Genomic DNA, 144,179 nt, shown 5'->3' with positions numbered 1-144,179 from the left:
ATGTTATGGGAATCATGTATAGGCCTCCAAATAGTCGCCAAGATGTGGGGTTGAGGTTGCAAAGGGAGCTGAGAAACGCATGTAATAAGGGTAATGACACAATTGTAAAGGGCAACTTCAATAAGCAAGAGGATTGGGAAAATCAGGTTTGTGTCGGATCACAAGGCAGGAAAATTTGTTGAATGCCTACGAGATGGCTTTTTAAAGCAGCTTGTGCTTGAACTTACTCGTGAAAAGGCTATCTTAGATTGAGTGTTGTGTAATAACCCAGATCTTATTAGGAAGCTTATTGTAAAGGAATAATTAGGAGGCAGTGATCATAATATGATACTGCAATTTGAGGGAGAAGCACAAGTCAGAAGTAACTGCATCGCAATGGAATAAAGGGAATTACAGAGACATGAGAGAGGAGCTTGCCCAGGTGGATTGGAGGAGGATACTGTTGGGGATGATGGCATGGCTGAAGTTTCTGTGAATAGTTCACAAGGTGGAGGATAGATATGTCCCACTTAAGAAGTTCTCAAGTAGCAGGCCTAGGCAATCATGGCTGACAAGGGAAGTTAAGGACCACATAAAAGCCAAGGGAAGGGCATATAATGTAGCAAAAGTGAGTGGGAAGTTGGATGATTGGGAAGCTTTTAAAATCCAACAAAAGGCAACTAAAAAAAGCTATAAGAAGACAAAAGCTGAAATATGAGGGCAAACTATCCAATAATATAAAGCAATATTCTAAAAGTTTTTTGGTTATATAAAGAATAAAAGGGAGGTGAGAGCAGTCAGTATTGGGACCACTAATTTTCACATTGTTTGTCAATGATTTAGATAATGGAATTGATGGCTTTGTGGCAAAGTTTGAGGATGATACAAATATACATGGAGGGGTTGGTGGTGCTGAGGAAGCAATGTGACTACGGCAGGACTTAGACAAATTGGAAGAATGGGCAAAAAAGTGGCAGATGGAATGTAGTATTAGGTAATGTGTGATAATGCATTTTGGTAAAAGGAGCAATAGTGTGGACTATTATCAAAATGGAGAGAAAATTCAAAAACATCAGAGATGCAAAGGGACTTAGGAGTCCTCGTGCAATGCTCCTTAAAGGTTAACTTACAGTTTGAGTCTGTCGTAAAGAAGACAAATGCAATGCTGGCATTTATTTCATGGGGAATAAAATATAAAAACAAGGAGATAATGCTGAAGCTTTATAAGAGAGTAGTCAGGTCACGCTTGGAATATTGTCAACAGTTTTGAGAACCATATCTCAGAAAGGATGTATTGTCTTTGGAGAGAGTCCAGAGGAGGTTTACGAGGATGATTCTGGGAAAGAATGGGTTAACATTTGAGGAGCGTTTGGCAGCTTTGGACCTGAAATCACTGGAATTTAGAAGAAAGTGTGGGGGAATCTCATTGAAAATATTGAAAAGACTAGATAGGGTGGACGTGGAGAGGATGTTTCCTATGGTGGGGGGGTATCCAGAACTAGTGGGTGCAGCCTCAAAATTGAGGAGCAACCTTTTTGGAATAGAGGTAAGGAGGAATATTTTTTAGCCAGAGAGTAGCTAATCTGTGGAATGCTCTGCCGCAGGCTGTGGTGGCGGTGAAGTCGTTGGGTACATCTAAAACAGAAGTTGTCTGTTTCCTGATTGGTCAGGGCATCAAGGGATATGGTGAGAGAGCAGATATATGGGGCTAAATGGGATCCAAGATCTGCTATAACGAAATGGTGGACCAGTCTCGATGGGCTGAATAGACTAATTCTGTTCCTGGGTCTTATGGTGTGTGCATGTCTATCACTGGCTGTGTTTGTGTATGTGTGTGTGTCTGTGTATGAGTGTTTGTCTGAGAGTGTGTGTGTGTGTATCTGTCTGTCACTCTGTGTGTGCATGTCTGTCACTGTGTGTCTATGTGTATATTTAACCAACTGACCATTGAATATAATTTTTTATTGACAAAATGCACTTATGTAGTCACCCTGGTAATGCTAAATAGCTGCCTGTGCCTTAAGAGAAACGGTGATGTCTCTATGCATGTGTGGAGTAGAAAGAAGAATACAAAGTTCTGGAACTACATCGAGTGCCAGTCATATGATTTTCATGAGTAAGGTATCGGCACCAGATAGCATGGTTGTGCAAAGTTCCTTATCGGCCTAGTAGGTTAGTCTTTCCAGTAATTTAAACTGTAAGCAATATATTGTAAAAGTTCTCGTAAAAGTTTATTTTTGTCTTACTTCATTGTTTCATGACCGAATGTGAATGTAACTGAGTAATGTGAATGTGGTCATCTCTGTTTACGTAGTGTGAGTGAGAACTCATTTCAGGATCTAGCCTATACGTGTTTGGAAGGTAAGCACTTGTTTGCCAAAGTGAGTACATCTCTTAGTTAAGATGAGATATGTTTATTCATATTTTTTATGTTGTGTATAACATGCAGGATTCTAATATTATTTGTATTGTTTTTAGAATTGCCACTACCATATTGGTTTTGTATACAGGCAGTCCCTAGGTTATGAACGAGTTCCGTTCCTGAGCCTGTCTTTAAGTCGGATTTGTACTTAAGTCGGAACAGGTACATCCGGTATTATTTAGAGTCAGTCAGTCAAACGTTTGTCTTAGCATATAGTATATATTTTACCTTTCTATGCATATAAAACACTTAAGAAATGTATGTATTTCAATAATTAAACCACTGCATTGTTTAGTAATAATTGTAGCTTTCATCGGGGCAGGGCCTTTCACATGCTCCATTATTCTCACTTTATCCTTTAAAATTGTTCCAATCGTTGACTGACTGTCGCCTAAAGCTTTTCCAATGACCGATGACGATCACTTTATTATCTCCACCTTATTTTCAACTGTAATTGTTTTCCTTTTCTTTGATGCATCACCTGCACTTGCATCAGCTTTATGCTTTGGAAACATGATTACAAGGGTAAATAAGAGAAAAATTTAAGCTAAATACAAAGTTACACACTCACCACAGTGTTAACGGCAACATGATCCAACTTAAAATGGCGGGACGGCCTTCTCCTTCCTCGAGCCGACGAACTGCTGAAGTCGCGCAATGTTTTCATGAGCATCACAACATTGTGTGTGCATTCGTTACTACAAACCACTGTATTTAACTCAGATTTTCAATGTAATAGGCTTTGTGGCAGGCCGTTTGTAAGTACTAGCTGTTCGTAAGTCGGACATTCGTAACTCGGGGACGTATTTTGTTTTATTTATTTTCAACTGCATATGTAACAAGGGTATGGAGCAAAATTAATCTGAGATTTTAACAGCAGAAACTTTTTTTTAGTTCTTTTTGTTATTTTTATTTTGATACTCTCTTTCTGCATTACAGCGTCTAAAACAGATAAAGGAATTAAAGACCTGAAAAAGTATTTGTTGTCCTGTGTGTGTATTTTTCCCCAAGCTATAGATATATATTGTGTGTGTGTTTGTTTGTGTGTGCGTTGTGTGTTTTATTGATTTATTAAAAATAAGCTGTGCAAAAAGAGAGAAAAACAGTGAGGTGGTGTTCACAGGTTCATTGTCTGTTCAGAAATCTGATGGTAGAGGAGAAGAAGCTGTCCAGAAAAATTGAGTTTGTGTCTTCATGCTTCTGCGCCGCCTCCTCAATGGTAGCAAAGAGAAGAGGGCACATCTTGAGTGGCAGGCATCCTTAATGATGGGGGCCACTTTCTTGAGGCATCTGCCTTTGAAGATGCCCCAGTTTTGGGGAGATTAGTACCCACAAAAGGCTGTCATTACTGACAGGCGGAAACAAAGCCATAGGCTCGCAGAAGTGTGGGGAAAGTGGGTTCTTTCAAATCCCTCAGTCTCAGATAAACTGTGAAGTGCCTCGATGCCCCTTACTCTGTCTGGGCCAGACACCATTCAACTCAACATTTATCAAATGAGATCCGGGAAGTAGCGGCAGGCCAAGTGTTATGTCTACAACTTTACTACCAGAATTCAATCAGTTCTCAATGCCTTTTTGTCATGAATTAAACTAAATTCTAGTCTGGTGAGCATTCTCTTCAATTGCCATTTGCCAAGCAACTCTTAAATCTACACCAGCCAATTAACTAATGGCAGTTGTCTTTGGGTTTATTAAAAAAGTTTAATATGATCCAGATTGCCGGCTGTTTTGTTTTTGCTTAATTTAATTTATTTTATCTTTTCATCAAGGTCCAGTTTGCAGCAAGAACCTGCTTAAAAATGAAATACGATGTTTCTCTGGTTAGTGATCTTTCAGTCTGAACCTCTGACTAGCTGTGTGCCTTTGAAAGAAGACAAGTAGTGATTTGTCTTGTCTGGGAAGAAGAAGCCAGCAGCGTGCAGCGGTGTGACTGCTGCAGAGGTTGCTGCTGGGGTTTAAACAGCCAGCTTCATGGTGACACTGTCACTGAGCGAGGGGAGCCAGAGTCAGCAGAGCGCTGAATCAGACTGTGACCAAACCAACAACAGTTATGTCTGTAATCCAATACAAGTGGCAGGGACCTCGAACTGAGGCTCTCACTCACAAAATCAGAATCAGAATTGTTATCACTGACATAGATCAAGAAATTTGTTGTTTTGTGGTAGGAGAACGGTGCAATACATATAAAATACTATAAATTACAATATGAATATATGTAAAAAATAAATAGTGCAAAAAGAGAGAAAAATAGTGAGGTAGTTTCTATGGGCTCATTGTCCATTCAGAAATCTGATGGCAGAAGGGAAGAAGTTGTTCCTAAAATGTTGAGTGTTTCGCTTCAGGCTCATTGGTGGTAGTGATGAGAAGAGGGCATGTCCTGGATGGTGAGGGTCTTTAATGATCGCTGCTGCCTTCCTGAGACAGTACACGTTGATGCTGGGAAGGTTAGTACTCACGAAGGAGCTGGCTGAGTTTGCAACCCTCTGCAGCTTTCTCCATTCCTGTGCAGTGACCCCTCCATACCGGACAGTGATGCAACCAACGAAGTTTTTTTTAGTGACATACTAAATTTCCTCAAACTCCAAATGAAATATAGCCTCTGGTGTGCCCTCTTCATGATTATGTCAATGTGTTGGACACGGGATAGATCCTCTGAGATGTTGACTCCCAGAAACTTGAAACTGATCACTCTTTCCACCTCTAACCCCTTGATTACGACTGGTGTGTGTTCCCTTGACTTCCTCTTCCTGAAGTCCACTATCAATTCCTGTTCTCACTGACACTGAGTGAAAGGTTTTGCAACTCCACTCTGGAGTCCAGATTACTACTACCCTCACTACAGTCTCAAAGAAGAATGCATTAACAAATTATTTCCAAATAGACGTAACCAAAAATAATCATGTAGTGTATATATTCTATTTTTCACAGCTAATTACAGCATTTGAACTCACAACAAACATCCTGTGCCTATTCATCCTCAAGTTCAAAGCCCTACCAACTTACATCTTGGATAAATTCATCCACAACTCTCTGTGGTAGAGAGTTCCACAAACAAGCAGCTCCCCAAGTCAGGAAATACACACAAAATGCCGATGGAGCACAGCAGGCCAGGCAGCATCTATAGGAAGAAGCACAGTCGACATTTTGGGCTGAGACCCTTTGTCAGGACTAACCGAAAGGAAAAATAGTAAGAGATTTGAAAGTAGGAGGGTGTGGTGAACTACATATACCTGTCTGGACACGCCCCCTGCTGACCTCTCCTGTGGCTCCTCCCACAGACCCCTGTATAAAGGTGATCAAGGCCTGAGCCCGGCCTCTCAGTCTCCAGGATGTAGTATGGTGGTCACTCACTGCTTGTTCCTTCTTCCAGTCAATAAAAGCCGATATCTCGCCTTACGTCTCAGAGTGAGTTATTGATGGTGCATCAGAGGGGGAGGGGGAAATGCGAAATGATAGGAGAAGACCAGAGGGGGAGGAGTGAAGCTAAGAGCTGGAAAGGTGATTGGCAAAAGGGATACAGAGCTGGAGAAGGGAAAGGATCATGCGACGGGAGGCCTAGGGAGAAAGAAAGGGGGAGGGGAGCACCCAGAGGGAGATGGAGAACAGGCAGAGTGATTGGCAGGGAGAGAAAAATGTCAGGAAATTTTTTTTTCATGTTATCACTGAATGGCTGACCCTTACCAAAGACTCCATTAGATAGACAAGATGCTGCAGACGCTGGAGTCTGAAGATGCCCTCAAGATTCTGAAGGCACTCAATGGGTCAGACAGTATCCATGGGGAGAAAAGGACAGTCAACATTTTATATTGAGACCCTTAATTCAATATCTTTGTCACTCAATGGAGAAATCCACCATCCTAGGAAGTTCGAAGGTCTCATGAACCAATAACGTTCTGTTTAAAACCTGTCCTGATGATGGGTCTTCTCCTGAAACATCGACACTTCATTTCTCTTTATGACGCTACCTTACCTGCTGCATTTCTCCTGCATTTTGTGTGCGTTATCTGTCTGTCTATCTCTCTCAACAAGCCTACGCCCAGCACAGTCATTGCTACGTTCCATTGTATGTTGCAGTGTATATGTGACAAATAAAGTTAATCTTTCCCCTCACACTTGCATTCATATAACCATATAACCATATAACAATCACAGCACGGAAACAGGCCATCTCGGCCCTCCTAGTCCATGCCGAACTCTTAATCTCACCTAGTCCCACCTACCCGCACGCAGCCCATAACCCTCCACTCCTTTCCTGTCCATATACCTATCCAATTTTACCTTAAATGACACAACTGAACTGGCCTCTACTACTTCTACAGGAAGCTCATTCCATACAGCTATCACTCTCTGAGTAAAGAAATACCCCCTCGTGTTTCCCTTAAACTTCTACCCCCTAACTCTCAAATCATGTCCTCTCATTTGAATCTCCCCTATTCTCAATGGAAACAGCCTATTCACCTCAACTCTGTCTATCCCTCTCAAAATTTTAAATACCTCGATCAAATCCCCCCTCAACCTTCTATGCTCCAATGAATAGAGACCTAACTTGTTCAACCTTTCTCTGTAACTTAAGTGCTGAAACCCAGGTAACATCCTAGTAAATCGTCTCTGCACTCTCTCTAATTTATTGATATCTTTCCTATAATTCGGTGACCAGAACTGTACACAATATTCCAAATTTGACCTTACCAATGCCTTGTACAATTTTAACATTACATCCCAACTTCTGTACTCAATGCTTTGATTTATAAAGGCCAGCGTTCCAAAAGCCTTCTTCATCACCCTATCTACATGAGACTCCACCTTCAGGGAACTATGCACTGTTATTCCTCGATCTCTCTGTCCCTCTGCATTCCTCAATGCCCTACCATTTACCCTGTATGTTCTATTTGGATTATTCCTTCCAAAATGTAGAACCTCACACTTCTCAGCATTAAACTCCATTTGAACTTTCTTGTCCATTCTTGTGACTGTCCTGTCAACCTTTGCAGACTCTGCCTCTTCCTTACAACTTACTTTCCAACCTACCTCACACAAACTTCACACCCCCAGCACCTCCTCTTCTGTAATAATTTTCCTTCCCAGAATCCCCAGCTTCCAGAACCTACTCAGTGGGATGCCAAGTCAGCGTAGCAGTCAGTGTGACGTGATTACAGTCAGAATTCAAAGTTCAATTCTGGCATCCTCTGTAAGAAAGTTTGTATGTTCTTCCTGCAGCCTTGTGGGTTTCATATGGGTGCTCTGGTTTCCTCCCACAGTCCAAAGAATTGGTTAATTGGCCATGATAAATTGCCCTGTGACTAGGCTAGAGTGAAATAGGTGGGGTAGCTGGGTGATGTGGCTCATTGGGATAGAAGGGCCTGCTCTGTCTTAAATAAAATAAAATATTTACTTAACACTTTGCCCCTCTCCTGTGCTTCCACCCATTCTGTAAATGACCAGGTTGATTATACTCTCTAGATACTCTTTCGCTTTCCCTTTCCCCCACATAGAAACATAGAAAACCTACAGCACAATACAGGCCCTTTGGCCCACAATGCTGTGCCAAATATGTACTTACCCATAGGCTTCTATTTTTCTGAGCTCCATGTACCTATCCAGGAGTCTCTTAAAAGACCCTATCGTATCCACCTCCACCACCGTTGCCGGCAGCCCATTCCACACACTCACCACTCTCTGTATAAAAAACTTACCCCTGACATCCCCTCTGAACCTGCTTCCAAGCACCTTAAAACTGTGCCCTCTGGTGTTAGTCATTTCAGCCCTGGGAAAAGCCTCTGACTAACTATCCCCACAATTCCACAGTTGCTGCCTGAGCCACTGGGCTACTCCAGTGGCTTGTTTTTCACTCCAGATTCCAGAGTCTGCAGTCGCTTGGCATGCACGAAAAGTATGTTTTGAGTGAAGAGTACAAGTCACTAACTGCAGACTTATAGAGTCATAGAAAATTACAGTACAGAAAAGGCCCTTCGGTTCACTAAGTTCTGCACTAAACCAACTAAATTAGTAATCAAATGGCCACCTAAACTCTACCCCTCTGCCTACATAATGTCCATACCGTTCTATTTTTCTCATATCTGTGTGCCAATCTAAACTTTTCTTAAAAATTCCTAACGTATCTGCCTCTGCCACCATCCCAGGCACCCACCACTCTCAGTGTGAAAACCGTGCCCCTCCCATCTCCTTTAAAAATGCCACCTCTCACCTTCAATGCATGCTCTCTGCTATTAGACATTTCAACCCTGGGAAAAAGGTACTCCCTCTCTACTCTACCTATACTTCTCATTATCTCATAAACCTCTATCAGATCTCCCCTCAGCCTCCGTCACTGCAGAGAAAACAACGCAAGTTTGTCCAGCCTCTCATGATAGCGCGTGCCCTCTAAACCAGGCAGCATCCTGGTGAGCCTCTTCTGCATCCTCTCCAAAGTATCTGTCCTTTGGTGACCAGAACTGTATGCAACTGTCCACACACAGCCTACTTAGAGTGTTTTGAAGCTGCAAGATAACTTTCTGAACTTTTGAACTCAATGCTTTGACTAATGAAGGCAAGCATGCCTTTTGCCTTCTTAACCATGCCCCCCCCCCCCATCCTGTGTAGCCACTTTCAAGGAGCTATCAAGTTGGACCCCAAGATCCTTCTGCTCATCAACACTGTTAAGGGTCTTGTCCTTAACAGTGTACTTACTGGTGCTTTACATTTGACCTATTAAGGTGCAAATCTTCACATTTGGCCAGGTTAAACTCCATCTGCCATTTCTCTGCCCATATCTGCAACTGATCTATATCCCACTGTATTCTCTACCAGTCATCTACACTATCCACAACACCACCAATCTTTGTGTCATCTGCAGACTTACTAACCCACCTTCTACTTCTTCATCCAGGTCATTCACGAACAGCAGAGGTCCCGATACAGATCCCTGCGGAACACAGAATTCCAGTTAGAGTATGTCCCTTTGACCTTGACCCTCTGCCTTCTATGGACAAGCCAGTTCTGAATCCAAATGGCCAATTCACCATGGATCCCATGCTTCTTCTGGAAGAGCCTCCCATGAGGGACCTTGTCAAAGACCTTACTGAAATCCATGTAGACAACATCTACAGCTCTACCTTCATCGATCACCCTTGTAACCTCATCAAGAAACTCCGTTACATTAGGAAGACATGATTTGCCCCACACAAAGTCATGCTAACTCTCCCTAACTAGGCCATGGGTTTCCAAACATATATATAATTGCAATTTATAGATTTTATGTATTGCACTGTATGCTGCTGCAAAACATCACATTTCATGGCATATGTCAATGATATTAAATCTGATTCTGATTGTTAGTAATTCCAGACCGATCTAAGGTGAATCATTATCCAGATAAGCCAGTCTGTAAGAAGTGCTCTCCAAGGCATGGCTAATGACACAGTGGGTCTGCTAATGTCACTAGCATTCCTCTGTTGGTCTGCAAAACCTGAAATGGATTGGTGTGGATTCCAAATCAACAGGAAAAAATCAGGGGAAGTGAGGACCAAGATGAAGACATTAAACATGAGTGATATTTTCAAAGTTCCCAGATCAAATGGGTTACAGTTCGATATGCTTACAACAGAAACAAGCAGTCCGCAACAATCATTCAGAACACAAGCAACATAGGAGTTGTTAGAATAATTTAATTACTGACAAAAAATCAAATTATGGAGGTATAATTACACCGCACAAATGTTATAAAATGCCATTAACGTAAGAGTTAAAATTATCTCTGAGCCCAATGATAAAATCAAACTTGCATCTTCTAGCACAGAATGAGGGAAAGTTTTGAAAGGGAGAAAATTGGCAATTAAATAAATATTGGATTTCTTTTCTTTTGCTTTCAAAGGAACAGACTCAAAGTAAGGCTGCACTGCCAAGAAAGTTGTTTTGAACCTATGCATTTCTCTTCAGGGCTGTTTGTACAGACTGTGCCAAAAGTGACATGACTTTCTTCTATGAAGTGTTGTTTGTAAGTCCTCTATTAAATACTAGCATCCACTTGGTGCCCAAGTTGTTCACTTAAAGGTTTGATCTGGATTCTCTTACACAAGTTGTTTTACTCTGAAGATTGTAGGTGGTAGTGGCTGGAAGGAGATGGAATCAGATTCAGAATCAGGTTTATTTTATATTACATTAAATTTGCTGTTTTAAGATCATAAGACCATAAGATATAGGAGAAGAATTAGGCCATTTGGCCCATCAAGTCTGCTCCACCATTTCGTCATGGATGATGCATTTTCCTCTCAGCCCCAGTCTCCTGCTTTCTCTCCATATCCCTTCATGCCCTGACTAATGCCTTGAATATATCCAATGACCTGGTCTCGACAGATTCACCACTCTCTGGCTAAAGAGATTCCTCCGCATCTCTGTTCTAAAAGGACACCCCTTTATTCTGAGGCTGTGCTGTCTGGTTTTAGACACTCCCACTATAGAAAACATCCTCTCCACATCCACTCTATCGAGGCCTTTCAACATTTAATAGGTTTTAATGAGGTCGCTCTCATTCTTCTAAATTCCAGTCAGTAGAGGCCTAAGGCCATTAAAGGCTCCTCAGGCCAAGCCTTGCAACCCTAGAATCATTTTCATGAACTTCCATTGAACCATCTCCAATATCAGCACATACTTTCTTAGATAAGGGGCCCAAACTACTCACAATGCTCCATGAGAGGCTTCAGCAGTGCTTTACAAAGCCTCAGCATTACATCCCAGCTTTTATCAAGTCCAGTCGCTTTTTATTGTCATTTTGACCATAAACTGCTGGTACAGTACACATTAAGAATGAAACAACATTCCTCCAGGACCATGGTGCTACATGAAACAACACAAAACTACACTAGACTATGTGAGACACTAGACTACGTAAAACAACACAAAAACTACACCAGATCTACACAGGACTACATAAATTGCACGAAATAGTGCAGGGCAGTACAATAATTAATAAACAAGACAATAGGCACAGCAGAGAATGAATTTCAATATAATAATAAATGATGTCAGTTTAGACTCTGGGAATTGATGAGTCTGATAGCTTGGGGGAAGAAACTGTACATTCTGGTCGTGAGAGTCTGAATGCTTTGGTACCTTTTGCCAGATGGCAGGAGGGAGAAGAGTTTGTATGAGGGGTGCGTGGGGTCCTTCACAATGCTGTTAGCTTTGCGGGTGCAGCGTGTGGTGTAAATGTCTGTAATGGCGGGAAGAGAGACCCACCATTATAGAAGCGTTATTCTAGTTATCTTGAAATGAATGCTAACATTACATCTGCCTTCCTCACCACCAACTCAATCTGTAAACTAACCTTCAGGAAATCCTGCATAAAGACTTTGCACCTCAGTTTTTTGTGGCAGCAGTACATTGAAAAGACATAAAATTACAATAAATAAAAATATAAATAAATTGAGCAAAAATAAAGAATGAGTTAATGTTAATGAGTTCATTGTCCATTCAAAATTCTGATGGCCAAGGGGAAGAAGCTGCCCCTGAATCATTGAGTGTGAGTCCTCAGGCTCCTGTAGCTCCTCCCTGATGGTAGTGATGAGAAGAGGGTACGTCCTGGATGGTGAGGGTTCTTAAAGATAGATGTTCCCTTCTTGAGGCACTGCTCTTTGAAGATGTCCTCAGTGGTGTGGAGGATTGTGCTTGTGATGGAGATGGCTGAGTCTACAACCCTCCACAGTCTCCTGCCATCCTGTGCATCGGAGCCTCCTCACCAGATGGTGATGCAACCATTCAGAACGATCTCCACACGACATTTGTAGAAATTTGCAAAAGTTGTGGTGATCGACAAAATATTGTTCAAATCTCTGCCTTGGGGCAATGGACTGTATGTCTACATTGGAATGTCTTCCATGGCTACATTGAAGCAGGTCTCCCCAGATTAGTACCAGCTGTGACACCCAAGTTCTTCATTTAGCTCTGAGTTTGAACCTGGGGGTACAGAGACACAGTGTGCGTCCCACACACTGCCCACCACTTCACCTCCCCCCTCGTGCACCAGCCACATGGCTGAGTCCTGCGGGGTCGCTGGATATGAGAAGCCTGAAATGCTGGTCACATTGTCTCACAGCCCAGGGCCAAGTTTAACAAAAAGAAATAAGTTAAAGGCACGAGATTCTGCAGAGGCTGGAAATCTGGAACACAAACAAGATGCTGGAGGAGCTCAGCGGTTGGGGGTGGGGTGTAATTCAAGTTAAAGTGTTTTTGTCAAGGTTATTGCAGAGCAAGAGGGAGATGAAAGGAAGCTGAGACCTTTGCCATCTTGGTACACTATTAAATTTTTACAGCCATCAATCCCTATTACAACTATTGGGCTCCTGAACTCACCTCAACACTGTGCTGATTTAACAACCTACAGGCTCACTTTCAAGGGCCCTAAAACTCCTGCTTTCAGTCCTGATAAAGGGTCTCAGCCCGAAACATCAACTGTTTATTCTTTTCCATAGCTGCTGCTGACCTGCTGAGTTCCTCCTGCAGTCTGTGTGTGTTACTTGCAGTATTCATGTCTTTTTTATATTTTCATAATTTGTCTTCTTTTGCATGTTGGTTGTTTAGTTTTTAATAATTCTATTGTCTTCTTTATTTTCCTGTAAGTGCCCACAGAAGATGTATCTCAGGGTAGTATATGGTGACATATCTACTTTGACTTTGACTACTACTGGATGTAGATACTCAGGATAAATCCCAGGATAACACACAAAAAAAAAACACAGTTCTGGAAGCTTTTGCAAATCAAAGGACAAAATTCAATGTTATATTACAGGTGTGTCCGGACTCCCACTTTTCTTACACAAGACCCTGGAATGCCTAATTCTGTAGATTGACATAATTTGTATTTGAATGAATCGCCCAGGGAAGCAATTCCAATGACTGACTGCTCCAGAGTCTGCCAACTTGGTTCACATCAAAATCCACCGAAGTAACTGGTTAAGTAGTTCATCGTCATCACATGGACAGAGATCATTTGTTTTGCAAGTCATCTGTACAGATTAACTCATCAGGAGAAATCACGGAACACTACAAAAGTGAAACAGGCCCTTTGGCCCATCTAGTCCGTGCCAAACTATTACAGTACATCGAGGTAGTACAAGGGAAAACCAATAACAGAATGCAGAATAAAGTATTACAGTTACAGAGAGAGTGCAGTGCAGGCAGACAGTAGGTGCAAGAACCACAACAAGGTAAATTGTGAGGTGAAATGTCCATCTAATTACACAAAGGAACTGTTCAATAGTCTTGCAATAGCAGAGTAGAAGCTATCCTTGATCGAATGGAACGTGTTTGCACATTTCCACCAGGAGAAGCCGTCCTTGATCGGATGGTATGTGTTTGTACATTACCACCAGGAGAAGCCGTCCTTGATCGGATGATATGTGTTTGTACATTACCACCAGGAGAAGCCGTCCTTGATCGGATGGAATGTGTTTGTACATTACCACCAGGAGAAGCCGTCCTTGATCGGATGGAACGTGTTTGTACATTACCACCAGGAGAAACTGTCCTTGATCAGATGGTATGTGTTTGTACATTACCACCAGGAGAAACTGTCCTTGATCGGATGGAATGTGTTTGTACATTACCACCGGGAGAAGCCGTCCTTGATCGGATGATATGTGTTTGTACATTACCACCAGGAGAAGCCGTCCTTGATCGGATGGAACGTGTTTGTACATTACCACCAGGAGAAACTGTCCTTGATCAGATGGTATGTGTTTGTACATTACCACCAGGAGAAACTGTCCTTGATCGGATGGAATGTGTTTGTACATTACCACCAGGAGAAACTGTCCTTGATCGGATGGTATGTGTTTGTTCATTACCACCAGGAGAAGCTGTCCTTGATTGGATGGTATGTGTTTGTACATTACCACCAGGAGAAGCCGCCCTGAGCTTGGAAAACTTACTTTGTTACACATCTGTGTAAATGTTTAATGCTGCACCAACTGTTTGGGTCCTCCAGGAGGACCACTACATTGTCACAGAGTTTGGACACTTGTACCTCAATGACCTGGAGAGCTATGCTGGCAGGAGTCAGGGCCTTGTGCTTTGAGTCTTGGTAGGCCAACCATACCAACCAGGCCAAAGGATAGAAGCCAGACTAAGAGAGGTCTATTGGTTCTCCAGATTGAGGGGTTCAGCTCAGGGCTAACAACCCTGACTGATCAAAAAGAAATTGCTATGGAAACAACAATGAAGAATCATATATCTGTATGTGATGGTATTCCTGATTCTTCAACCGGGATTTACATAACTGACAGAAAACCAATAGGAAGCTCCTGGCATGATGACCTGAACACTGCCGAGACCAAGACCTAAATTGTTTTTTGGAATGTATGAACCATAAGCAGCACTGGCATGTTAACACAAATAACTGCAGAAATATGTCATTGCATCCTACATGTGCAGGGCAGCAGTGAAAGGAGATAGGCAGGGTCTGGCAGACCAAAGGCACTAACTGGTGAAACAGTTCTACACTCAGGAACAGAAGATGGTCAGCATCACGATGGTATAGCAGTCACTTTGAAGAAAGGCGTTGAGACATGCTTGCTGCAGTGGAAACCAATCAACCGAGGGCTGATGAGAGTCAGACCATGACTGTGTTATGCTCTAAGTAACAATAGCACCATTGAAGGAAGGGACATTTTCTGTGAACGGCTGCATTCAAAGGTACAATTAACACCATTCCATGACATAACCATCACCATGAGTGATCCAAACAGCAAAGTGGGAAATAACAGTCAACACTTCACTAGGGTCATGAATGTGGCAGAGTCAGATAGAATAAGTCTGAGACCTCAATGTCAAAACTCCTCCTCCTGTCAATGCAGATAACATCGATTTACCCAGCACCGGCATATTCACACACCTGGGCAGCATCGTGGTGGGCTGAATGGTCTAAAACTGCTTCTGTATCTGATGGTTTAATAATCCCGTGCTCCCAGTGCGGCCTCCTCTACATCGGCAAGACCCGACGCAGATTGGGGGACCGCTTCGTCGAGCACCTCCACTCCGTCTGCCACAACAGACGGGATCTCCCGGTTGCCACTCACTTAAAGTCTGCTTCACATTCCCATTTGGAAATGTCCATACATGGCCTCCTCTACTGCCATGATGAGGCCAAACTCAGGTTGGAGGAGCAACATTTTATATACCGTCTGGGTAGTCTCCAGCCCCTTGGCGTGATCACTGAATTCTCCAACTTCTGGTAATTCCCTCCCTCTCCCTTCCCCCATCCCAGTTTCACTCTGCCTCCTCCTCCAGCTGCCTATTACCTCTCTCATGATTCTGCCTCCTTCTACTACCCATAGTGCTTTCCCTTTACATCCCTTCTTCACCTTTCCTACCTATTCCCTCCCTGATTCCCCTCCCCCACCCCTTGATCTTTCCTCTGATTGGTTTTTCACCTGGCACATTCTTTATAGGGCCCCTGCCCCCTCCTTCTTCAGTCCTGATGAAGGGTCTCAGCCTGAAACATTGACTGCTCGTTTCCATGGATGCTGCCCAACCTGCTGAGTTCTTCCAGCTTGTTTTACATTTTATCTTGACATAGGTGTTTGTGTTATCCAGCTGGTCAAAGCCGTGTGAAGAGCCATTGAGTTTGTCAATGATCTATTGTGGTGATTGGCTCAATATTGTCTGCTCCCATCCCTCTCCAGTGCTGTGGTGCTATCCAGTGCAATGAGAACTGCTCAGGCCTGTATATCACCAAGACAAAACAACTGCTTCACAAACAGTGGCCCAACATAGGAGGGCTAACACCTCAGGTCAAAATTCGGCTGTATATCTAAACCTAAAGGACAAGGGACACTCCTTTAATGATAAGAATGTGCACATTTTGGACAGGGAGGACAGGTGGTTTGAAAGAGGAGTTAATGTGGTGAACTACATATACCTGTCTGGACACGCCCCCTGCTGACTGCTCCCGTGGCTCCTCCCACAGACCCCTGTATAAAGGCGATCGAGGCCTGAGCCCGGCCTCTCAGTCTACAGGATGTAATATGGTGGTCACTCACTGCTTGTTCCTTCTTCCGGTCAATAAAAGCCGATATCTCGCCTTTACGTCTCAGAGTGAGTTATTGATGGTGCATCAGTTAACGAAGCCATCTTTGTCAAACTGGAAAACCCATCACTGAACAGAGAGGGTAGGGTACGACACCACCTATCAGCTACTTACAATGCAGTCCTAACATCTCTACCCCAACATCTCCACAACAGCACATACCTCCATTCGTGGAAAGACTAACGACCCTTTCATTACCTTTACGACTCTTAACAACCCTCATGTGATTGCTATACCCTTAAACAACTCACAAAGTTTATAAGCTGGAAAACTACCCACCATGGATCAGAACTGAAGCCTTTCAGAGAAGTGGTGAATTGTCTTCTGACAACATAGTAAGTCCAGTTGCCTTGATTTACAATGATCTGGATGACGGAGAACCTTCATAGACATACTGTAGGTTTTATTAAACATAAAATGCCTCACTTTGTTTTGTTTGTGAAAACCTACATGCTGAAATATGTAGTGTCACAACCACAGACTCTGCTGCAGGGTCTATGTACCTGTGCAGGCCAGCTGTGTAACAGGTTCGACAACAGTGCTCATGAGTATGCACATTTCAGCCAGTTCATTGTCCATTATGGTGGCAACACTCTCAAAATGCAGGAGGAACTCATCAACCAGGCTCATTTATGGAAAAAAATGCAGCTGACGTTTTGGATGGAATCTTTGCAATAATTTCCTTTTTCTATTCTAGTCTTGTCAAAACTTGACAAAAAGTACAGCAGCGTTTATGTTCTCTGATTACCCTCATCCTTGTCCAGGAAAGAAGACTTCCATTTCAACAGACACTGTCAAGGGGTGGAATTCATTTAATATTTAATTATTGTTTCCAGCAGCAGTGTTGGTGTTACTTTCAGTTAGAGTAAACGGCTCTGCTGACCTAATATTTATTGTTTTTCTTTTACTTTAAATTCTGCAACGGTTCTCATTAAAGTTAGTGAACTGTTGATCTGCTACAGTCTCTCTTTCTCTCTGTCTCCACATTTGGGCCGTATCTGAATGTTTTGACATGTTGTGTGAGGTTAAAACCCCAGACTGGTGCAAGATGGGAACCTTAATCACACTATCAAGAAATCTCACCTCAACGTTTATTCCACCTACCTAAATCACTTTAGTTAATAAGGTTTTGTCAGCAGGAACCTGATGATTGGCAATGTGACTAACTAGACAATTTGTCTAGTCTGTAACTTGCCGTATAGAACAAGAAGACCCAATTGATTTTTTTAGCAAAAAACCTGTTTCCTGAAAACAGCAAATGCCTTTTTTTTTTGCTGCAACTTGGAGCATTTGGCAAGATCCATTACACATGTGTAATATCATTACAAGCTGTTTTTGATCCTTAAATAGATACCATTCAGCATTTCAACCCAACAGCAATATGAGATCATTAAAACCAAATGTCACAAGGTTTCAAAGCCTGAATTGATGTCTTTCACGATGTATTGCTTGGAAGACGCATGCTTTCTGAAGCACCAATTATGTTCAATTTCTTCTACAAATAGAAACAATAACAGGAAATGCAAGGAATACACAACAGATCAGGCAGCATCTGTGAAGTAAGTTTATCATTGCAGCTTGAAATGTACAAGTTATTTTTATCTATAAACAGTGCTTGCAAAAGTCTTAGGCTTTTCGTTATCAAGACTTTTGCACAGTAATTTAGGAATTTCATGTATTGCATAGTACTGCTGCCACAAAGGACCTGTTCAGAATCAAATGACCTTGTCTGGTGTCTCAGGGCACCTATGCCACACCCCTCCCCTGGCACTCCTTCTCTGCCATCGATCCACACCCCTCCCACAGTGCCCCACCCTTGCCATTCCCAGCATCATTTTCTCCAGCCACATTTACAAATTTACTCTCTGCTCCTCATTGACAAATACGATACTGTGTAAAAGTCTTAGCTACTTGAGCTATATATCTGTACCTAAGACTTCTGCATAGTACAGGAAATTTGCAATGTTATGACTCTTCCTAAAACATCTCTATGCCCACTGGTTTATAATCACCAAATGTAGAGTGAAAATCGTTGTTTTACATGCCATCCATACCGATCATTTCATAATCAATGTAGCAATAACAGAAAGCAGAATAACATTTTAGTTACTGAGAAAGAGCAGTGTAGGCAGACAATAAAGAGCAAGAACATGATGAAGCCTTCAGATTCAGGCTTATTTATCCACATTCATGGTAAAATACACTGAAATGTGTGTTTGTGTTGATACCAACACACCTGTGGATGTGCTGGGGCAGCCTACAACTGTTGCCACGCATTCTGCTGCCAACATTGCATGTCCACAATGCTCAGCAGAAAAGCACATCTACAGCAACGTCAGCAAAACAAGTCCCTTTCCATTCTTCCACCCCTCACACACACAACAGACTTCCAATCCCAGAACTCAGTTCATATGCTAACTCAGTAAACTCTCTGTGTGCAAGCAGTGTGAACCCAACTGATTCAACATGTGGTCTAAACCATGAGCATTAATGGTACAGCACTGTGTGGATGTTCGGACTGTTTCAACAATGTTAGAGATAACAGGACAGAATGTAGCTGGGGACATGGAAACAACCTAAGAACGTTTACTTTAATTTTTAAGATCTATAAGAAATTGGATTATAACAAAAACTGCAGACAGGATCTATGCACTGCAGAACATTCAAGGTCAATTCATGATTAATTGGTTGGTTAATCTGGTTGTCTATCATATCTGATAATGGCAGTTAGATTTGTACAGTTCTTAGATGAAGTGAACTGCACGAAGAAACCTGAGCAGGAGAGTTTTTAAAGTGGAAAGGCCATTGCTGTAGGACAGTTCCTCTCTTTCTCGACCTCGGAAGTCCAGGTCCAGTGGTACGAACAAGAGTCACAAACTGGGGTCTTCCTTGGTTGGAGTGGACGACTGTGACATGCCCGTCACTCTCCACAGGGTGTTGCAGAACCATTTTCCTGGCTGTTGCATCTCACTGTTGCTCTCATCCAGCCAGTCTGCTGGAGTTGACTTCACATGCTAGGACAGACATGTCCTTATCTCAGCGGGCATGAGGCCCACCTGCTATCATCACCTCATTTAGCCCACCTGTCAGAGTGGTGTATCAGGGTTTGGCTGCTGTCACATGTAATACTTGGAGCCACAGGTAAGAGCTGAGTGTCCAATGGGGACCAAAGCTGAATGAGCTGCCTCAGAATAGACACAAAAATCCAATGGAATTGACTTTATTTCTTACATTCTTCACATACACGAGGAGTAAAAATCTTTACGTTACATCTCCATTTAAATGTGCAATGTGCAATCATAGTAATTTATAATAAATAGAACAGTCAATGTAATATAGCTCAAATCAATGTGAGTTCATCAGTCTGATGGCCTAGTGGAAGAAGCTGTCCTGGAGCCCGTTGGTCCTGGCTTTTATGCTGCAGTACCGTTTCCCAGATGGTAGCAGCAGGAATAGATTGTGGTTGGGGTGATGGGTCCCCAATGATCCTACAGGCCCTTTTTACACACTTGTCCTTGTAAATGTCCTGAATCATGGGAAGTTCATAACTATAGATGTGCTGGGCTGTCCACACCACTCTCTGCAGAGTCCCGCGATTGATGGAAGTACAGTTCCCATACCAGGCAGTGATGCAGCCAGTTGGGTTGCTCTCAATTGTGCCCCTGTAGAAAGTTCTTGGGATTTGGGGGCCATATCAAACTTCCTCAACCATCTAAGGTGTAAGAGGCACTGTTGTGCCTTTTTCACCACACAACTGTTGTACAGATCATGTGAGGTCCTCGGTGATGTTTATGCTGATGAACCTAAAGCTGTTCACCCTCTCAACCCCAGATCCATTGATGTCAATAGGGGTTAGCCTGTCTCCATTCCTCCTGTAATCCACAACCAGCTCCTTTGTTTCTACGACATTGAGGGAGAGATTGCTTTCTTGACACCACTGTAGGACACCTCGTTATTGTTTGAGATAAGGCTAATGTAGTGTCATCAGCAAATTGAATTAGCAGATTGGAGCAGTGGGTGGCGATATACGGTCATGGGTAAACAGGGAGCAAAGGAGGGGACTCAGTACGCAGCACTGAGGGGCTCCTGTATTGAGAGTCAGAGGGTTGGAGGTGAGGGAACCCACTCTTACCACTTGCCAGCAATCTGACAGGAAGTCCAGGATCCATCTAAGCAAAGCAGGGTCAAAGCCGAGGTCTCTGAGCTGCTTGTTGAGCCTGGATGGAACTGCAGTGTTGAATGCAGAACTGTAGTCCAAGAACAGCATTCTCACATATCATCCTTCTCAAGATGTGTAAGGACGGTGTGTAGAGCTGTGGCTATTGCATCACCTGTCGATCGGTTGTGTTGGTAGACAAATTGTAGTGTGGGTGGCAGCAAGCTGCAGATGTGATCCTTGGCCAGCCTCTCAAAGCATTTGCTTATTGTTGAGGTGAGTGTGATAGGACGCCAGTCGTCCAAGTGTGTTACCTTGGTCTTTTTTGGTACAGTGCAATGGTGGATAATTTGAAGCAGGAGGGCATTCTACACTGGGAGAGGGAGAGATTAAAAATGTCAGTAAACACACCTGCCAGTTGTGCTGTGCACACCCTGAGTACTTGCCCTGCGATGCCGTCCAGTCCCACAACCTTGCAACAGTCCACTCGTTGGAAACATCTGCATACCTCAGCCTCAGATGACCAGGTTGCAGGTTTGGTGGAGGACAAGCTCCTCCAGCAGAGGTGCTACCCTTCCCTGGACACCCCTTATTTCCCAAAGCGCACTTCGTACAGCGACATCAAACCAGATGAAGAAACTCTGTCTAAAATGAAGTTTCTGCAGCATTTAAAGGCATTCGGCCATCTTTTGCTCCACTTTGCTCATGCTCTCTACAGTTGGTACCAATCTATTCTTATCCAGGACTTTGTCCTACATACCAGCCAGCCACCCTCCTGTGGTTGCACACACAAGGATGAGATGGTCTTCTGACTGATATTGTTGTGTATGGATATGGCAATCCTGACAGTCCTGATGCAAACCCATCTCTCTCCTGTGAACAATGTAGGCTGTTTATGTAAAGCAAATGCATCAACTGAGTACCCAGGGTAAAGCTGTTCTGCTGTGTATTGGTTTAGGAACAACATTAGCCCAAGGAATGGTCCACATTGGTAACAAATGGAGTTATTACGGAGTGTGGGCTTAACGCACATGTTAAAAAATAAGCAGGGACTTAGCAGAAAGGATTGAGAGTCATAATAGGCCATTCAGCCCATTATGTCTGATAGATCATTGAAAATATTTATCTATTTGGATTCACTTCTAGGATCTCATCAAAATAGTAAACCATAGAGTCATTGAAGACTAAAGCACAAACCAGGCCCTAATCCATGCTGAACTATTATTTTGCAGAGTTGCATTGACCTGCACCCAGTCCATAGCCCTTCCAGTATTTTGCTAAAGACAGGATTTACAATATAACTGCCAGTAAACAATTATTTTGCTTCATCTGTGGGTCTGAAGATAGCAATGTACACATTAACTGTCCTGATCACAGCCATCCATTTACTTTTCAATCTGACTTGTAACTTGAAGTTCCTGCGGACTGATGACACACTCTTCCTGGCAGCCGTTTTGAAAGTAAGGCAGTGATGAAGAGTAAGTCTTTCTGTGGAGCTGTTGCTCAGCTGCTCATTAACTGAGGAAACACTGCCATCATGAGTCTGTCAAGCTAACACTCCAGCTATCTCCAGCATGACAGATAGATCTTCACTCTAATGCTTGGACCATATTATAGAAATATAACCACATAACACTCAGCATCTTAACCGGCCCCTAAGGTGGAATGCTTCAGCTACCAAAGCTCCTTAAAACCAGCTCAGATTGGTAGAGCTCAAAGTTAGTCCAAATTTGTTTCATCTTATTATAGGACTGAAGGGAACTAGAATGTGCTGGGAAATGTATGTCCATTCCATATGTCACATACCCCGTGACGGGTTAAAGAACCGGCAGAAATAGAAAACACTTTGGAGTCTGGTATTGCTACTAACTCAGGGTAACTACGCAATACAATAATATAAATTCAGATATATTAAACAGGTTAGCAATGATTATATATAAGTGTGGAAATACATGAAAACCAAGCTTCTTCAAGCCTAGGGGTGAATAGATACAGTCTTATGGTGATGAGTAAAGTTCAGTTCAGTTTGTGGTATGGAATTGAGTAGTGATGGAGAGAGAGAAATGTTTAGTTCTTCAGATGAGCTGATGCCGTCAATCTTCCCATTGTCCTCCGAAATCCTTTAGAAGTCACCAATTGTGACCACAACAAAGGGGACCGTTCTTCCGTAGTGGAATTATCAACCCAGGTGAGGGTTGGACACACGAATAACTCCCCACTGGTCACACCCTTTCACAATGCGAGAGCCACTGATCGATCCACCAGATCAATCCTCCAAAACCCACCTTTTCTGTGGGCACAACAAAGCTCATTCAGTGTCTAAAACCATGTGTCTGTAGGTCCATCAGCTGACCTATTTACCTCACCGTGCTGAAGGCCAGCTGTCCACCAAGCAGCTCCTTCTTTCTCTCTCTGTAAGAATACAGAAGCTGACAGTGCCTTTGCAAAAGTGTAAACATGCTTTCAGAGAAACCATGTTTCTCCGAGCAGTCTTCGCCTCTCTCTCTCTTTTCAAAAGCACAGTTCATGGGGGTAATTCAGGACCCCGTCACATATGCCACTGTTAGAAGACCATCATGCAGACCTCTCGGACAATAAGGTGGATTCTTTTCCTTACAGTCTACCTCTTGGTGGCCCTCTCACCTTACTGCCCGTCTGCACTGCACTCTCTCTGTGACTGTAACACCTAATTCTGTTATTGCCTTTCCCATGTTCTGCCTTGATGTAGTGGTGTGAAAAATTCATCTGTATGGACAGCACGCTGTAACATGGGAGAGCTGGTTTGAAGATCCAATCAATAAAACAAGAGACACTGATTTAAAAAGGGGTGTATGAGGTGCTTGTTTAACAGTGAATCACCAGATCGGGTACCTAGCTAACCAAGTATGCGTCAAAGCTACCCAAAACCACTACACCATACATTCAGTTACCCTTTAAATGAACAGATACTTAACATAAATAAACACTGCTAAACCTCCATGATATATAAAACCCAAAACATAAGCTACAAAACAAACTAAACAAACTGGAGTGGGGGGTGTCTATGTCTGCCATGCTCTTTCTCTGTGATCCTTCAAGGTGGGTCATGAATTCAGCTCAAAGCGGGGCCCTGTTGGTGACTGAAAAGAAAGACCCGTTCAGAATACTCAAGGTGAGGCCTCACCAGTACCTTATAAAGCCTCAGCATCACGTTCCTGCTCTTGTACTCTAGTCCTCTTGAAACAAATGCTAATATTGCATTTACCTTCCTCACCACTGACTCTACCTGCAAGTTAACTTTTAGGGTGTTCTGCACAAGGATTCCCAAGACCCTTTGCATCTCAGATTTTTGGATTTTCTCCCCATTTAGAAAATAGTCTGCGCATTTATTTCTACTACCAAAGTGCATGGCCATGCATTTTCCAACATTGTATTTCATTTGCCACTTTCTTGCCCATTCTCTTAATCTGTCTAAATCCTTCTGCAGCCTACCCATTTCCTCAACACTACCTGCCTCTCCACCAGTCTTCGTATCATCCGCAAACTTGGCAACAAAGCCATCTATTCCATCATCTAAATCATTTATATACAAGTGGTCCTAACACTGACCCTTGCAGAACACCACTAGTTACTGGCAGTCAACCAGAAAAGGATCTTTTTATTCCCACTCACTGCCTCCTACCAATCATCCAATGCTCTAACCATGTTAGTAACTTCCTGTAATACCATGGGTTCTTAACTTGGTAAGCAGCTCCATGTGTGGCACCTTGTCAAAAGCTTTCTGAAAATCCAAATATACAACATCCACTGCATCCCCTTTATCAACCCTTCTTGTAATTTCCTTAAGGAATTACAACAGGTTCATCAGGTAAGATTTTCTGTTAAGGAAGTCATACTGACTTTGTCCTACCTTGTCCTGTGTCACCAAGCACTCCTAACCTCATCCATAACAATTGACTTCAATGTCTTCCCAACCACTGAGGTCAGGCTAACTGGTCTATAATTTCCTTTCTACTGCTTTCCTCCTTTCTTAAAGAGTGGAGTGACATTTACAATTTTCCAGTCCTCTGGCACCATGCTGGAGTCCAATGATTTATGAAAGATCATTACTAATGCATCCACAATCTCTACTGCTACCTCTTTCAGAACCCTAGGGTACAGTTTATCTGGCCTGGGTGACTTATGTATCCTTAGGTCTTTCAGCTTTTTAAGTATCTTCTCCCTTGTAGTAACTGCATCCCCTTCTCTTCCTTCACACCTTTCAACATCTGGAACACTGCTAGTGTCTTCCACAGTGAAGACTGGTGCAAAATACTCATTTATTTCATCCGTTTCCTTGTATCCCATTATTATTTCTCCAGCCTCATTTTCTAGTGGTCCTATTTCCACTCTCATCTCTGTTTGATTTTTTACATACTTGAAAAAGCTTTTGCTATCCACTTTGATATTGTTTGCTAGCTTGCTTTCATATTTCATCTTCTCCCTCCTAATGATTCTTTTATTCCTCTCTGTAGTGTTTTAAAAGCTTCCCCAATCCTCTGCCTTACCACTAATTTTTGCTTTGATGTATGCCCTCACTTGTTTTTACAATAGTTTTGACTTCCCTTGTTAACCACGGTTGTACTATTTTGCCATTTGAGTGTGTATTTCTTTGTTTTTGGAATATATCTGTCCTGCACCTTCCTCATTTCCCCCAGAAACTCACATCATTGCTGCTCTACTGTCATCCCTGCCAGCATCTCCTTCCAATTTACTTTGGCCAACTCTTCTCTCATACCACAGTAATTTCCTTTACTCCACTGAAATACTGCTACATCAGACTTTACTTTCTCCCTATCAAATTTCAAGTTGAACTCAGACATTGTGATCACTGTCTGCTAAGGGTTCTTTTACCTTAAGCTCCCTAATTGCCTCCAGTTCATTATATAACACCCAACACAGTACAGCTGATCTCCTAGTAGGCTCAACGACAAACTGCTCTAAAAAACCATCTTGTAGGCATTCAATAAATTCAATCTCTTGAGATCCATCACCAACCTGACTTTTCTAATCGATGTGCATGTCGAAATCTCCCATGAGTATCATAATATTGCCCTTTTGACACGCCTTTTCTATTTCCCATTGTGATCTGTGGTGCCATCCTAGCTACTGCTGGGAGGCCCAACTGTCACAGCAACAACCTGGCACTCACCATCACTAAGATGAAAGAGCTGATTGTGGACTTCAGGAAGGGTAAGACAAAGGAACACATATCAATCCTCACAGAGGGATCAGAAGTGGAGAGAGTGAGCAGCTTCAAGTTCCAGAGTGTCAGGATCTCTGAGGATCTAACCTGGTCCCAACATATCGATGCAGTTATAAAGAGGGCAAGACAGTGGCTATAATTTATTAGGAGTTTGAAGAGATTTGGTATGTCAACAAATACACTCAAAAACCTCTATAGATATACCATGGAAAGCATTCTGACAGGCTGCATCACTGTCTGGTATGGGAGGGCTACTGCACAGGACCGAAAGAAGCAGCAGAGGGTTGTAAATTTAGTCGGCTCCATCTTGGGTATCAGCCTACATAGTACCAAGGACATCTTCAAGGAGTGGTGTCTCAGAAAGGCAGCTTGCATTATTAAGGACCCCCAGCACCCAGGGCATGTCCTTTTCTCACTGTTACCATCAGGTAGGAGATACAGAAGCCTGAAGGCACACACTCAGCCATTCAGGAACAGCTTCTTCCCCTCAGCCATAAGATTCCTAAATGGACATTGAACCGGTGAATGCTACCTCACTTTTTAAAAAATATATTTTTGTTTTTTGCACAATTTTTAATCTATTCAATATACATATATTGTAATTGATTTACTTATTTATTACTATTATTATTTTATTGTTTTCTTCTATATTATGTATTGGATTGAACTGCGGCTGCTAAGTTAACAAATTTCACAACTCATGCTGGTGATAATAAACCCGAGTCTGATTCTGATTCATCAGGTCCTTTTACCCTTGCAGTTTCTTAAGTCAACCCACCAAGATTCACAACTTTCTGATCCCATGTCACATCTTCCACTGATGTGATGCCATTCATTACCAACATTGCCATTCATTACTACCTTCCTATCCCTCCGATACAATGTGTAATCTGTTCTTCTGCTTTTTGCATGTTTTTAATCTATTCAATATATGTATACTGTAACTGATTTACTTATTTTTTTTAAATTTTATTTATTATTATTTTTTTCTCTTCTGTATTATGTTTTGCATTGAACTGCTGCTGCTAAGTTAACAAATTTCACATCACATGCCGGTGATAATATACCTGATTCTGATTCTGAACTTGGACATTCAGCTCCCAACTACAACCATCCTTCAGCCACGATTCAGTGATGGCCACATCATACCTGACAATCTCTGGATCATCCACCTTATTTCTTATACTCCTTGCATTGAGATATAACACTTACAGTGCTGTCTTTGCTACCCTTTTTGATTCTGCATCCCTAATGAACTGATACTCACCTTGCTAGCTGCAATTTTGTCCTATCATCTACCTGCCCTTCCTGACAGTCTGACTGCATGCTATCTTTGTGCAGTTTTTTACCATCTGTCCTCTCCTGAGTCCTGCCAAATTAGTTTAAACCTTCCCCAACAGCTCTAACAAACCTGTCAACGAGAATATTGGTTCCCCCTTGGGTTCAGGTGCAACCCATCACTTTTGTACGGGTCTTACCTCCCGCAGAAGAGATCCCAGTGATCCAAGAACATGAAGCCCTTCCCCTGTGCACCAGCTTCTCAGCCACGCATTTATCTACAAAGTCATCCTGTTTCTACCCTCACTGGCACGTGGCACAGGTAACAATCCAGAAATTACTACCCGGGAGGTCCTACTTCTCAGCTTTCTGCCTAGTTCTCTAAATTCCCTTTTGGACCTCTTTGCTTTTCCTTCGTCATTGGTACTGTAGCATCTGTGCCCCCAATATACCCCCATTCACCTAGGGTGAACCGCCGTCACCCCACCAACAGTGCAATACTTCGACGTGAATAGTGTAATGCTCCCCCCCCCAGTACACGCTCACGACACAAATATCAGACAATACACCAAAGACAAGTAAATAATTAAAACTTTATAGTCATTTCTTAGTGATGGGTTGGTAGAAACAGATAACCTAAAGGCGCAAAATCAGTAAGTTTATCGGTTTGTGCACATAATATTTTAATACGTTGGAGCTCACGCCTGCAGTTCCATCCAGAACAACCTTCCGAGCCTTCGGCCACCGTCCAAACCGCTGACGTCCAGTATCCACCACCCTGGAACCGCTGTCCGCTCCTCACACGTCCGTCCTCCTCATTCACCTCCCAAAAAAGCCCACGAACTCCCACTCAGCTCACATATACAAGATAGCATAACAATACTCTATTGGTTAGTTTCCCCCCTTATCTGCAGTTATAACCCAAATGTTCCAGCTGCAGAAACCCATTACAGCATTAAGTAACAATACAGAGAAGCCATTTCATTATAACAACACAGAGAAGCCATTTTGTTAGCCTGAATAGTTAACACCACGGTTAATGGTACTGAGAGCCCTACAGTACCAGTATATACTAAGACATCTGGATGCTCTCACTCCCCCTCTATTTCATGGTCCATTCCATCATGAATACCAAAACATTGAGATTTCTCAGTCCATCCTATCATGAATACTGAGATTTCTCAGATGACTTTTGTTCGGCATTATTGTCATTCTCGATTGGACATTGCTTGCTCTCATCTCATTGGTCTGTTCCTCTGTTTCCGTAGCAACTGTTATCTCCAGTGAGTTTTGTTCAGAGTGAATTTTCCTTTTCATCTCCTACCCTGCCATGCATTTTCCCATATTGTCACGGCAACACTAATTCATTTTCTTTTTCCTTTCTAACCACACTGTTGTTTTAAAGTCTCTGTGGCTCATTTTATCCTTTTACCTGTGAAGAATAAATTACTATTAACATCTGTGCAGCAGCAGCCGTTCAAGTTCCAGTATTTGCATGACTTCACCCATTTGGTATGATTTACCTCCAGAACACAATCACTCTCAGCTAATCTTGACAAATCTCAAGTCAATTCCATAGTACAAGAGCACATTAAGCCAATTCCTGTTTTCTGTTTAATGTGGAATTCATGCGTTGGGCATTGTCCAGAGGGATTTACCACTTAGTTGCTTACATTGGATTCCTTTCCCACACCACAGCCTCCATTTTCCCCCTGGACATCAGACTCCATTTGACATACTTCCCCTCAATAGAGAGAGGAGGCACTTGGCAAGAAACTTGCTATACCTTTAATTTCATCATTTGCTGTCAAAGCCAAACTCACACCCCACCTCCATGGAAAAATAATTAAAGCCATAAAGGAGGAACAGGAAATTGATGAGGGAGGGGAATATGCAGAAATGGAACGTGGAGATCAAACGGCCAAGAAAGCAAACATGAAGAGCCATCTCCTCCTGGCAACAAGCCCAAATTGGAAACTATGAAGGTTTTCATTAATGGTTTGCATTTGACCCAACTTGTCTCAACATCAGTCACAAAACTAGGGGAGGATCATCTGCTTAACTTATTGGCTGACACTAAAAAGATGTCCCAAAGCGAACTTACCCAATTCCTTGGGGAGGAAATAAGAAATTAAATAGAGAGCAAATTGAGGAAAGACTTAAATAAAATGAATGAACAAGGCAGGAAAGTATGCTCCAAAAGGGCTCATTCCAATGGAATGAATGTATTAGTTGGTGATTTCTCATTTCTTGCACATTGTTCCCCAGTGAGTGTTTGTTCTTCATGTTGCCCAGTTTCACTATTACACATGGACTGAAATGCAAGAATATAAGTCAGAGTTGGAGTTAAACCTTTCAACCAGATCCAATTAATTCAAACATGTCAGGAAATAAACAGCATATCGCACTCATGTAACCAAAAACTTCAACAGGGCTAGCTGCAACTTGTAAAGACTGAGATGTGAGAACTCAAAGTGCATTTGCACCATTGCATCATCAGGGACCCCCACCACCCAGGCCATGCTCTCCTCTCACTGCTACCATCAGGAAGAAGGCACCGGAGCCTACAGTCCTACATCAACAGGTTCAGGACCAGTTATTACCCCTCTGCCATCAGTGTGGACAACTTCATTCACCATATATATTTACATGGATTAGAAATATGTTAGTCAGGGTGCAACAAAAAAGCAGCGATGTTCAACAATTATATGGAATATATTAAATCTAGAGTTACAGATTAAAGTACGGACATGGAATAAAATGTGCAAAGTATATTAACACCAGGATGCAGCTAATCTAAGGAGATGATTGACCATGTACAAGTACAGTTAAGAAACTCTTTTAAGTGATACAGTAGACTTCGTAAGGCAGGTCATGGGGGCAGGCAATGGAGGCATGTTGCATGCAGTCAGAGTGAAGAGAATGAGAGTTATGATGAGGAATAAGGACCATTCCAGTAATGAAAAATGAACAGTGATATATTTTCAGATCTGGTCAGTGTGTGACCTGGAGGGGAATCTGCAAGTGGCGGTGTTTTGTACCCATGGCCCTTGTTTTTCTTGGTCATGAATCTCGTACATGCTGTGCAGGAAGACTGGGCAAGTAACTACAGTTGTAAAGCCTAAGAGCTGATGGAACAACTGAGATTAAAGTGCACTGGACTGTAACCCCAGCTCCATGTGCTGGAGTTATGCACTGAATGATCAGCAACCCAGACAACTGGACTAGAAATTTGCCTCGGGTAATTTAAGATCAGGTCCTCAGTGGATCACTGAGTCCAGATTCAAAGGGTGTGTTGGATTAGCGGTTAGTGTGATGCTATCACAGCTCATGGTGTTGGAGCTCAGAGTTGAATTTCTGCATCCTCTATACATCCTCCCTGTGGAATGCAAGGGTTTTCTCCACATCCTCCAGTTTCCTCCCACTGTCCAAAGACGAACCAGGTAGGTTAATTGGTCTTTATGAATTGTACCTTGATTAGGTTAAATCAATTTTGTTGGATGGTGCAGCTTAAAGGGCTGGATGGGCCTGTTGCTTGATGTATCTCCAAATAAATAAATAGAATTGAGCCAGGAGATGGCAGTTGATGCAAAGTGGAACTCAGAATGTTAGGCAGGAAACAAACAGTCAGGCCAAGACCCTTCATCTGGACCAGAATTGAGCTGCGTTGAGATCATTAACCAAACTAGAAGAGTTTAGTCTCCATTGTCCGGTCTGAACTCAGACAAAACGGACATACAGAGAATTTGTGCTCGCAGCACATCGCACTGGAACAAAGATATCTGGACTGGTTTGTGTGCACCTCATACTGCCTGAGAGAGCACATGATCCTCACCAAATATTAACTGTTTAATCGTGTAATCCCTCCTGCCACCCAGGGCATTGTTGGAACTTATTTTAATCATTTCATTGATGTCTCAGTTACTGAAAGATTCCTAAACAAAGAATTCTTTGTCTTTATAAAAGCAGTAAGGCTACAGGAATAAAAAAAACAGAGGCAGCCAAGATTAGAATTTGAAGCAAAGATCGGAAGAAGAAGTGATGGCTGTTTAACTTTACAGCTGCAGACAGATTTTCAGTCAGCAGTTACTGTGCAGTGTTTGAGTCCAACAGATATTGTATTGAAACAATTGTACAGACCCCTGGAGTAATGATTCTGAGATTTTAACTTCAAATGGTGCACTAGTCATCCTGTGCTGGGCACCATGGTAGTGTAGCAGTCAGAACAACACCATTAAAGCTCAGAGCACTGGAGTCCACAGTTCATCCAATGTCATCTGTAAGGAGTCTGAATGTCCTCCAATGGAATGTGGGGCTTTCTCCAGATGTTCCAATTCCCTCCGACAGTCCAAAATGTACCATTGGTCATTGTAAACTGTCCTGTGATTGGGCTCGGGTTAAACGGAGGTTGATAGGTGGTGCCGGTCAAAGGGTCGAAGAGCCTTTTCCATGCTATATCTCAATTAATCAATCAATAGAAACTGTTTGAGAATTCAGGTCTATTCTGTTAAACTAATTAGTGACGTGACTTCCCAGCTCCTGGATTACTGGCTAAGCTCTGACCAGGATGTTGGTGTCACTTGGGGAAGGAGACCTGACCGTATCCAGTTAGGGTCAGATCCCATGAATCTGAGGGACAAGGTAGGTGTAGCTGGGACTCATGGTGTATTTTGAAGAATCTGAGAGGAGTTGTAAAAGAGATTTCAGGGAAGCACAAGCTCTGTCAGAATAAGGAGGGTCATAGTAGAGAGGGAGACTAGTTGGATCACTGTTAGAGGGTTAAATTTGGAAAATAATCCTGCTAATTATATATATAGTAATTATATTTAGCCTCGTAATTATATTTCACTGCTAAATGTATACACACTGGCAATTATAAACACCCTGTTAATTATATACACACTTCTAATCCAGTTTAAGATGGCACAACTGAAGATTTGTGACAGCTTCCTGGTAAGAGACTTGACTAAAGCATTCTTACAGCATTTTTCTGAAGGAGGTGTGGTGAGCTCTTGGTACAGATGTGAGGAGTTCGCTGGAGGTGTGGTGAGCTCTTGGTACAGATGTGAGGTGTGGTGAACTCGGTACAGATGTGAGGAGTTCGCTGGAGGTGTGGTGAACTTGGTACAGATGTGAGGAGTTCGCTGGAGGTGTGGTGAACTCGGTACAGGTGTGAGGAGTTCGCTGGAGGTGTGGTGAACTCTTGGTACAGATGTGAGGAGTTCGCTGGAGGTGTGGTGAGTTCTTGGTACAGATGTGAGGAGTTCGCTGGAGGTGTGGTGAGCTCTTGGTACAGATGTGAGGTGTGGTGAACTCGGTACAGGTGTGAGGAGTTCGCTGGAGGTGTGGTGAACTCTTGGTACAGGTGTGAGGAGTTCGCTGGAGGTGTGGTGAGTTCTTGGTACAGGTGTGAGGAGTTCGCTGGAGGTGTGGTGAACTCGGTACAGGTGTGAGGAGTTCGCTGGAGGTGTGGTGAACTCGGTACAGGTGTGAGGAGTTCGCTGGAGGTGTGGTGAACTCGGTACAGGTGTGAGGAGTTCGCTGGAGGTGTGGTGAACTCTTGGTACAGATGTGAGGAGTTCGCTGGAGGTGTGGTGAGTTCTTGGTACAGATGTGAGGAGTTCACTGGAGGTGTGGTGAGTTCTTGGTACAGATGTGAGGAGTTCGCTGGAGGTGTGGTGAGTTCTTGGTACAGATGTGAGGAGTTCGCTGGAGGTGTGGTGAGTTCTTGGTACAGATGTGAGGAGTTCGCTGGAGGCGAGGCTGGTTTGGGGGATGAGCCATGCTGGGGCACACTTGGCACAATGTGTTTGAGCTGTAGGGGTCACAGACCCACAGTCGGTATCGCTGCCGGAGATGGAGTGAGTGATTTGGAGAGGAGTCGATGTGGAAGAGTTTCGATGCCCATCCTAACCCGGGTGCGAGGTTGAATTGCTCCAAACGCCGAGCCGATTTGGTGAGATTGAGAACAGCTCTGGGCTGTGTGGCCCAAGCGTACTGGGATGCTGGGATCAAGGTCCTAGAACCTGGCACTACTTGGTGCTAGAACAAGTTAAACGTTGGCCCAGAAAGACTAGAGGTCTGATTGTCGGGTACAGAAGTAAGGGTCGGGCTGATTCCGCTCATTCTCCTGCGAATGTCATTCCTTTCTCCGCAGCACCGAGGCTGTGAACTGATCCTGCTGGTGCATGCTTTTGACCCGCTGGTTTGATGAAATGGGAACTGAAGCTTGACTTGTGCCCACTCCAGCTGCTCCCGGAGCGGATTTGCATGGTGTGAGAGTGAGAGTTGTTTTTGGTCTATTTTTTATTGGGTTATTTGGGTCTCTTACTTTGTGGCTGCTAGTAAGCAGACAAATCTCACAGTGTATAATTTATACATTCCTTGATAATAAATGTACTTTGAATCTTTGAATGAAATATACACTGCTAACTTTATAAACACGAGGCCATTCTTCTTAAACCTGGGCACCATCCCAAAACCTAATGCACATCCCTACCACCTAATACCCAACACCAAACTCACATTAACCAGGCTGACCCAGTAACTCATGTTAACTAGGTCGATGGAGTAACTCACCTCATTGACTTGTGTTAACTGGGTTGACTCAGTAATTCACATTAACTGGGTTGGTTCAGTAACTCACATTAATCAAGATGACCCAGTAACTCATGTTAACTAGGTTGATGCAGTAACTCACATCATTAACTCGTGTTAACTGGGTTGACTCAGTAACTCACATTAACCAAGCTGACTCAGTAATCCCCATTAAAAGGAGTTACTTGTGACAGCCACACACGTAATTTTCTCAAGGATTCCGGATGAATCCAGCGTGCCAGTGAGATTGCATACCTTCTCAACACACTAGAGTTCTGTGGAAAATCATGAATTTCAAACTGCTGCTGTCACGGGAGATGTTCTGCAGAGACCCAGAGGTAGCACCGAGCTATTGCGAACTGGAGCAGGAGTCGGCATGTGCCAGCCACAACATCTGCTGATTGCACAGGGAGCACATTGGTATTCTGTGTAAAGTGAAAATTAGAAACAGACTGAGCACTTTAAAAATAAACTGACACCGCCGATAACGGGGTTCTGAAATATGTGCGTGAATGATTTGTAATTTGTATTCCAAAGTACAAGACCAATTTAAAAATAATATCCAAAGCAGTGCTTGGACATGTTTCGTGTCGAATGTTAGTTCAAGATGGTTTTCCTTTCTGATATGGTGTTACAAGCAGTAACTTTCCTGAATTTCTAAAGAACCAGGCTGAAGGTCTGGTGGAGTTTCAGACCCACTGCAGAATCAAACAAAAATTGGATTTGACACCTTGATTATTGTTTCCAAGAAAGAATCACATCAGCCAGATCCATTGTGGGGTTTGGCCAACACCACCATCAAAGAGATCTTGAAAGACAATGCCTCAAAAGGGTGGCATCCATCAGTAAGGAACTTCACCATCCAGTGTGTGCCCTCTTCTCACTGCAATCATCAGGGAGGAGGTACAGGAGTGTGAGGACTCACAGTCAATATTTTACAAACAGCTTCTTCCCTTCTGTCATCAAATTTCTAATTGAATTATGAACCCATAAATATACCTGACTCTTTTGCTCTTGTTTTGAGCTATTTTTTATACTTCTTTGTAACTTAGAGTATTTTTAAGTATTGCAACATACTGCTGCCGAAAAGCAACAGATTTCATGAGATACCTCAGTAATAATAAACTTGATTCTGATTCTGATTCTAAAGGAATTGGGGGAGGATTAGAGGTGGAGAAATATCCAACACAGAGTTTGGCTACACACAAAGACATTTTCAGAGTGCTATATCTATCCTTTCAAGACCCTAAATAGTCCTTCCAGGTGAGCAGGCACTTCACTTGCAAATCTGTTGGGGTCATCTACTGTATCCAGTGCAGCCTCCTCAACACTAGTGAGACCTGATGTAGATTGTGGGATCTCTTTGTCAAGCACCTCTGCTCCACCCACAAAAAGTAGTATTTCCCAGTGGTCAATAATTTCAACTCCTATCCCTATTTCTGTTTTGACATGTCAGTCCATGGCTGCCCACAGCTCCAATCTGCTAATTAAATTTGCCGATGACACTACATTGATTGGCCTTATCTCAAACAATAACGAGGTAGCCTACAGGGAAGAAGTCATCTCTCTGACACAGTGGTGTCAAGAAAACAACCTCTCCCTCAATGTTACCTCTGTCTCCTCTCCTCGCCGAAAACTCTGGCCTCGGACCCCCGCTCGGGGTCCATTCCGTCACCCAGCTTACAGCAACGCGTCCTCTCTCTCTCACCCCCTCACACCGACTCCCCAAATCCCTGCCAACAATAGTTTACAGACCCAGAAGGGAGAATAAAACCAATCCCAATTGGCCAACAAATGAATACAATTCCCGTTATCAGTAATTTTAACCCAAACAAACTTGGAGAGAAAGCACTTATCATAACAAAGAAGCATTCCTACTTTTAACAAAACAGCCATTTTGATTAACATACAAAGTAACAAAAGAACCCCCTTACACAAAAAAACCCCACGAAAGAAGAAACCCGCTTACATGAAAAAGCAACAACAGTGCCCGTTTCACCTCAGAGGTTTGAGGAAGTTTGAGATGGGCCCCCCAATTCCTAATAACTTCCTACAGAGGTACAATTGAGAGCATCCTGACTGACTGCATCACTGCCTGGTATGGGAACTGTATTTCCATCAATCACAGGACTCTGCAGAGAGTGGTGCGGACCAACCAGTGCATCTGAAGTTGTGAACTTCCCATGATTCAGGACATTTACAAGGACAGGTGTGAAAAAAGGGCCCGGAGGATCTCTGGGGACCTAAGTCACCCCAACCACAGTCTATTCCAGTTGCTACCATCCAGGAAACGGTACCGCAGCATAAAAGCCAGGACCAACGGGCTCCGGGACAGCTTCTTCCACCAGGCCATCAGACTGATTAACTCACACTGAGTGTATTTCTATGTTACATTTAAAGTTCTATTTATATTAAGTTTCTAGACAGAGGCGGAGCGAAGTGACGATAGTGCTAAACAGTGACTCCTTTGCTTGTATCTTTGGAAACCGCTCTATTTCCATCTTTAACATCTCTATTTTTCCCTTTCAGAGTTCTTTTGAAGACCCTGACCTGGAGTTACATGCTGACTTTGTTTTTTTTTTTTACGGGAATGGGACCCATTCTCGGGGTGTCACAACCGGCCGTTATCCAATGTGCCAAGGGTGCAGCCTATGAGCTCGGCTCGCCTTTGAAGGCCTAGGATCTCGAGGCGCTGGAGATGGGCAGATCAACGGTCCATGTCCCCAACTGGTGTTGTGGGAGCTGGAATACCTTTCGCTGTGTGCCCAGAGACCTGAGATCTTTGGGCACCGAGCTCAGAAAAAGCAATGCAATGAAATTTTAACATCGTAAACCAGCAAGTTGTTTGTTACACTTCCCCTCTCGCTGTGAAACAGAGACACTTCTTTCCTCCTTATTCGGGAGAGAGAGAGCCTGTCTTATGTCAGGTGAACAATGTAGTCTTTGGAGTACTGCACGTCCATGTCTTTGCTGTTGCTTTGCTCACACTTGAGTGCTTGGTGGCGGGTGCCAATGCTTTTTTTTTGCTGGTGTGGGGAGGAGTAATCTTTGCTTGCTGTTGCTTACACAAGGGAGGGAAGGGAGCTGGGGTTGGGGGGGACTTTGGGGTTCTAACGTTTGACTGTCATTCATTCTTCGGGGAACTCTATTTCCGTGGATGGTTGCGAAGAAAAAGCATTTCAGGATGTATATTGTATACATTTCTCTGACATTAAACGTACCTTTGAAACCTTTGATTGCACATTTAGATGGAGATGTAACATACAGATTTTTACTCCTCATATATGTGAAGGATATAAGAAATAAAGTCAACTCAATTAAGCCTTCTCTTCTACAATGATGAAGGCACTCTCAGGTTAGAGGAGCAACATCTCATATTCTGTCTCGGTAGCTCCAACCTGATGCCATGAACATCAATTTCTCCAACTTTTGGTAATTTTCCCCTCCCCCTTCCCTCTTCAGTTCCTCACTCTGGCTTCTTCTCCTCTCCTGCCTATAGCCTTCCCCTGGGTGTCTCCCCTCCTTCCCTTTTCTCCATGGTCTACACTCCTCTCCTATCCGATTCCTTCTTCTCTAACCCCTTACCTTTTCCATTTATCTCCTCCCAGCTTCTTACTCCATCCCTCCCCCCCCACTCACCCGGTGTCACCCATCACCTTCCAACTTGTCCCCCTCCCCACTCACCCGGTGTCACCCATCACCTTCCAACTTGTCCCCCTCCCCTCTCACCCGGTGTCACCCATCACCTTCCTTTCCACATCTACTCTGTCCAACCCTTTCAACATTTGAAATGTTTCTATGAGATCCCCTCTCATTCTTCTATACTCTAATGAGTACAATCCAAGAGCCGACAAACGCTCCTCATATGTTAGTCCCTGCATTCCAGGAATCATCCTAGTGAATCTTCTCTGAATTCTCTCCAACATCAGCACATCCATTCTAAGATAGGGGGCCCAAAACTGCACACAGTATTCCAAATGGGGTCTCACCAGTGCCCCATAGAGCCTCATCAACACCTCCTTACTCTTATACAATATTCCTCTTGAAATGAATGCCAACATAGCATTCGCTTTCCTTACTGCCAATCCAACCTGGTGGTTAACCTTTAGGGTATCCTGCACTAGGACCCCCAAGTCCCTTTGCACTTCCAATTTTTGAATTTTCTCCCCATTTAAATAATAATCTGCCCGATTGTTTCTTCTTCCAAAATGTACAACCGTACATTTCTCAACATTGTATCTCATCTGCTATTTCTTTGCCCACTCTCCTAAACTGACCAAGTCTCTCTGCAACCTTTTCGTTTCCTCAACACTTCCTGCTCCTCCACTTATCTTGCTGTCATCCACAAACTTAGCCACAAAACCATTTACTCCATAATCTAAATCGTCGATATGCAATGTAAAAAGAAGAGGCCCCAACACCGACCCCTGTGGAACACCACTAGTAACCAGCAACCAACCAGAATAGGATCCCTGTATTCCCACTCTTTGCTTTCTACCCATCAGCCAATGCTCCAGCCATTCCAATATCCTTCCTGTAATTCCATGGGCTCTCATCTTATTAAGTAGCCTCTTAAGCGGCACCTTATCAAAGGCCTTTTGGAAATCCAAATACAGCCTCTTCCTTGTCAATCTTATTTGAGATTACCTCAAAAAATTCCAATAGGTTGGTGAGGCAGGATCTTCCTTTCATGAAACCATGCTGGCTTGGGCCCATCTTGCCATGCACCTCAAGGTAATTCACAACCTCATCCTTGAGGATCGACTCCAATAACTTTCAACTACCGATGTCAATGAATAGGTCTGTAATTTTCTTTTTGCTGCCTCCCCCCTTTCTTAAACAACGGAACTAAATTTGCGTCCTTCCAGTCCTCCGGAACCATGCCAGAGTCTACTGATTGCTGGAAGATTATTTTCAATGCCTCCACAATCTCCAAAGCCAAAGAGATGAGGCAAGGACAAGTTGTGGACCCAGTGGGTCAACATCCCACAGATAGAAACATAGAAAATAGGTGCAGGAGTAGGCCACTTGGCCCTTCGAGCCTGCACCGCCATTCAGTATGATCATGGCTGATCATCCAACTCAGAACCCTGTACCTGCTTTCTCTCCATACCCACTGATCCCTTTAGCCACAAGGGCCATATCTAACTTATGAACAAGGCCTTCCATGAACAGAGTGAATAAATACTGGGGGTGAGTGAGGAGAATGGACAGTACCTCAGGAAGTCAGCAGAGTCCTCGCGTCCTCCATATGACCCACAGAGCTGGTGTAAGATTTAATATTTAAATGAATAAAGCCCCTTGTGGTCAACCCAAGATTGTCTGCCATGTGGATTTTAATTTAACAAGTAAGATTTTTTGTTTGTTGCCACTTTCAAGGATGATAATTATATTTTATTAAACATTCACTTTATCAGAAATAACATGTTTTTTAGAAAATCCTCAAATATTCAGTAATAAGGATGGTAATCTGATTTCAGAATACATCAGCATATAAATTGAAAATGATCTTGCTCACAATATTGAATAGAGCTGGACAATGTGGCAGGTTAACATTTGGGAAGCATTTTTAATTGATGTTATGTTGTGCAGCTGAAGAGTAGTTTTGTTCTGCTGGATGGTGTGATGGTACAGTGAAATAGTTACATTTACTGTTCGGTGATGGACTGGGCCTGTTTCACAGTGATGATCTGGGTCTGTTCCACAGTGCCCAGGTGGGCTGTGTACGTGGTCTGTTCAGTGATGGACTGGGTCTGTCTGTTCCACAGTGTCCGGGCTGGGTTGTGTCACGTGGTCTGTTCGGTGATGGACTGGGTCTGTCTGTTCCACAGTGTCCGGGCTGGGTTGTGCCACGTGGACTGTTCGGTGATGGACTGGGTCTGTCTGCTCCACAGTGCCTGGGCTGGGTCGTGCCACGTGGTCTGTTTGGTGATGGACTGGGTCTGTCTGTTCCACAGTGTCCGGGCTGGGTCGTGTCATGTGGTCTGTTTGGTGATGGACTGGGTCTGTCTGTTCCACAGTGTCTGGGCTGGGTCGTGTCACGTGGTCTGTTTGGTGATGGACTGGGTCTGTCTGTTCCACAGTGCCTGGGCTGGGTCGTGCCACGTGGTCTGTTTGGTGATGGACTGGGTCTGTCTGTTCCACAGTGTCTGGGCTGGGTCGTGCCACGTGGTCTGTTTGGTGATGGACTGGGTCTGTCTGTTCCACAGTGTCCGGGCTGGGTCGTGCCACGTGGTCTGTTTGGTGATGGACTGGGTCTGTTCCACAGTGTCCGGGCTGGGTCGTGTCACGTGGTCTGTTCGGTGATGGACTGGGTCTGTCTGTTCCACAGTGTCCGGGCTGGGTCGTGTCACGTGGTCTGTTTGGTGATGGACTGGGTCTGTCTGTTCCACAGTGTCCGGGCTGGGTCGTGCCACGTGGTCTGTTTGGTGATGGACTGGGTCTGTTCCACAGTGTCCGGGCTGGGTCGTGTCACGTGGTCTGTTCGGTGATGGACTGGGTCTGTCTGTTCCACAGTGTCCGGGCTGGGTCGTGTCACTTGGTCTGTTTGGTGATGGACTGGGTCTGTCTGTTCCACAGTGTCCGGGCTGGGTCGTGCCACGTGGTCTGTTCGGTGATGGACTGGGTCTGTCTGTTCCACAGTGTCCGGGCTGGGTCGTGCCACGTGGTCTGTTCGGTGATGGACTGGGTCTGTCTGCTCCACAGTGTCCGGGCTGGGTCATGCCACGTGGTCTGTTTGGTGATGGACTGGGTCTGTCTGTTCCACAGTGTCCGGGCTGGGTCGTGCCACGTGGTCTGTTTGGTGATGGACTGGGTCTGTTCCACAGTGTCCGGGCTGGGTCGTGTCACGTGGTCTGTTCGGTGATGGACTGGGTCTGTCTGTTCCACAGTGTCCGGGCTGGGTCGTGCCACGTGGTCTGTTCGGTGATGGACTGGGTCTGTCTGTTCCACAGTGTCCGGGCTGGGTCGTGCCACGTGGTCTGTTCGGTGATGGACTGGGTCTGTCTGCTCCACAGTGTCCGGGCTGGGTCGTGTCACGTGGTCTGTTCGGTGATGGACTGGGTCTGTCTGTTCCACAGTGTCCGGGCTGGGTCGTGCCACGTGGTCTGTTCGGTGATGGACTGGGTCTGTCTGTTCCACAGTGTCCGGGCTGGGTCGTGTCACGTGGTCTGTTCGGTGATGGACTGGGTCTGTCTGCTCCACAGTGTCCGGGCTGGGTCGTGCCACGTGGTCTGTTTGGTGATGGACTGGGTCTGTCTGTTCCATAGTGTCCGGGCTGGGTCGTGCCACATGGTCTGTTTGGTGATGGACTGGGTCTGTTCCACAGTGTCCGGGCTGGGTCGTGCCACATGGTCTGTTTGGTGATGGACTGGGTCTGTTCCACAGTGCCTGGGCTGGGTCGTGTCATGTGGTCTGTTCGGTGATGGACTGGGTCTGTCTGTTCCACAGTGTCCGGGCTGGGTCGTGCCTCGTGGTCTGTTCGGTGATGGACTGGGTCTGTCTGCTCCACAGTGTCCGGGCTGGGTCGTGTCACGTGGTCTGTTCGGTGATGGACTGGGTCTGTCTGTTCCACAGTGTCCAGGCTGGGTCGTGTCACGTGGTCTGTTTGGTGATGGACTGGGTCTGTCTGTTCCACAGTGTCTGGGCTGGGTCGTGTCACGTGGTCTGTTTGGTGATGGACTGGGTCTGTCTGTTCCACAGTGTCCGGGCTGGGTTGTGCCACGTGGTCTGTTTGGTGATGGACTGGGTCTGTCTGTTCCACAGTGTCCAGGCTGGGTTGTGTCACGTGGTCTGTTTGGTGGTGGACTGGGTCTGTTCCACAGTGTCCGGGCTGGGTTGTGCCACGTGGTCTGTTTGGTGATGGACTGGGTCTGTCTGTTCCACAGTGTCCGGGCTGGGTCGTGCCACGTGGTCTGTTCGGTGATGGACTGGGTCTGTCTGTTCCACAGTGTCCGGGCTGGGTTGTGCCACGTGGTCTGTTCGGTGATGGACTGGGTCTGTTCCACAGTGTCCGGGCTGGGTTGTGTCACGTGGTCTGTTCGGTGATGGACTGGGTCTGTCTGTTCCACAGTGTCCAGGCTGGGTTGTGCCACGTGGTCTGTTCGGTGATGGACTGGGTCTGTTCCACAGTGTCCAGGCTGGGTCGTGTCACATGGTCTGTTCGGTGATGGACTGGGTCTGTACATTTTCCACAGTGTCCGGGCTGGGTCGTGCCACGTGGTCTGTTCGGTGATGGACTGGGTCTGTCTGTTCCACAGTGTCCGGGCTGGGTTGTGCCACGTGGTCTGTTCGGTGATGGACTGGGTCTGTTCCACAGTGTCCGGGCTGGGTTGTGTCACGTGGTCTGTTCGGTGATGGACTGGGTCTGTCTGTTCCACAGTGTCCAGGCTGGGTTGTGCCACGTGGTCTGTTCGGTGATGGACTGGGTCTGTTCCACAGTGTCCGGGCTGGGTCGTGTCACATGGTCTGTTCAGTGATGGACTGGGTCTGTACATTTTCCACAGTGTCCGGGCTGGGTCGTGCCACGTGGTCTGTTCGGTGATGGACTGGGTCTGTCTGTTCCACAGTGTCCGGGCTGGGTTGTGCCACGTGGTCTGTTTGGTGATGGACTGGGTCTGTCTGCTCCACAGTGTCCAGGCTGGGTCGTGTCACGTGGTCTGTTCGGTGATGGACTGGGTCTGTCTGTTCCACAGTGTCCGGGCTGGGTTGTGCCACGTGGTCTGTTCGGTGATGGACTGGGTCTGTTCCACAGTGTCCGGGCTGGGTCGTGTCACGTGGTCTGTTCGGTGATGGACTGGGTCTGTCTGTTCCACAGTGTCCGGGCTGGGTCATGCCACGTGGTCTGTTCGGTGATGGACTGGGTCTGTCTGTTCCACAGTGTCCAGGCTGGGTCGTGTCACGTGGTCTGTTCGGTGATGGACTGGGTCTGTTCCACAGTGTCCGGGCTGGGTCGTGTCACGTGGTCTGTTCGGTGATGGACTGGGTCTGTTCCACAGTGTCCGGGCTGGGTCGTGTCACGTTGTCTGTTCGGTGATGGACTGGGTCTGTTCCACAGTGTCCGGGCTGGGTTGTGTCACGTGGTCTGTTCGGTGATGGACTGGGTCTGTCTGTTCCACAGTGTCCGGGCTGGGTCATGCCACGTGGTCTGTTCGGTGATGGACTGGGTCTGTCTGTTCCACAGTGCCTGGGCTGGGTCGTGCCACGTGGTCTGTTTGGTGATGGACTGGGTCTGTCTGTTCCACAGTGTCCGGGCTGGGTCATGCCACGTGGTCTGTTCGGTGATGGACTGGGTCTGTCTGTTCCACAGTGCCTGGGCTGGGTCGTGCCACGTGGTCTGTTCAGTGATGGACTCGTCTGTCTGTTCCACTGTGTCGGGGCTGGGTCATGCCACGTGGTCTGTTCGGTGATGGACTCGTCTGTCTGTTCCACTGTGTCCGGGCTGGGTCATGCCACGTGGTCTGTTCGGTGATGGACTGGGTCTGTCTGTTCCACAGTGCCTGGGCTGGGTCGTGCCACGTGGTCTGTTCAGTGATGGACTCGTCTGTCTGTTCCACTGTGTCCGGGCTGGGTCGTGTCACGTGGTCTGTTTGGTGATGGACTGGGTCTGTCTGTTTCACAGTGTCCGGGCTGGGTCATGCCACGTGGTCTGTTTGGTGATGGACTCGTCTGTCTGTTCCACAGTGTCCAGGCTGGGTCGTGCCACGTGGTCTGTTCGGTGATGGACTGGGTCTGTCTGTTCCACAGTGTCCGGGCTGGGTTGTGCCACGTGGTCTGTTCGGTGATGGGCTGGGTCTGTTCCACAGTGTCCGGGCTGGGTCGTGCCACGTGGTCTGTTCGGTGATGGACTGGGTCTGTCTGTTCCACAGTGCCTGGGCTGGGTTGTGCCACGTGGTCTGTTCGGTGATGGACTGGGTCTGTCTGTTCCACAGTGTCCGGGCTGGGTCGTGCCACGTGGTCTGTTCGGTGATGGACTGGGTCTGTCTGTTCCACAGTGCCTGGGCTGGGTCGTGCCACGTGGTCTGTTCGGTGATGGACTGGGTCTGTCTGTTCCACAGTGCCTGGGCTGGGTCGTGCCACGTGGTCTGTTCAGTGATGGACTGGGTCTGTCTGTTCCACAGTGCCTGGGCTGGGTCGTGCCACGTGGTCTGTTCAGTGATGGACTGGGTCTGTCTGTTCCACAGTGCCTGGGCTGGGTCGTGCCACGTGGTCTGTTCGGTGATGGACTGGGTCTGTCTGTTCCACAGTGCCTGGGCTGGGTCGTGCCACGTGGTCTGTTCAGTGATGGACTGGGTCTGTCTGTTCCACAGTGCCTGGGCTGGGTCGTGCCACGTGGTCTGTTCGGTGATGGACTGGGTCTGTCTGTTTCACAGTGCCCTTCAGAACACAGAATCAAAGGGTTACTCTCAAAGGTGGTGATTTATCAGTATATAGGAAGGAGACTGAAAGTCCAGTTGAATGGTGCCACAACAAGAACCTCCTAATCAATGTAGCAAAACCAAAGAGCTGATTATGTACTGCAGGAGCTAAAAGCCAGTCATCCATGTACCAGTCCTCTTTAGGGAATCAGAGGTGGAGTGGGTCAATAGCTCTAAATACTTGAGTTAACATATCAGAGGATACTTCCTGGGATACAGTAAGTTCTATCACAGGAAGCATAACAGCACTTCCATTTTCTTAGAAGTTTGTGTAGATTTGGCATGTCACCAAAAGCTTTGAACTTCTGCAGGTGCATGGCGAAGAGTATCTGGACTGGTTGCTCATGACTTGGTATGGAAACACCAATAACCAGGAAGTGCAAAGTTTACAGTCCAGTTCATCACAGGCAAAGCTTTCCCACTATTGAACACATTTACTCAGAGCACTACCACAAGAAAGAAGCATTCATTATTAAGGACCCCCCACAACCCCGCCCAGTCCTGATCATGTTCTCTTCTCACTACTACCTGTGGATAGGACATACAGGAGCCTTTGGTTCCACACCACCAGGTTCAGGGACAGTTAACCTACAACCATCAGACTCCTGAATCAGCATAGATAACTTCACTCACCTCAACTCTGAACTGATTTACACAATATGCCTTTTTCACAATATGTTTTGCGAAACAGACAGAAAAAAAAAGAAAAGGTGGATGTTGTATATTTGGATATTCAGAAGGCCTTTGACGAGGTGCCACACATGAGGCTACTTTTCAAGCTAAGAGACCTTGGTATTACAGAAAAGATACTAGCATTGATAGAGCATTAGCTGATTGGCAGGAAGTATAGAGTGGGAATAAAGGGAGCCTTTTCTAGTTGGCTGCCAATGACTGGTGGTGTTCCACAGGGGTCTGTGCGGGGGTTGTTTCTTTTCACATTAGATATCTATGATTTGGATAATGGGATTGATGGCTTTGAGACCAAGTTTGCAGATGCTATGAAGATAGGTAGAGGGGCAGGTAGTTTTTAGTAAGTAAGGAGACTACAGAAGGTTTAGTCAGATGAGGAGAATGGACAAAGAAGTGGCAGAAGAAATAGGGTGTTGAGAAGTGTACAGTCATGCACTTTGGTAGAACAAATAAAAGGGATGACTATTTCTAAATGGAGAGAAGATTCAAAAATCTGAGGTGTAAGGGGACTTGGGAATCCTCGTGCGGGATTCCTGAAAGGTTGATTTGAAGATGGAATCAGTGGTGAGGAAAGCAAATGTGACATTAGCATTAACTTTCAGAGGACTAGAATATAAAAGCAAGGATGTAATGTTGAGATTTTATAAAGCACTGGGGAGGCCTCACTTGGAGTATTGTGAGCCCCTCATCTAAGAAAGGATGTGCTGACATTGGAGAGGGTTCAAAGGAGGTTCACGAGAATAATTCCAGGATTGAATGGCTTGTCATAGAATGAGGAGCTTTTGGTGTCTCTGGATCTGTATTCATTAGAATTCAGAATAATGTGAGGTGACCTCATTAAAACCTACCAAATGTTGAAAGGCCTAAATAGAGAGACTGTAGAGAGGATGTTTTCTATGGTGGAAGAGTCTAAAAACACAAGACTCAGAATAGAGGGACATCTTTTTAGAATGAAGAGAATGTGGAATTTACTTAGCCAGAGGGTGCTGATTCTGTGGAAGTCATTGGGCATATTCAATGCAGAGGTTGATAGCTTCTTGATTAGTCAGGGTATGAGGGGATACAAAAAGAAGCCAGACTGGCGCTGAGAGGGAAAGTGGATTGGCAATGATGAAATGGTGGAGCAGAGTCGATGGGCCAAATGTCCTAATTCTTCTCCTGTATCTTAAGGTCTTATGGTCTTCTTTTGTATATTGGTTGTTTGTCAGTCTTTGTTTCTATACAGTGCTTATAAAAAGTATTCATCCCCTTGGAAGTTTAAATGTTTAATTGTTTTACAACATTAAATCACAGTGAATTTAATTTGGCTTTTTTTGACTATGATCAACAGAAAAAGACACTTTTGTGTCGAAGTGAAAACAGATCTTAGGTCTCTTGGTGGCCTCTCACTAGTCCCCTTCTTATACAGCCACTCAGGTTTTGGGGACGGCAGATTTACAATTATGCCATATTCTTTCCATTTCTTGATGATTGATTAAACTGTACTTTAAGGGATATTCAGTGACTTGGAAATTTTCTTCTATCCATCTCCTTACTTGTGCATTTCAATAACCTTTTTGTGAAGTTGCTTGGAGTGTTCTTTTGTCTTCATGGTGTAGTTTTTGCCAGGATACTGACTCCCCAGCAGTTGGACCTTCCAGACAAGGGCATATTTTTACTACAATCAATTGAAACACCTTGACTGCACACAGGTCTCCAAAAGCAGATCTCCATTTAACTAATTATGTGACTTCTAAAACCAATTGGCTGCACCAGTGGTGATTTGGAGTGTCATTTTAAAGGGGGTGGAAGTGAATACTTAGGCAATCAATTATTTTGTGCTTTATATTTGTAATTAATTTAAATCACTTTGTAGAGATCTGTTTTCACTTTGACACAAAAGTGTCTTTTTCTGCTGATTAGTGTCAAAAAAGCCAAATTAAATCCACTGTGCACATACGAGGAAATCTGCAGATGCTGGAAATTCAAGCAACACACACAAAATGCTGGTGGAACGCACTAGGCCAGGCAGAATCTATAGGAAGAAGTGCTGTCGACGTTTTGGGCTGAGACCCTTCGTGAGGACTAACTGAAAGGAAAGATAGTAAGAGATTTGAAAGTAGGAGGGGGAGGGGGAAATGCGAAATGATAGGAGAAGACCGGAGGGGGTGGGATGAAGCTAAGAGCTGGAAAGGTGATTGGCGAAAGTGATACAGAGCTGGAGAACAGAAAGGATCATGGGATGGGAAGCCTCGGGAGAAAGAAAGGGGGAGGGGAGCACAAGAGGGAGATGGAGAACAGGCAAAGTTTGATGGGCAGAGAGAGAAAAAAAAGAGGGGCAGGAAAATAAATAAATCAGGAATGAGGAAAGAAGGGGAGGAAGGGCATTAACGGATTCTCGGCCCAAAACGTCAACATTGCTTCTTCCTACAGATGCTGCCTGGCCTGCTGCATTCCACCAGCATTTTGTGTGTGTTGCTTGAATCCGCTGCGATTCAATGTTGTAAAACAATAAAACATAAACACTTCCAAAGGGAGTGAATACTTTTTATAGGAACTGTGTGTGTTAGTTTGTGTGTGTGTGTGTGTGTGTGTGTGTATGTATGTATATGAGAGAGAGCGAGCACGCGTGAGCACTGGGAGGAAACCCACACAGTCATGGCGAGAATCTACAAGCTCCTTATTAGTGCTGTAGTGTTATTCCAGGCGCTACACTACCGAATAAGAGCTCCAGATCTGACAGCAATGCCAAAGATAGCCAACTGTTTGGGAAGTGCCAGCAGTCTCCTGTTAACACAGCGACAAAACCATAAACAGTTTGTCAGCCCATAATAACGCTAACAAACTTCCAGGTCAGATTTACAGGAAAGCAAAATTGTCACTGCCGATGGTTTAATCTTGCTAGGATTGTGAGGGTACCATGACCAGTCATTCAGTACCCTTGAGATCTCAGAATAGGCTATTGGGCACCTTCTGTTTGAACTAACTAAACTGCACTACAACAGAAATACAGTTTATATCACTCCTAATTTGAACGGAAATCTCAAATTTAAAAAGTAGCACATTTTTCCTGCATTACAGGAAGTCTTTTGAAGTCCAGCTTCCAAGTTTCAAAACACCTTTTAGCTACTGATTATACAGGAAATAGATTTCCTTCACTTTGATGGCATGCTGATCAAGGGGAAAGATCTCATTAAAAGCCCAAAACAGACTTCGTTCCTGCTGTAGGAGCAGGTGGGTCTCCACCGTCACGATGTGCGCTGGCAATATTGGAATACGAGCAGAGTAAAGGCAAACTCCGATATAGAGACGGTGAAGAGGGTTTTTCATAATAATGCCAAAAGAACATTGGTGACACAGCCGAATGACACTGTGAGAAGTAACATTCTCAAGCCTCGGACCCTATGACTAGCACTTATTGGGCATCCGCTTAAATAATACAAGTAACACAGAACACCAAGCCTATCAGGTAAATTTAAAGGGAAAGCACCAGGAGACCGTGGAGTCACTTGAGAAAAACACAAGGAACTCGAAACAATTAACAAGTCTTATAAACAATAATTAACCAATTCAGGTGCTTTAAAAACCTTGGAGCCCAATGTTCTCTGCCTCTCGGTACAGGCCTGAGGCACTCATTACAACAGCAGCAAGGGAAAATGATACGTGTAGGTGAGTAACAAAGAATGACTTGCACTTAGATACCCATTCTTATAAAACATAGAAAAGAGAACAAAATGTAGAACATACTATGGAATTTATAAAACAGTACAACAGAACCCTTTAAGCTACTCCAAGATCAATCTAACCCTTTCCTCCCACAGTCCTCCATTTTCCTATCACCTCTATGCCTATCTAACAGTACAGCACAGGAACAGGCCCTTCGGCCCATTACCTCTACACTGACCATGATCCCAATTAAAACCAATCCTACTTTCTTTCACATGTCAGTACTGTCCATTCCCTGTCTGTATAAATGCCTCAGTGTAGTTCATGAACGTAATATGTGCTTATCCAATACCCGATACCTGCTGGCCTCGGTGCCCGGGATAGTGATGTGTGGGTTGGATAATTTTGCTCCTTCTCCCATGAATGTTTATTCCTTTCTCCGCAGTGCCAAAGCTGTGAACTGATTCGGTGCTGTCCATTTCTGCCCTGCTGGTGTGATGAACTGGGAATTGAGACTTTGGGCCCACTCTGGGACTGTCTGGTTCAGAATGCTGTTGGCTTGCTTCTATTGTTTGCCTGATGCATGTCTGTTTTCTCTCTTCGGTTGTGCAGTGGGTTTTGGTCTTTTTTTTTAGATTAAGTTATTTGGGTTTCTTGCTTTGTAGCTGCCTGTAAGCAAGCTGTAATAGTTTTTACATTCTTTGATAATCTATTGCCCTTCCATCTCTACAAAGCTTCCCCTTCGATGTATCGACCAGTCGCTGACCGAGAGCAGCCATGTTGTGCCCTTTATCTGGAGTGTCAGGTCAGTAATGCTGGCTGCTGCTTCATGTGGACACTGAGAGTTCTTGAGGAGCAGCTCTTGCAGATCAATAAACTGAGAGACTCGTATCTGAAGAGAAAACTGTCGATTTATTTTACTGGTTTCAAAGCAGGTAATCACTATCTCCATTTGGCACTTTAAACACTCCAATGTGCTGGCAGCAATGTGAAAGTCACAAGATCTATAAATACATACAAAGTGTTGCTAAATTAACAGTGTCACACTGTGAACATTGCTGGTACTAAGAACAAATGCTGATAGAGGTACCACAACAGTATTACAACATTCATTATACTGATTAGAAGCAAAACCTCATTAGAGTTTTAGACAAACCAAGGCAACTTAATTAAAATCCTGTCGGTTCTTGTATGGCTCCTTGCAAGTGAAGTCTACAGAGAGACTGAAATGTTTCCGTTCCACAGCAGCTCGACCTGATGTTCATGTCATGATGCGGCCCTGGCCATTTCTCCAGACTGCATGCTCCTTAAATCTGTCCAGGTTTAATCCCCAGCCTGTCTTGAGATGTGATGTGACAGAGGCGTACAGGATGATAAGAGACATAGATAGTTAACAGTCACAGACATTTACCCGGGGCAGAAATGGCTAATAGGAGAGAGCATACTTTAAGGTGATTGGAGGAAAGTTTATGGGGATGTCAGAGGTAATTTATTTATTTATTTATTTATTTATTTATTTTACACACACATGGTGGGTATGTGGGTCAGGTGTGCTGGAAGAGGCAGATACATTAGGGACATTTAGGGAACTCTTAAATAGGCACACAGATGATAGAAAAATGGAGAGCTATGTCAGGGGTAAGTCATTTGCGCAGAGAGTGGTGAGTGCGTTGAATGGGCTGCCGGTGATGGTGGTGGAGGTGGATACGATAGGGTCTTTTAAGAGAATCCTGGATAGTTACATGGAGCTTAGAAAAATAGAGGGCTATGGGTAACCCTAGGAAATTTCTAAAGTAAGTTTATGTTTGGCACAGCTTTGTGGGCCTAAGGGCCTGTATTGTGCTGAAGGTTTTCTATGTTTCTATGTGGGAGGGAAGGGTTAGATTGGTCTTAGAGGAGATTAAAAGAATGGCACAATACTGTGGGTTGAAAGGCCTGTACTGTTCTATGTTGTATCTGCAAAGCAGCTGCTGGAGGGATGGAGAGGTATGGGGTTCTGTTTTCTAAGCTACCAACACAATGCAGTCTGCTGGTCTTTGGTGATCCCCAACACCACCCAGCCGGTACTGTCCATGTCAGTGGACCCATGGAAAGTCAGCTTTAAAAGACTAGGCAGAGTGCAGTGCTGGGAGATTCCAACATGCACACCCTTGCAAGAACTGGTGTTGAATTCAAGAATCTATGCTCAGTGCAGTTCCAAGTGATGTGGTCGATTGACCCAACTTCATTGAATCTAATTACTTGGGAATGTGAAGGCTATAATCAGGGTCAGGGATGTCTCTCTATGCTATAGCATATAATTGTGTTTCTTTGGATGGTACCTTACTTTCACCTCTTTTCCTAAACCTGCTGTACACAACAATGTCCTTTACTTTTCTCTTTTGTAGCAGAGGCACTGTTCTTCGGGAGATTTCCACATGATGGAATTAACTCCATTGTATATAGCCTTCATGAATCTACTGTGAGAACAGTTATCCATTGTAGACATGTTCACATGGACCATATCAACCATCTACAAAAGAATTCACCAGCTCACCTGTACAACATCTGAAAGGTGGAATGCCTACTCATTTGTGTGAAAGTTAGCACAGCTGATGCCTATTGAGGTCCAGGATATCTGTACTCACCCTAGGTATGGCTCAAGAGAGGCCATTACTGAAAGCTATGCAGTGGAAACATTGAAGGAAGAATGCAAAGCCATGGAATAGAAGTGGTCATGTCGTGGACTTCGCTGTCTCTGTAGAAACATACAGGCAGGTAACACAGATGCTCCAGCCAAGAATGAGGAATACATCCCTTCAATTTCCACATACACATGGAAGGCAATAACAGTGACCAGATTCACAGGGAATTAAAGAAAATACAGAAACACTCAACATTGTAGGCCATGTCTGTGGATTAAGGACAGGAGTGTGTCCCACAGCCCAAATGTGCACTTCACAACTTTTGTGTGTTCACTTGTTGTTTCTAACCCCCAAACAACCTCATTGACTTTATCAACCAGATGCCTGATCCCCACAACCATGAGCTCCCTGACCAGAGCAAGTCTGATTGACCCACTCATCTCTCCCCAATCTCTGCAATGTAAAATTAACCTGTGTTCATTCCCTTTCCTGGTATTGAGAACAGGCATCCTTGAGAGTAATATCTGTTCCCTTCTCCACAGACACTGTTGACCTGCCACCTTTCTGAAGCTTGATTTTATTTCCCATTTCCACTGTGTGCAGGTCTTCTGATCTTGAAGGTGTTCAGAAACCCAAACTTCCTCCATCATTCCTCACTCCCAACAGATTCCAATTTAAAGGCAAGGAATTTGGAAGAGAAGAATTATCAAATTATCTAAATGTGATAACATTTGTGATAACAGCACACTTGGAAAGAGATGAAATCATCGGACAAAGTCAGCATGGATTTGTGAAAGGAAGATCATGTCTGATGAATCTTATAGAATTTTTTGAAGATGTAACTAGTAGAGTGGATAGGGGAGAGCCAGTGGATGTGGTGTATTTAGATTTTCAAGGCTTTTTGACAAAAGGTCCCACACAGGAGATTAGTGTGCAAACTTAAAGCACACGGTATTGGGGGTATGGTATTGATGTGGATAGAGAATTGGTTGGCAGGCAGGAAGCAAAGAGTGGGAGTAAACGGGCCCTTTTCAGAATGGCAGGCAGTGACTAGTGGGGTACCGCAAGGCTTGGTGCTGGGACCCCAGTTGTTTAAAATATATATTAATGATTTAGACGAGGGAATTAAATGCAGCATCTCCAAGTTTGCGGATGACACGAAGCTGGGCGGCAGTGTTAGCTGTGAGGAGGATGCTAAGAGGATGCAGGGTGACTTGGATAGGTTAGGTGAGTGGGCAAATTCATGGCAGATGCAATTTAATGTGGATAAATGTGAGGTTATCTACTTTGGTTGAAAGAACAGGAAAACAGATTATTATCTGAACGGTGGCCGATTAGGAAAAGGGGAGATGCAACGAGATCTGGGTATCATTGTAAACCAGTCATTGAAGGTGGGCATGCAGGTACAGCAGGCGGTGAAAAAGACAAATGGTATGTTGGCATTCATAGCAAAAGGATTTGAGTACAGGAGCAGGGAGGTTCTACTGCAGTTGTACAAGGCCTTGGTGAGACCACACCTAGAATATTGTGTGCAGTTTTTGTCCCCTAATCTGAGGAAAGACATTCTTGCCATAGAGGAAGTACAAAGAAGGTTCACCAGATTGATTCCTGGGATGGCAGGACTTTCATATGAATAAAGACTGGATCGATTAGGCTTATACTCACTGGAATTTAAAAGATTGAGGGGGGATCTTATTGAAACGTATAAAATTCTAAAGGGATTGGACAGGCTAGATGCAGGAAGATTGTTTCCGATGTTGGGGAAGTCCAGAACGAGGGGTCACTGTTTAAGGATAAAGGGGAAGCCTTTTAGGACCGAGATGAGGAAAAACTTCTTCACACAGAGAGTGGTGAATCTGTGGAATTCTCTGCCACAGGAAACAGTTGAGGCCGGTTCATTGGCTATATTTAAGAGGAAGTTAGATATGGCCCTTGTGGCTAAAGGGGTCGGGGGTATGGAGAGAAAGCAGGTACAGGGTTCTGAGTTGGATGATCAGCCATGATCATACTGAATGGCGGTGAGGCTCGAAGGGCGGAATGGCCTACTCCTGCACCTATTTTCTATGTTTCTATGTTTCTAAATGATGTCAGGTCCTAGTTCCTGCTGAGACTCAAGGAAATGGAACTTGAAATTAATGAAGAACAAAATTGCTTTTAAATGGTAAATAACAAATTAAATCCCGTTATTACTGCAAATCAATATCTTTAATTGCTGCTGATTGGCTGACATAACAAAGGCACGGTTAGTAACTCACTGGGATTCTGACTTTGGGCCAAAATGTTAATCCCTATGTGGTGATCCAGCCACAAACCACAGACCATTTACCAAGGGACATTAGCTCATTCAGTGGGAAAACTAGAAGAGAAAATAAAACAAATAACATCAATTATTTCAATGAAGGAATAGGGTAATAAAGACAAGTCCAGAGCAACATGAAAAAATTCAGGAGGAACTCAGCAGCATCAATGGAGAGGAATAAACAGTCCACATTTTGGGCCAAGACCTTTCATCATCCCTGATGAAGGGCTTGGTCTGAAACGTCGACTGTTTATTCATTTCCATAGATGCTTCCTTTCCAATCCTGATGAAGGGTCTCAGCCCAAAATATTGACTGTTAATTCCTTTCCATAGATGCTGCCTGACCTGCTGAGTTTCTCCAGCATTTTGTGTGTGTTGTTTAGTTTGCTTACAAAAGAGGTAACTCTTTATCTTAAGATTAAGTCTTGACATCTCAGGACTAATGAAGGATCACGACACAAAACGTCGGCTCTGTATCCCGTTCCACAGATGCTGCCTCAGCTCATTCTCTCTCACCTTGCAGCCGTACTGTCTGTGCTTAGCTCAATTACTAGGGCAAGGCCACCAGGGATCTGGCTGGTTGACTGAAAGCTTTTTATTTGGGGCTCATCTATGAATCATTGGATGATTCTCTTTCAACCTCTGGATGTTTATTTCAGACACTGGCTCATTCTTTGACAGTGGGCTCCAAAGGGAGAACAAACCTTTGGCCATTGAGTTTTGCCGTACAATAATAAAGCTGGGACTTAGGGGGAAGTAACCAAAGAGCATTGGAAATTAGTCAGGTCAAACAATCATTACACAGATATGTTAGAGTGTTAGAAACAGCTAGCATAGCCACAATGGGGGAAATGTGCTCAGTTTCACGGGCCTTTTTCAGACCTGGTCCCTGAAGCCAATTTACAAGAAAATGGTTTAACAGTACTGCCCTTTTGTTTTGTTACCTACTGAGAGTTGGATTTGATTGGTCAGGTATGAACAAATTAACCTTCACTTTAACCACAACAGCAGCTTGGACAAACCAACTAAATTTGATTATATAATGCGATTTGATTGTGGTTGTCTCCCATATCTCTCTCTCTCTCTCTCACACATAGACCCAAGTCAACAAAAATACACATAGATACACAAATACCCTCCCTTTCTCTCTCACACTCATACCTACACAAACATACACTCTCACACACGTATACACACACAATCTTAGACATAGATGAGCTCTCTTTCATACACACATTATTGCACAAACAGAACAAATTACCACACACACTATGCACGTGTGTTTACATCTCTATTGTACAGTCGCAGAGATAGGCCCTCACATATGAATATGTACACACACACGCGCGCGCGCACACACCCCTAAGAGAAAGACTTGTCCTGGTCAGGACATTTATATAATGCTTGAGTATTTCAATAACCAATGAGATGAATTTATTTTTCTTCTTGAATCTTCTATTGCTGAGGTTTGTTAGGCTCCTCGTTTGACGATGCTGCTCCTTTCAAGGCAGGAATGCCCGGTAGCCATGGTGATGAGAGATCGGGAATGGTTCTCTTAGCCTGACTTAAGTGGCTAATGGCCGTGTAGAGGTTTCCGCGGGGACCTGCCTCTTGCTCAGAGTAATACATCTCCAGAGCAGCAGGGGTACAGTGTTTATGCTGCAAGAGGAAACAGAACATACCATGACAACTGTTTGGCAGGCAGAATTATCTCTCCCCAGATCTCGCTGAGTGATTCCCAGGAATGTTTCTCATTCTGGAAAGGGGAAGTTTTTTATCCATAATAACTTTTATTCATAATTAAAAATGTTCAGTAGAATAAACCATGCAATGGTTATTCATTCTTACACACAGAGACAGAGAGCACTACAACACAGAACAGGCCCTTCAGCCCATCTAGTCCATGCCAAACTGTCTGCTTAGTCCCACTGAACTGGACCATAGCCCTCCACCCATCCATGTACCTATACAAACTTCTCCTAAATGTTGCAATCAAACTCACATTCACCACTTCTGCTGGCAGCTCATTCTACACTCTCACCGCCCTCCGAGTAAAGACATTTCCCTTTATATTCTCCTTAAATATTTCACCTTTAACCCTTAAGCCATGACTTCTAATTAGAAACACAGAAAAACCTACAGCACAATACAGGCCCTTCAGCCCACAAAGCTGTGCCGAACATGTACTTATATTAGAAAATACCTAGGGTTACCCATAGCCTTCTATTTTTTCTAAGCTCCATGTACCTATCCAGGAGCCTCTAAAAAGACGCTATCGTATCCGCCTCCACCTCCGTTGCTGGCAGCCTATTCCACGCACTCACCACTCTCTGCATAAAAAACTTACCCAACCTCAGTGGAAAAACCCTACTTGCATTTACCCTATCAATACCCTTCATAATTTTGTATACCTCTATCAAATCTCCCTCCATCTATGTTCCAGGGAATAAAGTGCTAACCAACCTTTCCCTATAACTCTGATCCTCATGTCTCGACAACATTCTTCTAAATTTTCTCAGTACTCTTTCAAGCTTCCTGAACATAGGTGACATAACAAATCTCCTCAAATCTAAAGCTGCAGAGAATACTCCAAATTTGGCCTCACCATTGTCGTTAACAACTGCAATATAACATCCCAACTTCTGTTCTCAGAACTTTGGTTTATGAAGGCAAATGTGCCAGAAGACAATTCATTAGGTGAAATTTAATTACATTTCTTGAAGTTTCTTAACAGTCCTTGATGGCCCAAATAGCCTAATCTGCTCCTATATCTTATGGTCTTAAAACCAAAAGCACCATTGGTACTTTATGTGGCACGTGGAGTTGGAACAATAGTCAAGAGGCTTCCTCACCCAACTTGGCCCCTCCCTGTCTAATAGTGGTGGACCATGGTGTTAAGGAAGTTGAACTAGCTTCGACTCAGGCGAAGCTGTAAAGATCTTGCCCCGATTCCCTGCAGGGTGTGCAACTGATCTAGACATTATATAAACTTCCCATATTTCCTTATCACCGAGAAGCTCAACTGTGGAAAAGGTGAGCAGTTTCAGGTTCCTGGATGTCAATATCTCTGAAGATCTATCCTGGGATGTAATCATACTGAAGTAATCATGAAGAAGGCAAACCAGTGGTGATGTTTCATTAGGAGTTACCAAAGACTCTAGCAAATGTCCACAGATGTGGAGAGTATTCTGACTGGTCACATTATGATCTGGTATGGACGGGCCAATGCACAGGATCAGAAAAAGCTGCAGATGGATGCAACTCCTGCCAGCTCCATCATGGGCACTAGCCTCCCCATATGAAGGACATCTCCAAAAGACAAAGCTTCAAGAAAGCAGCATCCATCATTAAGGACCTTCACCCTCCAGATCTGCTCATTACTACCATCAAGGAGGTGGTACAGGAGCCCAAAGATGAACACGCAACAGGTTCTTCCCCTCTACTATCACGTTTCTGAATGGTCCAACACTGCCTCACTACTTTTGCTCTTGTTGTACTAGGTATTTATTTGTATTTGTATTTTTATTTGTAATTTATGATGTATTTTATGCCCTGCTCCGTACAGCTGCTGCAAAAAACATCAACCTTCATGAGATATATCAGCAACAATAAACCTGATTCTGATTCCATTTGACCACCCAGTCTATACTGTCCACACACGGGACATTCACCTCATACAACTACACAAACTATGGACAATATGGACCATGATAGTAGCACAACACATGTATAAGGGATTTCGCTCTGATGCATTGTGTTTGAACAATGGCGCTGCAGGAAATCTCACTGCGCCACTCGGGCACCCACTGGCATATCAGTCACATGACGATTGTGGGAGATATCCCAGTGTTTGCATGTCACCAACAGGGCTCTTGTCCCTGAATAATTTATCTATAAATTTACATTCCGGAGGGAACTAGCTCGCTCAGCCTGTCATCTGTTACACCACTGTTGCCATGGTGAATCATGAATTTTCAAACAGTTTCACAACACGACACATCTCATTGCTGTGTGAGTTGTAAAACAACGATGTTAGGAAGGCTCTGTTTTTTTAGACATGATAATACGATGCCCTTCTGATCCTTTATAATATCTCCTTCACTCTCACTCATCCAACCAGACGGTGCATCAGTAAGATGTGTAAATTCTTGTTTTCCACAGATCTCTGACTGAGAGGCTATTGGGACTATTTCGAATGCTCCTGGTAGAAGACCATAAGACATAGGAGCAGAATAAGCCTAATGAGTGTGCTCCACCATTTCATCATGGCTGATTTATTATCCCTCTCAAGCCCATTCTCTTGCCTTCTCCCACCCTGACTAATCATCAATCTAGAATCTATCAACCTCTGCTTTCAATATACCCAATGACTTGGCCTCCATAACTGTCTGTCAGAAAGGATTCCACAGATTCACCACCCTCTACCTAAATAAATTACTCCTCATCCCTGTTGTAAATAGACATCCCTCTATTCTGAGACTGTGCGTTCTGCTCCTAGACATTGCATCCTCTCCCCACGATGTTTGATAGGTTTCAAGGAGATTCCACCCCCAACTGCCCTAAACTCCAGCAAGTAGAGGCACCTCACATATTAACCCATTCATTCCAAAATATACTGGACTCAGAGAAGGAGCTACAGATGACTCTTTGGTACCATCACTCCTGCAGTATCCTACAGCTCCCAGTCCACCAAGCTCACACACTACTGAAACCATCAGTCCACACAGCTCACACACTGTACTGAAACCGTCAGTCCACCCAGCTCACACACTGTACTGAAACCGTCAGTCCACACAGCTCACACACTGTACTGAAACCGTCAGTCCACACAGCTCACACACTGTACTGAAACCGTCAGTCCAAACAGCTCACACACTGTACTGAAACGGTCAGTCCACACAGCTCACACACTACTGAAACCGTCAGTCCACCCAGCTCACACAATGTACTGAAACCGTCAGTCCACACAGCTCACACACTGTACTGAAACCGTCAGTCCACACAGCTCACACACTACTGAAACCGTCAGTCCACACAGCTCACACACTGTACTGAAACCGTCAGTCCAAATAGCTCACACACTGTACTGAAACCGTCAGTCTACACAGCTCACACACTGTACTGAAACCGTCAGTCCAAACAGCTCACACACTGTACTGAAACGGTCAGTCCACACAGCTCACACACTACTGAAACCGTCAGTCCACACAGCTCACACACTGTACTGAAACCGTCAGTCCACACAGCTCACACACTGTGCTGAAACCATCAGTCCACACAGCTCACACACTGTACTGAAACCGTCAGTCCACACAGCTCACACACTACTGAAACCGTCAGTCCACACAGCTCACACAATGTACTGAAACCGTCAGTCCACACAGCTCACACACTGTACTGAAACCGTCAGTCCACACAGCTCACACACTGTACTGAAACCGTCAGTCCACACAGCTCACACACTACTGAAACCGTCAGTCCACACAGCTCACACACTGTACTGAAACCGTCAGTCCAAATAGCTCACACACTGTACTGAAACCGTCAGTCCACACAGCTCACACACTGTACTGAAACCGTCAGTCCAAACAGCTCACACACTGTACTGAAACGGTCAGTCCACACAGCTCACACACTACTGAAACCGTCAGTCCACACAGCTCACACAATGTACTGAAACCGTCAGTCCACACAGCTCACACAATGTACTGAAACCGTCAGTCCACACAGCTCACACACTGTACTGAAACCGTCAGTCCACACAGCTCACACACTACTGAAACCGTCAGTCCACACAGCTCACACACTGTACTGAAACCGTCAGTCCACACAGCTCACACACTGTACTGAAACCGTCAGTCCACACAGCTCACATACTGTACTGAAACCGTCAGTCCACACAGCTCACACACTGTACTGAAACCGTCAGTCCACACAGCTCACACACTGTACTGAAACCGTCAGTCCACACAGCTCACACACTACTGAAACCGTCAGTCCACACAGCTCACACACTACTGAAACCGTCAGTCCAAACAGCTCACACACTGTACTGAAACGGTCAGTCCACACAGCTCACACACTGTACTGAAACCGTCAGTCCACACAGCTCACACACTGTACTGAAACCGTCAGTCCACACAGCTCACACACTGTACTGAAACCGTCAGTCCACACAGCTCACACACTGTACTGAAACCGTCAGTCCACACAGCTCACACACTGTACTGAAACCGTCAGTCCACACAGCTCACACACTGTACTGAAACCGTCAGTCCACACAGCTCACACACTGTACTGAAACGGTCAGTCCACACACCTCACACACTGTACTGAAACCCTCAGTCCACACAGCTCACACACTGTACTGAAACCGTCAGTCCACACACCTCACACACTGTACTGAAACCCTCAGTCCACACAGCTCACACACTGTACTGAAACCGTCAGTCCACACAGCTCACACACTGTACTGAAACCGTCAGTCCACACAGCTCACACACTGTACTGAAACCCTCAGTCCACACAGCTCACACACTGTACTGAAACCGTCAGTCCACACAGCTCACACACTACTGAATCCATCAGTGCAATGTGCAAAAGACAAGTAGCAAACACACAAAAAAATTAGAAAATAAATAAAGCAATTCATATTAAAAATACTAGTTGTAAATCCTTAAAAGTGATTTCATAGGTTGTAGCATCAGATCTATGTTGGGTTAGGTTTTGGTTCAGGAATCTGACAGTTGAGGGATAATAACTGTTCCTGAACCTGATAGTGTTAGTCCTGAGGTTCCGGTACCTTCTTCCCAATTCAGCATTAACAGGAGAGCACGGCCTGGTGGTGGGAGACCCTGATGATGGATGCTGACTCCTGCAATGACTCACCTTGTAAATGCCACCCTCCCCCCAACCCTACCAGTTTATCACTGTTCCTCCTGTGACTTCAGCAATGTCTCTCATCATGAAGAGTGTAAATCATGATAGCAAGAAATAAAGTAATTAGTTTTACTTGTCACATGTATGTTGAAATAGAGAAACATAGTGAAATGTATCGCCTGCATCAAATCAAATCCGCGAGGAATGTGGTGGGCAGCCCACAAGAGTTGCCATGATTCCGCCGCTGATATAACATGCCCGCGACTCAGAAACCCTAACTGGAATATTTTTTTGGACTGTGGGAGGATACAGGAGCACCCACCAGGAACTAAAGCAGTTATGGGGTGAGCAGACATCAGTGGGAATCGAAGCTGCATCTTACAGCAAACACTATAAAGCAATGGAGTAACTGCTTTGCTGGCAAGGCGCTCCCACCTTGTCAGAATTCCTCCCACAACCTCAACCACCCTTCTTGCCACGAAGAGTGTGAACCACAAACTCACAACATAAAGAGATGAGCTTTATTTGTCACATGTACGTGGAAACATTGAAACACAGTGAAATGAGTCGTTTGGATCACTAACCAACACAGTCCAAGGAAGTGCGGGGAGCAGTCTGCACGTGTTGTCATGCCTCCAGCCCCAGTACAGTGTGCCCACTGCTGACTAGCCCGTAAGCCAGAGCAGCCAATGGAAACAGGGAGAACATTCAAACTCCTTACAGACAGTGGTGAGAATTGTACCCAGGTCACTAGTGCTGCAAAATGTTACCCTAGCTACAATGCTACCAGGCCATCTTATCGCCAAAAACTCCAAGAAAATACACTCACAACTTTAATGACATTCAGTGCAAGCAATCTACCCCAAATCTAGGGCACGTCATCCTTCAAGGTTCGCTCAGAAAAAGAGCACTTTTCCATTGGCACCAATGCTAATTTGGAATCTAGGCCTGACCTGATTCTGTAACAAGGTGGAACCTTGCTCTGCAGGGGAACAGCTCTGGTGGGGGTTCTTTTAGTAACCTGCAGTAAATCTATGCAGAGACAAACTGCAGGTGGAACAAGTGCTACACCTGCGCCTACATCAACTCCCTCACTACCAGTCAGGGCCCCAAACAGTGAGGTGACACTTCACCTGTGAGTCTGTTAGGAACTTCTTCTGTATCCAGTGCTCCCAGTATGGCCTCCTGTACGTTGATGAGCTCCAGTATATGTTGGGAGACTGCTTCCTCGTGCACCAGAAAAAAAACGGTTATCTCAGTGCCACCCATTTCAATTTTACTCCCCATTCCCACTCCAACATGTCAGTCCACAGCCTCCTCTACTGCTGTGATGAGGTCACACTCAGGTTGGAGGAGCAATACATTATACTCTGCCTGCGAAGCCTCCAACCTGGACATTAATTTCTTAAATTCCAGTAACTGACCCCTTCCCTTTCGCTTCACCATACCCCCGTTCCTGTTTCCCTCTCTCACCTTCCTTCCCTGCTCCATTATCTTCTACCTCCTTCTCCAGCCTTTTATCCCTTTCACCAATCAACTTCCCAGCTCTTTACTTAACCCATCCCCCTCTCCCAGTTTGACCTCTCACCTTGTACTTCTTCCTCCACTCCCCCACCTTCTTGTTCTGACTTCTCATTTTTTTTCCCAGTCCTGATGAAGGGTCTCAGCCTGAAATGTCAACTGTTTACTCTTTTCCGTGGGTGCTGCCTAGCCTGCTGAGTTCCTCCAGCATTTTGTGTGTGATGCTTGGATTGCCAGCATCTGCAGATTTTCTCTTGTCTTAGTGCCTTTGTCTCTCTTTGTGTAGTGGACCTCTATCATTATCTGTTCAACTTTCTTTTGTCCTATCAACTCTTAATAAAATGACTGTGAAGTAATTTGTTTTATGCCTCTTTCCTGACTTCTGAAAGAACCTTGGACTTAAACATCAGAATCCAAGGATCTGTAATGAAATGAACTTCTATATATTTAGATAATCTCACAGGACCTGGGGGAATTAAACCCAGGTGATAATAGCCAGCTTGGATTCATTCTGTCTGTGAAATAGAACATCACGATTTGAGAATATGAAATGATCCACCAACCACAAAAATATGAAAAGCCACCATGGTCTTAATTCTCAGCACTCACAAGTGTAATGGAAGTGGTCGTTCTTCGGCAGGTAGAAAAAACACAGAGTACACAACAGGGTGTCACAGTAGTGTAGTGATGTTATTACAGTTCGGGGTTCAGAATTTTATCCCAGCGTCCTCTGTTGGGAGCCTCGATACGCCCTCCCCACGGAATGTGTGGTTTCCTCTGTGTCATCTGGTTTCCTCCCACAATCCTGACTCCTAGTAGGTTGGCCACACTATAACACACTAGACACAGTTCACTACTTTAATGAAACCTTTCACTCCACAGAGCCCTATCCTTCAGTTATCTGTTAACATGTTTATGTTAATCTGCAAGAGGTGGATAAACTCCCTTAGGGTGAACAGCCAGGACCTTGCAATCCACGGTCCTCTTTACTCATGGATCTCGCCCGTGTGTGGCAGGAAGAGTTAGCTATGTACGAGAAACACATCGTACAGACTTCTAGATCTCTTCGCATTGTGACAGGCAACTGAAGTATCTGAAGACTTTTACTGTGACAACATGCCCTCATTCCCTACAACACTGCCTAATGATATTTCTATCATCCTTATAATCAGTATGGCAATGTACGAAATTAGTAAAAATGCTGACAGTGAGCTTACCTTAAATACGAAACCTTCGGGGCAGCTTAACTGATCGTACCAGAATGCCTTGTACATGACGAGCATCAAGAGGCAGGCGAGGAATGCCATGGTGATGATGATCAATCCTGTGAGCTGTACGGATCAAAGCAGACCTCCCCGTGAGAACACAGAGGCATTCAGCAGGCAGAGAACGAGAATGAGGACAATGAGCAGAGTCACCTACCTTGACTTTCTCAGAGACTTCATCATAAAGATTAATGTTCAGCTTCTTAATCCCCGGGATGTGCAGGTTCCTCTTCTTCTTCTGCTGGATCTGATACTCAGTCCTGGTCTTCACTACCACCTGGGCAGTGCATGGAAGATAAAGAGATCAGGAGCAGATTGAGGCAGCAGCAAAGTGAAATGGGACTCAGTAGGTTCCCCTCACTCTCCATATCTCCATAAAGCAGTCTTCACTTTCTAATGTATGTGAACATAATAGAAGGGCTGAATGGCCTCTATGCGAGTAGTTCTATTTGACCCCATGAATCAGTGTGACATCCTGCCCCAGCTATTAGTTAGACGGTGAGGAAGGGAGCTTCAGTCTAATGCTTTTTGAAACTGTTTAGAGCAGACAGGAGCTGTGAACATAGCAAAAGCACTGGCCTCATGCTTTGTAGATTGGGACAAGTGCACAGTTCATTGAAAGTGTTGTCACAGGTACTGAGGTAATGGAAAAAAGCACTTTATATACCAGCCTTCATCAGTCAGGGCGCTAAGAGTTGAAACATTATGATAGATCATAAGACACTGCAGCAGATTTAGGCTGTTTGACTCTTCAAGTCTGCTCTGCCATTCAATCCATGGCTGATTTCCTTCTCAACCCCATTCTTATGCCTTCTCCCTGTAACCTTTGATGCCCTGACTAATCAAGAATCCATCAACCTCCACTTTAAATATACCCAATGAGTTGGGTTCCACAGCCATGTGTGGCAATGAATTCCACAGATTCACCACTCTCCTCATTTCTGTACTGAAGTGATTTCCCTCCATTTTGAGGCTGTGCCCTCTGGTCCAAGATTATCAGCGTTATTGAAGACCCCCAGTATTTATTACAGATGTATTAGTGAGGCCACACTGGGACTACAGTGCACAGTTTTAGTAACCTTGTTATAGGAAGGTAGCGGTCAAATTGGAACGAGTGAGATAAGATTTTCTCGGACGTTAGCAGGATTAGAGGGTTTGACCTGGAGGGGGAGATTGGCCAGGTTTTGTCTTATTCCTTGGAACATAGGACAATGAGGGGTGACCTTAAGCAAAGATAAGGTGGATGGTACAGTGTAGGGGGATATAAAACTAGGGGTCATCGATTTAGGGTGAGGAGAAAATTTAAAAGGGCCCTGAGAGGCAACTTTTTTCACACAAATGGTGAACACATGGAACGAGCTGTCAGAGGAGGTGGATAAGGCAAGTCCAGTAGTATCATTTTGGAAGCATTTGGAGAGGAACATGGAGGGGCAGGGCTTAGAGAGGTACGGGCCAAACACAGGACATTGAGACGAGCTGAATGGGCACTGTGGCCAACATGGAATGATTGGGCCAAAGAGCCTGTATTACTCTGTGACTCAGGTTTATTACCACTGATTTACGTGATGTGAAATATACTATTTTGTGGCAGTAGTACAGTGCAAAGACGTAAAAATCACATCAATAAATAAACAGCACAAAGAAAGGGATGAGAAGGTAATGTTCATGGGCTCACTGATCGTTCAGAAATCTGATGTTGGAAGAATGAAGCTGTTTCTGAAGCTACCTCTGATATAAGACTATAAGACATAGGAGCAGACTTAGGCCATTTGGCCCATTGAGTCTGCTCCACCATTCAATCATGGCTGATCCTTCTTTTCCTTCTCAGTCACACTCACCGGCTTTCTCCAATGTAACCTTTGATGCCTTGTCCAATCAAGAACTTATCAATCACCTCCTTAAATACACCCAATGACCTGGCCTTAACAGCTGCCTGTGGTAATAAATTCCACAAATTTGTCACCCTCTGGCTATGAAATTTCTCCGCATCTCTGTTTTAAATGGATGCTCCTCTATCCTGAGGCTCTGCCCTCTTGTCCTAGACTCCCCCACCATGGGAAACATCCTTTCCACATCTACTCTGTCTAGGTCTTTCAGCATTCAAAAGGTTTCAGTGAGATCCCCCAACATCCTTCTAAGATCCAGCAAGTACAGAGCCAGAGCTATCAAATGTTCCTCGTATGATAACCCTTTCATTCCTAAAATTTTCCTTGTGAACCTCCTGTGGACCCTCTCCAATGGCAGCACATCTTTTCTAAGATGAGGGGCCCAAAACTGTTCACAATACTGAAGGTGAGGCCTCACCAGTGTCTTATAAAGCCTCAGCATCATATCTTTGCTCTTGTATTCTAGATCTCTTGTAATGAATGCTAACATTGCATTTGTCTTCCTCACCACTGACAAGTTAACCTTTAGGGTGTTTTGCAGTAGGACTCCCAAGTCTCTTTGCATCTCAGATATAATAGTCTGCACATTTATTTCTACCACCAAAGTGCATGACCATGCATTTTCCAACATTGTATTTCATTTGCCACTTTCTTGCCCACTCTCCTAATCTGTCCAAGTCCTTCTGCATCCTACCTGTTTCCGCAACACTACCTGCCCCTCCACCAATCTTCGTATTGTCTGCAAACTTGGCAACAAAGCCACCTATTCCATCATCTAAATCATTGATATACAGCATAAAAAGAAGCGGTCCTAACACCGACCCCTGTGAAACACCACTAGTCACTGGCAGCCAACCAGAAAAGGATCCTTTTAATCCCACTTGTTGCCTCCTACCACTTAGCCAATGCTCTAATCATGTTAGCAACTCTCCTGTAATATCAAGGGTACTTGACTTGGCAAGCAGCCTCATGTGTAGCATCTTATCAAAGGCCTTTGGAAAATCTAAATATACAACATCCACTATACTTTACTCTGTTAACCTTGTATTTTCTTCCTCTTTTGATTTCTTTCTGTATTATAATCAAATGGTTGCTTCCCAGTTCTGCCAGTGAGCTGTCAGGTGTCTGTGGGCACTCACCTGTCAAAAGTTTCCTCAAGGCAGCTGACCCGATAGAATGACTGAGACAGGGAAATAGTGAGGCTGCAGCCACCAAAGGTATTTTAGTGCCTGTGGCAAAAGAAAGAATCTCCTTTTGCTCACCTATTTCAGCTTGACTTCCCATTCACATTCTGACATGTCACACCACAGCCTCCTCTATAGCCATGCTGAGGACATACTCTAGTTGGATGAGTAAAACCTCATATTCTATCTGGGTAACCTCCAGTCTGACAGCATAAACATCGATTTTTCTAACTTCTGGTAATTTCTCCCCCTCCACCTTCTCTCTTTTCCCATTACCTATTCTGGTTCCCCTCTCACCCCTTGTCTTCTCACCTTCGCATTACCTCCCTCTGGTTTCCCTCCTTTCCCTTTCTCCCATGGTCTCACCTGCCCATCATCTCCCTCTGGTTCCCCTCCTTCTTCCCTTTCTCCCATTGTCTTCTCATCTGCTGTCACCTCCCTGAGAGCAGATGTTCTCACTGACATCTTCAACATCTCCCTGAGCAGCACCACCATTCCAACATGCTTCAAGGCCGCCACAATTGTCCCTGTGCCGAAGAAGTCTTCAGTGTCCTGCCTCAATGACTACTGTCCCATTGCACTCACATCCATCATCATGAAGTGTTTCGAGAGGCTCGTCATGAAGCAGATCAAGACCCTACTGTCCCCCTCACTGGATCCCCTGCAGTTCGCATACCGTACCAAACATTCGACAGACCGCGCCATTGCCACCACCCTCCACCTGGCCCTAACCCACCTGGACAAAAAAGACACATACGTTCGGATGCTGTTCATAGACTTCAGTTCAGAATTCAACACAATCATCCCTCAGGAATGGATTGGAAAGCTGAGCCTACTGGGCCTGAACACCTCCCTCTGCAACTGGATCATAGACTTCCTGACTAGGAAACCTCAGTCAGTCCAGATCAGATGCAGCATCCCCAACACCATCACACTGAGCACAGGGGCTCCCCAGGGTTGTGTGTTCAGTCCACTGCTGTTCACTCTGCTGACCTATGACCGTGCTGCAACACACAGCTCGAACCACATCATCAAGTTCGCCGATGATACAATACAACCATGGTGGGTCCCAACTGCAAGAACGACGTGTCAGCATACAGAGAGGAGGTGCAGCAGCTAACGGACTGGTGCAGAACCAACAACCTGTCTCTGAATGTGAACAAAACAAAAGAGATGGTTGTTGACTTCAGAAGGGCACGGAGCGACCACTCCCCGCTGAACATCTATGGCCCGTCAGTAGAGATCAATAAGAGCACCAAATTTCTTGGTGTTCAGTTGATGGAGAATCTCAGCTGGTCCCTCAACATCAGCTCAGTAGCAAAGAAAACCCAGCAGCATCTCTACTTTCTGCGAAGGTTGAGGAAAGTCCATCTCCCACCCCCCATCCTCATCACATTCTACTGAGGTTGTATTGAGAGCATCCTGAGCAGCTGCATCACTGCCTAGTTTGGAAACTGCACCATCTCTGATCGCAAGACCCTGCAGCGGATAGTGAGGTCAGCTGAGAATATCATCGGGGTCTCTCTTCCTGCCATTACAGACATTTACACCACACGCTGCATCCACAAAGCAAACACCATTATTAAGGATCCCACGCACCCCTCAGACAAACTCTTCTCCCTCCTGCCTTCTGGGAAAAGGCACCGGAGCATTCAGGTTCTCACAACCAGACTATGTAATAGTTTCTTCACCCAAGCTATCAGACTCCTCAATACCCAGAGCCTGGACTAACACCAACTTACTGCCCTCTACTGTGCCTATTGTTTCGTTTATTATTTACTGTAATGCCTGCACTGCTTTGTGCACTTTATGCAGTCCTGGGTCAGTCTGTAGTCTAGTGTAGTTTTTTTTCTGTGTTGTTTTTCATATTGTTCAGTGTAGTTTTTGTACTGTTTCATGTAGTACCATGGTCCTGAAAAACGTTGTCTCGTTTTTACTGTGTACTGTACCAGCAGTTATGGTTGAAATGACAATAAAAATTGACTTGACTTGACTCTGGTTCCCCTGGCTTTCACTGTCTCTCGTGGTCTTCTCACCTGCCCATCACCTCCTCTGGTTCCCCTCTTCTTTCCAATTGTCACATTGTCCACTCTCGTCTTTTATCAGGTTCCTTTATCTTCAGCCCTTTTCTACCTATCAGCCAGCTTCTCACTTCATGCTCCCTCCCTGATCCATGCACCTTCCCCCTCATCTGGTCTCACCTATCACATCCCAGCTCATACTCCTCACCCTCCCCTCACCTTCTTATTCTGGCTTTCTCCCCTTCCTCTCCAGCCTGATGAATGGTCTTGGCTTGAAACATCAATGGTTTATTCCTCTCTGAAGATGTTGCCTAACCTGCTGAGTTCCTCCAACAAACTCTGCCAACTCCACTATGGGCATTCACCACACCCCCAACACCAAAAGCATCTGCCTCAAAAAGGCAGCATCCATCTCTAAGGACTGCATCACCCAGGACGTGCCCGCTTCTCATCAGGGAGATGATGCGGAAGCCTGAAGACACACGCTCAACATATTAGCAACAGCTTCTTCCCCACTGCCACCAAAGTTCTGCATGGACAATGAACCCAATGATACTACCTCATTATTTTTGTACTTGTAACTTATAGAATTTGTTGCATATTGAACTATGCTGTTGCCATAAAACAGCAGATGTCATGACAAATGTCAATGATATTAAACCTAATTCAGATTCTGCTGTGCGTGTTGCTCAAGATTTCCAGCATCTGCAGAATCGTCAGTGCTTAAACTTTTACAATGTCATTTTTAAATTCTTTCCTAAATGATTTATTGTGTTATATCAATAGAAATTAATACAATCTCAGGGCTAATTATTTTAATTATGCGTACATATAAACTTTCAACCCGTGATCTGCCTGTCTGAAGTGTGACCTTAACACATACAAACAAGCTGGATGAACTCAGCAGGGCGGGCAGCATCCTTTGAAACGAGCAGTCGACGTTTTGGGCCGAGACCCTTCGTCAGGACTGAAGAAAGAGGGGGCAGGGGTCCCATAAAGAAGGTGGGGGGAGGGTGGAAAACCAATCAGAGGAAAGATCAAGGGGTGGGGGAGGGGAAGCAGGGAGGGGATAGGCCGGAGAGGTGACGAAGGAATCAAAGGGGAAAGCACTATGGGTAGTAGAAGAAGGCAGAATCATGAGAGAGGTGACAGGCAGCTAGAAGGGGAGACAGAGTGAAAGTGGGATCGGGGAAGGGAGAGGGAGGGAATTATCGGAAGTTGGAGAATTTGATGTTCATACCAAGGGGCTGGAGACCACCCAGACGGTATATGAGATGTTGCTCCTCCAACCTGAGTTTGGCCTCATCTTGGCAGTAGAGGAGGCCATGTATGGACATATCCAAATGGGAATGTGAAGCAGAGTTGAAGTGGGTGGCAACCGGGAGATCCTGTCTGTTGTGGCGGACGGAGCGTAGGTGCTCAGCAAAGCGGTCCTCCAATCTGTGTCGGGCCTCGCCGATGTAGAGGAGGCCGCACCAGGAGCACCGGATGCAATAGATTACCCCAACAGAATCACAAGTGAGGTGTTGCCTCACCTGGAAGGACTGTCTGGGGCCCTGAATGGTGGTAAGAAAGGAGGTGTAGGGACAGGTGTAGCACTTGCGCTTACAGGGATAAGTGCCGGGTGGGAGATCTGTGGGGAGGGACGTGTGGACTAGGCAGTCGCGGAGGGAACGATCCCTGCAAAAAGCAGAGAGGGGTAGAGAGGGAAAGATGTGTGAGGTGTGACCTCCCCTCACAGTGTATTTTATTACGTACCTTCTCAGGGAGTGGCTGTTGAAGTTGATTTACATCAAGTGGAGTTATCAAAGGGATGTTATCAAACCCATTGTCTGTACCCTGCTGTTTCTCAGAGAAATTGCATCCAGGCTTCACCATGTCTGATTGGAACGATTAATCCCACCTGTAAGTGAGTGAGAAAGTTAATCAGGTGCTTCCACAGACTTCCGATGTTCTAACTCAACTCAGAGTTAGCAGTTAAAGAACATATTCTGTTATACTTTGGGGTGATTGTTAATTCTCTTAAAATGCTGGAGGAACTCAGCAAGTCAGGCAGCAAATATGAAGAGGAATAAACTGTCAGTGTTTTGGACTGAGACCCTTCATCAGGAGCCAAAATAAGAAGCTGAGAAAGGGGGAGGAGTACAAGCTGACAGGTGAGACCAGGTGAGGGGGAAGGTCAGGGGGCAGGGGATGGCAATGAAGTAAGAAGCTGGGAGGTGATAGGTGGTAGAGATAAAGGGCCGAACAAGGAATCTAATAGGAGAGGACAGTTGACCATCTGGTAAATACTCTCCACTCCCTCTTCTCTCATTTTTAACTCCTCATCCTGGGTCCCCTCTTACATCTTCTCTTCTCCTCACCCATCACCTCACTCTGGTTTCCCTCCTCCTCCTCTTTCTCCCATAGGCCCCTATCCTCTTCTATCAACTTCCTTTCCCTTCAGCTCTTTACCTTTATCCAACTCTTCCCACCTGTCTCCCCACCCAAATTCCCCTTCACCTGCTCTCACCTATCACCTGCCAGTTTGCACTTCACTCCTCCCCCAACATTCTGGCTTCTCCCCCCTTCCTTTCCAGTCCTAATGAAGGATCTCGGCCGAATACATCAACAGTTTATTCCCCTCCATAGATGCTGCCTGACCTGCTGTGTTCTTCCAGCATTTAGTGTGTTCTGGATTTCCAGCATCTACAGAATGTAGTGTTTAGAATTTACAACCTTGCCTGTTTAACCCACAATCATGAATCTGATTGGAGTCAGGGAACAAATAAACTCACATTTTATCAAGAAGAATGGAGAGGTTTAGCTGACTTCTGGCCAACAGTAACACTGAAACTTGGGTGAACACATCACTAAACAGCAGGAATGCAGAGCAGATTTGTGCAGATGTACCATGGAGAGCGTTAGGGTTAGGGTTGCATTGCCATCTGGTATGGATGGGCCACTGCGCAGGATCAGAAAAAGCTGCAGAAAGTTATAGACTCAGCCATCTCCATTGTGGGCGCCAGCCTCCCCAGGATTGAAGACATCTTCAAAAGGCAATGCCTCAAAAAGGCAGCATCTGTCATGAAGAACTCCCCTTTCCCCCACACCATCATTCAGGACGTACTTTCTTCTCATAGGGGGAGGTACAGGAGCCTGAAGAAACACATTCAACATTTCAGGAACATTTCTTCCCCTCTGCCATTGGATTTCTGAATGACCAATGAACCCGTGGACACAACCTCACTTTTTTTTGCTCTTTTTGTACTACAAACTTACATAATTTTTTATGTATTATATACGCTGTACTTTGGTTCCTTAACGCAGTTATAGCCAGGAGTGGTAATGGGAACAAGCTTCCACTACCTATTAAATGCTCCCAGTGGCATGTATCTCAAATAGCCTCTGAAAACCAAGTCCAGTTTCTGGCTATCACATGTGGTTTAGCTACTAAGCTTGGCGGAACAGTTTCTACTGACATGAGAAGAGGCAAAGGTGGGTTACTGGTGCCTTAAAACCAGTCACTTCAGGTAGATGGGGCTCGTCAGCCACGGTTGGCATCTCATCTAAGAGAAGGAAAACTCTGATCTCAAACCTCCTCTGCCTTGCAGCTGTACCCACTCATGGGGAAGGCTTCAGGAGTAAACCCGGAGGAAAAATCCGGAGCTGGAGTCCCTAAGGCAGTCCTACGTTGAGTTCAATGCTGAATGGTAACTCCTGTGACTCTGCTGGTACCAAACTGTATCGGTGTCTACCATTCCTTTAGGTTCATCAGTTGTGTGGAAGGGAAGCTGGCTACATGGACAAGAGCATGCCCTCCAGATCATACTGCCCAGGCTTGTATAGATAGCCAGGACGTAACGTTCATGGTCTACTCTGACCAATAGAGGCCTTTCAAAACATTATATATTGCAAAGTACTGCTGCTGCAAAACAGCAAATGACATGACATATACTCACGATGCTAAATCTGATTCTGAGAAGTTCAGTTGCACGGCACTGTTCAGGGACATAAATCAGCTATTTCTGGAATGGGACAAATCTCCAAACATTTTCAGGTTGAATGTGCCAAGTGAGAAATTCACCCAGGCACATCTGCCATGAATCACGTCTCCACCAACGACACGTGTGTTCAATGCGGAATAAGGTCACATGCTGTGCAAAACTCCACTGCTAGTTTGCTTATGAAATTGGTTAAGGAATTTATGAGCATGTCTGTTGTAGAGCTTTCTCAGAACACCCACCTACCCAGATTGCTGCCACACTCATTTTTAAAGTGATTCCCTGAGCAGGACAGAGCCCAGTCCTGATCTACAGATACTGATTCAGATGGGTGATCAATAATGAAAAAACAGATACAGGGGCCTACAGATAACTCAGCAAGTCAGGAAGTATCTGTGGAGATTGAAACACATTTAACTGAAAAGCTGTACAGTTCAAGTCAAAATCAAGATTACATCACAAGTACATAAATGCACAGTCACAATGAAAAATTTCACATTCAAAACAAAAACACAAATTAAACAAATTATACACAATTTGCATATAAAAAATTCAAACAGAAGAAGTCAATGCTAGTGCAAAGTAATGAAAGAATCCTGGTGTTGTTAAACTATAATGATTAGAGTTGTGCCACATGGTTCATAAGTCCATAAGATACAGGAGTAGAATGAGGCCATTTGGCCCTTCAATTCTGCTCTGCCATTTAATCATGGCTGATTTACTTTCCCCTCTCAACCACATTCTCCTGCCTTTTCCTATGACCTTTGACACCCTGATGAATCAACGGGCTAAATGCCCTAATCCTGTTCTTCTGCTTTTGTGTTGTTGAAAACACACAAAAACCTTCTTCCTGATCCACCTACTTCCATCCAGCACTGACATAGAAACATAGAAAACCTCCAGCACAATACAAGCCCTTCAGCCCACAAAGCTGTGCCAAACATGTCCCTACCTTAGAAATTACTAGGCTTACCCACAGCCCTCTATTTTACTAAGTTCCATGTACCTATCCAAAAGTCTCTTAAAAGACCCTATCGTATCTGCCTCCACCACTGTTGCCGGCAGCCCATTCCACACACTGACCACTCTCTGAGTAAAAAACTTACCCCTGACATCTCCTCTGTACCTACTCCCTAGCACCTTAAACCTGTGTCTTCTTGTGGCAGCCATTTCAGCTCTGGAAAAAAAGTCTCTAACTATCCACATGATCAATGCCCCTCATCATCTTATATACACTTCTATCAGGTCGCCTCTCATCCTCCTTCGCTCCAAGGAGAAAAAGCCGAGTTCACTCAACCTGTTTTCATAAGGCATGCTCCCCAATCTAGGCAACATCCTTGTAAATCTCCACTACACCCTTTCTATGGTTTCCACATCCTTCCTGTAGTAAGGCAACCAGAACTGAGCACAGTGCTCCAAGTGGGATCTGACCAGGGTCCTATATAGGTGGGAAGTTAGATCTTGGTTCCTAAATTCAATTCCACAATTAATGAAGGCCAAAATACTGTATGCCTTCTTAACCAGAGTCAACCTGCGCAGCTGCTTTGAGCGTCCTATGGACTCAGACCCCAAGATCTGATTCTCCACACCGCCAAGAGTCTTACCACTAATACTGTATTCTGCCATCATATTTGACCTACCAAAATGAACCACTTCACACTTATCTGGGTTGAACTCCATCTGCCACTTCTCAGCCCAGTTTTGCATCCTATCAATGTCCAGCTGTAACCTCTGACAGCCCTCCACACTATCCACAACACCTCCAACCTTTGTGTCATCAGCAAACTTACCAACTCATCCCTCCACTTCCTCATCCAGGTCATTTATAAAAATCATGAACAGTAAGGGTCTCAGAACGGATCCCTGAGACACACCACTGGTCACCGGCCTTCATGCAGAATATGACCTGTCTACAATCACTCTTTGCCTTCTGTGGGCAATTCTGGATCCACAAAGTAATGTCCCCTTGAATCTCATGCCTCCTTACTTTCTCAATAAGCCTTGCATGGGGTACCTTATCGAATGCTTTGCTGAAATCCATATACACTACATCTACTGCTCTTCCTCCATCAATGTGTTTAGTCACATCCTCAAAAAACTCAATCAGGCTCATAAGGCACGACTTGCCTTTGACAAAGCCATACTTACTATTCCTAATCATATTATACTTCTCCAAATGTTCATAAATCCTGCCTCTCAGGATCTTCTCCATCAACTTATCAACCATTGATGTAAGATTCACTGGTCTATAATTTCCTGGGCTGTCACTACTCCCTTTCTTGAATAAAGGACATCCACAACCCTCCAATCCTCCGGAACCTCTCCCATCCCCATTGATGATGCAAAGATCATTGCCAGAGGCTCAGCAATCTCCTCCCTCATCTCCCACAGTAGCCTGGGGTAATTCTCATCCAGTCCTGGCAACTTATCCAATTTGATGCTTTCCAAAGGCTCCAGCACATCCTCTTTCTTAATATCTACATGCTCAAGCTTTTCAGTCCACTGCAAGTCATCACTACAATCACCAAGATCCTCTTCCATAGTGAATACTGAAGTTAAGTACTCATTAAGTATCTCTGCTATTTCCTCCGGTTCCATACACACTTTCCCACTGTCACACTTGATAGGTTCTATTCTTTCATGTCTTATCCTCTCGCTCTTCACATACTTGTAGAATGCCTTAGAGTTTTGCTTAATCCTGCCCATCAAGGCCTTCTCCTGGCCTCTTCTGGCTCTCCTAATTTCCTTTTTAAGCTCCTTCCTGTTAGCTTTATAATTTTCTAGATCTTTAAGATTACCTAGCTCTCTGAACCTTTTGTAAGCTTTTCTTTTCTTCTTGACTAGATTTATTACAGCCTTTGTACACCACAATTCCTGTACTCTACCATAACTTCCCTGTCTCATTGGAATGTACCTATGTAGAACTCCACACAAATATCCCTTGAACATTTGCCACATTTCTTCCGTACTTTTCCCTGAGAACATCTGTTCCCAATTTAAGCTTCCAATTTCTTTCCTGATAGCCTCATAATTTTCCTTATTCCAATTAAACGCTTTTCTAACTTGTCTGTTCCTATCTCTCTCCAATGCTATTGTAAAGGAGATAGAATTGTGATCACTATCTCCAAAATGCTCTTTCACTGAGATCTCTGACACCTGACCAGGTTCGTTTCCCAATACCAAATCAACTACAGTCTTTTCTCTTGTAGGCTTATCTACCTATTGTGTCAACACACCTAACAAACTCCACCCCATCTAAACCTCTCACTCTAGGGAGATGCCAATCAATATTTGGGAAATTAAAATCTCCCATCACAACAACTCTGCTATTATTACACCTTGCCAGGGTTTGTTTCCCTATCTGCTCCTTGTTATCGCTGTTACTATTAGGTGGCCTATAAAAAACACCAAGTAGTTCTTGACCTCTTCCTGTTCCTAACCTCTACCCACAGAGACTCCATAGACAAACCCTCCATGACGTCCACCTTTTCTGCAGCCGTGACACTATCTCTGATCAACAGTGCCACACTCCCACCTCTTTTGCCTCCCTCCCTGTCCTTTCAGAAACATCTAAAACCCAGCACTTGAAGTAACCATTCCTGTCCCTGAGCCATCTAAGTCTAATGGCCACCACATCATATCTCCATGTACTGATCCACACTCTAAAATCATCTGCTTTGTTCACAGACTCCATATGTTAAAATAGATACATCTCAAACCGTCCAGCTGAGTGCTTCCCTTCTCTATCACTTGCCTATCCTCCCTCACACACTGTCTCCAAGCTTTCTCTATTTGTGAGCCAACCGCCTCTTCCCTAGTCTCTTCAGTTCAGTTCACACCCCTCAACAATTCTAGTTTAAACTCTTCCCAACAGCCTTAGCAAATCTCCCCGCCAGGATATTGGTCCCCCTGGGATTCAAATGCAACCTGTCCTTTTTGTACAGGTCCATCTGCCCCAAAAGAGGCCCCAATGATCCAGAAATCTGAATCCCTGCCCCCTGCTCCAATCCCTCAGCCACACATTTATCCTCCACCTCATTCTATTCCTATACTCACTGTTGTGTGGCACAGGCAGTAATCCCTTTGCGGTCCTGTTTCTCAACTTCCTTCCTAAGTCCCTGTAGTCTTTTTTCAAGACCTCTTCCCTTTTCCTACCTATGCAATTGATACCAATATGTACCACGACCTCTGGCTGTTCTCCTTCCCACTGCAGGATATCTTGGATGCAATCTGAAACATCTCAGACCCTGGCACCTGGGAGGCAAACTACCATCCGAGTTTCTTTCCTGCATCCACAGAATCGCCTGTCTGACCACCTAACTATAACTATGACCCCCTATCACTACTGCCTTCCTCTTCCCTTCCCTATTCTTCTGAGCCACAGGGCCAGATTCTGCACCAGAGGCACAGCCACTGTTGCTTCCCCCAGGTAGGCTGTCCCCCCCAACAGTATTCAAACAGGAGTAGTTATTGTCAAGGGGTACAGCCACAGGTTGTACCTGATTCTTCCCCTTCCCCATCCTGACTGTGACCCACTTGTCTGTCTCCCGTGGCCCCGGTGTGACCACCTACTTATAACTTCTCTCTATCACCTCCTTGCTCTCCTTGACCAGCTGAAGATCATCGAGCTACAACTCCATTTCCATAATTTGGTCCATTAGGAGCTGCAGCTTGACATACCGAGTGCAGATGTGGCCATCCAGGAGGCTGGGAGACTCCAGGACCTCCCACATCGGACAGCGAGCACAGAAAACCGGCTTCACACACATTCTTCCTTTCCGCAATTAACACAGGTAAACCTAACTCGCCTCGTCCCGTTACCACCTAAGCCCAACATCAATAACACGGTCATTTTGGTAAAACTGAGATATTCTACTTGATACCCATATCAGTAGAGTTCATTATTACCACACACAAGAGTTTTCATAAGAGGTGTATTTATAATTCACCACACACACACCATCACATACAACTTTGCTGCAGATCTCATGACCTAATCCGAGCTCAGTTACACTCACAGATTCAGAGTCCTGTGTTGTTTGGATTACAGTTGTTCACACTAGGATGTTTTGGAAGTCATTATCATCAGAGTCAAACAGACTGTCTTGTTCTGGGATATGGGGGTTCTGTGGTATTAAGGCTTCCTTTAATTTGGGGAGAACTTCACTTAGTTCTGAATGGAAGCAAATAGTTCAACAACTGTCAACTCATCAACAATATTTTTATCCAGGGTTGAAATATCTAATACCAGAAGGCATGCATTTAAGGTGAGAGGGGGAAATTTCAAAGGAGATGTGAGGGGCAAGTTTTTTTTTTAAAACACGGAGAGTGGTGGGTGCCTGGAAAGTGCTGGTGTTGCAGGCAGATACATAAGGGAATTTTAAGAAAAACACAAAATGCTGGAGGAACTCAATAGGCCAGGCAGCATCTATGGAAAAAGGAACAGTCAATGTTTCAGGCCAAGACCTTTCGACAGGACTGTGACACGCACAAAATGCTGGTGGTACGCACACAGGACTGCGTTGTGTTTGGGTCACATTTGTTCCTTACAGTCCTGTTGAAGGGTCTCGGCCCGAAATGTCGACTGTACTTTGCTCCATAGATGCTGCCTGGCCTGCTGAGTTCCTCCGGCAGTGTGTGTGCTTGGATTTCCAGCATCTGCAGATTTTCTCGTTTGTGGAGGGAATTTTAAGAGACATTTATAGGCAGATGAATGCGAGGGAAATGAACATATAGACAGATGAATGTAAGAGAAATGGACATTTAGACAGACAGATGAATGTGAGTGAAATGGACATTTAGAGACTGACCAACGTGAGGGAAATGGACATTTAGACAGATGAATGTGAGGGGAAATGGACATTTAGACAGATGAATGTGAGGGGAAATGGACATTTAGACAGATGAATGTGAGGGGAAATGGACATTTAGACAGACTGACCAATGTGAGGGAAATGGAAGGATATGGACATTGTGTAGGCAGAAGGGGCTAGCTATTTGATTACTAATTTATTTGGTACAGCACAACATTGTGGGCTGAAGGGCCTGTTCCTGTGCTGTACTGTTCTATGTTGATCAAAGGGCTCCTTCCCCTGGTTTGATGTCCTAAGGTCACAGACTTCAGGGTCAATTTGCCTTTACTTTCCATCAGGTGAAGGTCTTGAAAATCTGGGTTGGTACCATTCACCAGCCGGAACTGTACATCACACATCACAGATAGCAATAATCCAAAAGTTGGCCTTGGTGAGAAGTCTCTCCACAAACTATAAATTCTGGTTGCTAAAGGACTGGAAGTTTTCAGTTGGTGAAGTGAAGTGTGGTTCCATTAACAGACACAGCATGGATACAGAAAGGGCAGGTCCTGTTTGACAAACTTACTGGAGTTCTTTGAGGACATAATGAGTGCAGTGGATAGAGGGGAACAGGTGAATGTTGTACACTTGGATTTCCAGAAGGCATTTGATCAGGTGCCACATAAGTGACTTATAAATAAGATACAGATGCATAAAGTCGGAGGAAGTGTATTGGTATGGATAGTGGATTGGTTAACCAACAGAAGGCAGAGAGTTGGTATAAATGGGTGTTTCTCTGGTTGGCAGTCAGTGGTGAGTGGGGTGCCGCAGGGGTCGGTGCTGGGCCCACAGCTGTTTACCATTTACATTGATGATTTGGAAGAAGGGACTGAGTGTAGCATAGCAAATTTGCTGATGACACTAAACTGAGTAGAAAAGCAAATAGTGCAGAGGATGTGGAGTGTCTGCAGAGGGATGTAGATAGGTTAAGTAAGTGGGCCAAGGTCTGGCAGATGGAATACAACGTTGGTAAATGTGAGATCATCCACTTTGGAAGGAATAATAGAAGAGCAGATTATTATTTAAATAGTGAAAGATTGCAGCATGCTGTTATGCAGGGGAACTTGGGCGTGCTTGTTCGTGAATCACAAAAAGTTGGCTTTCAGGTACAACAGGTTATTAAGAAGGCAAACAGAATGTTGGTCTTCATTGCTAGAGGGATTGAATTCAAGAGCAGGGAGGTCATGCTGCAACTATACAGGGTACTGGTGAGGCCGCACCCGGAGTACTGTGTGCAGTTCTGGTCTCCATTCTTGATGAAGGATATATTGGCTTTGGAGGCAGTGCAGAGGAGGTTCACCAGGATGATTCTAGGGATGAAGGGTTAACCTATGAGGAGAGATTGAGTCACCTGGGACTATACTCTCTGGAATTCAGAAAAATGAGAGGGGATCTTATAGAAACATACAAAATTTTGGAAGGGATTGATAAGATAAAAGTAGGAAAGTTGTTTCCATTGATAGGTGAGACTAGAACTAGGGGATACTGCCTCAAGATTCAGGGGAGAAGATTTAGGATGGAGATGAGGAGAAACTTTTTTTTTCCCCAGAGATTGGTGAATCTGTAGAATTCTCTGCCCAGGGAAGCAGTTGAGGCTTCCTCACTAAATATATTTAAGATACAGTTAGAAAGATTTTTACATAGTAATGGAATTAAGGGTTATAGGGAAAAGACAGGTAGATGGAGCTGAGTTTACGGACAGATCAGCCATGATCTTATTGAATGGCAGGGCAGGCTCGATGGGCCGGATGGCCTACTCCTGCTCCTATTTCTTATGTTCACTGACAAGAAGATCATTAGAAAGAAAACAGAATTTGCTGGCCATGTATTCTTGACCGTGATGAATTAAAAAATACAATCAAAGTTCCCAATAGAATAAACTGGTTTCTGAATAGATTGTGCATGGCATTTAGAAAGTTCTGGTGAGTGTTTGCATGTGACTGCTCCTGAAAATTCAGATTATGTTCTCGAATCAGCTAATTCACGTAATATACAACCAGAGGCCACTTTATTAGTGCAGAGTGGGACCCAGTGTGGTTTTCTGCTGCTGCAGCCCATCCACTTCAAGGTTTGATGTGTTGTGTGTTCAGAGATGGTCTTCTGCACACCACTACTGTAACATGTGGTTATTTGAGTTACTGTCACCTTCCTGCCAGCTTGGACCAGTCTGGCCATTCTCCTCCGACCTCTCTCATTAACAAGATGTTTTCACCCTCAGAACCAGTCTGGCCATTCTCCTCTGACCTCTCTCATTAACAAGATGTTTTCACCCTCAGAACTGCTGCTCATTGGATCTTTTATTTTGTGTTTGTTGTTGTTTTTTTTTTCTTCACACACAATTCTCTGTAAACTCTACAGACTATTGTGCGTGAAAATCCCAGGAGATCAGCAGTTTCTGAGATACTCAAACCACCCCATCTGGCACCAACAATCATTCCACAGTCAAAGTCACTTAGATCACATTTCCTCCCTGTTCTGATGCTTTTACGCCTCGAGTTGCTGTCGCATGACTGGATGATCAGATATTTTCATTAATGAGTAGGTGTTCTGGTGTACCTAATAAAGTGGCCACTGGGTGTACACAGACATCTCAGGGCAGCGAAACAGCACAAGTCGTGCTGCTGCCACAGCTCCGTGACTGGCTTCTGGCGCAGTCTGTGTGGAGTTTGCATGGCCTCCCTGTAATCTCAATGGGGATGCTCCTCCCACAACCCAAAGTGGGGTACGTGAGAGGTAGGTGGGGCAATGAACTGATGTGTGTGCTCTGGGATCCAGCACAGACTTGATAGGCTGAATAGCCTCCTTCCGTGATTTAAGGAAGCATGATGAATGCAGTAGTTCTCCTCCATCAGTGCTTACCTCTGCAAGGGCCCTGCCATCTTGGAGAGAACAAGAAGGGTCTGGATTCAGTCCTGAGGCTAATTAACTAGACAACTTCAGCTAGAGATATTCTTTGCTTCAAATAGTTCACATGGATGGTCCTCGGATGAAGAAGTGGTGATGTTCAGTGTAGTCTTCCCTAACCTGCTGCCACTTAGAACATAGAACAGTGTCGCAATACAGGCCCTTTGACCCGTGATGTTGTGTCAACCTTATAATCTACTCCAAGACCAATCTAACCTTTCCCTCCCATATAATCCTTCATTTTTCTATCATTCACATGCCTATCTATGAGTCTGCTTCTACCACTTCCCCAGGTAGTGTGTTCTACGCACCCACCACTCTATGCTGGAAACTTACCTCTGACATCCGCCCCCAAACTTTCCTCCAATCACCTTAAAAGTATGTCCCCTTGTATTAGCCATTGCCATCTGGGAAAATGTTTCTGGCAGTCGATTTGATCTGTGCCTCTTATCAAGCCACCTCTCATCCTCCTTCACTCCAGAAAGAAAAGCCCTAGCTTGCCCAACCTATCCTCATAAGACATATTCTCTAATCCAAAGGGCATCCTGGTAAATCTTCTCTGCACCCACTTTTGTGTTACTGCAGCATCCATAGCCTTGTGTTTTTCCAGTTTCTAGGTGTGGGATTTTATTCCCTGTATTCAGCAGTTTATTCCATCCTGTAAAGATTAGGAACTGCATCAGAACACAGATTAACTCAGTGTCCTCCACTCCTAACAACGAAGCCTTGAGTGTAAAAAGGTCCAGCATACGTCATCAGAAGCAGCTCGAACGGCTTGTCTTAACCTTCACACATTATCTAGGTCAAATGCACTTCATAAAACAAAAGTAAAATGATCCCAAATACAGATACTAAAAGTGAAATGCTGCTGTTATTTGAGAGGTGACAAAACAGTGTTACAGTCTTGTGTGTGTGTGTGTGTGTGTGTGTGTGTGTGTGTGTGTGTGTGTGTGTGTGTGTGTCTCTCTCTCTCTCTCTGTCTCCGTCAGAACAGAGTTACAGTCTTGTGTGTGTGTGTGTGTCCTTCCTGACTATAAAATCTAACTCCCTTCTCTCAGATTTTACTACCTTCATGCACCATCAATCTACAGACCATGCCACTCAGGGAGTAGAGTATGTTATTTTTTTGTGGCTGCACGTTTTTCTGCTATTGGAACAATATGTGCTGTGCACTGTGTGTGACTGTTGGTACTGTGCTGTGCACTTGGCCTCAGAGGAACACTGTTTCATTTGGTTGTATTCTTGTGTATGCATGAATGGCAATTAAACTTCAACTGGATAGTCATTATGGCCTGACTTACAATGGAAACTTTAAACTTTGTCCACACTAACTCAGACCAGTGAACATTAATGCCTCAGCATCGTCACCCTGCACTTGTCCAAACCAGCACTGCTTTTTAGCATTCCTGCACTCCAATGAGGAAAAAGGTCTCTGTGGTGATCTAACTCAAGAGCAAAAGGGACAAGGCAATAAATGCCTAGCTGTGCCCACATCTCTCAACAAAGAAGTCTCCATTGCCCACAACTGTGCATCCAGTCTGTGGAAGGCTTGCTGGTTCCTGTGAAGGGTATTTTTTGCTGACCTTTTGTGTGAGTCCCAAGACTGTCCTTTTCTCAACCAGAGGCTGTACATCATGTGAAAAGCACCTCATGAGTGGTCCCATACCTGATTCCCCACACTTTACTATGATAGCTCATTGAAAGCAGTTGCTGAGAGGTGTATTATTGGAATATTTAATTACAATACTTAAATAATTTACATAAATTTTAAGAATTTATAGTGACTTGATAAAGATGTATAAGATGATAAATGGCATAGATCGTGTAGACAGCCAGAGATAATATTCCAGGGTGGAAAGGGGACAAATATTTTAAGGTGATTGGAGTAAAGTATAGGGGGATGTCAGAGATAAGTAGTTTTTTTTACAAGGAGAGTGTGGGTGTGTGGAACTCTCTGCCAGGTGTGGTGGTAGAGCAGTACAATAGGGACATTTAAGAAACTTGGATAGACAAAATGCATGATGGAAAAATTGAGGACTATGTAGGAAGGAAGAGTTAGATTGATCATAGAGCAAGTTGAAAGACCAGCACACTTCCTAACACCGTATACCATCAGCCACTTCTTTGTCCATTCTCCTAATCTGTCTAAGTCCTTCTGTAGCCTCCCTATTTCTTCATATCATCTGCAAACTTGGCCACAAAACCATCAATTCTATCAAATCATTGGCATATAACATAAAAAGCAGTCTCAATGCAGACCCCTGGGGAACACCAGTGGTCACCAGCACCCAAGCAGAAAGGACTCCCTTTACCATCTACCCCTGTTCCTCACTCTCTGCATTGCTTTCCAGTTCCCCCACTTCCCTGTCAGATAGCAGGCAGACCCTAATCAATTCTAGTACATTCAGTCCTTTTTATGCCTAGTGTTGGAAGGCGGAATAAAACACCATTTGTAGCAGTTCTGGTATCTTTTAGCAGGCGCATATTGATGTGCAGAACCATTTTGTGAGATCACTCCCTTTGTTATTGAGACTAGGTTCATTTTCACTACCAGAGAGATGGGGTGGTGACAGGAACCCGTCAAAAATTAGAAAGCAGTTTGCATGTTTCGCCACTCTGACACCGTCAGAGCTATGAGCTGTTTCTTCCATCCCTCCCTCCCCACACACACACACACACACACACACACACACACACATACACAACCACATCAAGTCTGTGGTTGAAATATAGTCCGTATATAGAGAAGTGGGTCCACTTTGCAGAATAATTAGTACTCCAGCTCTGTTTCGACACAAAATTTTCAGTTTAATGCCAATTTCTGAGTATTTCCAAATTTGAGCAGATTGCACACACTTTTGGAAAGAAATGTTTCATTTCTCAAACACACTTGTTTTATCACTCAGTCACAAGATCTAGATGGCTGACCAAACAGCTGTTACCCTGCTTGACCACCTAACTAGACCAGCTCTGGAATCAAGAAAGGAAGGAGGATTTTGTGCCCTTTCTGTTAGTGAACCAAATGGGTTTTTATAACAATCTTTAGTTTCACAGTGCCATTCGATAAAACTACAATTAATTCTGGAATATTTTTACATAATTAAATTTAAACATTCTGACTGCTGCTCTGGGTATTTGAACATGTTGATTAATCTGTGTGACATACACTCTCCGTGTCTACAATCCAAATCCATTTGGAAACACTTAAAACCTTACCCCCTCTTTTAAATTATTTAAAAGACAGTCTATTTCCGTTCCACTGCATTTAATGAATTGAATCAAAAGGCAATTAGATTTTTACTTTTACTCAAGTAACTTTGACTGAAAATAGTTGCCAGAAAGTGGCAGAAGTTACGTGGACTTCCGTTGACACTGTAATCCTTTCCTTACAGAAGAGGTTTTATTTATCCTAACGCTGTTCCCAGCACATCTACAGTAAAATCACATCTTATGCACGGAGGGAAGCATTACTGACAGGTTCAGAGATACCGGTCAGGTTTATAAATGCCAGAATTATTATGGCAATAACTTTCAAAGTTTACATGGGAAATTTAGGGTTAGGTTGAGTCTCCAAAACAGAATCAAACACAGGAAAGGTTGGCTTGCGTAATGCTGCACTTCAAAATAAAAGTAATTATATCACTGCACTCTGACACTCAGTTGGAAAGCAGTTTTGATATTTGCTGTTTGCATAAGAGAATCTTCAGTAAAAAAAAGGAATAAGATGGAAGTCTTGAAAGGAATGCATTGATTCTGCAAAGCATGACAAATCTCCACACCATGAGATTCTTAAAATTCCTCTGCCTTATACGTTCATCTAATTAGTTTCTGTTTGATCTCACAATAACAGTTTATGGCTATGAAGCTTTAGCTTCAAGCAACAAAGGGGTGAATATTGTCTCACCAATTTATGCAGGCGAGAGGCACTAATGAGAAACAACTTCTTCAGGTCCTCTGGAGAGAGTGGGTGACCTTCTCAGCAGGGTATTATATCAGAGCCCATCCTTTTGTTACTCTGCATTTCGTTTATCTTCAATCACCACAATGATATCCATCCACAAATTTCACATTGTAAGCTCTGAAAATCATTATCATAATAATCCTGGCATTTAGAATCTTGACTGGTACCTCTGAATCTTTTAGAAAGTAGCAACAGTACACTCGAATATCACTTTTGTGAATCCTGTAATAATTCACAATGGTACCTTCTTTGTGATGATACTCTGTTAGCAGTGGATAGACCAGCAGTTCAACCTCACTGTCGTGCTCACACAACCACATTAACTCCTTGAATCCAAGACAATGCTTGGATTTTAAAAACCTTACCATCTTGTTCAAAATGTAACTCTGATCAAACCTGCCATCCAGAATCACAACACATCTAAATTTTTAGAATCTAAATCTATTAACAAATTGGAACATATCTCATTGTGGTAATATACACTCAGTGGTCACTTTATTAGGACATCCTGTACTGAGTGTATGCTTGTGGTCTTCTGCTGCTGCAGCCCATCTACGTTAAGGTTTGACACCACTGTTGTAACGAGTGGTTATTTGAGTTACTGTCACTTTCCTGTCTGGCCATTCTTCTCTGAGCTTTCTCATTAACAAGACCTTCTCGCCCACAGAACTGCCATTCACCGGATTTTTGTTTGGTTTTTACACTATTCTCTGTCAACTCTGGAGATTGTTCTGCGTGAAAATCTCAGGAGATCAGCAGTTTCTGAGATACTCAAACCACCCTATCTGGCACCAACAATCATTCCATGGTCAGTCACTTGGATCACATTTCGTCCCCATTCTGACATTTGGTCTGAAGAACATTTGAACCTCTTGACTATGTCTACATGCTTTTATGCATTGAGTTGCTGCCACATGATTGGTTAATAAAGTGGCCACTGCATGTGAATACAAATGGCTGTGATGTTCTGCTACAGTATAGCCTCCTTCTGCTACATCCCAAAATGGTGGAACATTGCTTTGGGCAGGAATATTGCAATACATCATTCCAGGCTCTAGTCTTCTATGGCAATCTGTGCATACTTTGCCTTTCACAGGCTGCCTGCATCGAGTATTATCTATGGATTGAGAGCTGTGCTCCATCTACCCATAAGCACAAGAGATTCTGCAGATGCTGGAAATCCTGAGCAACACACACAAAATGCTGGAGGAACTCAACAGGTCAGGCAAGAGGAGTGAAGGGTCTTGGCCTGAAACACAGGAAGTTTATTCCCCTCCATAGATGCTGCCTGACCAGCTGAGCTTCCCCCAGCGTTTGGTATGCGTGCCACATCTAGGTTGTACGTTATTTCTCCACGTCGGTGAGTGCAGCTTAAAACGGAACTTGTGGCACTGAGAGAGGCTTTCCTCTTCTCCATTCGGGACATTTATTTATTTACTTAGAGAGATGCACGGAATAGACGCTTCCAATCCAACCATCCATGGTGCCCAGCAACACACCTATTTAACCCTAGCCTAATCACTGGGCAATTATCCAACTAACCAGTACGGCTTTGGACTGTGGGAGGACATTGCAGCATCCTGCGGGAATTCAGGCAGTGACAGGGAGGACACACAAACTTCTAACAAAGGACACCAGAATTTAACTCAAACTCTGACAACCCAAATTATAATAGTGTTGTGCTAACTGCCACGTTACCATGGTGCTACTCGGTAAAAACCAATCATATACGCAGCTGGTTCGTCTCTATAGACCGGACTCATCAAAAGAGCAGCATACACAGTGCTCCTGGCATTGCCAAAGACACTTCTCGTCCTTCCCACAATCTCTCTGACCTCCTACCATCAGGCAGAAGGTAGCACAGCACAGGAACCACAACTGTCAGGCTGGGTAACAGCTTCTGCCACCACACTGTTGAGACTTGTTCGCACCCTGCTGCCCCCCGGCACACATGAACCCCTGCCTGAATGCCCTGCTAACCCCCTCCTCCCCTACATCCAACTCACATACACACTCTCATCCTGCTCTGGTCAATTTTCATCTTTTATTGCTGCTGTTTCACATATTTATATGACTACTTGTTTTATTATAATAGTGACAATAACATTAGATTGTCTTACGAAACATGCACTTCTCACTTTGTGTCAGTCTCCAGGCCCTGTTATTTTGTGACTGCATGCACTGGATCGTAACTACATCTGCTGTGTTACAGTATGTACTGTGTTTTGTGCCTTGGTCCCAGAGGAACAATGTTTCATTTAGCTGTAGACAGTGCGTATGGGTGAATGACAATAGACGTGAACGTGAACTGATTGCTGAACAACGATGTGATATTGGGAGCGCTGTATTTTTGGAAAATGAGCATCAGCAGATACTGAGCTCCTCCGGTGCTCGGTGAACACTGCCTGGTGTTTGGCGCCACATTCAATCAGTGAAAGCGACTTGCAGTCACATTGCACTTCAAAAGACAAACATCACAAGCAGTTTCACCACAGGGTAAACAGACAGAAACCAGCAAAGAAGCTGAAAATGGATATATTCTATTGGGGAGGGGGGAGGGGCTTCAGGCCTGAAGTTCAAGGAGGACTCTGGATGCCACAGTAGTGTAATGGTTAGCATGACTTTATCATATCCCAGGGTGTTGTGTTCAGAGTCAAATCCCAGAGATCTCTGTGTGTTTTCCCCATGTGCTCCAGTTTCTTCCCACGGTTCAAAACATAGCACTGATATGGAAGCATATCAGGGACTGGTCAGGGATCAGATAGCAATAGCAGGGCTCTCAATAGGATTTGGTGAAATATGGGTGTTCCAGCTTGGAGGCATTGGCCGTAAGGAAGGAGCCCAGTGTGGGCTGTACCAGAGCTGTGGGGTACATATTGAGCCAAACAATTTCTTGATTAGTCAGGACATCAAAGGCTATGTAGAGAAGGCAGGAGACTAGGGCTGAGAGGGATAATAAATCAACCAAAATTTGCTGGTGCACAACCACTGACCCCGCTGGGAGGTACAGGCACTGAGGTCTGTGATGCCCGTGTGGCTGTCAGCACCCATTGCCCATTCTTCCTCCCCAAAAGTAGCCATCCAAAAATACTCCATCAGCAGCCTCTTCTCACCTCTGTGCACCCACCTCTTGGGTCTATATGACCATAAGACATAGGAATCAAGGCCATTTGGCCCATCTATTCCACCATTCTTCTCATAGATGATTTATTTTCCCTCTCAACCCCATTCTCCTGCCTTCTCTTTGTAACCTTCAAAGCCCTGACTAATCAAAAACCTATCAACCTCTGCTTTAAATATACTCAATGACTTGGCCTCCATAACTGTCTATGGCAATGAATTCCACAGATTCACCTCACTTTCTCTAAAGAAATTCCTCCTCATCTCTGTTCTAAATGGACATCCCTCTGTTCTAAGGTTAAGCTCTCTGGTCCTAGACTCTCACATGATTAGAAACATACTTTCAACGTCCACACTATCTAGGTTTTTCAATATTCGGTAGACTTTAATGAGATCCTTACCCCCCGCCCTCCCCTCCCCCCATTCTTCTAAACTGCAGCGAGTACAGACCCAGAGCCGTCAAATGCTGTTCATGTGTTAACCCTTTCATTACTGGGATCATTCTCACAAACCTCTTCTGGACCCTCTCCAATGCCATCACATCCTTTTCAGATATGGAACCTAAAACTGCTCACAATACTCGAAGTGTGGTCTGACCAATGCCTTACAAAGCCTCAGCATTACATCTGTGCTTTTATATTCTCACAAAATGAATGTTAACATTGCATTTGCCTTCCTTACCACCAACTACACTTGTAAGTTAACCCTCATGGAATCCTGCACGAGGACTCCCAAGTTCCTTTGCATCTCTGATTTCAGAAGTTCCTCCCCATTTTGAAAATAATCAACACCTTGTTGAATCCTTGACTAATTCGTGACATTAACCAATGACAAGATGAGGACATTTGATAAAGTTCTGAGCCAAGATTGTATTTTTTTAGTATTAAACTAATGCCAAATGTTCAGGAACTGAGCTGCTTTTTGACTGGTGGGCCATAGGTATCAGTCATGTCACACACAAGCCCTTTAGAAGCTGTACCCCATCTCGGTGCCCACCATACTCTATAGAAGAGCAGCCAAACCTCAGAGTCCAAACCACACGCTCACCCCAAGCACTTAGCAGTAGAAACATGAATTCCTTTGTCCACCCCCTAAATGCTCCCCCCCCCCACCTGAGAGCAGATAGAAGCAATTCTATGCAACACCCACACAAGACATGAGAGCAGGAGGCAGCCACTCAGAAGCTCCCAGCTGATTTCTCACCTCAGACCCACCTCCCACAGTAGCTCCCGACTCCTTGGTCTCATGAATGTCCACATTCCTCTGGCCTTGATGCTGAATTTTACACTCAGACCTCAGCCCAGCAGAATCCACCCCCATCCACACCAGCATCCAACATTCTGGCTCTACAGGGGGTGGGGAACCCTGAATTCTCCCCCTCGAGACAAACCCAGCTCCAGCCTCACTGTGCAGGTGCCTCTTCCAGTCACAGCAGTTAAACGGATGTTAAACTCCAGCCTCACTGTGGAGCTCCCTCTTCCTCTCACCACAGCTGTAAAAACAGATATTGAAGTTCTCCAACAGTATGGTCTCATTGTTCGGCAGAGCAAGCTTGGAATGAACAGTGTCTGTCTCACTTCAGGAAGCAACTACCCTCTCTCAACCCCTCCCCTCCCTGCACACTCACTCACCCCCTCACCTCCCTTCCCATCCCCTCCGATCCCTGCAGCCCCCTTTCACCTCCTCCCATTCCTCGACTCCCCTTTCTCACATCCTCACCTCCCCTCTCCATACTCCCTCTCTCACCCCCTCCCCTCCCTGCATTCTCTCTCACCTCATCCCCTCTCCACACCCCTCTCTCACCTTCCTCCTGGGTGTTACATGGAATTGCTTCTATCTGCTCCCGAGGGGAGGGAACAGTCAGGGGGTGGACAAAGGAATTCTCGTTTCTACTGCTGAGTGCTTGAGGAGAGCGTGTGGTCTGGACTCTGCCGCTCTTCTATAGAGTATGGTGGGCACATAGCAGCAGAATTGGGCCATTCAGCCCATCGAGTCTTCACTGCCATTCCATCATGGCTGATCTCAGATCACACTCAATCTCATACACCTGCCTTCTTGCCATATCTATTGATGCCCTGATAAATCAGGAAATCCTCAACTTCCCCTTTAAATATACCCCTCGACCTGGCCTCCACAGCTGTCTGGCTAAAAAAAATTATTTCTTACCTCTGTTCTAAAAAGTCGCTCCTCAACTTTGTTGCTGCACCCTCTAGTTCTGGATACCCCCACCATAGGTAACATCCTCTCCACATCCACCTTATCTAGTCCTTTCAATACAGAACATACAACATTATAGCACAGAAACAGGCTTTTTGGCTCTTCTTGGCTGTGCCTAGTCCCACTGACCTGTACCCGGCCCATATCCCTCCATGCACCTCTCATCCATTACCTGTCCAAGTTTTTCTTAAATGTTAAAAGTGAACCTGCATTTACCACTTCATCTGGCAGCTCGTTCCACACTCCCATCACTCTCTGTGTGAAGAAGCCCCCCCCCAATGTTCCCTTTAAACTTTTCCCCCTTCACTCATGACCTCTGGTTTTTTTCTCCCCTCGCCTCAGTGGAAAAAGCCTGCTTGCATTCACTCTATCTATACCCATCATAATTTTATACACCTCTATCAAATCTCCCCTAATTCTTCTATGCTCCAGGGAATAAAGTCCTAACTTATTCAACCTTTCTCTGTAACTCAGTTTCTCAAGTCCCAGCAACATCCTTGTAAACCTTCTCTGCACACTTTCAACCTTATTAATATCCTTCCTGTAACTTGGTGACCATATCTGGTAGGTTTCAATGAGATCCCCCCCCACATTCTTCTAAATTCCAGTGAGTACAGGCCCAAAGCTGCCAAATATTCCTCATATGTTAACCCCTTCATTCTCAGAATCATCCTCATGAACCTCCTCTGAACTCTCTCCAATGACAATACATCCTTTCTGAGATATGGGGTCCAAAACGGTTGACAGTACACCAATTGTGGCCTGACTAGTGCCTCAGCATTATCCCCTTGCTTCTATATTCTAGTCCCCTTGAAATTAATGCCAACATTGCATTTGCCTTCTTTACCACAGACTCATCCTGTAAATTAACCTTATGGGAGTCTTGCATGAGGACCCCCAAGTCCCTCTACACCTTTGAATTTTCTCCCCTTTAGATAATAGTCCACACTAATGTTCATTTTACCAAAATGCCTTATTGTACATCTCCCAACACTGTATTCCCTCTGCCATTTTTGTCCATTCTTCCAATTTGTCCAAGTCCTGCTGCAATCACATTGCTTCCTCAGCTCTATGTACCCCTCCACCTACCTTCATATCATCCACAAACTTTGCTACCAAGCCATCAATTCCATTATCCAAATCAATGACAGGCAATGTGAAAAGCAGTGATCCCAATACTGACCCCTGGGGAACAGCACTAGTCACTGGCAGCCCCTTTATTCCCAACACTGTCTTCTGCCTGTCAACCATTCCTCTATCCCTGCCAGGATCTTTCCTGTAATGCCACAGGATTTTATCTTTTTATGCCGCCTCCTGTGTGGCACCTTATCAAACGGCTTCTGATAGTCCAAGTAACTTACATCCACTGCCTCTACTTTGTCCACCTTATTTGTTACTTCCTCAAAGAACTCCAGCAGATTTGTCAGGCAAGATTTCCCTTTACAGAAACCATGCAGACTTGGACTTATTTTACCATTAATCTCCAAGTACCCTGAAACCTCATCCTTAATAATAGACTCCAACACTTTCCCAATCACTGAGGTTAGGCTAACTGGCCTATAATTTCCTTTCTTTTGTCATCCTCTGTTATTAAAGAGTGGAGTGACACTTGCAGTTTTCCAGTCCTGCTCCCTTCTTTCACCCCCTCCCCTCCCACCCTTTCCTCTCCTCTCAACCCCCTTCCATTCAAGCAATCCACTCTCTCACCCCCTCCCCTCCCATCCCTGCACTCCCCTCACACCCTCCCCTCCCTGTACTCCCCCTCACACCCTCCCCGTCCTACATGCCTCCTCACACCCTCCCCTCCCTGTACTCCCCCTCACACCCTCCCCTCCCTGTACTCCCCCTCACACCCTCCCCTCCCTGTACTCCCCCTCACACCCTCCCCTCCCTGTACTCCCCCTCACACCCTCCCCTCCCATCCCTGCACTCCCCTCACACCCTCCCCTCCCATCCCTGCACTCCCCTCACACCCTCCCCATCCTACTCGCCCCCTCACACCCTCCCCTCCCTGTACTCCCCCTCACACCCTCCCCTCCCATCCCTGCACTCCCCTCACACCCTCCCCTCCCTGTACTCCCCCTCACACCCTCCCCTCCCTGCACTCCCCTCACACCCTCCCCTCCCTGTACTCCCCCTCACACCCTCCCATCCCTGCACTCCCCTCACACCCTCCCCTCCCAGCACTCCCCTCACACCCTCCCCGTCCTACACGCCCCCTCACACCCTCCCCTCCCCGTACTCCCCCTCACACCCTCCCCTCCCCGTACTCCCCCTCACACCCTCCCCTCCCCGTACTCCCCCTCACACCCTCCCCTCCCCGTACTCCCCCTCACACCCTCCCCTTCCTACTCGCCCCCTCTCACCCTCCCCGTCCTACTCGCCCCCTCACACCCTCCCCTCCCTGTACTCACCCTCACACCCTCCCCATCCTACACGCCCCCTCACACCCTCCCCTCCCCGTACTCCCCCTCACACCCTCCCCTCCCCGTACTCCCCCTCACACCCTCCCCTCCCATCCCTGCACTCCCCTCACACCCTCCCCATCCTACACGCCCCCTCACACCCTCCCCTCCCCGTACTCCCCCTCACACCCTCCCCTCCCCGTACTCCCCCTCACACCCTCCCCTCCCATCCCTGCACTCCCCTCACACCCTCCCCGTCCTACTCGCCCCCTCACACCCTCCCCTCCCTGCACTCCCCCCTCCCCAGGGGGAATGACCGTTAATCCATCCCCTTCACGCTGAATTTACTGGGAGAACCGTCGCTCTACTCCGTGGCATTTCACCTGAACTCCACAATCGGCTCTCGCCCTTCGTTCAGAAGTGGGGGTCACTGGGCAGGTCCATCCTCCCTTCCGCCCCCTGCCCGGAGGTGGGGGACATCAGGCACTCAATAATGGACAGGTTTCCCGGCTGCACAGAGCAGGAGAGACCCCGGTAACGGCTGCGGGGCTTCGGACGATGGAGGGTTAACTGCTGCCTTCTTGCCCTCCGTGCCGGCGGGGAGCTCACCCTCTGCCCCAGCCCTATTGTCTCACATCCGCATGGGCGGAGGCTGACCCGGCTCTCCCGGTGGCAGCCCACCGGACCGGGCCGCGGCGGGACAGTGACTTCGCTACCGACCGCCGCCCATCACACGATATTACCGAGAACCCGGGGCAAACGTAACCTCTGCCACTCGAGCAAAGGGCAGCATCTACCCCCAGCAGCGCTATACACAGACATCAGCCCCACGGGTTTGCCCGGTACTCACCGGCGGCAGACGGCAAGGAACAGGAGACCTGCTCCTGTCTGAGAGAATGAGAGAAGATACTGAATGAGCGAGGTCGGCGGCTGAGGGGGGGAGGGGGAGTGGAAGAGTTGCCGAGGCGATCTCTGTCAGTGTTAATTGCTGCCCAGAGTTGGGGTGTGAAACTACCTGTTAGTGTACCGGAGAAGCGAGCGCGGACGCCAGTACCGCCCTGGAGGCTCGGCGCCGTCCCAGCGCAGATGGTCCCCGATTAGTATTCTGGGCAGGTAAAGCTCGGGGCTTCGAGGGAGATCAGTCGTTAATTATAGACACAAGAGATTCTGCGGATTCTGGAAACCTTGAGCCACACGAACGCAAAACGCTGGAGGAACTCAGCAGGTCAGGCAGCGTCTATGGAGAGAGAATAAACAGTCGACGTTTCAGGCAGAGACCCTTCCTCAGGACTGGGCAGGAGGGGAGCAGAAGCCAGAATAAGACGTTGGGGGAGGGAGAGCAGTACAAACTGGCAGGTTAGGGAGTGGGGATGAGAAAGGAGTCTAGGTGATGGGGGAGAGGGACCACACTCCGTAGCCACATTGGGGAGACCCAGACACCTCCACAACAAAGTACTGCTGATACTCCACAGAGTGTACCACCCCCTACAGTCTCATTGTGTGTGTGTACGCCACCCATACTTACGGTCAGTGTGTGTACCACTCCCGTATACAGTCACAATGTTTGTCTACCACCCCTGCCTACAGTGTCAGTCTGTGTGTACCTTTCCCACCTACAGTCTCAATGTATGTGTGTACCACCCACACCTACAATCTGTGTGTACCACTCATATCTACAGTCTCAGCGTGTGTGCCACTCCCACTTAAAATCTCATTTGCAGTCTCAGTGTGTGTGTATACAATCTCCTGCAGTCTCAGCACGTGTACCACTCCTAACTACAGTCTCAGTGTATGTGTGCCACTCCCACTTAAAATCTCATTTGCAGTCTCAGTGTGTGTGTGTGTGTATACAATCTCCTGCAGTCTCAGCACGTGTACCACTCCTAACTACAGTCTCAGTGTATGTGTACCACTCTCACCTATAGCCTCAGTGTATGAGTACCACTCCTAATTACAGTCTCAGTGTATGTGTACCACTCCCACCTATAGCCTCAGTGTATGAGTACCACTCCTAATTACAGTCTCAGTGTATGTGTACCACTCCCACCTATAGCCTCAGTGTATGAGTACCACTCCTAATTACAGTCTCAGTGTATGTGTACCACTCCCACCTATAGCCTCAGTGTGTGTGCCACTCCCACTTAAAGTCTAAGTGTGTGTAACACCCCCACCTACAGCCTTTGTGTGTATCAACCCCCATCTACAGTTTCAGTGTGCCTGTACCATTCCCACATACAGTCTCAGTGTGGGTTGTACCACTCCTATCTACTGCCTCACTATGTTTGTACCACCCACACCTACAGTCTCACAGTGTGTTTACCACTCCCAGTTGTCTGTGTGTGTACAACTCTACATACAGTCTCACAGTCTGTGTGACCGCTCCCACTTAGTCTGTGTGTGTCTCACCCCCACTTACAGTCTCAGTGTGTGTACCACCCCCACTTAGTCTCAGTGTGTACCCCCCTACATACAGTCTCAGTATGTGTACTACCCCTACTTACAATCTCAGTGTGTACCCCCCTACATACAGTCTGTGTGTGTACTACCCCTACTTACAGTCTCAGTGTGTACCCGCTACATACAGTCTGTGTGTGTGTACCACCTCCTCCTGAGTCTCAAAATGTGCACCATTCACACCTACAGTGTGTGTGTGTGTGTGTACCACGCACCCCCTGCAGTCTCAATGTGTGCATACTAACTCCACCTACAGTCTCGGGGTGTGTGTGTGTGTGTGTGTGTGTGTGTGTGTACCACTCTCCACCTGCAGTCTCAATGTGTCACACCACCCCCACATAAGTCTTAAGAGTGTGTACCACCCTACCTACAGATTCAGTGTGTATAACACCTTCACCTACAGGCTGTCACGTGTCATGCTAACCATTACATTACGTGCTGTCACACATCATCCTAACTGTTACATTATGCGTCATCCTGTTATGTTACGCGCTGTCATGCGTAATGCTGTTATGTTATGCGCTGCTACGCCTCATGCTAACCATTACATTATGCGCTGTCACACGTCGTCCTAACCGTTACATTATGTGCTGTCAAGTATCATGCTAAATGTTATGTTACACGATGTCCCGTGTCAAGCCAACTGTTATGTTACGCACTGTCACATGTCATGTGAACCGTTACAGTACACGGTGTCACATGTCATGCTAACCTTGTTACACAAATGTTATTATCACTGACATACATCATGAAATTTGATGGTTTGTGGCAGCACCACAGAGCAATATGTAAAATTTACTATAAGTTACAATAACAATATATAAAAATTAACAATAATGCAGAAAGAGAGCTCAATATCGAGGTGTTGTTCATGGGTTCATGGACCATTCAGAAAGCTGATGGCAGAGTTGGAAGATCCAGCAAGAGTTTTCCTTTCAGGTGCCAGTCAAATGTCAGTTCAAGGGGACCCTGGCATCCAGCAGCTGTGATTTCATCAAGCTGCCTCAACAATTCACTCAGACTGTTGAACAGGACACAATTTTAATTAACTTTTCAAACAGAGAGCTAAATAAAGATTTGGATCATGTGCCTGTGACTGAGCTAGATCTTGGAGAATCATAATCATATTGACTTCTTAAAAACAATCATCAGAAAATTATAAGACACTTAGACACTATAAAATTAATACTTTACTTGTGGAAAGTTTGTTCAGATCTAACTATGACTGCCTTACTGACTGCCTGTAACATTTGCTGCTGTTTAGGCCAGCAATGAATGTCCTGCGTCGTTCCCATCTCTATTGTGCCTGGGTGTGGCTCAGGGTCAGCCATGCGAGTCCCAGTGGAGAAGAAGGAATACCATCACTCATCGATGGAGGAGCATTTTTCCATGACAGTCTTGTCTGACCAGTCACGCTTGTTAGCTCAGAGCTGGACCATGACTGAAAATATCATTAAAAACTTATTTCCATCTCAAGAAGTAGAAGATATGATTTTCAGGTGTTTCTCAGAAGAAATAATCTGTCTATTGCATAAATTCAAGTTAGTTCAAATCATTTCACTTAAACATGCTGGAGAAGGACAGAAACAGGCCATTCAGCCCATCTAGTTCATACCAAACTAAATAAGCAGCAAAGCACCCTTTCAAACAAACTCATTCAACTTTGCTGTCACAAGGATCATTACAGGAAACCTTTCCTACCAAATGCAATAAGCATATACAAAAATTCATCTCTGTGTGACAGGAGAACACATCATAGTACAATAGTCTCTGCTCTATTATTTCCTACATTATTATTGTACACTAGTAAATTATTATTGTGTATATTATTATTCTGTACTTTATTCTGCACACTGTTAAGTGTGTTTTTAAATGTTGCTGCTGTAATGAAAGAATTTCCCACTTGGGATCAATAAAGTATTTTAAATATTATTATTATTATTATTAATCTGTCTAGTCCCATCAACCTGCACCTGCACCATATCCCTCCATACTCTATATACATCTGTATACCTATCCAAATTTGTTTTATACATTGAAATCAAACCAAGTGATAGAGCCATACAACATGGAAAGAGGCCCTAAAGCACTACTGATCTAGCCCTCTTTTTGTATCTTTTAAGTCATGTGAATCTGATCCACTTTCGTGAGGAGTTATATTTAATTCATCACTATGATGTTTAGAAAGTGCCATTCTGAATTTTAGTCTACCTACCCCTTATCTAAGAAAGGGTGTGCTAGCATTGGACAGGGTCCAGAGGAGGTTCACGAGAGTCATTCCGCGATTGAAAAGGTTAATGTACGAGGGGAGTTCAATGACTCTGGGCCTGTACTTGCTGGAGTTTAGAAGAACAGTGGGAGGATGTCATTGAAACCTATCAAGTGTTGAAAGCCTCTTCCCTGAAGGGAATGGGACAACAACCAAAGGTGGGATCCTTTCTGTATATAAGTCCTGGATGGTGGATAGCTTCTCCCCCTGCACAGTAGGATTTTGCCTTTGCTACACGCTCCCCTCATTGTCCATGTCCGGTCATTATGAAGTTCCAAACCCGATCTGTGGTGTGGGAAGCTGATTCATGCTTAATCAACATGTAACCAACACTTCAATTTTCAGATTAATTTACTGATCACAGTACATCGACACATACAGTGAAATGTATCATGTACGTGTACATCCAACCCTGCTGTGTTTTTCATACTGTGAGTGTCACCATACATTCCAGTACCAAAATAGAATGTCCACAAAACTCAGAAGACCATCGCAGGATACAACAAAACAAAACACAACAAGCAACAGGACAATAACAACAAGATAAGCCACTTTCCTTCCTCCCTCCCACCCCACACACACACAGGCAGTCTTCCAACTCCAGGACAGGCCTCCAGCCGTGAGTCTCCAGGCTTCGGCCATGACCACTAATCGACCTTTAGCCTCCAATATTTGGTATCAAGCTGCAGCCTAGCCGATGACAGGGTACCAAACTGCAGGTTTGAAATCTGGGCCTGCTGACTGACCAGCCTTCACGCATCCTCATGCCTCCGACTCACCTGGACACTGGGCTTCAAGCTGGAGCAGAAGCCTGGACTGCGAATGTCCTTTGTCACCTAATTTTCAGAATTCTGCAATTGATTTTGTGTTCCCCACAGTGGGAGGATCACATTTGGTGCTATTTTATTTTCAACTCAGCACAAACACAATAGTTCGAACTTTGGACAGGACTGGCAATGATACCGACCCACTCTCTCATTTGAATCCCAACTAAATCTCCTTAGAAGCATTAAAAAAGTGAGGGTGTCAAATGAACAGTTTATATGAAATTACACTTGGAGAGGAGAGAGTAATGCTCACATAATGTACAATATTAATAAAGTTTATCCAACCATCATGAAGCATCCCACCCACCCTGTTCATGGACTGTTTGCCCCACTCCCATCAACGAGGAGGCTACGTAGCATCCACACCAGGACCACCAGGGTCAAAACAGTTCCTTTACCCAAACAGTAAGGCTGATCAAACAATTTTCAGAAACATTAGCTACCAACTGATGCACTAACCCACCCAACTACCACTAATTTATCATTTCCTGTCAGTCACCTAGTGTCATTTTATGGGTATACAATCTATCTATGTATACATGCTATCTTATGTACTTATATTTACCGTATTTTTATTAGTATGGTGTTCCTTATCTTATTGTAGTTTCTTGTGCTGCATTGGATCTGGAGTAACAACTATTTCATTCTCCTTTATGCTTGTGTACTGGACTTGCTTGCTTACCTACTGCCATTACACCACTGTTGGTTGGGGAGGCAGTGAAGGTCCTCCATCTCTGGTGGTGTTCAGGGCTTCCTTCATTGTCCCAGTGGCTTCCTCTCCGTTTTCTCTACTGTCAGTCATACAAGTCCCAGGTGGAGACTCAGGAATATCATCACACTCAGATGCAGAAGGATTCTTCATTGCTCTTTCTGTAACAGTTTTCTTTTACTAGTCAGGTTGAACCCCGACCTGGACCACTTTTAGGCTGGCCTCTCCCTTTGACCTGTTTGGCATGGGTCACCCTACTATGAACCAAAGCATAAAGCCCTACCTCCAGCCAACATAGCTCCCCAGGTCATTGAGGCACCTTGTGTACTTGAAATCACATTAACCAATCTTGAATCTTGAATAATCTCTGACATTAATTCTGAAAGTCCCTCCATTTCTTTCTTTCACACACATTTTTAAAAATTACTCAAAATCTCTTTAATGCATGGCCTCGAACTCTGCCATGCCAAATTGTAGCCAATAACATACCAATGAAATGTCCTGGGAGTTGTCGGCAAATAATGAGTGTTTACAAATAAACAAGGCATGGCATTGCATTGCAATGAGCCAAAACAAGGGTAAGACACAAATTCCGTCTTTGCAAGTTGAAGTGTTGCACAATTATAGTGCCCAGCAGACTTCCGGGCTCATTTCCAAGTTTTGGTCTGCAGACATTCACTCGTGGAAACTTTAATGGTTTGTTAAGGATTAAGGAGAAGAATCACCACTTTTTCCTAGCCCTGAGCTATCCGAAGTTGGCATGTTTTGGTTCCTACAGTGGGAAGCTAATGTTTCTGAATATTGTTTGTTTTTCAGTTTGTGTAGTAAACCCTGGTTAACTGTTTAGAATCCGAATCAGAATCAGGTTTAATATCACTGACATATATAGTGAAATGTGTTGTTTTGCAATAGCAGGGTAGTTTAGTACATAATAATAAAAACTATAAATTACAGTAAGAACATATGTAAATTAAATCAGTAGTGCAAAAGAAGAGAAAATAAACAGTGTTCATGGGTTCATTGTCCACTCAGAAATCTGATGGTGAAAGGGAAGAAATGTTGAGTTTGTGGCTACCGGCTCCTGTCCCTCCTCCCTGATGGTATCAATGAGAAGAGGGTACGTCCTGGGTGATGGGGGTCCTTAATGATGAATGCTATCTAGACCTGATGTTTTGTAGGTCAAGCAGAAACCATTGTGCAAAGGAAGGGAGAGGAAGATGGTCTGGTCACCGATCACATCTGCTAGATTTTAGATGACACAGTTACAGATGTTTTGACATCTGTAGCTTGGTGACCACCTTCCCAAGATGTACTTACAAGGTTTACATCATACCAGCATTGAGGAATCATCCCTCAGCAATACTGAAGCTGTTGCAAAAGGGACATATTAAAACATAGGACAATATAACACAGTTAAGCCCTCTGGCCCACAAGCTTCTGCTAGATTAAATGAGACCATGAAACATAGGAGTAGCATTAGGCCATTCAGCCCATCGAGAATGTGCCGCATTCCATCATGGCTGATTTATTTTCCCTCTCAACCCCATTCTCCTGCCTTCTCCCCGTAGTATTAAACTAATAATTAAAAGCCTAACTTAAATGTTCTCTTCTGCCTAAACAATGTCCATATTCCTCCATTCTCCACACATTCATGTACTCTTAAACCCCTATTGTATTTGCCTCCTCCACCAGCCCAGGCAGAACAATACAGGTGCCCACCACCCTCTGTGTGAAATAAAATTTGCCCTGCAAGTTTGTTTTAAATTGCTCCCCTCTGTTCTTAGACTCCCCTCCCAGAGGAAAAGTCTGTAACTATCCACACCGTTTATGTTTCTCAGAATTTACAATCCTCTTGAAAAGATGTTCCTAATCCTTTATATGCCATGGACCCCTGCCATTACCTGAGCAGTCCATCTATAAGGTCACCTACCCTCCTACACTCCAAGAAAAACAGAGGCAGATTATCCAATTATTACCTAAGCTCTCCAGTCCAGACAGCATTCCTGTGAATCTTTTCCACCACTTATCCTTTCTATGGTGTGGAGACAGAACCACACATAAAACTCCACATGAGGCCTCGCCAACGATTTGTACAACTATAGCACCATGTCAATTTTCAGCTGTGAAGGCAAACAAATCATATACCTTCGTCACCACCTTGCCTACCCATGTGACAACTTTCAGACATTTGTGTATTTGTACCCACGATCTCTCTCTGTTCAGTTACACTCCCCAGGGTCCTGCCATTCACCGTGTATTTCCTAGCCAAATCTGATTTTCCAAAATACATCATTTCACTCTTGTCTAGATTAAATTCCATCTTTGCCCATTTTCCCAGCTGGGTCTAGATCATAAGACCATAAGACATAGGAGAAGAATTAGGCCATTTAGAAAATCAAATCTTCTCTGCAATTTGATCATGGCTGATTAGTTATCCTTCTCAACCAACTGTATGTATGGAACCAGAGGAGATAGCAGAGGTTTCAGTATTCACTATGGAAAAGGACCTTGGCAATTGTAGGGATGACTTGCAGTGGACTGAAAAGCTTGAGCATATAGACATTAAGAAGAGGATGTGCTGGAGCCTTTGGAAAGCATCAAGTTGGATAAGTCACCGGGACCAGATGGGATGTACCCCAGGCTACTGTGGGAGGCAAGGGAGGAGATTGCTGAGCTTCTGGCAATGATCTTGCCTCATCAATGGGGATGGGGGAGGTTCCGGAAGATTGGAGGGCTGCAGATGTTGTTCCCTTGTTCAAGAAAGGAGGTAGAGATAGCCCAGGAAATTATAGACCAGTGAGTCTTACTTCAGTGGTTGGTAAGTGATGAAGAAGATCCTGAAAGGCAGGATTTATGAACATTTGGGGAGACATAATGTGATTATGAATGGTTAGAATGGCTTTGTCAAAGGCAGGTCGTGCCTTATGAGCCTGATTGAATTTTTTGAGGATGTGACAAAACACATTGATGAAGGTAGAGTAGTAGATGTAGTGTTTATGGATTTGAGCAAGGCATTTGATAAGGTACCCCATGCAAGGCTTATTGAGAAACTAAGGAGGCATGGGATCCAATGAACATTGTTCTGTGGTCCAGAACTGGCTTGCACACAGAAGGCAAAGAGTGGTTGTAGACGGGTCATATTCTGCATAGAGGTTGGTGACTAGAGGTTGGTGCCTCAGGGATCTGTTCTGGGTACCCTTCTCTTCATGATTTTTATAAATGACCTGGATGAGGAAGTGGAGGGATGGGTTAGTAAATTTGCTGATGACACAAAGGTTGGAGGTGTTGTGGATAGTGTGGAGGGCTGTCAAAGGTTACAGCAGGACATTGATAGGGTGCAAACTGGACTGAGAAATGGCAGATGGAGTTCAACCCAGATAAGTGTGAAGTGGTTCATTTTGGAAGGTCAAATATGATGGCAGAATATAGTACTAATGGTAAGACTCTTGGCAGTGCGGAGGATCAGAGGGATCTTGGGGTCCAAGTCCACAGGACACTCAAAGCAGCTGCACAGGTTGCCTCTGTGGTTAAGAAGGTGTACGGTGCATTGGCCTTCATCAATCGTGGGATTGAGTTAAAGAGCTGAGGGGTAATGCTACAGCTATATAGGACCCTGGTCAGACCCCACTTGGTGTACTCTGCTCAGTTCTGGTCGCTTCACGACAGGAAGGATGTGGAAGCCATAGAAAGGGTGCAGAGGAGATTTACAAGGATGTTGCCTGGATTGGGGAGCATGCCTTATGAGAATAGGTTGAGTGAACTCGGGCTTTTCTCCTTGGAGCGACGGAGGATGAGAGGTGACCTGATAGAGGTGTACAAGATAATGAGAGGCATTGATCGTGTGGATAGTCAGAGGCTTTTTCCCAGGACTGAAATGGCTAACACGAGAGGACAATTTTAAGGTGCTTGGAAGTAAGTACAGAGGAGATGTCAGGGGTAAGTTTTTTATGCAGAGAGTGGTGAGTGCGTGGAATGGGCTGCCGGCAACGATGGTGGAGGCAGATACGATAGGGTCTGTTAAGAGGCTCCTGGATAGGTACATGGAGCTTAGAAAAATAGTGGGCTATGGGTAACCCTAGGTAATTTCTAAAGTAAGTACGTGTTTGGCAGAGCATTGTGGGCCAAAAGGCCTGTATTGTGCTGTAGGTTTTCTGTGTTTCTTCCTGTAACTATTGACACCCTGACTAATCCAGAACCTATCAATCTCCACTTTAAATATACCCAATGACTTGGCCTCCACAGCCATTTGTGGCAGTGAATTCCAACATTCACCACCCTAGATCATCCCGATCCTGTTGTAACTTTAGACTTCTTTCTTTACTATACCACCAATGTTGATATAATCTTCAAACTTACTCATCGCCACCAGCATTCTCCTCTAAATCTATTCCACACCCAGACCGTATTTTGATAAATCTGAACACTAGGCTGCCTTTCTCCTACCTGAATGTGGGCAGAGGCTGAAGAGCAAAGCGCCAGATATTAGGACAACCAAGAACTGGTCATCGGAGGCAAAGGAACAGTTATGGGATTTTCCAGTTGGTGGACTGGGTTGTGTTCATGGACTTATCTGTGGATCTGAGTGAATACACCATCATTGTCACAAACTTTATAAAAACAGTTGTAGATGAGTATGTCCCCACAAAATCATTCAGGGTCTTCCCACCCAGAAGCCCTGGATGAACCATGAGGTCCACAATCTCCAGTGGACCAGGTCAGAGGGATTCAAGTCTGGTGACCAGGCAACTTGCAAGAGGTCCAGGTATGATCTCTGGAAAGCCACCTCACAGGGGAAGTGGCAGTTCTGGACCAAACTCGAATCAACAAAGGATGCCCAACACTTGTGGCAGGGCTTGCATACTATCACTTCGCATAAACTTAAATCAAGCTACATAGCCGACAATCAGGCTTCACTTCCAGATGAGCTCAATGTTTTCTATGCTTGCTTTGACAGTCAAAATCTGGAGGAACCATTACTAACTCTCTTAGCCCCTGAAGATCCTGTGATTTCAGTCTCTGAGGCTGCATACAATCAGCCATCAGGAGGGTGAACCCATGAGAAGTATCTGGTCCAGACGGGATGCCTGTGCTGATCAACAGGCTGGAGAGTTCACTGAGATCTTTAACATTGCACTTCAGCCGTCTGAGACACCCACCAGCTTTAATTACACCTGTGCTTAAGAACAATATGGTAACCCACCTCAATGACTATCATAGAGGAGCACTTGCATCACAAGATATAAATTAGGCCATTTGTCCCATCGAGTCTGCTCCACCATTTCATCATGGCTGAACCATTTTCCCTCTCAGCCCTGATCTCCTGCCTTCTCCCCCATATCCCTTATGGCTCTAACCAATCATGAATTTTTCAACCTCTGCCTTAAATGTATGTAAAGACTTTGTCTCCATGGCTGCCTGTGCAACAAATTCCACAGATTCATTACTCTCTAGCTAAAGAAATTCCTCCTCATGTCTGTTCTAAAAGGACACCCTTCTATTCTAAGACTGCATCCTCTGGTCTTAGACACCCCCACCATAGGAAACATACTCTCCACATCCACTCTCTCAAGGCCTTTCACCATTCAGTAGGTTTCAATGAGGTCAACGCGCATTCCTCCGAATTCCAGTGAACTCAGGCCCAGAGCCATCATATGGCTCTTCATATGGCTCTTCATATGACAAGCTGTTTAATCCTGGTATCATTGTTGGGAACCTCCTTTGAAACCTGTCCAGTGTCTTCACATCCTTTTTAAGATAAGGGATCTAAAACTGTTCACAATACTCCAAATAAGGCATCAGCAGTGCTTTATAAAGTCTTAACATTACATCCTTGCTCTTATATTCTAGTCCTCTTGAAATGAATGCTAACATTGTATTTGCCTTCCTCATCACAGATTCAATGTGTAAATTAGCCTTTAGGGAATACTGTATGAGGACTCCCAAGTCCTTTGGCACCTCATTTTTTTGTATTTTCTCTCCATTTAGAAAATAATCAACCCTTTCATTTCTTCTACCAAAGTGCATGACCATACATTCCTGACACTGTATTCCACCTGCCACTTCTTTGCCCATTCTCCTAATCTGTATAAATCCTTTTGTAGTCTCTCTACTTCCTCAAAACTACCTGCTCCTCCACCTATCTTCATATTGTCTGCAAACTTTGCAACACAGCCATCAATTCCATCATCCAAATCATTGACATAGAACATAAAAAGCATCAGTCCCAACCCAGTCTGTGGTGGAACACCACTAGTCCCCGGCAGCTAACCAAAAAAGGTTCCATTTATTCCCACTCTTTGCCTCCTGCCAACCAGCCACAGCTTTCTCCATGCCAGAATCTTTCCTGTAATACCATGGACCTGTAGCTTGCTCAGCAGCCTCACGTGTAGCACCCACAGCAACGAATTGTTTTGAGAGGCTGATGATGAAACAATCAACTCCTGCCTTGAATCCACTTCAATTTGCCTACCTGAGTAACAGTCCACAGCAGATGTCATCTCATTGGTTGTTCACACAATCCTGGAACATCTGAACAGCAAAAATGCATACATCAGATTGCTCTTTATCGATCACAGCTGAGCAATCGATACCATCAAAACTAATCAATAAGTTTCAAGATCTTGGCCTCAATATCTCCTTGAGTAACTGGATCCTCAAGTTCCTTACTTGTAGACCTCAGTAAGATCAGATTGACGACAACATCTCCGACATAATCTCCATCAGCATAGGGCACCACAAGGCTGTGTACTTAGCCCCGCGCTCTACCGAAAATGAATCTATAGATTGTGGAATCAGTTCAGTTTTGAAGTAGTGAAGTTATCCACGCTGGTCAGGAACCTGATGGTTGAGGGGTGATAACTGTTCCTCAAATCCAGTGGTGTGAGTCCTGACGGTGGTGGAGGCGGATACAATAGGGTCTTCTAAGAGACTTCTGGATAGGTACATGGAGCTTAGAAAAATAATGGGCTATGGGTAACCCCAGGTAATTTCTAAAGTAAGGTCATGTTCGGCACAGCCTGTATTGTGCTGTAGGTTTTCTATGTTTCTATGTTCTATATAAGGGGAATATACCTCATACAGCAAAAATCAGTGGGAGGTTAGAGGATTGGGAAGCTTTTAAAAATGAACAGAAGGCAACTAAAAAAGTAATTCAGAAGGAAAAGATCAAATAGAAAGTAAGCCAGCTTCCCTCTCATATTAACCATTTCTGCCCCGGGAGAAAGGCACTGGCTGAATATCCTATCAAAGCCTCTTTTTATTTTATACACCTCTATAAAATCATCTCTCATTGATCATGTGGATAATCAGAGGCTTTTTCCCAGGCTGAAATGGCTGACATGAGAGGGCACAGGTTTAAGGTGCCCGGATGTAGGTACAGAGGAGATGTCAGGGTTAAGTTTTTTACGCAGAGAGTGATGAGTGCGTGGGAATGGACTGCCGGTGATGGTGGTGGAGGTGGATACGATAGGGTCTTTTAAGAGACTCCTGGATTGATACATGGAGCTTAGAAAAATAGAGGGCTATGGGTAACCTGAGGTAATTTCTAAGGTAGGGACATGTTCAGCACAGCTTTATGGGCTGAAGGGCCTGTATTGTGCTGGAGGTTTTCTATGTTTCTAGCCAATAATATTAAAGAAGATACCAAAAGTTTCTTCAGATACATGAAGTGTAAAAGAGAGGTGAGAGTGGAAATCGAACCACTGGCAAACACTGCTGGAGGGGAAATAATGGGGGGGGTGAGGAAATGGCAGATGAATTGAATAAATATTTTGCATCATTCTTTACTGTGAAAGAGACTAGCAGTATGGTGGAAGTTCCAGGTATCAGGGGTCATGAAGTGTGTGAGATTACCAAAACTAGAGAGAAACTTCGTGGGAAACTGAAAGGTCTGAAGGTAGATAAATCACCTGGACCAGATGGTGTACACCCCAGGGTTCAGAAAGAGGTGACTGAAGAGATTGAGGAAGCATTTGTAATAATCTTTCAAGAATCTGGAATGGTTCCGGAAGATCGGAAAATTACAAATGTCATTCCACTCTTCAAAAAGGGAGAGAGGCAGAAGAAAGGAACTTATAGGCCAGTTAGTCTGAGCTCAGTGGTTGGGAAGATGTTGGAGTCGATTGTTAAGGATGTGGCTTCCGGGTACTTGGAGGCACATGATAAAATAGGGCGTAGTCAGAATGGTTTCCGCAAGGGAAAATCTTGCCTGACAGATCTGTTGGAATTCTTTGAAGAAGTAACAAGCAGGGTAGACAAAGGAGAATCGGTTGATGTTGTGTAGTTGGATTTTCGGATGCCCTTTGACAAGGTGCCACACATGAGGCTGCTTAACAAGCCATGGTATTACAGGAAAGATTCTAGCATGGATAAGGCCATGGTTGATTGTGACAGCTGCGGAGGCCAAGTCTTTATGTATATTTAAGGCAGTGTTTGATAGATTCCTGACTAGTCAGGGCATGAAGGGATGCTAAGGGTGGGAAGGCAGGAGATTGGGGCTGAGAGGAAAAATGGATCAGTCATGATGAAGTGCTGGAGCAGACTTGATGGGCCAGATCTTATGGTCTTATAGGCACACAGATGATAGAAAAATAAAGGGCTATGTGGGAGGGACGGGTTAGATTGATCTTGGAGTAGGCTATAATGTTAGCACAACATTGTGGGCCGAAGGGCCTGTAAAGTGCAGTACTGTTACTGATCTATATCCTGGAGCCTCCAGGTTTACAATGCAGCCCCCTGTCAACAAACCAATTGGTCTGTCAGCACTGTGTCATCCTGGCAACGTTGTTGATTAGACTGAGTCCACTTCCTTAACTTTATATTCTTGGTGTCATCACAGTTTTCCCTAAAGGCTGCACATTTCTGTAGAGGAGGATCTGACCTGGTTCCATCGTCATAACAACTGATAAATGCCCTAAAAACTAATGGAACAACAAGGAGTACTTCAGGTCATGAAGCGAAATATGTGCTGAAACTAATCTCTAGGTGAGCCTGAGACCTCAGCTTGAATCCAGGAGGCAGCCAGATAATTTAAGCACAGTCAAGGGTAAGATACAAAATAAGTCTCATTTCGAATATCTTTGAGACCAAAAATAGGTTAATAGGCCTGACACGTCGTGAAATTTCTTGGTTTGCAGCACCAATACTTTGCAATACATATTGATAAAAACTATAAATTATAATAAGTATATATAAAAAAGAAAATTAAATAAGCAGTGCATAAAGGGAGCAGAAAAGATACAGAGGTTGTGTTCGTGGATTCATTGTCCATTCAGAAATTTGATGGTAGAGGGGAAGAAGCTGTCCCTGAAATGTTGAGTGTGTGGCTTCAGGCTCCTGTACTTCCACCTTGATGGTAACAATAAGAAGAGAGGCACGTCCTGGGTGATGGAGCTCCTTCATGATGATTTTATGACACAATTATTTTATCACAATCACCAAATTGTCATGAAAGAACCCTTGAGATTCAGGTAAGGAATTCAGCTACCCTTTTCCCCCCCAACTGCCCGAGAAAGACACGAATTGTGTCTCAGCAACAATGCCCATGACTTTCAGTACATTATTAATTTAGAGACACCGTGTAGAATAAGTCCTTCTGGCCCAATGGACTGTACCGTTCAGCATCCCCCCAATTTTAACCCGTCTAATCATGGGACAATCTTCAATGACCAATTAACCTTCTAACCAGTACATTTTTGGAAAGAAACTGGAGCAGTCAGAGGAAATGCACTCAGTCATGGGGAGATTGTATAGACTCCTTCCAGACAGTGCCGGAATTGATCACCAAACTCCGCAATACCCTGAGATGTAATAGTGTTGTGCTGACTGCTACAATATCGTGCCACTTGTGAATAAACAGGTTTAGAAATTAATCAGTAAATATGGACTACACGTCAATATCCATGCTGCTTCAGTCTATTCAGAACAACTACTCAATGCAGCATCCCAGTGTTATAACTGATGGCAGTGGTAAGTGGCAGGTTTAATATCGTTGGCAGATGTTGGGAAATTTGTTTTTGATGTGACAGCAGTACAATGCAAAATATGATAATAGAAAAAATGAATTACAGTAAGTATATTTGTATTAAATAATTAAATTATATAAGTGGTGCACAAATGGAAATTAAAAAGTAGTGAGGTAGTGTCCATGGGTTCAATGTCCTTTCAGAAATGGGATGGCAGAGAAGAAGAAGCTGATCATAAAATGTTGAGTGGGTGTTTTGGGCTCCTCCCTGATGGTCGCAATGAGACGAGGGCATGTCCTGGGTGCTGGGGGTCCTTAATCACGGATGCTACTTTTCTGAGGCATCACCTTTTGAAGAAGTACTCAATACTGGGGAGGCTAGTGCTAACGATGGAGCTGGCTGAGTTTACATCCTCCTCAGGCATAGTGACAATTTGAAATTACTGAGTCTCATTAAATCCCTTTGTTGATTTCTTTTCTCCAGTTGATGTGAAACTTCAAGGTATTCCTCACTCCACAGTTTAATTTCCTTGTTAAACTTCTCCTGTAGATTATCAACTTTAACGTTCCCTCCCCAATAAATTACATGAAATAGTTTTACAATTGTGGCTGGCCCTTGCCTTTTGAAAATGAGTCATTGCCTCTTTGGTCCTGTACTCTGTGCCCTGACACAACAGAACTGACTAAACAGCTTCTACCCAATTCATTGGTGTTCCATGAAACTTTGAACTTTTGGGCATGGTTTGAAAGTCCCAAAGCAATAAAAGCCCTACAATGTTTGTTCAGGTGAAGCTACCTGTGAGTGAAGTGTAACTGGAAGATCCACAATGGCGAGGTAATATCACTCTGTTACTATATTTTGTCGTTCGATACTGTGTTGGAGGAGTGAACTGGATGCCTGTGTGAGAGTTATGGACTAGAGGTTTTAAGATTTGTGTGGGTTCTGGGTTACTGAGACCAGATACCAATTGCCAACACAAACTCACAGGGTGACTGTTCACCTGGATGGGTGTGGAACAGGACTGCAGCTCTTGTCCACATTAATCTTTCTGCTTTAACTTTGCAGAGAGCTTTCTAGTCGTACACTGTCAGCTCTTTGTGTGACTTTACGGGGCGGCACCATAGTGAAGATGTTACCATAACACTATCACTGTGCCAGCGAGAAGGGCTTAATTCCCACCACTGTAAGGAGTTTGTACATTCTTCCCATGACCAAATGGGTTTCCTCCAGATGCTCTGGTTTCCTCCCATATTCCAAAGATGTATGAGTTTGCAGGTTATAGAACATAAAACATAGAACACTACAGCACAGTATAAGCACTTTGACCCACAATGTTGTGCAAATCTTATAATCCACTTTAAGATCAATCTAACCCTTTCCACCGACATAACCTTCCATTCTTCGTTCATCATGTGCCTATCTAAGAGTTTCTTAAAATTCCTCAGTGAACCTGCCTCTATCACCATCTCTGGTAAGGTGTTCCATGCACCCAGCACTTCTACGTATAAAAAACTTACCTCCGACATCCCCCCATACTATCCTCCAATCATCTTGTGCCCCATCGTATTAGTCATTTCCACCTTGGAAATAATTGGTCATGTGGTGTAATTGGTCCGTGCGGGGTCATTGGGCGATGCAGGGTCATTGGGCAACATGGGGTCATTGGTCAGCACAGGGTCATTGATCTATGCAGGGTTATTGGGCAGCATGGGGTCATTGGGCTGGAAGGACCTGTTGCCGTGTTGTATCCTTAAATAAAATAAGTAATATCACCAAGGTAGCAAACAAGAGAAATCTGGAGATGCTGGAAATCCGAGCGACACACACAAAATGCTGGAGGAACTCAGCAGGTCAAGCAGCATCTATGAAAAACTGTTGATGTTTTGGGGAGAAACCCTTCATCACAGCCATGGTAACAGTCTGTGCTGTGTTCTGGGAGAGTTCATGGTGTTACATTTGTATGATTGTGTATGATGGAGCTGAGGATGAACCAGCACGTTTACAAGTAGATGATGGGTGTAACATGAATGACTGGGTATAAATGCAGACAGAGCAAAGAGTTAAATTGTACCACAGAGGCAAAATTCAGAAGGGTAAAGAATGCGGGACTGAAGATGCTGTATTGAAATGCTCGTAGCGTTAGGAACAAGGTGAACAAACTCATGGCACAATGGTCTGTACGGCATTCTGGGCAGCAGTGAGTCATGGCCGAAAGAAGGCCATAATTGGGAGTTTAATATCAAAGGATATACTTTGTACCAAAAGGACAACAGGAAGGCATAGGTGGTGGTGTGACTCTGTTGGTAAGAGATGGAATTACATCTTTAGAAAGAGGTGACATAGGGTCAGAGAATGTTGAATCTTTGTGGGTGGAGTTAAGAACAGACAGACAGACAGACATACTTTATTGATCCCGAGGGAAATTGGGTTTCGTTACAGTCGCACCAACCAAGAATAGTGTAGAAATATAGCAATATAAAACCATCAATAATTAAATAATAATAAGTAAATAATGCCAAGTGGAAATAAGTCCAGGACCAGCCTATTGGCTCAGGGTATCTGACACTCCAAGGGAGGAGTTGTAAAGTTTGATGGCCACAGGCAGGAATGACTTCCTATGACGCTCAGTGTTGCATCTCGGTGGAATGAGTCTCTGGCTGAATGTACTCCTGTGCCTAACCAGTACATTATGGAGTGGATGGGAGACATTGTCCAAGATGGCATGCAACTTGGACAGCATCCTCTTTTCAGACACCACCATCAGAGAGTCCAGTTCCACCCCCACAACATCACTGGCCTTATGAATGAGTCAGTTGATTCTGTTGGTGTCTGCTACCCTCAGCCTGCTGCCCCAGCACACAACAGCAAACATGATAGCACTGGCCACCACAGATTCGTAGAACATCCTCAGCATCGTCCGGCAGATGTTAAAGGACCTCAGTTTCCTCCGGAAGTAGAGACAGCTCTGACCCTTCTTGTAGACAGCCTCAGTGTTCTTTGACCAATCCAGTTTATTGTCAATTCGTATCCCCAGGTATTTGTAATCCTCCACCATGTCCACACTGACCCCTTGGATGGAAACAGGGGTCACCGGTGCCTTAACCCTCCTCAGGTCCACCATCAGCTCCTTAGTCTTTTTCACATTAAGCTGCAGATGATTCTGCTCACACCATGTGACAAAGTTTCCCACCATAGCCCTGTACTCAGCCTCATCTCCCTTGCTGATGCATCCAACTATGGCAGAGTCATCAGAAAACTTCTGAAGATGGCAAGACTCTGTGCTGTAGTTGAAGTCTGAGGTGTAGATGGTGAAGAGAAAGGGAGACAGGACAGTCCCCTGTGGAGCCCCAGTGCTGCTGACCACTCTGTCTGACACACAGTGTTGCAAGCGCATGTATTGTGGTCTGCCAGTCAGGTAATCATCCACCTGCATCACTGTCAGCTTCTCACCCAGCAGAGCAGGGCGGATGGTGTTGAACGCACTGGAGAAGTCAAAAAACATGAAACTACAAGGGTAAAAACAAACCATCATGGGAATCATATATGGGCCTCCAAATAGTAGCCAAGATGTGGGGTTGAGATCATAAAGGGAGCTGGAAAGGGCATGTAATAAGGGTAATGACACAGTTGTGATGAGGGACTTCAATAAGCAAGGGGATTGGGAAAATCAGTTTGGTGTTGGATCACAAGAGAGGGAATTTGTTGAATAACAATGAGATGGCTTTTTAGAGTAATTTGTTCTTGAGCCTAATCAGGGAAAGACTATCTTGGATTGGGTGTTGTGTAATAACCCAGATCTTATTAGGGAACTTAACGTAAAGGAACCCTTAGGAGGCAGTGATCATATGATTGAGTTCATACTGCAATTTGAGGGAGAAGCATAAATCACATGCTCAGTATCACAATGGAATAAAGGGAATTACAGAGGCAGGAGAGAGGAGCTTGCCCAGGTGGATTGGAGGAGGATATTGTTGGCAGAGTAGTCATCTGGCTGTAGCTCACCATGCTCAGAATAGATTTGTCCCAAAGAAGAAGTTTTCAAATGGCAGGTGTAGGCAACCATGACAGACAAAGGAAGTTAAGGACTGCATAATAGCCAAGGAAAGGGCATATAAGGTAGCAAAATTGAGTGGAAATTTGGATGATTGGGAAGCTTTTGCCCAACAAAAGGCAACTGAAAAAGCTATAAGAAAGGAAAAGATGAAATATGAAGGTGAACTAGCCAATAATATAAAGCAGGAATCTAAACTTTGTTAAATAAAAACTAAAAGGGAGATGAGAGTTGATAGTGGACCACTGAAAAATGAAGCTACTGAGGTAGTGATGGGGATAAGGAATTGGCAGATGAACTTAAATGGGTACTTTGCATCTGACTTCACTGTGAAAGACACAAACATTGGGCCAGAGGTCCATGAGTGTCAGGGAGCAGGAGTGAGTGCCATTGCTATTACAAAAGAAAAGGTGCTAGGCAAATTGAAAGGTCTTAAGGTGGATAAGTCACCTGGACCAGATGGACTACATCCCAGAGTCCTGAGAGAGGTTGCTGAAGAGATAATGGATGCATGATCTTTCAAGAATCACTTCATTCTGGCATGGTCCCAGAGGACTGAAAGATTATGAATGTCACTCCACTCTTTAAGAAGGGAGGAAGGCAAAAGAAAAGAGATTATAGGCTGATTAGCCTAACCTCAGTGGTTGGGAAAGTGTTGGAGTCTATTATTAAGGATGAGGTTTTGGGGTACTTGGAGACTAATGATAAAATAAATCAAAGTCAGAATGGTTTCTGTAAAGGGAAATCTTGCCTGACAAATCTGTTAGAGTTGTTTGAGGAAGTAACAAGCAGGGAGGACAAAGGAGAGGCAGTGGATGTCACTTACTTGGATTTTCAGAAGGCATTTATTAAAGTGCCACACATTAGGCTGCTTAACAAGGTAAAATCCATGGCATTATAGGAAAGATACTGGCATGAATCGAGGAATGGCTGACAGGCAAAAGGTAGTGAGTGGGAATAAAGGGGTCTTTTCTGGTTGGCTGCCAGTGATTAGTGGTGTTCCTCAGGGATCAGTATTGGGACCACTACTACTCACATTGTTTGTCAGTGACAAAGTTTGCAGCTGATACAAAGATAGGTGGAGGGGTAGGTAGTGCTGAGGAAGCAATGCAATTTCAGCAAGTCAGACAAATTGAAAGAATGGACAAAAATGTGTGATCATGCATTTTTGTTAAAGGAACAATAGTGTAGATGATTACTTAAATGGGGAGAAGTTCCAACCATCAGAGGAGCAGCATTAGGGTTCCTCATGCAAGACTCCCAGAAGGTTAATTTAAAGATTTCCTGTGATAAAGAAGGCAAATGCAATGTTAATATATGAAGAGTGTTTGGCAGCTTTGGGCCTGTACTCACTGGAACTTAGAAGAATGTGTGGGGATCTCACTGAAACCTACCGGATGTTGAAAGGACTAAACAGAGTGGATGTGGAGAGGATGTTTCCTGTGGTGGAGGTATCCAGAACTAGAGGGCACAGCCTTACAATTAAGAAGCAATCTTTTAGAACAGAGGTAAGGAGGAATTTTTTTAGCCAGAGGATAGTGAATCTGTGGAACGTTCTGCCACAGACTGCCGTGGAGGCCAAGTCCATGCATATATTTAAGTTGATAGTTTCCTGGTTGGTCTGGGCATCAAAGAATATGGTAAGAAGGCAGGTGTATGGGGTTGAGTGGGATCTGGGATCATCTGTGATGGAATGCTGGAGCGGACTTGATGGGCTGAATGGCCTAATTCTGCTCCTATGTTTTATGGTCTTATGGTCTTCAGCAAGACCCATGTCCTTCAGCAGATCACATGCAGGAGAAATGTTGACCATTAGATCATAAGACTGTAAGACATAGGGACAGAATTAGGCCATTCGGTCCATGAAGTCTACTCTACCATTCCATCATGGCTGATTTATTATCCCTCTCAATCCAGTTCTCCTGCCTCCCCTCGTAACCTTTGACCCCCTCAACTAATCAAGAACCTATCAACCTCTGGTTTAAATATACCCAATACTTTGGCCTCCACAGCCGACTGTGGCCACAAATTCCACAGATTCACCACTCTCTGGTTTTGAAAATTCCTTCTCATTTCTGTTTTAAAGGTACGTCCCTCTAGTCTGATGTTGTGCCCTCTGGTTCCAGACTCACTCACTATGGAATTCGCTGCCACAGGAAACAGTTGAGGCCGGTTCATTGGCTATATTTAAGAGGAAGTTAGATATGGCCCTTGTGGCTAAAGGGATCAGGGGGTATGGAGAGAAAGCAGGTACAGGGTTCTGAGTTGGATGATCAGCCATGATCATACTGAATGGCAGTGCAGGCTCGAAGGGCCGAATGGCCTACTCCTGCACCTATATTCTATGTTTCTATGTTTCTATAGAAAGCATCATCCTCACGTCCACTCTATCTAGGCCATTCAATATTTGATACGTTATGGTAATGCCCATCCATAAAACCAATAGTTTGTTTTTACAGATAAATGCATTGATTCTACATTTTTTGTTCTATATCAGACACAGTGTTAAGTAACAAGGATGGTCACAGCGGCTGAGTTCATCTCTGGGAAAGAATTTTCTTGTGAAGAGCAGTCGTTGCGGATTTACAGAAAGTCTGATTCCTTCAGGACTAATGAGCTGTCACTGTCGTCTATGCAGCCTGTCTATAAAATCATGCTCACTTTTTGCCTGCAGTTGCCCTTTTACACAAATCTGACTAAAGCCATAAAGCTTGCTTGTGTATCCTGAAAAGATATGTCCCAAAGCACTTTACAGACAGGAAAACACTCTTTGAAGTGCAGCCGTGTTGTAACGTAGCAACAGCAGCCACAATCTCGCTGTGCAAAGGAAGATCCCATTAAACATAACATCACCGGTGAAGTTGATAGAGGGGATAATCTTGTCCCAGCAAACTGAGGTGAATTCTCATCCCCTTCTTTGAATAATGCTTTAGGAACTTCTGCCGGTCAGCTGGGAGAGTGATAGGGCCCCAGTTTAAACTATAATACCTTTGACAGTACAACACTCTTTGTCAATGGCTCTGATGTGGGTATGTCCACTAAGCCACAGTTAACACCCAACATGTCTCTGATTAACGTATATTGTATCTGTACTAGCTGTGGCTTAGTACTTGACATTTGTAAATCTCTTTCTCTACATTGGACTTCACTGACATTCATGCACTGAGTTAAGTTACTTGGAATGGAGCTGAACTGATAGGAGACATAGAACATAGAACAGTACAGCATAGGAACAGGCCATTCAGCCCATTATCTCTGTGCCAAGCCAAGCACGATGCCTTATTTACCTAATCTCATATCCCTTCATTTTCATGTGTCTATCCAAAATCCTCTTAAATGTCACAATCGTGTCTGGTTTCAGTACTGCTTCACGCAGCACACTGAAGACAGCTACGACTCTCTATGTAAAAATAATTAGCCTCACATATCCCCTGTAAATGTTCCCCCTTTCACCTTAAAGCTATGTCCTCTAGTATTTGACATATTTTATCCTGGTTGAAAAATACAGAGCTCCTTCCTCAATCAGAGCTGATTGAACCCAAATGGGACTCGGGGCATTCCGGAGTTCAGAGTTCAGTTCCAGAGCCTGTACGTTCTCCCCATGAACCACATGGGTTTCCTCCAGGTGCTCTGGTCTGCTCCCACAGTCCAAAGTTGTACCAGTCAGTAGGTTAATTGGTTATTGTAAACTTCCTGCTATTTAGGCCAGGGTTAAAAGGTCTGTTACTGGGTGACACAGCTCATTGGGATGGAAGGGCCTATTCTGTGCAGTACCTCCAAATAAAATTTTAAAGTTAAAAATAACGTGGGTGCTCTGGGAGTACTGTGTGGATTTGCTGCATTCTCCAACAAGTAGTGCTGACCTATCAGCTCAAGAATCACCAGGGTATCCGCTGATACATGTGAACAAGTGATCGATACTGACCTGCTGAGGAATGAGGCATCAGTCATATGCCACCCAGCTTACCATTAGCAAACAAAACCACTGTCTTGTGGCTTTGAATTTAATATTATGTGGACCTTAAAAGACATTATGTTAATGCTGACATAAAATTATCTAAACACTTTAGACAAAGACCTCCATTAAAATATAGGGCACAGGAACATAGTGCAAAGTTATTACCTGCCTTTGCTGGTATTAGTAGTGTGTAGGTTCAAGGCATTAAAAGTAACAATGAATTTGTGACCCTTTCACTTGCCTCCCAACACTGCACTTTCTCTGTAACTGTAACATGACTGTATATTCTGCATTCTGACTCAGAGACAGATCCAAGATCAATCACTCAGTAGAAACATCACACGAAATAGAAACATCCCCATCAGCAGTAGCTGTTATTGTGACCATCTGCACCACCACTGTTAACAAGAAGGTGTGAGTACTGCAATATCTGACAGGAAATTAGAACAAATGTTTGTGCAGGAAAGGGGAAATGGGCTAGAAATCATACTCTGCTAATTCCACCTGATAAAGATATCACTAAAGATCAGATTCACATTTAACATCACTGGCATATGTCATAGAATTTATTGTTTTATGGCAGCAGTACAGTGCAATATGTACATAATGATTAATAACTATAAATTAACAATGCAACATGAGAAAATATGCAGACGCTGGAAATCTGAGCAACACATATAAAATGTACAATGAACTCAGCAGGCCAAGCAGCATCTATGGAAAAGAGTACAGTCAGTATTTCGAGCTGAGACCCTTCATCAGGGCCGATGAAATGACAATAAGAACAATGTATAAATAATTAAATTAAGTAAGTATTACATAAAGAGAGTGGATAAATAGTGAGGTAGTGATCATGGGTTCAATGTCCATTCACAAATCTGATGGCAGAAGGGAAGAAGCTGTTTCTGAGTGAGTGTGTCTTCAGGCTCCTATACGCCCCCCTTGATGTTAGCAATTAATCTACCAGATCAACAAATCTACAGAAAAGTAACACTGCTCTGAAATGGAGAGAATAACATTACAGTGTGCAAAGATCTAGAGGTGCTGGAGCATTTGAGAGATGCTGCCAGAATGATTGCATCATAACCTCAGAATACAAACATTGTACATGGGCATTTTGGTGTCATAACTGGTTTGGCCAAGATTGATTCGACCCTGACCCTGGTCTCAAAAGTTCTGTCTCCAGATATAAACTGGAAGCAAGTTTCGTGGACAAGAACTATCCTTAAATTGTTAGAACAGTAACAGCGCTCTTAAAGCAAGTCAAGGAAGGCTCTCTGAAGCCCAAGGTTTTGTGTAAGACACTAGTTAGACAAAACCAATTGTGTGGAAAGAATTTAATGATTATATTACAGATACGGCAGCAGAAGAAATATTTACGTTGACTATTTACTCTTGTCCATAGATGCTGCCTGGCTTACTAAGTTCCTCCAGCATTTTTGTGTGTTGCTTCCATTTATTTAATTTGAAATTGTGGAATGTACTTAACTACCAGCCTTGACTGTGATTCTGTGTGCTGATAGTGTATAGTTATAAATAATATAGATAATATGGAGAGTCCAGAGGAGGTTCACAGGAATAATCCCAGGAATTAAAGGGTTATGTATGAGGACTGATGGCTCAAGGCTTGTATTTGCTGGAGTTTAAACGGATGAAAGAGGATCTTACTGTAACCTATTGAATATTGAAAGGCCTAGATGGATTGGATGTGAAGAGGATGTTTCCTATAGTGGCTGAGTCTAAGAGAGAGGGCACAGCTTCAGTATACAAGGACATTCCCTTTGAACAGAGATGAGAAAGAATTTTTTTAGCCGGAGGATGGTGAATCTGTGGAACTAATTGCCACAGATGGCTATAGAGGCCAAGGGATTGGGTATATTTAACGGAGGTTGATAGGTTCTGTTAAGGGACAAGGCAGGGAAATAGGGCTGTGAATAAGGGTTGTAAATCAGCCTCGATGCAGCAGACTTGATGGGCTGAACAGCCTAATTACGCTCCTATGCCTTATGGTCTTATATCACTTCACTGAGAAACAGCCTTAGCAGCTATGGGAGTGACTCTAGTGAGGAAAATGTGAAAAGCAAATTGATTTAGTTTGAGAGGGTGGAATATTCAAATACTCTTTACTCAACTCTCAGACAAATGACCTTCAAACTCAGAGGCTAACGCAGTGTGAACATCAGTAAAATATTCAGCATTGTGTCTGGATCTCGCCCCGGCCCTCGGCATCCTGGAACATTGGCTCCCGCCTCAGCACTTGACTCTTCCAGGTCCTGGATGTGCTGCCAGTGTCCTGCACTGGGAGCTGACACTGGCCACTGTGGGGCTGGAGAACAATAAGCAGTTGATGTTTCTTGTTTATTCCCCTCCATAGATGCTGACCAGCCTGCTGAGTTCCACCAGCATTTTGGCTTTCCAGCATCTGCAGAATCTCTTGTGTTTTGGGTAAAGCCGCGAATGCTTTGGAAAAACATGCGTTTTTTTCATTTCCTGTGTATAATTTTTTACGTAAGGTTTTTTTGTGATAACAACAAGCCCACTGAGCATTCCCATTGGGTTACATTCACCCGGGATGTGCATTACACGTGTCTTGTTATCAGCTTAGTGGACAAGTCCTCCAGCCTCAACGTTGGGAACTTGGCCTGTTGAAGGGTCTTGCCCAAAACGTTGAATTCCTCAGCATAGATGCTGCCTGACCTGCTGAGTCCCTCCAGCATTGTGTGTGTGTCTGTTGCTCTGGATCTGCAGAATGTGTTGTGTTTAGTGTAGGGACCCATTGGCTCGGGGCCCAGCGGAGCTGTGAGTCCGCAGGCCAAGCAGTGGAATGCGACTGTAACACCAAGTAGCCGGAGAAGCCGAGACTTTTTTATTCAGATGTGCTTACCCGTCAACATAACCCGTTTGAACTCCCTTTATAAGTGACAAAGGATACAAATCCAATATTGATCGGGATGTCGCAAAATATCTTTCTAGTCCAGTTGTTATTTTTTAACACGAGATCCTGGATATTTTTATTTACGAGCACAAAATGAAATTGCTTCATCAGTTTGTCTTGAAAGTATTTAATGACATGCCCAGGGGCATAAAAGGTTTCACTTTAATTACCGAGAAGCCTTCTCTTCCGTTAGTGAAACCACTCGTCCTCCGCTACGAGTCGGTGTTGTGACGTTCAGATTAATTTTAAATTTTCCATGCGCACCAAGCTGTTTTGTCAAGACAAACAAGGCTATAAACACGAGAAGGAAGCTTTAATTCGCATTCCGGATCACACTCTGAGCTGAGAGCTGTGTCCTCACACCACTCTCGCTTTTCATAACAGACCACTGCCATCTAAAATTGGTTGTGAAGCGACAGTACTCATAACTACAGCAAAGATCGTTAATTATAGTCTGCAGACAGAAACAGTAAGGCAGTGCTTTCCATTTTAGCTTGCCTGACGCAGACTGTTTAATGATATCACTGTGATAACAAATACTCCATGCACTCTTCTACACCTTTTGTCCCAGTACTTATGAGAGGACTTTTGGGCTTTTCTCTTCAGAGGAAGGAAGATGAGAGGTGACTTAATAGAGGTGTACAAGATCGTAAGGTATAGGAGCAGAATTAGGCCGTTTGTCCAGTCAAGGTGCTCCGCCATTTCATCATGGCTGATCCAATCTCCTTCCTGCCCTGCTCCTGCCATCTCCCCTTACCCCTTCATGTGGTGACAAATCAAGAATCTATCAACCTCTGACTTAAATATACCCAATGATTTGGCCTCTACAGCCTCCTGTGGCATCAAATTCCACAGATTTATCACTCTGGCTGAAGAAATGTTTCCTCATCTCTGTTCTAAAAGGACATTCCTCAATTTTGAGACTGTATCCTCTGGTCTTAGACTCCCCCATCATAGGAAACTTTCTCTCCATGTCCTCTCTGTCAAGGCCTTGCAACGTTCAATTAGGGAATCCTGTACAAGGACTCCCAAGTCCCTTTGTACCTCTGATTTTTGAATTTTCTCTCTTAGAAAGTAGTCTATGCTTTCATTTCTTCTACCAAAGTGCATGATCATACACTTCCCAACACTGTGTTCCACCTGCCACTTCTTTGCCCGTTCTCCTAATCTGTCTGAGTCCTTCTGCCAGCGTCTGTGCTTCCACAACGTCAACTGCCCCTCCACCTATCTTCATATCGTCCACAAGCTTGGTCAGAAAGCCATCAATTTCATCATCCAATCATTGACACATAATGTAAAAAGAAGCAGTCCCAATATTGACCCCTGTGTAACACCACTAGTCACCAGCAGCCAACCAGAAAGGGCTCCCTGTATTCCGACTTTTTGTCCCCTGGCAAACGGCCATGCTAGAATCTTTCCTGTGGATACCACGGGCCCATAGCTTGTTAACATAGAACATATAGAACATAGAATAGTACAGCACATTACAGGCCCTTTGGCCCAAAATGTTGTGCCGACCCTCAAACCCTGCCTCCCATATAACCCCCCACCTTAAATTCCTCCATATACCTGTCTAGTAGTCTCTTAAACTTCACTAGTGTATCTGCCTCCACCACTGACTCAGGCAGTACAATAGAACAGCCTCATGTGTGGCATCTTATCAAAGGCATTCTGAAAATCCAAGTACACAACATCAACCAATTCTCCTTTGTCTATTCTGCTTGATATTTCTTCAAAGAATTCCAACAGGTTCGTCAAGCAGATTTTCCCTTGCGGAAACCATGCTGACTATGGCCTATTTTATCATGTGCCTCCAAGTACCCTGAGACCACATCCTTAACAATCGACTCCAACATCTTCCCAACCACTGAGGTCAGACTAACTGGCCTATAGTTTCCTTTCTTCTGCCTCTCCCTCTTGAAGAATGGAGTGACATTTGCAAATTTCCTGTCGTCCAGAATCATGCCAGAATCTTCTTACTAATGCCTCCACAATCTCTTCACCCACCTCTTTCAGAACCCTGGGGTGTACACCATTTGGTCCTGGTGACTTACCTACCTTCAGACCTGTCAGTTTCCCACAAAACTTCTCCCTAGTAATGGCAACTTCACACACTTCTGTCCCCTAACACTTTTGAACTTCCGGCATACTGCTAGTGTCTTCCACAGTGAAGACTGATGCAAAATACTTATTCATTTTATCTGCTATTTCCTTGTCCCCCATTACTGCCTCTCCAGCATTGTTTTCCAGCAGTCCAATATCCACTCTCACCTCTCTTTTACACTTTATGTATCTGAAGAAACTTTTGGTATCCTCTTTAATATTATGGCTAGCATACTTTTGTATTCCATCTTTTTCCTCTTCATGACTGTTTTAATTGCCTTCTGTTGGTTTTTAAAAGTTTCCCAGTCCTCTAATTTCCCATTAATGTTTGCTCTATTACTTGCCCTCTCTTTGGTTATGATGTTGGCTTTGGCTTCCCTTGTCAACACTCTAGCACCACACTGCCTTTAAAATACTTCCCACAAACAAGAAAATCTGCAGATACTAGAAACCCAAGTAACAGACACAGAACACTGGAGGAAATGAGGCTGCTGAAGGGTGTCAGCCAGAAACGTCCATTCTTTACCCTTTTCCATAGATGCTGCCTGGCCTGTTATGTTCCTCCAGCATTTCGTCTGTGTTACTTAAAAAACAACTTCTTTGGGATGGATTTATCCTGCACCTTCCAAATTGCCCCCAGATACCCCTACGATAAGAGGTAGAGATAGAATAGACAGCCAGAAATTTTTTCCAAGGGCAGAAATGAATTATACAAGGGGACATAATTCTAACATGATTGGAGGAAAGTGTAAGGGGATGTCAGGGGTAAGTTTTTCACAGAGAGTGGTGGGTGCATGGAATGTGCTGCCACAATGGTGGTAGAGGCAATACATTAGGGACATTTAAAATACTTAGGCACATGGATATCAGAAAGTTGGTCAGCTATTTCAAAGGGAAAGTTTAGACTGACCTTAGAGCAGGTCATGGACCAAAGGGCCTGTAATGATCTAAACCTAAACTGGTGTTGACATCACAGCAAGCCTTAATAAGCTCTCATCCTGATTGTAACAGGGAGACAGCAATGGGGTTCACTGAGCATATACAGATGCCCCGGGGTGTAATCAGAGTTCAGGTCAGCAATTTCCTTGTACCTGTTGCTAAGATGAGATAGAGAATCCTCACAGCCCTTCACCCTGTGTTTGAGGTGAGGCCTCACAGCTCGATACCAGCCCTGTGTGTCAGACCCTGACCAGGTGAGGATTCACAGCTCAATACCAGCCCTGTGTGTCAGACCCTGACCAGGTGAGGATTCACAGCTCGATACCAGCCCTGTGTGTCAGACCCTGACCAGGTGAGGATTCACAGCTCAATACCAGCCCTGTGTGTCAGACCCTGACCAGGTGAGGATTCACAGCTCGATACCAGCCCTGTGTGTCAGACCCTGACCAGGTGAGGATTCACAGCTCAATACCAGCCCTGTGTGTCAGACCCTGACCAGGTGAGGATTCACAGCTCGATACCAGCCCTGTGTGTCAGACCCTGACCAGGTGAGGATTCACAGCTCAATACCAGCCCTGTGTGTCAGACCCTGACCAGGTGAGGATTCACAGCTCGATACCAGCCCTGTGTGTCAGACCCTGACCAGGTGAGGATTCACAGCTCAATACCAGCCCTGTGTGTCAGACCCTGACCAGGTGAGGATTCACAGCTCAATACCAGCCCTGTGTGTCAGACCCTGACCAGGTGAGGATTCACAGCTCAATACCAGCCCTGTGTGTCAGACCCTGACCAGGTGAGGATTCACAGCTCAATACCAGCCCTGTGTGTCAGACCCTGACCAGGTGAGGATTCACAGCTCAATACCAGCCCTGTGTGTCAGACCCTGACCAGGTGAGGATTCACAGCTCGATACCAGCCCTGTGTGTCAGACCCTGACCAGGTGAGGATTCACAGCTCAATACCAGCCCTGTGTGTCAGACCCTGACCAGGTGAGGATTCACAGCTCAATACCAGCCCTGTGTGTCAGACCCTGACCAGGTGAGGATTCACAGCTCAATACCAGCTCTGTGTGTCAGACCCTGACCAGGTGAGACATCGCAGCTCAATACCAGCCCTGTGTGTCAGACCCTGACCAGGTGAGGATTCACAGCTCGATACCAGCCCTGTGTGTCAGACCTTGACCAGGTGAGACATCGCAGCTCGATACCAGCCCTGTGTGTCAGACCCTGACCAGGTGAGGATTCACAGCTCAATACCAGCCCTGTGTGTCAGACCCTGACCAGGTGAGGATTCACAGCTCAATACCAGCCCTGTGTGTCAGACCCTGACCAGGTGAGGATTCACAGCTCGATACCAGCCCTGTGTGTCAGACCCTGACCAGGTGAGGATTCACAGCTCAATACCAGCCCTGTGTGTCAGACCCTGACCAGGTGAGGATTCACAGCTCAATACCAGCCCTGTGTGTCAGACCCTGACCAGGTGAGGATTCACAGCTCAATACCAGCCCTGTGTGTCAGACCCTGACCAGGTGAGACATCGCAGCTCGATACCAGCCCTGTGTGTCAGACCCTGACCAGGTGAGGCCTCACAGCTCAATACCAGCCCTGTGTGTCAGACCCTGACCAGGTGAGACATCGCAGCTCAATACCAGCCCTGTGTGTCAGACCCTGACCAGGTGAGGATTCACAGCTCAATACCAGCCCTGTGTGTCAGACCCTGACCAGGTGAGACATCGCAGCTCGATACCAGCCCTGTGTGTCAGACCCTGACCAGGTGAGGCCTCACAGCTCGATACCAGCCCTGTGTGTCAGACCCTGACCAGGTGAGGATTCACAGCTCAATACCAGCCCTGTGTGTCAGACCCTGACCAGGTGAGGATTCACAGCTCAATACCAGCCCTGTGTGTCAGACCCTGACCAGGTGAGGATTCACAGCTCAATACCAGCCCTGTGTGTCAGACCCTGACCAGGTGAGGATTCACAGCTCAATACCAGCTCTGTGTGTCAGACCCTGACCAGGTGAGACATCGCAGCTCGATACCAGCCCTGTGTGTCAGACCCTGACCAGGTGAGGATTCACAGCTCAATACCAGCTCTGTGTGTCAGACCCTGACCAGGTGAGACATCGCAGCTCGATACCAGCCCTGTGTGTCAGACCCTGACCAGGTGAGGATTCACAGCTCGATACCAGCCCTGTGTGTCAGACCCTGACCAGGTGAGGATTCACAGCTCGATACCAGCCCTGTGTGTCAGACCCTGACCAGGTGAGGATTCACAGCTCGATACCAGCCCTGTGTGTCAGACCCTGACCAGGTGAGGATTCACAGCTCGATACCAGCCCTGTGTGTCAGACCCTGACCAGGTGAGGATTCACAGCTCGATACCAGCCCTGTGTGTCAGACCCTGACCAGGTGAGACATCGCAGCTCGATACCAGCCCTGTGTGTCAGACCCTGACCAGGTGAGGATTCACAGCTCAATACCAGCCCTGTGTGTCAGACCCTGACCAGGTGAGGATTCACAGCTCGATACCAGCCCTGTGTGTCAGACCCTGACCAGGTGAGGATTCACAGCTCGATACCAGCCCTGTGTGTCAGACCCTGACCAGGTGAGGATTCACAGCTCAATACCAGCCCTGTGTGTCAGACCCTGACCAGGTGAGGATTCACAGCTCAATACCAGCCCTGTGTGTCAGACCCTGACCAGGTGAGGATTCACAGCTCGATACCAGCCCTGTGTGTCAGACCCTGACCAGGTGAGGATTCACAGCTCGATACCAGCCCTGTGTGTCAGACCCTGACCAGGTGAGGATTCACAGCTCCATACCAGCCCTGTGTGTCAGACCCTGACCAGGTGAGACATCGCAGCTCAATACCAGCCCTGTGTGTCAGACCCTGACCAGGTGAGGATTCACAGCTCAATACCAGCCCTGTGTGTCAGACCCTGACCAGGTGAGGATTCACAGCTCAATACCAGCTCTGTGTGTCAGAACCTGACCAGGTGAGACATCGCAGCTCGATACCAGCCCTGTGTGTCAGACCCTGACCAGGTGAGGATTCACAGCTCAATACCAGCCCTGTGTGTCAGACCCTGACCAGGTGAGACATCGCAGCTCGATACCAGCCCTGTGTGTCAGACCCTGACCAGGTGAGGATTCACAGCTCAATACCAGCTCTGTGTGTCAGACCCTGACCAGGTGAGGATTCACAGCTCAATACCAGCCCTGTGTGTCAGACCCTGACCAGGTGAGGATTCACAGCTCGATACCAGCCCTGTGTGTCAGACCCTGACCAGGTGAGGATTCACAGCTCAATACCAGCCCTGTGTGTCAGACCCTGACCAGGTGAGGATTCACAGCTCAATACCAGCCCTGTGTGTCAGACCCTGACCAGGTGAGACATCGCAGCTCGATACCAGCCCTGTGTGTCAGACCCTGACCAGGTGAGGATTCACAGCTCAATACCAGCTCTGTGTGTCAGACCCTGACCAGGTGAGGATTCACAGCTCAATACCAGCCCTGTGTGTCAGACCCTGACCAGGTGAGGATTCACAGCTCGATACCAGCCCTGTGTGTCAGACCCTGACCAGGTGAGGATTCACAGCCCAATACCAGCCCTGTGTGTCAGACCCTGACCAGGTGAGGATTCACAGCTCAATACCAGCCCTGTGTGTCAGACCCTGACCAGGTGAGACATCGCAGCTCAATACCAGCCCTGTGTGTCAGACCCTGACCAGGTGAGGATTCACAGCTCGATACCAGCCCTGTGTGTCAGACCCTGACCAGGTGAGGATTCACAGCTCAATACCAGCCCTGTGTGTCAGACCCTGACCAGGTGAGGATTCACAGCTCAATACCAGCCCTGTGTGTCAGACCCTGACCAGGTGAGGATTCACAGCTCGATACCAGCCCTGTGTGTCAGACCCTGACCAGGTGAGGATTCACAGCTCAATACCAGCCCTGTGTGTCAGACCCTGACCAGGTGAGGATTCACAGCTCGATACCAGCCCTGTGTGTCAGACCCTGACCAGGTGAGGATTCACAGCTCAATACCAGCCCTGTGTGTCAGACCCTGACCAGGTGAGACATCGCAGCTCGATACCAGCCCTGTGTGTCAGACCCTGACCAGGTGAGGATTCACAGCTCAATACCAGCCCTGTGTGTCAGACCCTGACCAGGTGAGGATTCACAGCTCGATACCAGCCCTGTGTGTCAGACCCTGACCAGGTGAGGATTCACAGCTCAATACCAGCCCTGTGTGTCAGACCCTGACCAGGTGAGGATTCACAGCTCAATACCAGCCCTGTGTGTCAGACCCTGACCAGGTGAGGATTCACAGCTCGATACCAGCCCTGTGTGTCAGACCCTGACCAGGTGAGGTCTCAAAGCTCAGCACCAGACCTTCACCCTGTGTATCTTGATAGTAATAATTAGGTACAATCTGCATCGGGTTAGTAACTGTGAGATAAAAATAAGTAGCTAGCATAAGGAAGCTACGATCTCTCATTGCAGTTCCAATGTAGTTACTGTTCTGGTTTTAATGTATTCTGTTGAATTTTAGGATCTTTATTCCTGTGATTGGATTGGTCGTCCTTCTCCAAGCTGTCAGTGCCTTGCCCGTGGTGAGTAATATTGAAAATAGCAGATTTCTTTAAGGGATTTGCAAGCATTTATTCTAATGGAATGAAATATCTTGTATATTTAGAGTTATAGAGTTATACATCATAAAAATAGGCCCTTCAGCCCATCCTGTCCAAGCCAACCAAGTTGACATAGCCCAACCAACTTGTCAATAGGCCCTTCAGCCCAACAGGCCCATGCCAGCCAGTTGTCAATAGATCCTTTGGCCCATTTGCCTGTGCCAACAAAGTTGTTATGGCCCAACCAAGTTGTCAATAGGCTCTTCAGACAACTAGTCCATCCCAATTAAGTTGTCATGCCAGCCCAGCTGTCAATAGGTCCTTCAGCCCGACTTGTCTTTGACATCCAAATTGTCTATCTGAGCTATTCCTGTTTCCCAGCATTGGGTCCATACCCTCTTAATCTTTCACCTGTTCAAGTACCAGTCTAAATGTCTTATACACATTATAATTGTAGAAAGATAGATACTTTATTGATCCAAAGGAAAATTACAGTGGCAGTGTAGCATTCCAAGTGCACAGATTTACAATAATTAGAAGAGAAGTAAGAAAGAATAAAAATAAGTTACCTTAAAAATAAAATGTACAAGATTTACAAGTTAAAGGTTACAAGATCACTCCCCCGGCAATAGGTTGACTCATTACAGAACCTAATGGCCAAGAGTAAAATGACCTCATATAGCGCTCTTTGGATCAACACTGTTGTCTTAGTCTATTACTAAAATGCTCCTTTGTTCAGCCAAGGTGGCATGCAGAAGGTGAGAAATATTGTTCAGAATTGCCCGGATTTTCTGTAGGGCCCTTTGTTCTACCACAGCCTCCAAAATGTCTAGTTTGACTCCTGTAACAGAGCCAGCCTTTCCAATCAGTTTATTGAGCTTGTTCGCATCACCCGTGTTGATGCCATTGCCCCAGCACACCACCACATAGAAGTTTGTACTGACAACAATAGACTGGTAGAAAATGTGAAGGAGAGGCCTGCATTCTTCAAAGGATAAGTCTCCTTAGGAAGTAGAGGTGACTCTGGCCCTTCTTGTACACAGCCTCTGTGTTGATGCTCCACTCAAGTCTGTCATCCAGGTGTTGCCCCAGGTACTTGCACCACATTCTCATCCTCACCATCAATAGTAACAGGGAGCAGTGCTGGCTTAGTCTTCCTAAGGTCCATCATCATCTTCTTTGTCTTACTGATATGAGCTGCAGATGATTCAGCTTGCACCATTCGGCAAAGTCCTCCACCAGGGGGCCCTGTATTCATCCTCCTGTCCCACCTCTGCCACTTCCTCTTTCACATCCCTATTTAGAAGACATTCGTAGTTTCAGAATCAAATTGGAATCAGGTTTATTATCATTGGTATATCTCGTGGAATCTATTATTTTGCAGCAAAAGTACTAAATGACAATAAAAGTATATATAGAAAAGAAAATTAAATTAAGTAAGTAGTGCAAAAAGAGAGGAAAAGTAGTGAGGTAGTGTTCATAGGTTCATTAGCCATTCATAAATCTGATGGTAGAGGGGAAGAATCTGTTCCTAAATCATTGGTGTGTGTCTTTAAGCTCCTGTACCTCCTCCTTGATGGTAGCAATGAGAAGTGGAGCATGTCCTAAGTGATGAAGGTCCTTAAAGAAGGATGCCACCTTTTGTGGTATCACCTTTTGAAGTCTTCCTCGATGATAGGGAGGCTAGTGCCCATGATGGAATATGTTCTTTACAATTTTCTGCCACTTTTTTTCTGATCCTGTGCAGTGGCCTCTCCAAACTAGACAGTGATGCAACCAGTTGGAATGCTCTCTTTCTACATTATTCTTGGTTGGTGCGACTGTAATGAAACCCAATTTCCCTCGGGATCAATAAAGTACGTCTATCTGTCAGTATAGAAATCTGTAGAAATTTCTGAGCCAATTTGGTGATGTATCAATTCTCCTCAAACTTCTAATGAAATACAGCCACTGCCTTTGCCTTCTTTATAATTGCATTGTTATGTTGGGCCCCGGATACATATAGATCTCAGAGACATTGACATCCAGAAGCTTGAAACTGCTCACACTTTTCACTTCTGATCCCTTAACTTTCCCTTCCAGAAGTCCACAATCTATTCTTTGGTCTTCAGAGCAAGATTGTTGCTGTGACTTCATCAACCAGCTGATCTATCTGGCTTCACATAGTTCTTTACACATTGGTATAAAATAAAAGTGCATAGAATTTGAATTACCATTTTGTGTCAACAAAAACATCAATAAGCGCAAACTCAATCAGATACTCCATCACCAGAGCACACCACAGCCCGCTTTGGAACTCAAGCCCAGAGATGAGGTGCAAAGAATTCCTCTTGACCTTGAAGATCGTGAGGCATGAGTCAGTACCCAGAAGCCCTCCAAAAGCTGAACTACTAGGGCACATAAGGGAGTGTTTCCAATACCTAATGCAAGGATAAAGTTGTCTATGACACTGTGAGTGAATTTTGTGAACGTGGATATCACCGGTAAAGCCAGCATTTACCAACCAGTGAGACATCTCCTGGAGTAATGCATGCAATCTGCCTGTACTTGCCATAGTGAGAGGGCCGAAACAGATATTCCTGAGATGGCAGGTCTATCATACAAGAAGAGATTGAGTGCACTTCAAGGGATGTTCTCTGGAGTCTCGAAGAATGGAAGCTGACCACAATGAGACATGTAAAGTAACGTTAGAAAGCTACGTAAGAGTATGAGAAGAAGGAGCAGGGATAGGCCACCTGGCCTGTTGAGCCTGTCCGGCACTCAGTAAGATCATGACACCATCTCCACCTACCTGCCTTTTCCCCATAACCTTTAATTCCTCTATGATGCAAGAATTCTGCTACTGTGCAAAATACCGGGGGAAGATGTTTCTCCTTAAGGTCTAGGACAAGCATCAGAGTTTTAAAATAAAGGGTAGGCCAAATAGAACTGAAATGGAGTGAAATGTCTTCACTCCGAGAGTGGGGGCTTGTGGAACACTCTAACTCGTGGCGTACTCCGTCATTGCACTCAAAACAGGAAGTTGCTGGATTTCCAGATACAAGAGGAAGCAAGAGATTTGAGGATGTGGAAGGAAAGTTATTTTTGCAGTAGATCAGGCATGATATTTTGTAAGGTCACTTGGCTTTTTTCTGCTCTGAATGTCTAAGATTGGGTTTTTATGTACATGGAAAACGTGATTAAAAAATCTACCATGCTCTACAGCATTTTATTTCATGTTAATGGCCAAGTGTTCATACAACATACCCAGCATCTCCAGCATATTGCAGGACACTTGACTGAAAATCCTCCCACCAGCAATGTTGCATTCCAGTGACCGCCTGAAGGTGGGTGCAAAGGTGCAGTAGGTTCATGTCAAACTAGAAGGTGAGACCATTGCATGGGCATAAATAGACCTTATTCCAGATCACTGCCCTGAGTGTTCTGAGTTGGAACATAGGATATAGAACACAACAGCACAGCACAGGCCCTTTGGCCCATAATGTTGGACCGATCTTTCAGCTATTCAAATATCAAACTAACCCTTACCTCCATTTTTCTATCTAAGATATAGGGACAATTAAATGTCCCTAATATATCTGCCTCTACCGCCACACCTAGCAGGGTGTTCCACACACCCAACATTTTGTATGTAAAAGATTTACTTTTGACATCCCCCCTATACTTTCCTCCAATCACCTTAAAATTATGCTCCCTCATAGTAGTCATTTCTGCCCTGTGAAAAAGTCTCTGGCTCAGTCTATGCCTCTTATCATCTTGTACCACTCTATCAAGTTACCTCTCATCCTCTTTTGCTCCAAAGAGAAAAGCCCTCGCCCTAGCTTGCTCAACCTGTCCTCATAAGGCATGCTCTCCACTCTGGCAGCATCCTGATAAATTAACTGTGCACCCTCTAAGTCTTCCACATCCTTCTTATAATGACCAGAACTGAACACAATATTCCAAGTGTGGTCTAACTAAGGTTTTATAGAGCTACATTACCTCACAGTTCCTAATCTCAACACCAATCCGAATGAAGGTCAACACACCACATGCCTTATCAACTTACATGGCAACTCTGAGAGATCTACAGACACGGACCCCAAGGTCCCTCTGATCTTCAACACTGCTAATAACCATGCCACTAACCCTGTATCTGCCTTCAAATTTGTCCTTCCCAAGTGAATTACCTTATAATTTTCTGGGTTGAATTCTATCTGCCATTTCTCAGTCCAACTCATATCCAATCAATGTTACCCCTGACAATCTTCAACACTATCCACAACACCACCAGAGATCATAGGCACCAACCTTCTAAAATTAACAAGGAAGGTGAGATGCCTGCTTCACTTTCATTTAAATCTGGTAAAGGTCATGGCTGTAGGAACTGGAGTTATCATTAAGTTCCAAGAAGTAAAATTAATTGTTACAACATGCCAAAGAAATGTAAGAACCCTTGTCAATAGCTAGAGAAGTCTGTGACCATCTGCTGAATCATCATTGCTCTAGCTCAGATTTCCTTCTTGGACTGACCGGCACCAAGTCAGTTAAGTGGGATTAAACACAGACATTCCAAAGTCGACAACATCCAAACTTCCTCTTCCTTGCTGTTATTTGTCAATTTACTATTGGAAATATTTTATTATTAATCATATCTGAGTTTTACAGTTATTGGTTCCAGGTATGGGCCTCAAATTGTTTAGTCCCCCGGTGATCTATGTTTTGTTTGACAGTTTGTATATTAATCAGCCATATGATAGCAACAGGGGTGAAATCAGAGCCATTTCCCACATCCCTAGCAAAGTCTGCCATGAATTATTTTATTTAGTACTGAATGGGCTCTTCTGACCCAATGAGCCTACAGCCCAGCAACCCACCTACTGAACCCTAGTCCAATCACAAGACAATTTACAGTGACTAATTAACCAACCTGGTACAGCTTTGGACTGTGGAGGAAACCAGAAACCCAGCGAAAACCCACGCTTTTCCACAGGGATTCTGACAGAGGGTGACGAGATTGAACTCCAACACCAACACTCCAACCGCTACACTAGCGCGGCACCCAATTATGACCCGAGAACGTGCCCGTTTAAATTAAAAATTAAACCAAGGATACTTATCTTTACTTTTCTACCTCAACCAATCGTAAAGTATGTAGAATTTATAATTCTGATAAGTTAAGGTCTATGTGTGGTAATGCCATCATTAAAATTAAATTTTCGGCAATGTGATGATGACCGTGATTTTTCTGCAATCTCTGTTCCACGTTTTCCTGTCCAGGGTACACTGAGTGCAAATTAGCACAAACAGTCAATGGCCACTTTATTAGGTACACCTGTGCATGGGGTCATTAATGCAAACATCTAATCAGCCAAGCATGTGGCAGCAACAATGCATAAAACATGCAGACATGGTCAATAAGTTCAGTTGTTGTACAGACCAAACATAAAAATGGGGATGAAATGTGATCTAATCGAGTTTGACTGTGGAATGATTGTTGGTGCCAGATGGGGTGGTTTGAGTATCTCAGAAACTGCTGATCTCCTGGCATTTTCACCCACAACAGACTCTAGAGTTTACAAATAAGGGTCTGAAAAACTAAAAGAAATCTAATGAGTGGCAGTTCTGTGGGCAAAAATGCCTTTTTAAGGTGAGAGGTCAGAGGAGAATGGTCAGACTGGTTCAAACTGACAGAAAAGTGACAGTAACTCAAATAACCACATGTTACAACAGTGGTGTGCAGAAGAACATTTCTGAATGCACGACACATCGAACTTTGAAGTGGATGGGCTACAAGAGCAGAAGGCCATGAACATACACTCAGTGGCCACTTAATTAGGTACAGGAGGTAGCTAATAATGTGGCCGCTGAGTGTATAATCTATTGATATTATTCAGCTAATAAAGATAATTATTTTATAAGTGGACAAGGTATTCATATTTCTATAGTCAATATTTACCTACCTGAATGAAGGTTTATAATCTGGGGAGAAAGTTCATACACTAATTATTAACACTGGATGATCCCATGCCTGTCATGAGCACAAGACCATCTAACTTGCCACAAGGATATTTTACAAACACCTACTCAGAACAGGACAACCTGTTCCATTACTGTGACATTTTAACTTCATGTTGCTTTGAGTCCTTTGGAAGACTATTCTGATTCCAATCTGTGTCAAGTGTGTTAGAATTAAACTGACTTTGAACCATAAAGTTGGTATTTCCTCAGAATTCCTACAACCTGCAGAGAAATAGGAATGCAATTGTCAGCTGGATATTCAAGATCCATGTTGAGGAATAATGTGCTAGCTCGCAGTGACATCTAGCCCCTCACTTACATTACATTTCCATATCCGTTTGTTCCCATGCTGCAGAAATCCCACTCAGAGGATCAGTTGAAGGATCAGAACTGGATCTATCCTAGAGTCCCAGATAATCCTCAACACCAACTCCAGCCTGAGGATCTGCGTGAGAGTCCAATGAACGAGCCGGAGGAAGATCGCGATATGATACATCATGGTTCAGATTTTCCTCAACAGGACCTTCTGCTGAGGATGAAGCAACTAGCTGAAGCTTTAAGCCTTCAGGCACATCGCTTGCCAGTAGTCTTACCTTATGAGCCAATGAATGAGCCAGAGGAGGATCGGGATATGATCCATCATGGGTTCTGATGGCCCTACCGTGCTTTAATAGCCCAAGCTGAAGATCCTGTTCACCTTGGTGACATCTTCACAGAAAGCGATCAGGCAAAACCGTCAGATTGATCTTGTCTAAAACATGAAAAATATGGGTGTAATAATCACAGTTTCTGAATGCTTCAACAATGATCAACAGAGAAATAAATGAACAATTCTTTATTAAATCATTACGTTGTCAACCCAAACTGAAAATATTTTACTTGCAATAGAACTACTCAGAATCAGAATCAGGTTTAAAATCACTGGCATATGCTGTGAAATTTGCTCTGTGACAGAAGTGCACAACAATACATAATAATAAATAGGGAGAATCTCCCTATAAATGTTGTTTAAAAAAGTAGCAAGTTAGAAGAGATCATGGGTTCAAAGTCCATTCAGAAATTGTATAGCAGAGGGGAAGAAGCTGTTCCTGAACCACCGAGTGTGCCTTCGGGCTTCTGTACCTCCTACCTGATGGTAACAGTGAGAAGAGGGCATGCCCTGATGATGGGAGTCCTCAATGATGGATGCGCCTTTCTGAGGCATCACTCTTTGAAGATGTCCTGGGTGCTGGGGAGGCTATTACCCATGATGGAGCTGACTGAATTTACAACCTTCTGCAGTTTATTTTGATCCAGTTCCGTGCCCCGCCTCCCACACCAGACGGTGATGCAGCCAGTTAGAATGCCCTCGATGGTACATCTGTAGAAATCTGGAAGTGTCTTTGGTGACATACCAAATGTCCTCATAGTCTGAATGAAATATAGCTGTACTGATAATGAAATTATTTCTGATTTTGCACAATGCACTCAGATATTATCAACTAGATAGCAATATCAGTCAATGCAGAACATCTTCAACATTTAACTCAATGAAGACAACACCTTGGGCTTGAACCTCAGAGATGCTGAAACCATTGGATCACAGCTAGGCGCATGAATTCCCAGCAGTTTCTGCTTTCATTATAGGATGGGCCCTTTGAGTACAGCCTGTCGCTCAATATGATCAGGTCTGAGGCTCTTCAACAAAGCATTTCAAAGAAGGATTTTACACAGGGTGTGATGGGTGTATGAAACACACTGCCTGGGAGGGTGGTGAAAACATATATATTAATGACTTTGAAGAGATATTTAGATAGGCACATAAATGTGAGGGAAATAGGATATGGGCATGGTGTCGGCAGAGGGTATTAATTCAATTGATGCAACACAATTTTGTGGGCTGAAGGGCCTATTCCTGTGCTGTATTCTTCTATGAGAAGAGGGAAAGGAAGGCGGCCAAGGCTGCAGAGAAGTGAACAATCTGCTGTGACATTCTACGGGTTAAGCAGCATCGGTGGGGGAGAAGGAATTGTCAAACTTCTGTATTCATACCCTGCATTAGCACTGACAAGACAAATTAAAGGAGAAGAGAGAGATGGCAGGTCCAGATACAAACAAAAACACAGATAAACTATCTAAACAACACTAAATGCTGGTAGAACACAGCAGGCTAGGCAGCATCTATAGGCAGAAGCGATGTCGACGTTTTGGGCTGAGACCCTTCGTCAGGACTATCTAAACTATCTAAAGACAGTGGGTTCACTATCAATTACTACAGTCTACAATGCCCCCAGGTAAAAGCTGGGGACTTGTTCCACGAGCTTGTTGCAGCAGTGATGGAGGCCACACACAGAGAGGGTTGGAGTGGGAGTAGAACAGAGAATTAGATTGGAATGGGACTAGAACTCAGGGTCACTCTTATGGGCTGAGTGCAAGTGCTCTTTTCAAAGTGATCACCAAGTTTCAAAGTTCGAAGTAAATTTATTGTCAAAATTCGTATGTGCCACCACATACTGCCTTGAGATTTATTTCCTTGTGAGCATTTGCAGGAAAATGAAGAAATTCAATAGAATTGATGGAAAATCACACATAGACAAAGATTGACAAGCAACCAATGTGCAAAAGGAGAAACATTGTGTAAAAATAGATAGATAGATTAGCAATACAGACAGACAAAAAATACTGACATCATGAGTTGTAGGGAAGTGAAAGTGAGCCTGTAGTTTCAGGTAAGTGAAGTTATCCAGGCCAGTTCAGGAGCCTGGTGGGGGTAATTGTTCCTGAACCTGGTGGCGTTGGACCAATGGTTCTTGTACCTCCTTCCCGATGGCAGCAGCGAGAAGAGAGCATGGCCTGGATGGTGGGGGTCCTTGATGATTGTTGCAATGCTCCATATAGATGTGTTCAATAATGGGGAGGGCTTTCCTGTGATGGACTGGGTTGTATTCAGCAATTTCTGAATACTCCTCCATTCCTGGGTATTGGTATTTCCATACCAGTCAGGATACTCTCCAGAGTGCATCTGTAGAGGTCTGACAAAGATTTAGTTGACTTATTTTTAGCCTGTTGCCAAGTTTGCAGGTGATACGAAGATTGGTGGAGAGGCAGGTAGTTTTGAAGAAATAGGTAGGATGTGGAAGGACTTGGACAGATTAGGAGAATGGGCAAGAGAATGGCAAATTAAATACAATGTTGGAAAATGCATGGTCATGCACTTCAGTAGTAGAAACAAATGTGTAGACTATTTTCTAAATGGGGAGAAAATCCAAAAATCTGAGATGCAGAGGGACTTAGGAGTCCTTGTGCAGGCACCCTAAATGTTGACTGGGCAGGTAGAGTCGGTGGTGAGGAAGGTAAATGCAATGTTAGCATTCATTTCAAGAGGTCTAGAATACAAGAGCAGGAATGTGATGCTGAGGCTTTATAAGGCACTGGTGAGGCCTCACCTTCAGTATTGTGAACAGTTTTGGGCTCCTCATCTAAGAAAAGATGTGCTGGCATTGGAGAGGGTCCACAGGAGGTTCACAAGGATGATTCCAAGAATGAAGGGGGTTATCATACGAGGAACATTTGATGGCTCTGGGTCTGTACTCGCTGAAATTTTGAAGGGTGCTGGGGGATCTCATTGAAACCTTTCGAATGATGAAAGGCACAGACAGAGTAGATGTGGAATGGATGTTTCCCATGGTGGGGGAGTCTAGGACAAGAGGGCACAACCTCAGGAAAGAGGGGTGTCCATTTAAAACAGAGAATTTCTTTAGCCATAAGGTGATGAATCTGTGGAATTTCTTTCGGCAGGCAGCTGAGGAGGCCAAGTCGTTGGGTATATTTATAGCTTGATAGGTTCTTGATTGGACATGGCATCAAAGGTTACAGGGAGAAAGCCAGGGATTGGAGCTGAGGAGGGGAAAAAAAAGATCAGCCATGATTGAATGGTGGAGCAGACTTGATGGGCCAAATGGCCTAATTCTGCTCCTATGTCTTATGGAAATACTGAATCTGCATAGATTATGAACGCAAAGGCCTGTGTCATGCCTTCTTTGTGAATCTGGATTTGCATGAGCACTGAATACAGTTGGGCTGTAGGTCCCGTTTCTGTTCTGTATGGCTCTCTATCTCTACATTGTGTGAGAGGGAGAACAGTACACTGTACTGGGAACCGTACACTGCTGAAGAGCATTGCTAATCTCACATCACACTGGCTGTTCAAACCCTGCAATTAACAATTCTGGATATGAGCAACTTTTTTTAGCATGCATTTCCTCTCTTTTAAAATATTAAAGTGTTAATATTTTACAACAAAGTGGGTGACTGCAACAATTGTCCTGCGATTTAATAACTTGCCCATATTTGCATTTTATACGACATGCTTGGGGTTTGAATTTAATCTAATTTTGATTGAGGGGGCAATCCCCAATGCAGGATGCAGAATCACTGGAGTTCAGTGGATGAAGTTGGCCACTGTCTCCCTGGTCCCAGTCAGTCAGGGTCAAACCCACAGAAGGTTGGGAAATGTTTACCATGGACCAACTCTCTGTGCCGTTTGCTGCCATTCTCTGCAAGCCTTGGCCAATTGTGCATTTGAATGTAATTTTGGATGATCTTTCTAAGCATATTTTGAAATACCTACGCGCATATTTTTTGTTTAATATACATGTGGCATGGTAACATAATGGCGAGCATAATGCTTAACAGCACCAGTGATCTGGGTTCAATTGCTGCTGCAGTCTGTAAGGAGTTGTATATTCCCCCTGGATGAGTTTCCTCCAGGTGCTCTGGAACCTGCCCCCCCCCCCCCGCTGTGCTTCCCCCACATCCTAAGGATGTACAGGTTAGGGTTAGTGAGTTGTGGGCATGCTGGTGCTGGGAGCATGGTGACAGTAGCAGGCTGCCCCCAGCACATCTTCAGAACGTAATGGTCTTTTGACATATTTCACAAAACGTTTTGATGTTTCAAGGCACAAGTGACAAATAAAGATAATCTTCATCATTAAAAAATTAATTCTGTCATACGTTTTAAACGCAAAAGATTTTGCAGATGTTGGAAATCCAGAGCAACACACACAAAATGCTGGAGGAACTCAGCAAGTCAGGCAGTATCTATGGAGAGGAATAAACAGTCGACATTTCAGACTGAGACCCTTCATCGGGACTGTGTTGTACATTTTGCTCTGTTAGGTCCATCTGGGCTCAATACACTGCAGCTCAGAGTAATGTATCCTGCAGAATAATTCTTTGCTGATTCAGATGTGACTGATCTGTACGCTAGCTTTGAAATATTACCTTTCAAATTGCATATCCCTAATCTGGTTGTATGATTTGAAAAGGAAATGCAGAGTGAAATCAATAGGCAGCTGGGTGTCATTCCCAAAACCAAAAGATTAAGACCAGATTGAGTAGATAGCCAACACCCACAACAAGACATTGCTGGTCCTCAAAGACAAGATGAGTGAACAAAGCTGCAATTGATGGTCAGAATCTTGCTGTCCCTGGTCTTAATTACCTCTTCAACAATAATTACCATCTGAAACTCAGCCACATCTCTAACATTTCATTCAAATTCCAATTACTTGTCCACGACTGGGGAGAGCACCATCAATTTGGCTGTCATTTGGAACCTTACAGTTTGGATAAGGGACCCATTTACCTAGTGGTATTTAGCAATAAAAGGTCCACATGTAACCTGGTACCAGCACTGGTTAGTGTGGTGTATGGTGCACTCAGTGGTTTCAGAGGGAGCTCTCCTGATTGCAGACCACTTCAGCTGAACGGCAGGGATGGTGAGCGCGATGAAGAGTCATGCAAAGACTTGGAAAAGGGAAATGTGCTGCGTCATTTTTAACAAAACCTGCTGACAGCGTAGATTTTGACTCTTATGTGTAAGGGTCATGATGCACTATCAATAACTCCAAAATACTGGAAGTAGAGTAAATACTGAAAGGCTTTTATTAGCAGTAAAACAGAGCACGTCCATGCTGGACGACTGTGGGAGGAGCAGAGACACAATCACCTTTATCCAGGGGTCTGTGGGAGGAGCCTCAGGAGCAGTCAGCAGAAGGGCGTGTCCCGACAGATATACACGGTTTACCACAGGTCGTTACGACACGCACCCATCCATGCCAGCCTCCGGGGCTGAGACGCTCTAACTCCCCGGAGTAGGGCTAGCTGGCGCAGTCTCTTTAAAGATTCAGGACAGTCCCATTAATTCACTATCATGTTTCAGGCACCAAGAATTCAGCATTTAAGGAGCACCTGAATTGAGGTTCACTGCTCGATCATTAGCCTACTCGTGATTTCATCTAGTGTTTGTTTTGTGTTCCGAGTCTCGATCCTTGCCTCGGATACTCCGGCATCTGGATCCAAGACATCCTCGTTAAAGACTCTCGTCACAACAGTTCTCGCACATTAAGGTTTACATCTGTGAAGTAAACTTAATAGGAAACTCTTCCTTTTGGACTGCCAAGGTCAAAGAAAATGTCTTATCAGGACACAAATCTGTTACCTGTATTCATTTTCTTGCAGGAAAGCACGGGGAAAATAAAGAAATACAGTAGGAAGTATTTTGTAAAAAACTATAAATGACAAAGACTGACAAGCAACCAATGTGGAAAGACAAATTGAGCAAATAATTTAAAAAATAAATAACCCTGACGTGAGTTGTAAAAAGTCCTTGAAAGTGAGTCAATAGGTTGTGGAACTAGTTGAGGTGAGTAAGGTTATACACGCTGATTCAGGAGCCTGATGGTTGAGCGGTAATAACTGTTCCTGAACCTGGTGATGTGGGTCCTGAGGCTCCTGCCCAGGTAGAGTAGCAAGGAGAGAGCGTGACCCGGATGGTGGGAGTACTCCACTACTGCTGCAAAAAACCAAATCAAATATCACTCCACTATTTGGGTACTGAGACCAGAACGTGTGATGTAACAGAGTGGATAGCTGCAAATCTCCCAGCAGCAGAGTTCACTCACGTGCTCCAAGTAATCACATCCCTTCTTCCACAGATGCTGCCTGGCCTGCTAATTTCTGCCAACACTTTGTATGTACTGCATTTTATCCAACACTCAGCCTGGTTTACCACTCCAAATACCCCTCTTTGGTTTACCCTGCCACATACCTCTCCCCAGTTTACCCCTCTATATACCCCTCCCCAGGGAAATTTACCATGGCCAAAGCATCATTGCTGGTAATACGATATCTCAGTGGACACGGAAGATTCTGTAGATGCTGGAAATCCAAGGTAACACACACAAAATGCTGGAGTAACTCAGTAGGTCAGGCAGCACCTATTCAGGGGAATAAATCCTGATGAAGGACATCAACTGTTTATTCCTCTCCATAGATGCTGCCTGAACTGCTGGGTTCCTCCAGCATTTTGAATGATGTTTCAATATATGTTTTTACGTTTTAAGAATTCTGTTTGTCCTCCATAAGTTGTATAATTCTGAGTTGCCTGAGACTAGATGAAGACATCTATTATTTTACATTTTTGACAGTGAGTTAAGTCATTAAATCATACACAGTTGTTGCAGTTTATATTCCTAGCACATCCACACTCTATTGAGGTAGAGAATTCTGGAAGATGAATGACACTTTGAATGTAGAAATTTCTCCTCATCTCATTTCCAAATAGATGACCACTAGGCCTGCAAGAAAGTCCTCTAGCTCCAGCCACACAAACCAGAAGAACCTCACTGCATCTACCTTCATTGACAAAGAAATGGTAGATGAACTTAATGGGTACTTTGCATCTGTCTTCACTGTGGAAGACACTAGCAGTGTGCCAGAGGTTCGTAAGCAGGAGTAAGTGCCATTACTATTACAGAGGAAAAAGTGCTAAGCAAACTCAAAGATATTAAGGTGGATAAGTCAAGTGGACCAGATGGACTACATGCCAGAGTCCTGAGAGTGGTTGCTGAAGAGATAATGGATGCATTTGTCATGAACCTTCAAGAATCACTTGATTCTGGCATGGTTCCAGAGGACTGGAGGAATGCAAATGTCTCTCTGCTTTTTAAGAAGGAAGGCAAAAGATAGGAAATTATAGGCCAGCTAACTTAACCTGAGTGGTTGGGAAAGTCCAGAGGACTTTCACAAGAATGATCCCAGGCAGAGTACAGAGCACAGGACATAGAACAGTACAGCATAGGAACAGGCCCTTCAGCCCACATTGTTGTGCCAAACCAATTAAATTAAAATCCAGCGTTTCTTGAATCACTGTCATAACACTTCTAGTTCTCAGCAAATCTTCCTTATTTATAAGACTTTTAAAATATCACCAGAAATCCTTTTCTTTTTGAAGTGTCAAGGTGAATTATATTTTAAACAAATGTCTTTGATACATTTCATTCACAACCTAGTGATTTACTCACTGCTACAGATTGGATAACTGAGTCCACAAGTTCTCCAAGGACTGAATAACGAGGATTGACATAAAAAATGCTTTTAAAATCTCTGCCATTTCCCGACTCTTGGTTTTACTTCAAACCCACCATCTTCTTTGAAGAACTCACTGTTAAAATAGTTGGGAGATATTAGTGGGAGATTTCAAATTTCTCAACATCATCTGGGCTACCCAGAGTGCAAAAGAACGACATGGAAAAGATTTTATGTGGTATGTCCAATATTGTTTCCTCACACAACATATAAACCTTAAGCCCTTAAGATATAGGACTAGAACTAAGTAATTCATCCCATTGAGTCTGCACAGCCATCCCATCATGGTTGAATTATTATCCTTTGCAATCCCATTCTCCTGCCTTCTTCCCATGAGCTTTGACACCCTGACTAATCAATAACCTCTCAACCTCTGCTTTAAATATACCCAATGAATTGGCTTCCACAGCTGCCTGTGGCAATGAAACTAACAGATTCACCACCCTCTGGCTAAGAAATTCCTCCTCAATTCTGTTCTAAATGGATGTCCTGCTGAGGCTGTGCCCTCTGGTCCCAGACTCCCCACACTACTGGAAACATCCTCTCCATGTCAACTCTACCTTGGCCTTTCAATATTCAGTAGGTTTCAATGACATCCACCCTCATTCTTCTAAACTTCAGTGAATATAGGCCCAGAGTCATCAAACACACCTCAGACATCAACCCTTTTGCTCATCCTTGTAAACTTCCTCTAGTCCCTCTCCAATGCCAGCACATCTTTTTGTAGATAATAGGCCCAAAACTGCTCACAATATTCCAAGTGTGGTCTGACCAATGCCATATTAAGCCTCAGCATTACATCCTTGCTCTTACATTTAAGTCCTCTGGAAATGAATGCTAATATTGTATTGCCTTCCTTACCACCAACTCAACCTGCAAATGAGCTTTTAGGGAATCCTGCACAAGGACTCCCAGGTCCCTCTGAACCTCCGAATTCTGAATTTGTTCCCCTGTTAGAAAATAGTCTCTGCCTTTATTCCTTCTACCAAAGTGCATGACAATACACTTCCCTTCACTGTATTCTATTTGCCACTTCTTTGCCCATTCTCCTAAACTATTCAAATCTTTCTGCACGCTCCCTGCTTCTTGCCACTATCTTTATATCATCCACAAAACTGAGCACAAAGTCATTATTTCTGTCATCCAGATTATTGACATATAACATGAAGAGTAACAGACTCAAAAATGGCCCCTGCGGAACATCACTGGCCATTGGCAGCCAACCAGAAAAAGGCCCACTATTTTCCCACCCAACATATCAATGCAGTTACAAAGAAAACACAACAGCAATTATATTTCATTAGGAATTTCAGGAGGTTTGGTATGTCACCAAAAACACTCAGAAATTTCTGCAGATGTATCATGGAGAACATTCTAAATGGCTGCTTCACCACCGTTATGGGGGAAAGTGGGTGGAGCAGCTTCTCCACAGGATTGAAATCAGCTGCAGAGAGTTGTAAACTTAGTCATCTCCATCATGGGCACCAACCTCAGTAGTACCCAGGACATCTTCAAGGAGTGACGCTTCAAAATGACAGCATCCATTACTAAGGACCCCCATCACCCAGGTCAAGCCTTGTTCTCATTGCTACCATCAGGGAGGAGGTACAGAAGCCTGAAGGCACACACTCAACAATTCACAAAGAATTTCTTCCCCTCTGCCATCCGCTTCTGAATGGGCATTGAACCCATGAACATTACCTCACTACTTTTTATTTCTATTTTTGCATTACTTAATTAATTTAATTATTTATATATATATAGATATATATATATATATATATATATACACACACACACATAGGCTCTCACTGGGCTCATATATAAACTTGGTTTGTTAGTAAGCTCTGCTAACAACCACGGGACCTAGCGGTGAGAAGGTCACCTTTCATAAACAATAGGCAGGGTCGGTATGATTTGGGGTTCAACCAAACAGGAATGTCCTGATGTTCTGATTAATAAAACCTCAATTTGAGTTAATGCTGTGTAAACACTGCCCATACACAATTGTTGGTTGGCAAGAAATAACAGATAGCATACCTCATAAAATTATAAAGAAAATATATTTACAAATTTCAGCTTTATCGCGTAGTTTGTAGGAAAAAAGAAAAGAAAAGACCCATTAGAGTTAACCCAGTCCAAATGTGCACATAAGGTTGGACCACACCTTGGTGTTGTCCTTTTATTTACCCTCTGGACTCACGGTCTGCATGAAAACACACACCACATTCCAAAACGTTGCTCAAAATCCATCTCAAACAAGTCAGCACTCTTTCGGGAATATTGGCCCTTCCTCCTTGGAGCTATTCATCTGCACAAA

General features: G+C 44.6%; 1 protein-coding gene across 7 annotated transcripts; it reads right to left on the bottom strand.

Moving 5' to 3' along the window:
* Positions 1-34,055: 34,055 nt before the first annotated feature.
* caly (calcyon neuron-specific vesicular protein) lies at positions 34,056-93,872 on the bottom strand. 7 transcript variants are annotated; one of them, XR_009507324.1, is made up of 6 exons: positions 93,458-93,611; positions 69,924-70,068; positions 63,232-63,351; positions 63,027-63,140; positions 53,366-55,068; positions 34,056-34,161 (listed from the first exon to the last, which is right to left on the bottom strand). XR_009507324.1 is itself a non-coding variant. In XM_059946809.1 (5 exons), the coding sequence occupies exons 2-5, from the start codon at positions 70,041-70,043 to the stop codon at positions 54,865-54,867; spliced, it is 558 nt and encodes a 185-aa protein (XP_059802792.1). In that variant the 5' UTR covers positions 70,044-70,068; positions 93,623-93,872; the 3' UTR covers positions 49,380-54,864. The 7 variants fall into 7 exon arrangements, 6 of the variants coding, with proteins under 6 accessions (XP_059802792.1, XP_059802791.1, XP_059802793.1 ...); XM_059946809.1 differs by lacking the exons at positions 34,056-34,161; positions 93,458-93,611 and adding an exon at positions 93,623-93,872 and having other exon boundaries at positions 49,380-55,068; XM_059946808.1 differs by lacking the exon at positions 34,056-34,161 and having other exon boundaries at positions 49,380-55,068.
* Positions 93,873-144,179: the final 50,307 nt, after the last annotated feature.

Source organism: Hypanus sabinus, chromosome 21 (genome assembly GCF_030144855.1).
Source record: "Hypanus sabinus isolate sHypSab1 chromosome 21, sHypSab1.hap1, whole genome shotgun sequence".
Taxonomy (NCBI): domain Eukaryota; kingdom Metazoa; phylum Chordata; class Chondrichthyes; order Myliobatiformes; family Dasyatidae; genus Hypanus; species Hypanus sabinus.
This window is presented reverse-complemented; position numbering and strand designations above follow the sequence as displayed.

Coding starts and splice junctions, on each gene's coding strand:
- caly (XM_059946809.1), bottom strand. CDS start 70,043: ATGGTGAAGCCTGGATGCAATTTCTCTGAGAAACAGCAGGGTACAGAC. Junction 63,352..69,923: donor AACAGCCACTCCCTGAGAAG/GTACGTAATAAA, acceptor TGCACTGCCCAG/GTGGTAGTGAAGACCAGGAC. Junction 55,069..63,026: donor CCGAAGGTTTCGTATTTAAG/GTAAGCTCACTG, acceptor TTCCTCTTGCAG/CATAAACACTGTACCCCTGC.